Source organism: Lepidochelys olivacea (assembly GCF_965140295.1).
Source record: "Lepidochelys olivacea isolate rLepOli2 genome assembly, chromosome: 3".
Taxonomy (NCBI): domain Eukaryota; kingdom Metazoa; phylum Chordata; order Testudines; family Cheloniidae; genus Lepidochelys; species Lepidochelys olivacea.
The window spans coordinates 171901020-172045198 of NC_140413.1; the positions used below are offsets into that span (position 1 = coordinate 171901020).

The 144179-nt window shown below is 45.7% G+C and overlaps 1 protein-coding gene across 1 annotated transcript; it reads right to left on the reverse strand.

Moving 5' to 3' along the window:
* Window positions 1-92880: 92880 nt before the first annotated feature.
* Window positions 92881-93861, reverse strand: OXER1 (oxoeicosanoid receptor 1; the record flags this gene model as incomplete). Its single annotated transcript, XM_084624949.1, has 1 exon — window positions 92881-93861. One exon carries the CDS (start codon window positions 93859-93861, stop codon window positions 92881-92883), a length of 981 nt encoding a protein of 326 aa, XP_084481075.1.
* Between the last annotated feature and the right edge of the window lie 50318 nt (window positions 93862-144179).

Below are 144179 nucleotides of genomic sequence, written 5' to 3' on the forward strand. Positions count from 1 at the left end.
ATTTCATCGTGCGCCAGATTCTGACTTTTAATACACACAGATTCATAGATTCCAAGGCCAGAAGGGACCATTGTGATCATTTAGTCTTCCTGTATAAAAAGGCCATCAAACTTCCGCCCAAATAATTCCTAGAGCAGACCTTTTAGAAAAAAGATCCAATCTTGACTTAAAAATTGTTAGTGATGGAGACTCCACCACAATGCTTGGTAAATTGTTCCCATGGTTAACTACCCACACTGTCAAAAATTTACGGCTAATATCCAGTCTGAATTTGTCTAGATTCAACTTTCAGGCATTGGATCATGGTATACTGTTCTCTGCTAGACTGAAGAGCCAATTATTAAATATTTGTTCCCCATGCAAGTACTTATAGATGGAAATCAAATCACCCCTTAACCTTCTCTTTGTAAACCTAAATAGATTGAGCCCTGGAGTCTATCACTATAAGACATGTTTTCTAGTTTTTTAAGCATTCTTATAGCTCTTCTCTGACCCCTCTCCAATTTATCTTTCTTGAGTTGTGGACCCCAGAACTGGGCACAGTATTCCAGCTGCAGTCACACCAGTGTGAAATACAGAGTTAAAATAACCTCTCAACTCCTTGCTGAGATTCCCTGGTTTATGTAGCCAAGGATTGCATTGGCCCTTTTGGCCATAGCCTCACATTCAGAACTCATGTTCAGCTGATTATCCACCATGATCCCCCAATCTTTTTCAGAGCGACATGCTTATATTTGAAGCCAGATGATGGTTCTAAGGGAGAAAAATGTACTGATGGGACCTTAGGAGCATGAACCAGCTCTGGGTGGCAAGCCTCCAGCTCCTTTTTGTCATGTCTGCATTTAGTGAAAATTTCAAGTTTAGTTCATTAATCCTACTTTGTACAGAACACAAGTGGCTTGCAGAGGGATAATCACTGGGATTGGAGAAAGACCTGAGGCTCAAGACATCCCTTTATCCCTAGATGGGGCAGGTGGAGAGGAATCTCCCATTGCCTATATGGAATATGTATTAGGGCTATCACTTTAGTCTCTTCATAATTCTTAAATTCACTATGGAAGTACTGATTTCAAATGTAAAACCTTGGCAATGGAAGAACAAGGACAAAAAGTGCCATCCTTTCTACTCTGACAGGCTGCCCTATCTTTATGGGGTTTGCATCAGCAAGCTTGAAAAACAAGCCTCAATCTCTAGCTTAAAAAATGCAAAAAATATTGAAGATGCCATTTTGCTAGGAGCTAAGCTCTGTTTTGATTTGCTATGTAAGCAGAACTTTTAAACATCCTACGAATGCATTATACATTTTTCCAGAGACTGGTGTAGCACCATGATATTTTGCCACGAGGTCTGATGTACTAGTGCCCTTTTAAACAGTCAGATAATGCTAGCATAACTGGACATGTATCATTTACACTAGAACAAAAATATACATCATGCCAAAGCCTGAATAAGGCCTGATTCTCATTTACACAAGCCTGCTTTACAGGAAAATGATAAACTCAACAATTTATAAACAGAACAGGAAAGACATGGGCTAGAAGGCGAGAAGTGAGCAGAGCAATCTGTGATAGAAGAATGCCTATGAAAATGAGAAGTTATGATCTACAAGACAGTAATCAGACCTGCACTTTTATATGGCTTCAAATGCTGGGCACTGGGGACAAGACAGGAGCACATCTTGAATACAGTGGAAATGAAAAGACAGATACTTGCAGTTACAAGTATGGCCCATGTTTGGAACAAATGAATTAGGGGAAGCATGAAGGTGGTATCAATTATGGAGCAATTGAGGGAAGCCATGGTTAGACGGTTTGGGAATATGAAAAGAAGATCAGAAGAATATATAGGGTGTTAAACTTAGATATGCAGGGTAAGGGAAGGTTGGAAGCCCCTGAATGAGAGGGATGGCTGTCTTCAAAAAGATCTGATTAGCTGCAGAGTTTCTGAGGAACTGTTTCAAGGCATGGAGAAGAGGGACTCAAAGACCTGACCCTATATCGATGGGACTAAGGCTACACAGTGTTTCTCAAATGCGGTCACCATGGGTGCATGAGGCCACCAGGGCCTTTTCTTGTGGCCACAGCCTCCTGGGCTGTGGGGTGGAGGGGCGCAAAGCAGTGGCCCCTCTCGCAGGGTGCCAGCAGCCGTTGGGCCCTACCCTCTTTCAGAGACACAAATGCTGGAGGTGCAGCCAGCTGGTGAATGCATAAGCTTAAAATAATGTAACAAGTGAAAGCAGATAGGGTTTTTACAGCAAACTTTACAAACAAAATTCAGCCTTCTTCTATTTGTAATAACCACACACAAGTACACCTGGAGAGAGACAATGACGCATTAGGGATCCGTTCAGCTTATTAAAAATGGTGACAATATTATTGCAATTTGTTTCCTTCTCTCATTGCAATAATGTTTATGGATGGTACTGAAGTAAAGAAAAATAATGCCTTTGAAAGAGGGTTATGCAGAATAGATTTGTCTGCGTTGTAATGAGCCATAAGGCTTGGCTCCTCATAAATATATTAATTCCCTAGATATTCTAAGTGAGAAGACAATTATATGCTACCTTAGAGACTAACAAATGTATTTGAGCATAAGCTTTCTGTAGCTAACGAAAGCTTATGCTTAGGTTAGTCTCTAGGGTGCCACAAGTACTCCTTTTCTTTTTGGAAATACAGACTAACACGGCTGTTACTCTGAAACCTGTCAAATAAATTTGTTAGACTCTTAGGTGCCACAAGTCCTCCTTTTCTTTTTGCGAATACAGACTAACACGGCTACTACTCTGAAACCTGTAATTATATGCTAGTGACTTAAGAGCCTGATCCAAAACTTACGGAAGACAATGGGAGTCTTTCCCTTAAGTTGAATGGGCTTTGGATCAGTTCCTAACTGTAAGGAGACCCTTACCCTGCAAGGTGTTGAACTCCTTCAAAACCCATCATAGCTGGTTATCACACTGCAGGACTGGTACTTAGGTAAGGAACACTATAACGAGACATTTCTATATATCATTCAATATAAGCCCCATTTTCAATAGTCATTTTGGCAGTTAGGAGCCCACATTTCATTGAAAGTCAATGGGCTTTAGTCTCCTAAAGTCACTTAGGTGCTTTTGAAAATGTTACCTCATGCCTACAGCCTTAAGCCCCAGAATCATTGCACACGAATATGTGGCTTTGTGATGGAGTGTACAAACCCCACACTGAGCAACAAGGAGTTTAGGGATCATTTGGGGCTTAGTCAGCCCCACCCCACAACACTTGGAGCAAATGCTCCATCTGCTGGAGGAATTAAAAGACAGGGAATTAGATCATTTGGGTGACAGTGTGGAGGTGAGTAGACCTGCAGGCCACAGCTCCAGGCCTTGGACTGAGCTGACCTCGAGGGGAAGATGATAGGAGGAGGACCAGGGAGGGCAGCCTTCATTGCCAGATTACTGGTAGCCCAAAGGGCCCTGGGTTGGAGCCCAGTAGAGTGGGAGGGCACAGGCTCCCCTCCTCACAACCCCCTTGGCAGTCCAGGGTTGTGGCCATGACCACTAGGCCATGCTTACCAACCAGACCCTGAGTGAGGACCATTCCAGGCTTGTACTCATTTGACTAATATTTACTGTTAGCCTAAATGTTTTCAACAGGGATGATGGGGAAACAGCACCTTGCACAGCATGAGTTCGTAAGATTCACAGCAGAGGCAGTGCAAAATATCTGGAGCGGATTTTATTTGAATTTAGCTTTTAAAGTAATGGTTTCATCATCCAAACAACTCTATGGGAAGGGGAAAAATAACCTCTATAGAAAACTGTCATTACTAGGTGTGTGTGTGTGTGTGTGTGTGGGGGGATCAAAAGGGAAAGTCTGGCAAATTAAATATCAAGGACAAGGAAACAATACTATTTATTTATGGGACAGAAATGTCGGATTAGTTGCTCTTTAGACATTTGGAGAATATCTGACTGAGCCAGGAGTAATTGCTTGTCACCCTTCTTTTCAGTGCTATATTTTTTAATGCTCTGAAAGAGTATTGTGCCTGGTTTGTGTATTAAAGAAATTTGTTCTCCTGTTTAATCAACAAATGTGTTTAAAATAGAATGAATGTCAACAGGGACTTGTAGGGGACCTGAAGCAGACACACAAAAATTAAGGCTTGGTTCGAAACTGATACACACAGGTATTGTTTTCTCTGTGGGAATTTCTATCGAATTCCATGTAAATGAGGCTATGATTCTTCAAAGGAAAATGTCTCTGAAGGCCTTAGTTGTGTTCAGCTCTGATTTGTAGAGAGTAGATTTTATTTTATTTATTATTAGTTGCAATGTACTACCTCTATCGTTCCTTGTGACTTTTCTTCTGAGCGCCTTGTTATACAATACTGATCGTATTCCTGTAAGTGACGGACTCATATAGAGTGAAATTGACCCTTGGGCTGGGACTGGCACAAGATGTATGTATCACTTAAGGCTAGGACTTAAGTGATACTGCATGGGGCTAGTGCTGGCCCTCTGCCCAGGTATGAATATTACCCACCCTGTACTGTTGAATGTGTACCTAATTTTTTAAATATGAATTTAAAACAATCTTTTTTTCTTTTTCTTTCTCACTCCTAATAGTCTCACTGACATCTCAGGACACAGGTGTCTGTCTTTTGCCGGAGTACCTCAGCATCCTGGCAAATTATACTGAAGCTGTTGTTTTTTGGCTTGGCTCCAACACAATCAGCTGTCTGGTCTGACTAAATGCTTTGTCTCCTCCCCAGCATGCCTGTGTTCACAATGCTAGTCAACGCTGGAAGAATTTTGACACTGGGGGGACATTGGGCCTGTTTTTTCCTGTCACTTAGGTTTTGTCTACACTGGAATTTCGTTGGTAAAACTTCTGTTGTTCAGGGGTATGAAAAAACCACCCCCATGAACAACAAAATTTTACCGACAAAAAGTGCCGGTGTGAACAACACTTTGTTGGTGGGACAGCTCTCCTCCCGACAAAGCTACTGCTGCTAGTTGGGGGTGGAATTTTTTGTCGGCGGCACAGCTGTGTCGCTAAAAGATGCATAGTGTAGACATAGCCTTAATCAGGAGCAACTCTGTTGGCATTAGTGGAGCTTCACAACAGGTATTTGTGAGGAGAATCAGGCCCTCTACACTGTTCTACAATAAATGGGTCCAGTTCTTCTGTTACATGAGTGCAGCTGTCATTCACTTGAGGGTAGAATAATGACCAGTCTCCACTTTCTACATCCAGTTCTCTTGTTATTGCTTGTGCCATTGCTGGGTTCATGTCGGAAACTGCCTTTTTGTGTTGTTAATGTGTTCAATGTACCCAGCAGTCATTAATGCTGATGGAAACCAAGGAGACTCAAATATTCATAGTTCTAATTTTCAGTGAAACAATCCTTCAGAGACACAGGTGATACAGGCTTAAAATTATGCCAGCAAGAATGAATGCCACAGTCTGTGTCTATCTCCTCCCTACACAATGGGTGCTTAAAATCCCTGCTTCCCCTAACGTATTTTCCAAAGTTTCACTGTTCTGCTGTCACTGAGAAACAGAGGGTTTAAATCATTTTCCGGAACAGTGCCCACTTGGGAAGAACCGACCTGGGGAAGGAAATGCTTTGGTTTGCAGGGGAATTCTGTAGTTTTCTAGTGGGACTTTAATCTGCTTTCTAACCAGACAATGGATTTAAAAGCAGATAAACTGAATGCCTTTGATCCTGAGGGTTTGTGTTTAATCCATAATGTACTTGTGCTGCAAAATCTGCCTGTCAGAACCTGAATCCCCTCCCAGCTTTCCATAAATTCCAGGCTGTTCTGTATTCTCCCTGTTTGTCAGAATAGATTCTGAATTGATTGGCTTGTTCAGAGAAACTGACCCCCGCCCCTTCCCAGTTTGCATGCAGGAGGACCCAAGCTTTATACAGAGGAGTAGCACAGTTAGATATCTCACCTACCCTACACCTTGGGGCACATGTTTAGAGAGAGGAAAGAGAGACTTGATGTGCCCCCTTCTCCCAACCTTTCCACAGGTTTAGGTCAGTCAGTGGTGCTGAACCTGTAGTAACAAGGGGTCCTTAGGTCTTGTGCTGTTTACTGCTCCAGTTCCATGGGCATTACACTATACTACAGAGCATGAGTGGCTTTGTAGCTGCTTATATTTAGTTGCAAGCTCTTTGGGGGCAGGGACTTCTCCTTGTTCAGTACCTGTTCGGTGCCTAGCACAATGGGGGCCTAGTCTGTGAATGCGCTTCTGGGCACTACCAAAATACAAATACTACCGAATAATACTAACCTGCATGGGCTGCGGAATCTCCCATTCTATTGTTCCCCTGTCTGGAGCACTTTGCAGGTTCTTCTGCCCCCTATTGAACAGAGTATTTCAATCCCCTCTTCCCCTATCTTCCTTTCCATCCCACACACCAGTTCTGGACACATTACATTTCCCCCCAACCTTCCCTCCATTCGCACACTCCATGGGACTGAATCCCTAACTGACAAGGCATATGTGTCTGGAATAGGTAGGCTCTTGGGCCTTACAAGTTATTTACTGGACAAGTAAAACAGTATAAACAAAACACTTGGCTGTTTGTTTGCAGGGATTGAACCTGGGACCCTTGGATCTAAAAGAATGAGTCTCTGCTGCTTATCCTACAGAGACTAGTTTGCCAGCCTGATGGCAATAGCGGACTCATAAAGCTCTTTAACCACTAGAGGGGGACAAAGACCCACACTGCTCTGGTCTAGTCTATGTAGGTTCTTACTCTGCCCTTATCACCACAGAATATCTGAGCACCTTCTAGTAGTGCATTAAATTGGTGTTTCTCAACCTTTTTAATACCACAGACTGGTTTTCTGTCTTCCAAAACTGTGTGAGGGAGATCTCAGGGACCAGCGTCGGCCCAGGAACTAGGAGTACTTGAACTGGTTGTTGGGAAACAACATGACTAACATCTATTGCATAGTGTTTGTTCTTTCATTCTCTTCCCATGGGGAGAAGCATGTGTCATAAATATAAAGGGAAGGGTAAACACTTTTAAATCGCTCCTGGCCAGAGGAAAAACCCTTTCACCTGTAAGGGGTTAAGAAGCTAAGATAACCTCGCTGGCATCTGACCAAAATGACCAATGAGGAGACAAGATACTTTCAAAGCTGGAGTGGGGGGAAAACAAAGGGTTCTCTCTGTCTGTGTTGTCTTTTGCCGGGACCAGAGCAGGAATACAGGTTAGAACTCCTGTAAAGAGTTAATAAGCAATCCAGTTAGATATGCGTTAGATTCTGTTTTGTTTAAATGGCTGATAAAATAAGTTGTGCTGGATGGAATGGATATTCCTGTTTTCGTGTCTTTTTGTAACTTAAGGTTTTGCTTAGAGGGATTCTCTGTGTTTTGAATCTGATTACCCTGTAAGGTAGTAACCATCCTGATTTTACTTTACAGAGGTGATTCTTTTACTTTTTCTTTAATTAAAATTCTTCTTTTAAGAACCTGATTGCTTTTTCATTGTTCTTAAGATCCAAGGGTTTGGGTCTGTGTTCACCTATGCAAATTGGTGAGGATTTTTATCAAGCCTTCCCCAGGAAACGGGGTATAGGGCTTGGAAGGGATTTTGGGGGGAAAGACATTTCCAAGTAGGCTCTTTCCCTGTTATATTTGTTAGACGCTTGGTGGTGGCAGCAATAAGGTCCAGGGACAAAAGGTAAAATAGTTTGTACCTTGGGGAAGTTTTAACCTAAGCTGGTAAAAATAAGTTTAGGGGGGTTTTCATACAGGTCCCCACATCTGTACCCTAGAGTTCAGAGTGGGGAAGGAACCTTGACAGCATGTACAATGGAGTGTAGTGTTTTGGTAGGGCTTTTGTTTGGTTCTTCTAAAAAAAAAATACATATTTTGTATTAACGCCAGAGAACTCAGGGTTAAAGAAAGTGCACCTTGCACTTAGGTAGTAAGGTTTGTGGTGGTGCTTAGTTGGAGTTCATTCCCCAGTCTTGGATCAGACCCTGAGAAAGTTCTGTCTCCTGCACAGACAAGCTTTACCCTTATTGTAGAGAATTCAATTTTGTCAGAGGAGCAAAGTTGTTGACCACAGTCTTCATCCTGGAGCTTTAATTAATCTTTTAGCTATCCTGCGCATAAGCCATGGAGTGCCCTTAAGATAAAGTCTGAGACCTTGAATTTGATTTGAAATTCTATGGGAAGCCAGCGTAGAGAGAGGAGGACAGGTTATTGTGTGTTATGCCTACACTAGCCCTGCCTTTCAACAATGGGGAGAACTGGAAATCAAAATAAGCATAACTCAAGGCAAGGCTGCTGAGGTCTTTCTCCTTAAAAACCTGTTCAGGAGGATTTTGATACGGACACTCTGAACCAAATGGGTTTTGCCATTTTCTTTGCCACAAGTGCTGCTGCTTTTTCCTTCTTCTAGTATCATTGTTTGAGGCCATTTTTAATTTCTTTCTTTTGTTGTTTCCCACACCCAAGAATCATTACTACTTGTCCTGTATACTGTGTTCTCATCTGGATGTGTAGTGCATACTTCCAAGCCACAAATTTGCAGCACTTAGAGATTACAGTGATAAATCCTTTAGGTAGGCTAATAGACCAATCAAATTTTGGATAGAAAATTTGGAATGTCCCTTACAAGATATAGGCCACATGCAAATGTGGTATGTTCAGATTTTCACCCTTCCCCAAAGTTTAGAGGTGTTCTGCTCTAGGCTTGGTTAAGTTTATCTCCTGTATATGCCTTGCCAGAGTGAAATTCTACCTTCTGTTTGAATGCTGAGTAGATATTTCTGTCTCTTCATTGGGAAATTCAGTGTGAAAGTTTTCAATAGAAGAATAAAAGGAAATGACCAGTTGTGGATTTTCTACAGCTTCTGCTGATGAAACATATGAGGATCAATTGCAGTTGCATATTATTTTCAAATTGTAGTTAATGTGAGAAAATCCAGTTCAGTCACTTCTTTTCATTGCATTTATTAGATTTTCTTCATTGTTCCCCCTGGGCAAACATATGTATATTATTAAGTTAAGTGCAAAAACTAGTTCACTGGCTTCAGTAAAATCTAAAGAGACTTAACCTGACATCATAAAAAGACGCCAGTGTACTATATTCCAACTCTCTCTCGTCCATAGGCAAAAGCCTCTGTAAAGGGATAGGCTTTCCTCTTGATTTTCTCACTTTTAGCAATGGAAGAAGCAAGTGTCAGAATCAAGGGCCTTCCATTCATATCACTCGGTCCAAAATCTGTAGACAGTCAGATCTTGGGAATGTGTAGTACATAGTGATGTACGGACAGCAAAAGGTGGAAATTATGACTTGTCATATCATAGAATCATAGAATATCAGGGTTGGAAGGGACCCCAGAAGGTCATCTAGTCCAACCCCCTGCTCGAAGCAGGACCAATTCCCAGTTAAATCATCCCAGCCAGAGCTTTGTCAAGCCTGACCTTAAAAACCTCTAAGGAAGGAGATTCTACCACCTCCCTAGGTAACGCATTCCAGTGTTTCACCACCCTCATAGTGAAAAAGTTTTTCCTAATATCCAATCTAAACCTCCCCCACTGCAACTTGAGACCATTACTCCTTGTTCTGTCATCTGCTACCATTGAGAACAGTCTAGAGCCATCCTCTTTGGAACCCCCTTTCAGGTAGTTGAAAGCAGCTATCAAATCCCCCCTCATTCTTCTCTTCTGCAGACTAAACAATCCCAGTTCCCTCAGCCTCTCCTCATAAGTCATGTGTTCTAGACCCCTAATAATTTTTGTTGCCCTTCGCTGGACTCTCTCCAATTTATCCACATCCTTCTTGTAGTGTGGGGCCCAAAACTGGACACAGTACTCCAGATGAGGCCTCACTAATGTCAAATAGAGGGGAACGATCACGTCCCTCGATCTGCTCGCTATGCCCCTACTTATACATCCCAAAATGCCATTGGCCTTCTTGGCAACAAGGGCACACTGTTGACTCATATCCAGCTTCTCATCCACTGTCACCCCTAGGTCCTTTTCCGCAGAACTGCTGCCTAGCCATTCGGCCCCTAGTCTGTAGCGGTGCATTGGATTCTTCTGTCCTAAGTGCAGGACCCTGCACTTATCCTTATTGAACCTCATCAGATTTCTTTTGGCCCAATCCTCCAATTTGTCTAGGTCCTTCTGTATCCTGTCCCTCCCCTCCAGTGTATCTACCACTCCTCCCAGTTTAGTATCATCCGCAAATTTACTGAGAGTGCAATCTACACCATCCTCCAGATCATTTATGAAGATATTGAACAAAACCGGCCCCAGGACCGACCCCTGGGGCACTCCACTTGACACCGGCTGCCAACTAGACATGGAGCCATTGATCACTACCCGTTGAGCCCGACAATCTAGCCAGCTTTCTACCCACCTTATAGTGCATTCATCCAGCCCATACTTCCTTAACTTGCTGACAAGAATACTGTGGGAGACCGTGTCAAAAGCTTTGCTAAAGTCAAGAAACAATACATCCACTGCTTTCCCTTCATCCACAGAACCAGTAATCTCATCATAAAAGGCGATTAGATTAGTCAGGCATGACCTTCCCTTGGTGAATCCATGCTGGCTGTTCCTGATCACTTTCCTCTCATGCAAGAGCTTCAGGATTGATTCTTTGAGGACCTGCTCCATGATTTTTCCAGGGACTGAGGTGAGGCTGACTGACCTGTAGTTCCCAGGATCCTCCTTCTTCCCTTTTTTAAAGATATCTAGGGATGTTCTGAAAGAATCCCAGTATCAAAATCAAAACGATAGGAGAAAGCCATGTACAGACACATGGGACTCCTCAGGTATGTCTACTCTGCAATTAAACACCCGCGGCTCGTCTGTGTCAGCTGACTTAGGCTCCCAGGGCTCGGGCTGCGGGGCAGTAGAGTTGTGGTGTAGATGTTCGGGCTGGTGCCAGGGATATGGGACCCTCCCCCCTTGTAGGGTCCCAGAAGTCAGGCTCCAGCCCGAGCCCAAATATCTACACTGCAATTTTATAGTCTTGCAAGCCCAAATTGGCTGACACAGGCCAGCCATAGGTGTTTAATTGCATTGGAATCTCCCAGTGCAGACGCCTGTGTAAAACCGGTGGAAGTTAGCAGCAATCCTGGTGCAGGACTGGAGCCCCAGACTGTAAACTCCTTAGGGATGGGCTAGTGTCCTCCTGTAATTTTGTAAAGCGCTGTTTAGATTTATGGTCCTGTAGGCCTATGATGTTTAATAATAGTAACAAGCGCAGATACTGGGTGTGGACATCTCAGAAATGAGGCTGTTTTAATAAGTGAAGGTGTGATCAGTTGTTTCCAGTGGTTAACGTAGGTTGAAACAGGAGGAGGAGCTGTTTGCCCCCTTGCTCTTCATTGGCTGGTGAGGTGTGCTGCTTACCCAAGTCAGAGAGAAGAAGGAGAACTCTCCTTCGCTTTTAATTGAGGAGGGGGATCTTAGCTCCTCCAATGCTCCCCCTTAATTAAACCCCGGGTGTTTTGTACCAAATAATTAAATAGTCACAATGATTTAATATGTTCTGTGTTGTAGGCAAAAGATTGAAATAATTAGGTTTGGCAGGATTAGATTTTTACCGGTAAATGTTGATACAGGTCGCTTTCATAGTACATGCAGAAACCAACCAAAAAATATTGCTATTGAAGATCATCAAAATGTACAGGTCAGCAAAGTAAGAAAAATGCTGCTTGCCAACTTCGAATTTGATTTAAGGATATTTTCTGTGTGGGTTTTGACATGTGATGTCGACAATTTGTATTGTGATGGTTATGAAGTTTAACTTTTTGAATCTGAAGATCTGCTGTCAGTAAATAATTGTCTGATCCTCACTTATAGCTTCCTGCAACTGTGAATATTTAAATCAATAAAAATTGAAAAAAGCTTAAAAATAAACATTGATATTATCCATTGAAATGATAAAAGAACCATAAAATTTTGCCAAGCTTAGAAGTGTAGCAAAAAGCACTGGATAGGTTTTATGTACCGAAACTGCTGTTTTCATAACAGGGATGTTATGTATAAGAGTGTATATATACTCTTTGTAAGGGGACAAAAGTGAACTTTACCTTGATTTTACAAGCTTCTGTTTGTGCACGATTCTCTGCCAACACCACCATGGTACACTCTTTACCTTCACTGTTTCTAACAGGATGGACTTTGTTTTCATTGTTGATCTGTGTCAGAATGACAGGTGCAGGCTCAAAAGATTCCAGATCATCTTTGAGCTGGGCAGTGTTTTGGATAATTTGCAAAGCAAAGGAAAATAGTCACTATACAAAAAAATGCAAATGTACAGAGGTCACTCTACTGTGGTATGCCCCTTTCCCTAGACCACTAGTGTCTATCCAGTTCCAGGACAATTAACTAGTTTTCTAGGACCAGAGTTATTGCTAGGACAGCACTAAATTAACTTCTGGTGTTAGTAAATGAGTTATTTTATTAAATATATATTCCAGAAAATAATAGGTCTAGGAAACAAAGTCTGTGGATCTCCTACTCAGTTCACAGCTTAGAAAGGTCAGTGAGATGTTCAGTTAAATAATATACTCTGAGTTTAAATAGTCTTGTAATTTGAAAGTCTTGTAAATTTCACTATAAACTAATAGGTTTATACTGTATGGTTCATGAGAAGGAAATTATTCTGTTTTCAGATGTTTCCACAACACACTGCTCTTTAAACCCATGGATAATGAATGTATGATGCCTAGTGGAATGTACTTTTGCTGCTGTTTCTGTCTATAGGTTTGTATTAATGTAATTATTCCCCAAACCCTCTCTTTCGTTAGATTTGAAAAAAATATTCTGCTAACAATCAGTGGTGATTGTGAACAAAGACAGTGAAATACATTAGAAAAAGGAATGATGATCAGCATTCAGGGAGAGATGCAATCAAATAGGTATTTTTCCCCGGCTTGTTATTCCAAACATCGAAATGAAAAACAAAGATTTCACTCACCCTCAAGTGTGTTGGAATTGCAGCCCATTTGGATTAGCTTGAGCCCCACCTAGTGTGCACTACAAGAATAAAAAATTGAACTAGTATGATCTTAAATACACCTGAACACATACTGGTTGGAATAAATCTAGACTTCATGTGTTTTCTATTCCTGATCTAGGGTGACATTTTCAAATGTGCCCAAGTTACATAAGAGTCGAAGTCTTGCTACTTTCAATGGAACGTAGGCTCCCAAGTCACTTAGGGTGTATTTACACAGCTGCTGGGAGTGAGCCCCCCAGTCAACATGGTTGGACTCGTGATAGTTCTGATCAGACTAGCTGTGTTAAAAATAGCAGGGTCGATGCTGCAGCATGGGCAGCTGCTCAGGTACCAGCCAATCCAAACTCTGCTGGCTGACCTGTGCTGCTACCCAAGTGGAAGCCACAACATCCACACTGCTATTTTTAGTGCACTAGCTCAAGCAGATTCTGTCTCCCTGGGCTGGGAGGCACACTCCCAGCTGCAGTGTAGACATATCCTTAGGCACTTTTCAAAGTTGTAGCCCTAGTCTCCACAAGCTCTTGAGATGATGGGAAGAGCTCCCGTCCTCCTGCTTCCATTAGCTACCTACAGCACTGGCGTTAAAATCATGAGATAATATAAAAATAATAGATGTGGGGTTCTTTTTATTTGCCTTCTGCTTTTTTAGACTTTAGGGTGCACTGGGATCACATTTTGATGCTTTCTCCACAGCCACGAGGGCTGGAAGCTTGCTTTTTTAAGAATGGGGGCCGAAATCATCACATTCACTTGACTCCAGGAGCTAAGGCTTTAAGGAAAACCATCATTATCATGAGACTCATGACAAAATCATGAGAATTCACAAAACTGGATTTAGCAGCCAGTTGGGTTCCGAGTGATTAGGATCATTGTAGTTAAGTCCTCTCAGCTGGACTCCTCCCTGTTTCTTTGGACCCTGCTAAATGAAGGCAGGGTAAGCAGTTTTCAAGCAGAACAACAAAGAGTATTTAATTTAAATACAGGATACATACAACAGGAGAGAGTCCTAGGAATCTTCTCTCTCCACATCCATAAACCAACTGGCTTAGCCTCACTTTTCCATCTCTTATAAAACTTAAGCAGAATGAGCACTGCATACTTTGAAGAGACCACTGTATCAATGACTGGCCTCATTAATTAAGGAGACCTTATTAAAATGTTGACTAGCCCAGTTTTGACAAATTATTTGATATTTACATACCTTTGTCAATACAGCCACGAAACAGTGCAATAAATCCAGAGCTTTACTATCACAAATTATGTGTTTAATGTTTGGTAGTTTTATTGTGTCTATTTCTGTTAAGATGGTAACATTGATATTGTTTATAACACATTTATTCTATTTTTGTGTAAAAACAATGGAGAGAACTTTGCTGCAAACCAGATGCTGTGTCTGATCTGAGCTTTCCTGGTTGAATTATTTACCTAAACTCTCACAAAATCCCTATGTAACATACATTAGCTAAAGGCATGTCGACACTTGCCATTTAAAGCTGAAAAAGTCCCTTTTTTGTGCAAAAACTGTGGGAGCGGCGACATTTGGCCATGAATTTTTGTGGTGAAACTCAGAGGTTTCACCGCAAAAAGAAAACCACCTTCACGAGAGGCATACAGCTCTTACCAGTGATGCTTTTGCAGTGATGTGCAAGTGAAGACATGTTCTTCCTGTTTACACAGCTTTTAGCCCCCACAGGATATACCAAAGTGCCTAGGTGACCACTCTGGCCAGCAGCTCTGCTGCCAGGTAAACAGACACCCACCCCTCCCCTTGTAAAGCCCTGGGAACTCTGAAAGTCCCCTTCCTGTTTTCTTGGCAAGTGCTCACTTATCTGGCCAGGTGACAATGCCTGCTCCATGGAGAAAACCATCCCCTGCTTGGAGCCATGCTGAGCTACTGGAGCTGATCAGTGTTTGGGGAGAGGAGGCTGTGCAGGGACGCAGGATGCCCCACAATCAGCCTCCCCCCCTTCCCACAAGACCCATCATCAAACTGGAGAGAGCTGCACTGTGGGATAGCTGCCCTAGAGCACTGCTCTCATCAGTGATGGAAGTGCTGTTAACGTAAACACTCTCTGACGCCTGAGGAATTGAGTACACAAACCGCGCTTTACTTTCAACTGTTCCCTATTACCGGTGAAACTTAGAGTGCAAAAACTCTGCAAGTATAGACACGATGCTCCATTGCCCCCTTGGGGCCCCACAAACATGTTTGGCACTGGGCCTACATAAAGTTAATCCGGCCCTGGCTCCTAGGTGCGTGTGGGGTGGTACTGGCGGCGGCGAAGGCTGCCAGGCGGCCACATCCTTTTCTAGGGGGCCCATTGACTGTTCTGCCTTGGGGCCTGGAAATGCTGTCCGCAGGCCTGTTTGGACCCACTTCTGTTGTGGAGAGAGACAAGCTTACCCAGCTCTTCTTCAGGTCTGGGAAGAGTGTCTTCATAGGAAGGAAGCTCCCCATAGACAAGGCACACCTACTCGAAGCATCAAGAGCCCCTTCCTAACAACAGATGCAAAACTGCAGATCTATCTCCACTGCTATGAGAACCAACACCCCTCACAACACCCCTTTCAAGATCCGTGGATCCTGTACATGCCTGTCACAACAGGTGGTGTACCACATCCAGTGCACTAAATGCCTCACTAAACCAGCGAAACCAGACAGCCACAACACACTCAAATGATAAAAGACAAAAACACCTTATTACCTGTGGGCAAACACTTTTTACACAACAATCACTCTACATCTGACCTGATCTCTCAGACCTCATTGTGCCCACCTGCAGGACAGCTTCAAAAGATGAGCCAGGGTACTTAAATTTTTAACTCCGCTAGACACTAAGGCCTTGTCTACACTACCAAATTTTGTCACCAAAAACTGCCTATTGTTGACCAAAGAGGGCGTGCGTACACGCTGCAATGCGACTTTTGTTGGGAAAGATGCCCGGTTTCGGTGACTAAATACATCCACCCTGACAAGAGACTTACGTCTTTTTCCTCTACATGTTTCTGGGCAAAGTGCCAGTGTAGACACCATGCTTCATTTTATCACTTTAACTGGCCTCCAAGGTGGGTCCCACAATGCCCATCGTGACCGCTCTGGTCAGTGATTTGAACTACACTGCTCTGCAGCCAGGTAAATGACCATCTGCCCCCACCCCCACCCCTTAGAAGCCCTGTGAATTTTTGAAATTCCATTTCCTGCTGGCTTGGCGTGGAGAGGTCTCAGTGCATTTTCCCAGGTGACCATGGCAGGTTATCGCACCAAACCCTCTCCTGCTTGGACCACTGCAGAGCTGTTGGATCTGATCAGTATATGGGGAGAGGAGCTGTGCAGTCCCAGCTGTGCTTGAGCCATAGGAATTTTGATATCTATGGGCAGATTTCTCGAGGCTTGTGCGAAAAGGGCTATGGCAGGGACACGTTGCAGTGCTGAGCGAAGATAAAGGAACTGAGGCAGGCGGACCATAAGGTGAGGGAGGCAAACTGTTGCTCTGGTGCTACACCTAAGCCCTGCCGGTTCAATAAGGAGCTGGACGCTAGCCTCGGAGGCAACCCCACCTCCACCGCCAAGAGCCCCATGGATACTTTGGAGGGAACAAAGGCGGTGGAAAGAGAACCTAACCCAAAAAACAAAGTTATTGATGAAGACGTGGAGTTAGACGAGGATGTGGAGCTCCCGGTGTGGCAGGCAGCCAGGAACTGTTCTCCACTCCAGAGGTGTCTAGCCAGTCTCAGCAGTTGCTCTCTGAGGAGCAAGAAGCAGGAGATGAGACACCTGGTAAGTGGCTGTGGCTTGTGTAGTGTGGAGGTGGGTTCAGGGTATAGAAATGTGGGAGGCTGGTTGTGTTTCTGGGAGCTGGACATTTCCCTGTGCAGCTAATCGGTATGGCGGAACAGGGTATTGATGCATGTCAAACTCTCTTGGGAATCCTTCAGAGAGATCTACTGGAAAGTTTCCTGGACGTACTCGCCAGTCCTCTGCCTCAGGTTGTGTGACAGAGGACCTTTGTTCCTTCCCCCATTGTAGGAAACTTTCCTGCACCATTCAGCAATCACTTATGCAGGGACCAAAGCAGCACATAGGTGAGCAGCATACGGAGCAGGGCGGAAGCCAGAAGCATGGGGTAGATGTACCCTCGTTTCCCTGAGATGTTGGCTAGAATGACCCCCGCCTGTGGAAACTGCAGGAGAACTTTAGATTTTTTTCCCCCCATAGACTGCTGCACCATGATCCTTGCAGAGATTGATTGCTCTTTTCCCCATGGGGAGCACACTTCCCTTCCCCCTGCCAATGCTCACCATGCTTTGACTGTTCATAGAGATGTGTGCCTGGCTAAGGTCAGTGAGAAAGTGATGGCAATGTTGCAAAGGGTGTATATAAAAGGAATGTTACAATGCTGTGCGTGAATTTAACAATCCCACTTCTGTGCATTGTCCCCTGTGCGTCACCAGATGTGGCCTTCAGGAACACCCACGCACCCCGGCCGAGTGTCTCCGCCAGATAAGAAAGTGCCCAAGACACAGCAAAGAAGACATGTTCCGGGTAGTCCTGCAGTGCTCCAATGCCGGAAAAAGGGAACGTAAGGAGTGCTGGGAAGCTGAACAGCAGGACAGAAAAGAAAATCAAGCGTTTCTTAAGGACGCAACTGAGAGGATGACTAAAGTAATGGAGGAGTAAACGCAGATGTTGCAGTTCTTAATAGTGCTGAGAGTGAGCAGATACTTGCTCGCCCTCCCCTGCACCACCTTCAGAACACTTTTCTATGCCCCCGCCCCCTCCCAAACTCCACCCGCACAGTCCTTTACACTTTCCAGGACTTCTCGGTTTTCCCTTCACTCCACCCCCACGCCACTTTCACAATGATAGCTGGACCTACACACAATTGTGAAAGTCAGTCCTTCCCTGGTTCCTCCTCTTCCAGCAGGCATCTGTGTGTTTGTGTGTGCTGTTTCTTGTTCAACAAAAGCAGTTTTTTAATGGTGAATCATCTTGATTTTTTTTCTACAAATTGAGACTGCAGGCACTACCAGGTGTTATCAGTGTTTCTTACAGGAATACAAGGCCCAAAATGACACCATTGCATCCTAGGAAAACTAACCCCGGTGACAGAGATATACATTACTGGTGCTCATTGTCAAAGTGTTGCCTCAAAGCCTTCCTGATTTGAATTGCCCCACTCTGGGCTCCTGTGATGGCCCTGGTATCTGGCTGCTCAAAATCAGCGGCCAAGCGCTCTGCCTCAGCACTCCACCCCTGAGCAAACCTTTTACCCTTCGCTTTACAGAGATTATGCAACGTACTATGACCATGGGAATATTCTCCTCCTTAAGGTCTAGCCTGCCATAAAGGCTTTGCCAGCGCACCTTTAATCTGCCAAAGGCACATTCCACTGTTACCTGGCACCTATTCAGCCTGTTGTTGAAACACTCCTTACTGTTGTCCAGGTGTTCTGCGTAAGGTTTCAGGAGCCAGGGCTGTAAGGCGTACGCTGGGTTTCCCAGGATCACTAAAGGCATTTCAACATTTTCTCACTGTTATCTTCTGGTTTGGAAAGAAAGTCCCCGCTTGTAGCTTTCTGTACAGGCTGGTGTTTCTGAAGATGCGTGCGTCAATTCACCTTCCTGGACCACCCTGTGTTGGTGTCAGTGAAATGGCCACAGTGATCCAGAAGCACCTGCAACACCATGGAGAAGTACCCCTTCCTATTGATGTACTCTGTCGCCAGGTAGTCTGGTACCAAAATTGGAATGTGTGTGCCATCTATCGCCCCTCCACAGTTACGGAAGACCCATCTCTGCAAAGCCATCCACTATTTCACGCACATTTCCCAGAAACACAGTCCTTCGTAGCAGGATGCAATTTATTGCCCTGCAGACTTGTATTAACGCAGCCCCAATGGTTGACTTCCCCACTCCAAATTAATTCACGACTGACCAGTATCAGTCTGGAGTCGCCAGCTTTAATTCACACAGCGATTGCCACACGCTTCTCTACCTAGAGGGCAGCTCTTATTCTGGTGTCTTTGTGCCATAGTGTTGGGGCGAGCTCCGCACACAGTTCCAGGAAGGTGGCTTTCCGCATCCAAAAGTTCTGTAGCCACCGCTCTTCATCCCACACCTGCATGACGATATGATCCCACCATTCAGTGCTTGTTTCCTGAGCTCAAAAGTGACTGTTTACCCTATGCAGCTGCTCTGTCAATGTCAAAAGCAATGTAAAGTTGCTCCTATCCATGTCACGTGGAATGTCTGGTGCCTGTGAGACTTCTTCAGTTAGGAACTTGACGATTAACTGCACTGCCGTGCCTGATGGTCTCATGACAGTTAACAAAGCACAGGGGAGCAGTGAGGAATCCATCCCTTCTCGCAAAGATGCCGGGGTGCACAGCAGAGAATGGCCATTGCAAAAATGCTGGAAAAGAAAGCCGGAAGCTGATACAGTGCTGGGACACAAAGCAATGCATCACAGGACATTTAGCCAGGTCTCCAGATGCGCTGCGATCCACTCTGCCTTCCCACAACACCTAGCGACAGAGGGTGTCAAGCTGGACTGTGGGATAGGTACCCACAGTGTAATGCTTATGCTGTCGACAATGGTGCCCCCAGTGCGTACACGATCTGCCGACAGAGGGATCAAGTGTGAACATGAAATTCTGATTTTTATTATGTTGCCTTTTGGGTGTCATCATCACTTTTGTCGACAAAAATTGGTAGTGTCAACATGGCCTAAAAATCATGAACTAAGGGCTTGGCTACATAGAATCATAGAATATCAGGGTTGGAAGGGACCCCAGAAGGTCATCTAGTCCAACCCCCTGCTCGAAGCAGGACCAATTCCCAGTTAAATCATCCCAGCCAGGGCTTTGTCAAGCCTGACCTTAAAAACCTCTAAGGAAGGAGATTCTACCACCTCCCTAGGTAACGCATTCCAGTGTTTCACCACCCTCTTAGTGAAAAAGTTTTTCCTAATATCCAATCTAAACCTCCCCCACTGCAACTTGAGACCATTACTCCTCGTTCTGTCATCTGCTACCATTGAGAACAGTCTAGAGCCATCCTCTTTGGAACCCCCTTTCAGGTAGTTGAAAGCAGCTATCAAATCCCCCCTCATTCTTCTCTTCTGCAGACTAAACAATCCCAGTTCCCTCAGCCTCTCCTCATAAGTCATGTGTTCTAGACCCCTAATAATTTTTGTTGCCCTTCGCTGGACTCTCTCCAATTTATCCACATCCTTCTTGTAGTGTGGGGCCCAAAACCGGACACAGTACTCCAGATGAGGCCTCACCAATGTCGAATAGACTAACAATGTCTAACACTTGCAAGTTAGAGCACATTAAAGCAGCCCCAGGCGCCCTAACTCCCAAGCCGTCCACACTGGCAAAGCACTTAGAGTGCCCAGACTCTGCAGCTGGAGTGCTCCTGGTAATCCACCTCCATGAGATGCATAACGCTTGCTGTGCCCCTCTGAAATGCCCAGGCATCAGTGTGAATGAGGTGCTGCATTACTCCGCTGTGATTGACCTCTGGAAATGTCCCATACTCCCCTGAAGTCAAGTGGCCTCTCTTCTCATTGTTTTGGAATTGGCTGTAGGAATGCGGATATCCCCTTTCAAAGCTCCGTTTCTGACAGCCGCATGCTTATCTGCTCTGGGACAAAGCAACCATTACTGTGGAATGTTGCTGCTGTGAGTGTATGTGAGAGAAAGAGAGAGGCGCAGGGGAGGTGGGGGTCTGCTGCTGTCTGAACTTACAAGACAGCATGCCGACGCACTCTCAGCACCCCAAAAACCCACTCTCTCTCCCCCCACATACACATAACACACTCCCTGTCACACTCCACCTCACCCCCGCATTTGAAAAGTATGTTGCAGCCACCTGAATGCTGGGATAGCTACCACAATGCACTACTCTCTGTGGCATTGCACAAGCTGCTAATGTGGCCACGCCAGTGTGTTTGAATCTGACCCTGCTGTGGTCTCTGAAGGCTGCTTTAACTCCCAGTGCTCTACATCTGCAAGTGTAGCCATGCCCTTAATAAAGACACCGAATTTATGGCTCACAACAAAAATCTGTAAACCACTAAACCTCCTTTGTGCTATGAGGGTAGAGGTGTTAACTGCCCAATTCATGTTGAATGATCTCTTGCAACAGGTGTTAATTCCTTATCTGTTCTACTCTCCTATTGAGCTGTGACACTGAGTACCTCCTCCAGACCCAAAGAAGAGCTCTCTGTAGCTTGGAAACTTTTCTCTTTCACCAACAGGAATTGTTCCAATAAAATTACCTCACCCACCTAGTCTCTTTTGAGAGTGTTGCTACTTTGCATTTTTCTTCTTGGAACTATGCTTTCTGATTATTTTGTTAAACTGAATTTCTAGTGTCTGAGTGGGGAAGTATTCATTTCTCTCTTCAAGGGTGAGCCTTTCAAAAGCAACCTAAGCTCTTTAACACTGATTTTATGATGGCGCCTAAAGGCATCAGTCAGATTGGGTACCATTGGGTTAGGTGCTGTGCAAACAGATAATAAATAACAGTTCAAAAGACAAAATGCAACAGGGGTGAGACAAACAATGACAACAGGTTGGGGGGTAACAGTTTGCTATGACAGGATGTGCAAAGGTTTCAGAGTAGCAGCCATGTTAGTCTGTATCCGCAAAAAGAAAAGGAGGACTTGTGGCACCTTAGATGAAGTGAGCTGTAGCTCACGAAAGCTCATGCTCAAATAAATGTGTTAGTCTCTAAGGTGCCACAAGTCCTCCTTTTCTTTTTGAGGATGTGCGAAGTTCTTAGACAGCAGTCAGTCGCAACCACAGCTTGCCTAATCACTGACATCAAAGGGAATAGATAGGCCAGTGCTGAGCACTTCTGGCAATCCCATCCAAAGTGTTAGTGTGAATAACTTAATACTCAGAAGTAATTAGTGATGGTGAGTGGGGCCAGATGGACACCACTCTGAGTAAGTTTCCCAGACTTGAAGAAGAGCTGTGTAAACTGAAAACTTATCTCGCTCACCAACAGAAGTTGGCCCAATAAAACCCCACCCACCTTGTCTCACCAGTGCATAGGGAAGTCAAAAGAGGTACACAGTGCTGCCAACTCTCATGATTTGAGTCTTATGATAATTATTGTTTTCTGAAAGGCCCAGATCCTGGAGTCAAGTGGATATGTAATGATTTCAGCTTTCATTCTTAAAGAAAATAAATTTCTAGTCCCCACGGCTATGGAGAAAGTTTCAAAATGTGACCCCGGTGCACCTTTAAAGGCTCAAAAAGCAGAAGGGAAATAAAAAGAACACCAAATCTATTATTTTTATATAATCTCATTATTTTAATGCCACTCTCATGGTTGTTGGTGAGTCTGACTCGTGGTTTTTGAACATTTGGGGTTGGCAATACTTGGTACAATGGGGGCAGTAGTACTACAAGCTTCCTTATCAATGTGTTTTAATTTGCTGTGAAAGGGCTATACCTCCAGAGGTGCAAAGGGAATTCTGTCACCAGGCCATCCTGTTCTTTGTAAAAACAATGAGTAGTCCTTCTGGCACCTTAGAGACTAACAAATTTATTTGGGCATAAGCTTTTGTGGGCTAAAACCCACTTCATCAGATGCAAGGAGTGAAAAAAACAGTAAGCAGTATATATATTACAGCGCATGAAAGATGGGAGTTGCCTTACCAAGTGTGTGGGGGGGTCAGTGCTAAGGAGGCAAATTCAGTCAAGGTGGAACTGGCTTATTCTCAACAGTTGACAAGAAGGGGTGAATATCAACAGAAGGAAAGGTTTCAGAGTAACAGCCGTATTAGTCTGTATTCGCAAAAAGAAAAGGAGGAACAGAAGGAAAATTACTTTTGTACTGCTGAGGCGAATTCAATCAAGGTGGACATTGCCCATTCCCAACAGTTGATAAGAAGGTGCGAGTATCAACAGAGGGAAAATTACTTTTTGCAAAAAGAAAAGGAGTACTTGTGGCACCTTGGAGACTAACCAATTTATTTGAGCATAAGCTTTCGTGAGCTACAACTCACTTTATCGGATGCATAAAAGTGGAAAATGCAGTGAGGATGTTTTTATACACACAGATCATGAAAAAATGGGTGTTTATCACTTCAAAAGGTTTTCTCTCCCCCCACCTCACTCTCCTGCTGGTAATACTCTGAAACCTTATCTAAAGTGATCACTCTCCTTACAATGTGTATGATAATCAAGGTGGGCCATTTCCAGCACAAATCCAGGGTTTAACAAGAACGTCTGAGGAATTGGGGGGAGGGAAGGGGCGGACAAGGGGAAATAGGTTACCTTGCATAATGACTTAGCCACTCCCAGTCTCTATTCAAGCCTAAGTTAATTGTATCCAATTTGCAAATGAATTCCAATTCAACAGTCTCTTGCTGGAGTCTGGTTTTGAAGTTTTTCTGTTGTAATATCACAACTTTCATGTCTGTAATCGCGTGACCAGAGAGATTGAAGTGTTCTCCGACTGGTTTATGAATGTTATAATTCTTGACATCTGATTTGTGTCCATTTATTCTTTTACGTAGAGACTGTCCAGTTTGACCAATGTACATGGCAGAGGGGCATTGCTTGCACATGATGGCATGTATCACATTAGTAGATGTGCAGGTGAACAAGCCTCTGATAGTGTGGCTGATGTTATTAGGCCCTGTGATGGTGTCCCCTGAATAGATATGTGGGCACAGTTGGCAACGGGCTTTGTTGCAAGCATAGGTTCCTGGGTTAGTGGTTCTGTTGTGTGGTATGTAGTTGCTGGTGAGTATTTGCTTCAGGTTGGGGGGCTGTCTGTAGGCAAGGACTGGCCTGTCTCCCAAGATTTGTGAGAGTGATGGCTCATCCTTCAGGATAGGTTGTAGATAATGCGTTGGAGAGGTTTTAGTTGGGGGCTGAAGGTGACGGCTAGTGGTGTTCTGTTATTTTCTTTGTTGAGCCTGACCTGTAGTAGGTGACTTCTGGGTACTCTTCTGGCTCTGTCAATCTGTTTCTTCACTTCAGCAGGTGGGTATTGTAGTTGTAAGAATGCTTGATAGAGATCTTGTAGGTGTTTCTCTGTCTGAGGGATTGGAACAAATGCCGTTGTATCTCAGAGCTTGGTTGTAGACAATTGATCGTGTGGTGTGTCCTGGATGGAAGCTGGAGGCATGTAGGTAAGTATAGCAGTCAGTAGGCTTCTGGTATAGGGTGGTGTTTATGTGGCCATCGCTTATTAGCACTGTAGTGTCCAGGAAGTGGATCTCTTGTGTGGACTGGTCCAGGCTGAGGTTGATGGTGGGATGGAAATTGTTGAAATCATGGTGGAATTCCTCAAGGGCTTCTTTTCCATCGGTCCTGTCAAGGTTCCTCCCCCACTCTGAACTCTAGGGTACAGATGTGGGGACCTGCATGAAAAACCTCCTAAGCTTATCTTTACCAGCTTAGGTCAAAACTTCCCCAAGGTACAAAATATTACCCCTTGGACAGGCCGCTACCACCACCAAACTAATACTGGTTACTGGGGAAGAGCTGTTTGGACGCGTCCTTCCCCCCAAAATACTTCCCAAAACCTTGCACCCCACTTCCTGGACAAGGTTTGGTAAAAAGCCTCACCAATTTGTCTAGGTGACTACAGACCCAGACCCTTGGATCTTAAGAACAATGAACAATCCTCCCAACACTTGCACCCCCCCCTTTCCTGGGAAATGTTGGATAAAAAGCCTCACCAATTTGCATAGGTGACCACAAACCCAAACCCTTGGATCTGAGAACAATGAAAAAGCATTCAGTGTTTTACAAGAAGACTTTTAATAAAAAATAGAAGTAAATAGAAATAAAGAAATCCCCCCTGTAAAATCAGGATGGTATATATCTTACAGGGTAATTAGATTAAAAGAACATAGAGAACCCCTCTAGGCAAAACCTTAAGTTACAAAAAAGATACACAGACAGAAATAGTTATTCTATTCAGCACAATTCTTTTCTCAGCCATTTAAAGAAATCATAATCTAACACATACCTAGCTAGATTACTTACTAAAAGTTCTAAGACTCCATTCCTGTTCTGTCCCCGGCCAAGACGACTACAGACAGACACACAAACCCTTTGTTTCTCTCCCTCCTCCCAGCTTTTGAAAGTATCTTGTCTCCTCATTGGTCATTTTGGTCAGGTGCCAGCGAGGTTACCTTTAGCTTCTTAACCCTTTACAGGTGAGAGGAGCTTTCCCCTGGCCAGGAGGGATTTCAAAGGGGTTTACCCTTCCCTTTATATTTATGACACGCCCCCCAAATCTCAGCTAGGGTGAAACACTGGCTGGGATTTCTTCCTGGAGCTCTAGGAAAACAGAGTTAATAAGACACATGCATCTCTAAATATACTACCAAGTACATAAAGACTAACAATATTTTCCACATCTCAAGGACGATTTTAACCAGTTGATTCTGGGAAACTTTCACGGGAGAGTGCATCAGCCACTTTGTTAGAAGCTCCTGAGATGTGTTGGATGTCGAAATCAAAATCTTGGAGAGCTAAACTCCACCGAAGAAGTTTTTTGTTAGTTTCTTTGACAGTGTGAAGCCACTTTAGTGCAGCATGGTCGGTTTGCAGGTGGAAACGCCGTCCCCAAACATATGGGCGTAGCTTTTCCAGAGCGTAGACAATGGCATAACATTCTTTTTCAGTGACTGACCAGTTGCTTTCCCTCTCAGACAGTTTTTTGCTGAGAAACACTACAGGGTGGAATTCTTGATCAGGTCCTTTCTGCATTAAAACTGCTCCCACACCACGCTCGGATGCATCTGTGGTTACTAGGAACGGTTTGTCAAAGTCTGGGGCCCTTAGTACAGGGTCAGACATGAGTGTCGCTTTAAGCTTGTTAAAGGCCTTCTGACACTTTCCGGTCCACTGAACAGCATTTGGCTGTTTCTTTTTGGTTAGGTCTGTCAGTGGGGCAGCGATTTGGCTGTAGTGCGGTACAAATCGTCTGTAATAACCGGCCAAGCCTAAGAAGGATTGAACCTGTTTCTTTGACTTTGGGACAGGCCACTTTTGGATAGCATCCACTTTGGCCTGTAGGGGGCTGATAGTTCCTTGACCCACCTGGTGTCCAAGGTAAGTCACTCTGTTTAGGCCTATTTGACACTTCTTAGCCTTAACAGTTAGTCCTGCCTCCCTTATGCGCTCAAGGACTTTTTGTAGATGTTCCAGGTGGTCTGCCCAGGAATCCGAAAATATGGCCACATCGTCAAGGTAGGCGACTGCATATTCTCCTAATCCCGCTAGGAGACCATCTACAAGTCTTTGGAAAGTGGCGGGTGCATTTCGCAGCCCGAAAGGGAGTACATTAAATTCATACAGCCCGAGATGTGTGATGAAGGCTGACCTTTCCTTGGCAGATTCATCTAGCGGTACCTGCCAGTACCCCTTGGTTAAGTCCAAGGTAGAGATGAACTGGGCCCTTCCCAGTTTCTCTAATAGTTCATCTGTGCGTGGCATGGGATAGTTGTCTGGGCGAGTTACAGCATTTAGCTTACGGTAGTCCACGCAAAAACGTATTTCCCCATCTGGTTTGGGAACTAGAACCACTGGAGATGCCCATGCACTTTCAGAGGGGCGGATTACCCCCATCTGTAACATATCCTGGATCTCCCGTTCTATAGCAGTTTTAGCTTGAGGAGACACCCGGTAAGGTTGGACCCTAATTGGGTGAGCATTACCTGTGTCAATGGAGTGGTATGCCCGTTCAGTCAGTCCTGGGGTGGCTGAGAACGTTGGCGCATAGCTAGTGCACAGCTCCTGGATCTGCTGTCGCTGCATACGCCCAAGGGTCATGGAGAGGTTCACCTCTTCCACACCACCACCACATTTCCCTTCGTAGTAGACACCTTCAGGCCACTCAGCGTCGTCTCCTCCCTGGGCTGTAAACTGACAAACCTTTAATTCTCTGGATCGATTAGAAGAGCTGAGAGGCGGTGGGTTGCTCCGTGCCGCCGTCCAAGCTCTCTGGAGGCTTTCACCTGCTTCCTGTTCGGTCTGGAACTGTTCCCTTGATGCTGGAGACATCAGTTCCTCATGGGATTGTGGACCTAGGCTTGGTCCCTCTGGAAGCGATATAGGGGATGGAGCTGTTTCTGTTGACTGTGAACCGCTCTCCGCTGGTGCACTATGTTGGGATTCAGGCTCCGGCTGAGCCTCTTGTGTAGGGTTATCGGCTGCTGCCAGTTCAGGTTCGGTGGGGCCCTCTGGTGTTGAGGTTGCAAGCACTGGATTCAGTGCTGACACGGGGTCTGGTGTTGGTTGTTCGGCTGGTTCCGGTTCTGGGACTGGTTCCGTCTGGGTCTCTGGGACTGGATCCACTACTGCTGTTGCAGACATTGGCCTGGGGTCCAGGTCCATCACCTCTGACTGGGTCCTGATAGAAGTTTCCGGAACAGAGCTAGGCCTCACGGCTTGTTTAGCCTGGTTGCGGGTGACCATTCCCACCCTCTTGGCCTGCTTCACATGATTGGCCAAGTCTTCCCCCAACAGCATGGGGATGGGATAATCATCATAGACTGCAAAAGTCCACATTCCTGACCAGCCCTTGTACTGGACAGGCAACTTGGCTGTAGGCAAATTGAAAGAGTTGGACTTGAAGGGTTGAATCGTCACTTGGATCTCTGGGTTGATTAAATTGGGGTCCACTAAGGAAGCATGGATAGCTGACACTTGTGCTCCGGTGTCCCTCCACGCGGTGACCTTCTTCCCACCCACACTCACAGTTTCCCTCCGCTCCAAGGGTATCTGGGAGGTATCTGGGCCTGTGGACCTCTGGTGTGATTCCGGTGCAATGAACTGTAATCTGTTGGGGTTCTTGGGGCAGTTGGCCTTTACATGCCCCAGCTCATTACACTTAAAACATCGTCCAGCTGACGGGTCACTGGGGCGAGGAGGGTTGCTGGAGAACGGGGTGGTGGGACGATAAGGGGTCTGGAGGGTTCTTTGGGAGGTAGGTGGGGCTTTGGGCGGCCCCCGGTAATAGGGTGTGGTCTGGGGTGGTCCCTTCTGGTCTCCGCTCCAACTGCGACCAGTTTTCTTCTTCTCTGCCACCTCCACCCATCTGGCTCCAATCTCTCCTGCCTCAATTACAGTTTTGGGTTTCCCATCTAGGATGTATCTTTCTATTTCCTCAGGAACACCCTCTAAGAATTGTTCCATTTGCATTAGGAAGGGCAAATTTACTGGAGATTCAACACTTGCTCCTGATATCCAGGCATCCCAATGTTTTACAATGTGGTAGGCATGTCGGGTAAATGACATGTCTGGTTTCCACCTTAGGGCTCTGAACCTCCGACGAGACTGCTCGGGTGTTATCCCCATTCTGACTCTCGCCTTGGATTTAAACAGTTCATACTTGTTCATGTGTTCTTTAGGCATTTCAGCTGCCACCTCAGCTAAGGGTCCACTGAGCTGCGGCCTCAGCTCTACCATGTATTGGTCAGTAGAGATGTTGTACCCAAGGCAGGCCCTTTCGAAGTTTTCTAAGAAGGCCTCAGTATCATCACCTGCCTTGTAGGTGGGGAACTTTCTGGGATGGGAAGTGGTACCTGGAGAAGGATTGCTAGGGTTTGTTGGTATATTCTGCTGGGCCTTTATCCTCTCCATCTCCTCCACATGCTTCCTCTCTTTTTCCTTCTCCTCCTCCTTCAGCCGCATGAGTTCTATCTGTCTTTCATGTTCCCTTTGTTTTTCCTCAGCCTGCAATTTGGCTAATTCCAGCTGTAGTCGAGCTGAGGATTTGGCCATTCTAACCTCTCTGTTTTTAACTAACTTTACACCCGAGGTTTAGAAATAAACAAACAAAACTTGGCTGTAAAATTTTGCTGTGCTGGAATAGAATACCTATTCTCTGATAGTGATTGTCAGCCTACAGAAAAAGACAATTCCCTTGTCTCTGCTCTGGGCCCAAATTAAAGCAAAAAACCTCCAACTACTTGGAAAACTGCTTACCCAGCCCAAAGAAAAAAAAAATTTCTTTTCAAACCTGTGCTCCTTGTAAAACAAAAAAAAATCAAAATCCTAAAAAAAAAACCCTGCCACTTTTGTCTCCAGGCAAATGGGTAGAGCACACACCCCCTATTTACTTTTAGGAAGAAAAGAAAAAAAAAAAACCTCTGGGTTGGAAGACTGTGAATTTCCCTGCAGGAGTTAAGTACCCTGCCTCCAGGCAAGAAAACCTGCAATTCACAAGATAATCCCCTTTTGTCTCTGCTTGGCCACAAAGCAGAGAGAAACCAAGCTGCTTTCAGTTTCAAAGCTGCCTTCTGGACTTCCTAAAAATTCCTTTTTAAAATCTGTATTTCTAGTTCAAAAAATCTCAACTGGATCTCAAAATGATTTCAGGTTAATCCCACCACTGTGCCACCATGTCAAGGTTCCTCCCCCACTCTGAACTCTAGGGTACAGATGTGGGGACCTGCATGAAAAACCTCCTAAGCTTATCTTTACCAGCTTAGGTCAAAACTTCCCCAAGGTACAAAATATTACCCCTTGGACAGGCCGCTACCACCACCAAACTAATACTGGTTACTGGGGAAGAGCTGTTTGGACGCGTCCTTCCCCCCAAAATACTTCCCAAAACCTTGCACCCCACTTCCTGGACAAGGTTTGGTAAAAAGCCTCACCAATTTGTCTAGGTGACTACAGACCCAGACCCTTGGATCTTAAGAACAATGAACAATCCTCCCAACACTTGCACCCCCCCCTTTCCTGGGAAATGTTGGATAAAAAGCCTCACCAATTTGCATAGGTGACCACAAACCCAAACCCTTGGATCTGAGAACAATGAAAAAGCATTCAGTGTTTTACAAGAAGACTTTTAATAAAAAATAGAAGTAAATAGAAATAAAGAAATCCCCCCTGTAAAATCAGGATGGTATATATCTTACAGGGTAATTAGATTAAAAGAACATAGAGAACCCCTCTAGGCAAAACCTTAAGTTACAAAAAAGATACACAGACAGAAATAGTTATTCTATTCAGCACAATTCTTTTCTCAGCCATTTAAAGAAATCATAATCTAACACATACCTAGCTAGATTACTTACTAAAAGTTCTAAGACTCCATTCCTGTTCTGTCCCCGGCCAAGACGACTACAGACAGACACACAAACCCTTTGTTTCTCTCCCTCCTCCCAGCTTTTGAAAGTATCTTGTCTCCTCATTGGTCATTTTGGTCAGGTGCCAGCGAGGTTACCTTTAGCTTCTTAACCCTTTACAGGTGAGAGGAGCTTTCCCCTGGCCAGGAGGGATTTCAAAGGGGTTTACCCTTCCCTTTATATTTATGACAGGTCCAGATGATGATGTCATCAATATAGCGCAAGTAGAGTAGGGGTATTAGGGGACGAGAGCTGAGGAAGCGGTGTTCTAAGACCGCCATAAAAATGTTGGCATACTGTGGGGCCATGCGGGTACCCATAGCAGTGCTGCTGATTTGAAGGTATACATTGTCTCCAAATGTATATTTCACATATACAAGCTCTATGATACAACCGCATTTGCTCCAACCCCTCAGACAGAGACAAACACCTACAAGATCTCTATAAAGCATTCTTACACCTACAATACCCACCTGCTGAAGTGAAGAAACAGATTGACAGAGCCAGAAGAGAGAGTACCCAGAAGTCACCTACTACAGGACAGGCCCAACAGAGAAAGTAACAGAACTCCACTAACCATTACTTATAGCCCCCAACTAAAACCAGCGCATCATCAAGGATCTACAACCTATCCTGAAGGACAATCCTGCACTCTCACAGACCTTAGGAGACAGGCCAGTCCTCGCATACAGACAGACCCCCAACCTGAAGCAAATACTCACCAGCAACTACACACCACCCAACAGAAACATTAACACAGGAACCAATCCCGGCAACAAATCCCATTGCCAACTCTGTCTGCATATCTATTCAAGGGACACCATCATAGGGCCTAACCACATCCGCCACACCATCAGGGGCTTGTTCACCGGCACATCTACCAATGTGATATATATCATCATGTGCCAGCAATGCCCCTCTGCCATGTACATTGGCCAAACCGGACAGCCTCTACGCAAAAGAATAAATGGACACAAATCAGACATCAAGAATTGTAACATTCAAAAAACCAGTCGGAGAGCACTTCAATCTCCCTGGACACTCAATGTTCTGTAATATATATACGGCTAACTGTATTTTTCACTCCATGCATCCGGTGAAGTGGGTTTTAGCCCATGAAAGCTTATGCCCAAATAAATTTGTTAGTCTCTAAGGTGCCACAAGGACTCCTCGTTGTTTTTGCTGATACAGACTAACATTGCTACCACTCTGAAATCTGTTCTTTGTGTGTCTGCTGAGAAAGGGTGCTACTTGTATCTTAACACTTAAGAGCCTATTAATTCATTTATTGCAATTAACTCCCACTGTCATCAATAGGAATTACCTGAATTCTGTGAAGCCCAACTAATATTTTATAGGCCACTGATCACATAGCAGATGGTGGAATCAAATGAAACAGATTACCTAGAGGTGAAAGGCAGGCTCCATATCCCATTACCAGTCTCTTGGGCCATCTATGGCTTTTTAGTTTTTTTATCTAATTTTTTAAAACTTAAGTGGCCTTAGACTACCATCGGAAAAGCAGTGATTTGTTGCTAAAGCGAGGGGGACTTGATCAGAGCTTCAAAGTGGGGAAACAGCATGTTCCTACTTCTCCACTCTCATATTTAATTCATAAGGGGTCAGGATTTCTTCCACCTGAGCAGGGGGTCCCAAGAACACTTAGAATTTGTCCATTTTACAAAAAACACCCCCCTTCAACGAGAACTGGATCATTTGAGAGGGCAGGTTTTTTGTGGTGAAAAAGAAGGTCAAGCCAGCTGTAAGTTTCGACCTGGCTGTATTAAAGTGCATAAGTCATACAAATTCTCTGTCTGCCATTTTTTCTTATCTACTTACTGCATTGCTTGCTTATAGCCCTAGCTGGTTTAAAAGATGCTAAATCACTTTGTTGCCTGTAATGGGATATTTGCTATCTTGAGCAATAGCTCTCTTCTGAGTTGGGACATATACTTCTTGAATGTAATCAATTTAGTATAAGGTAACAGAAAATCGAAATAAATAGGCAACAAACTCTGTTTCAACATATGTGCTGTTCCCTTGTGCTGTAGTGCTCCTATAACTCACTGGTGAGGGTGTGTTCCAATTCCTCTATTCGAGCCTCATCTGCAGATAAAATGAGTCTGTTACAGCCTCAGGGTACGTGGCTATATTGCCAAAAAAAAGGAAAAAAAAGATCCATGGCAGGGCATCTCAGAGCCCAGGTCAACTGACTTGGGCTCATGGTGCTCTACTATGGGGCTAAAAATAGCAGTGCAGATATTTGGGATTGGACTGGAGCCTGGGCTCTGAAACCTGGTGAGGAGGGAGGCACAAACTCACTGCTGCAGAGTTTGTTGGAGGTTTTTTTTTCACTGTAGATGTACTCTCAGTTAGAAAATTTTGGCTCTTTTACTCAAGCAGTAGCAGCTCATGCTTTTAGCTCTCGTGGTTCCCAGTTCAATCCCCAGTGTATCAGCTAAGATGGTGGCTGTCACACTTCTTAGCTGTTCTTCCTAACCTGCACTGTTGAGACCTGTGGGTTTTGGGGCCTGGATCCTGAAGGTGCTGAATGCCATCAAGTTTCACTGACTGTAGCTGAGTTCAGAGTGCTCAGTACCCCTCAGGATCTGGTTCTGGCAGCTCAGGTAGGCTTCTTGTGGCTCCTTTTTCCACTGGGAAATGGGAGGATCTGCCCTAGTTTTCCTCAGCTGTAGCTTTAATCTTACAAACTGGTGAAAAATTGCATAGGCTTGATTCTTCACTGCCCTGCCCTTGTATAGTTATTTACAGCTGTGCAAAGTGGGTGTGAAGGCAAAGCTCATCAAAATGGCAGCATTTTGCACCCACTTTGCACTGGGCTAAATGACTGTAAGGCAATGGTAAATCAGGCCATCTGTGTCTCTCTGCAAAGTTGCATTTTCTTTATCTTTTATTCTTCCTTTTTCATAAATTCTGTGTAGCTCTCAACTTCAGCGTTGCCCAGGGTCAAGGACTTTAAGGAGTCAGGGTCTGGTTCCTGGGAGTAAAGCGTACCCACATGGTATGGGTGGGGGATGTTCAGAGAACCTTAGGAAGCAAAGAACACATAACAGAAAAGCCCACACACTGTGTGGAGCGGGAGTAAGACGATATCCCAAACGGGCTGCTGTTTAGTTTTGTGGTATTATGCATTTGAGTTACCACTGAAAAATTCTTTACCAGCGTCCCAGAATAATTGCTGTTAAACACAGCTTGGATTAGGGACCTGACCCTACTCCAGTTGAAGTCCAGGGCAGAAATCCCATTGACTTCAGCGGGGATCAGTTTCCGACTCTCCATCCTAAATCATAACCGCAACAGTGAGGAACTTCTCAATGACAGGAGAGCTGTGATCCAGTAATGGGGCTTTGCCTGGGACCAGAGATCTGCCAATGGACACATTTGTAAGGCCTTTGTGTGCATTTTATTTACAATAGGCAATACAAGCTTCTGAATATTTCAGCCTCTGCTTGAATGTGAAATACAAATTAATATTTAAAAAAAGGGAATTAATATGTAGCTAGTAAATGACTTCCGACCCTCAATAGGTAACAATCCAATCTAGTTTTAAAGGACTCAAACAATGAGGCTTCCACCTGTCCTGACCAGCCCCACTAAGTTGTCTTTCCAGTATTCATGTTTTGATACCAGAGTTGGGTGGCTGATCATATTATTAGCTCATATTTTTGTCTCAGTTCCAACTAGATAAATGAACCTTTATAAGCTATTCAAAACAAATCATTGTTTTCCCTTAAATGAATCTTGGTCATGGGACCAAAATTCACTCTTTTCTTATATTCTTATATCCTTATAAACAACACTTCACTGATATGGATGTTTGGAAAAAGTAAATGAAAAGGGGCTACAAAAACTGTTAAAGCAAAATTCCAATCAGAAACTTCTGTCACACTTGTAATAATTTTATTGCTATTCACCCACTTGTAGAAACAACTGTTGACTATTAAATGGTGACTACTTTATAGTTGTAAAAAGAAAAGGAGTACTTGTGGCACCTTAGTTGTAGGGAACCAAGCATAAAAGATACATTCAAAACTTCCATTGAGAGACAATGACTGGGACTAGTTCTTATAACCCTGCCCCCTCCTGTACCGCTGGCTTGAATACAGCAAAACAGGATTCATAAATATTAATTCCGTTAAATTCCATAAGTTTTCTTCCATACAAGTCAATTTTATTTATTTATTTATTTATTGGTGAAACCTTTGAGTGAGTAAAGTTTAGTGTGTAAGAATGTTCACAGAAAGGGAAAGTGTCTCTTTCCCTCGTGCCAATGTGTGTTCATTTTGGAAGTGTTTCCACAGCCACTTTGAGAGATTTTCGTAGGTTTGGGTGTCATCCAGTCATGGAGCTGAAGCAGAAATATGTGTTCTAGGACTGTGACACAGTGCAAAGAGTGAATGATGCCCAAAGTAATGTCAAATGTTTTGCAACAAATCCATAGGCTGAAATATATTCCTAGAAACAATTATTCAAATATTTTGACTATGAAGCAAATTAGTAAATAGTGAAATCTCTTCACGTATAATCTGCAACATAAATAGTGTGTGTTAATGTACTGTCGAAACAGCACTACATTAACGTGCGCTAGGAAACTTTTAGTACACGCCAGCAGAATCTACAAGGGTCAGACATTATTTGAAATGATGTTTACACATCAGTGTTATCATTGCACTAGCAAGAAATAGGCAGTAATGCCCAGAATCTGACATATTTGTAAGCAAAATGGGGCTGACGGCTCACACTGCCATCACTTACACAATTTATACATTAGCACAGCTCCACTGGATTCAAATAGTTACTCCTGATTTGCACCAGAAATGAGTGTAATTACATCCAAAATCTTCTGTTTTAAAAGTAAAGGAGTACTTGTGGCACCTTTTCTTTTTGCAAATACAGACTAACACGGCTGTTACTCTGAAACCTGTTTTAAAAGTGTAGCCAAACTTCATATAAACATATAGGTAGGTGTAACAGGGTTCACTCTTCACTAGGGCACCTCCGCGGCCCCCTTCTGTTGTTCCTTTGTACTCCCTGCTGCTTCCTCTCTTTCTCTGAAACTCAGGGTGCTCTATCTTCGTGGCTTGACCCTCCAGCCTGGTGGATAGAAACCTGGCTAGATCGTCGAGCTCAATGGGTACAGATCAACTCCATGTCTAGTTGGCAGCCAGTGTCAAGTGTGGTGCCCCAGGGTCGGTCCTGGGGCTGGTTTTGTTCAACTTCTTCATTAATGATCTGGAGGATGGTGTGGATTGCACTCTCAGCAAGTTTGCGGATGACACTAAGCTGGGGAGAGAGAGAGATACACTGGAGGATAGGGATAGGGTCCAGAGTGACCTAGACAAATTGGAGGATTGGGCCAAAAAGAAATCTGATGAGGTTCAACAAGGACAAGTACAGAGTCCTGCACTTAGGACGGAAGAATCCCATGCACTGCTACAAGCTGGTGACCGACTGGCTAAGTGGCAGTTCTGCAGAAAAGGACCTGGGGATTACAGAGGACGAGAAGCTGGATATGAATCAGCAGTGTGCCCTTGTTGCCAAGAAGGTTAATGGCCTATTGGGCTGCGTTAGTAGGAGCATTGCCAGCAGATCGAGGGAAGTGATTATTCCGCTCTATTTGGCACAGGTGAGGCCACGTCTGGAGTATTGCCTCCAGTTTTGCCCCCCCCCGCCCCACAGAAAGGATGTGGACAAATTGGAGACAGTCCAGCGGAGAGCAACAGAAATGATTAGGGAGCTGGAGCACATGACTTATGAGGAGAGGCTGAGGGAACTGGGTTTATTTAATCTGCAGAAGAGAAGAGTGAGGGGGGATTTGATAGCAGCCTTCAACTACCTGAAGGGGGGTTCCAAAGAGGATGGAGCTAGGCTGTTCTCAGTGGTGGCAGATGGCAGAACAAAGAGCAATGGTCTCAAGTTGCAGTGGGGGAGGTCTAGGTTGGATATTAGGAAACACTATTTCACTAGGAGGGTGGTGAAGCACTGGAAGGGGTCACCTAGGGAGGTGGTGGAATCTCCATCCTTAGAGTTTTTAAGGCCCAGCTTGACAAAGCCCTGGATGGGATGATTTAGTTGGGGTTGGTCCCAGTGTTCCCTCCAATTTTTGCTACCCATGTGCGGAATGAATTTTGTTATGTGCACCAGTATGGAGGTGATGTGTGACACATCACCTTCATATTGGTGCACATACCAAAATTCATGTGGTGGGGGTGGAGCCAAGGGGTTCTTGTGGGAGGGGGCTCAGGGCTGGGGCGGAGGGTTGGGGTGCCGGGGTGTGAAGGCTCCAGCTGGAGGTGTGGGCTCTGGGGTGGGGCCAGGAATGAGCAGTTTGGGGTGCAGGAGGGTGTTCCGGGGATACTGCAGGCAGAGAGGACTCCCCCCAGCGCTCTCTCCCCGCAGCAGCACCTGGGCTGGTGGGGGAGAGGTGCCTGTCCCCTGCCACGGGAGCTGTGGGGCTTGAGCTGCAGGATAGGCACCCCTCCTCCGGTCCCAGCAGCTCCAGCCCTGGGGAGGGCCTCCCGGGCAGCGTCTGTGGCCGGGCCACGCCTGGGGATGGGCTGCTCTGGCTGTGCCTGCGGCGGCCTGGGCCGCGCTGCCCCAGCTGAAGCTGGGTCCAGGCCACTCTGGGGTCGGTCCAGCCCAGGCTGCACCACCCCAGCTGCACCTAGGGCTGATCTGGCCGCAGCTGGGTCCGTGCTGCTCCAGCCTCGCTGCCCCGACTGCACCTGGGGCTGTGCCTGGGCCCAATCTAGCTGCAGCTGGGTCCAGGCTGCTCCAGCCACAGCAGGTCCAGGCCGCGGGGTGAGTTGGATCTGGAGGAGAGGCACCCTTCCACCGGCCGTGACAGGTCCCTGGATAGGTTCCCGAAGCACTTGTGTGGTGCTAAATAGACTATTGCACGGCCGCACAGTTTACAGGGAACTTAGGTTGGTCCTGCTTGGAGCGGGGGTTAGACTAGATGACCTCCTGAGGTCTCCTCCAACCCTGATATTCTATGATTCTACTATGTTTTCTCCACCTGGGGTTATCAAAGTCTCTTAATCAAAAATGGCAGGCTTCTCCCTCACTGCCCTGACTATTTTGCCTTCCCCGGTGGCTGGTAGAGGAACCCAGGCCCACCCTCTAACTCTGGGTTCCAGCTCAGGAATTCTCTAATTAGCAGTCAAGTCTGCAAGGTCCCCAAGGCCATTTCCCTGAGCCTTTTCCTACTCTGTCTCTCTGCAGCTTCTGTTCCACCTAGGGTTGCTAGGTGTCCAGTTTTCAACCGGAACGCACGGTCGAAAAGGGATCCTGGCAGCTCCAGTCAGCACCGCTGACCAGGCTGTTAAAAGGCTGGTCGGCGGCGCTGCAGGGCTAAGGCAGGCTAGTCCCTATCTATCCTGGCTGGCACCACGCGGCGCCCGAGAAGTGGCCAGCAGGTGCAGCTCTTAGGCAGGGGGGCCAGGAGGCTCCGCATGCTGCCCCCGCCCTGAGCACCACCTCTGAACTCCCATTGGCCGCTGGACGTGGAGGGGGGCAGTGCCTGCAGGTGAGAGCAGTGCGCCGAGCCTCCTGGCCCCCCGACTTAGGAGCTGGACCTGCTGGCCACTTCCGGGGTACAGCACAGTGCCAGGACAGGCAAGGAGCCTGCTTTAGCTCCGTTGCACCACTGACCGGGAGCCACCCAAGGTAAGCCTACACCCCAACCCCATCCCGATCCCCCCACAAACCCAGAGCCCCTTCCTGCACCCCAACCCCCTCATCCCCGGCCCCACCCCAGAGCCTGGACCCCCATCCCAGAGCTCATACCCCAGCCTGCACCCCAACCCCCTGCCTCAACCTGCAGCCCCCTCCTGCACTCCGAATCCCTCAGCCCCACCCCCCCCAGCCTGAACCCGCCTCCTGTACCCCAAACCCCCCATCCCCAGCCCCACCCCAGAGCCTGCACACCCCAGCCAGAGCCCTCACCCTCTCCCACACCCCTGCCCCAATCCAAAGGCCCCTCCCGCATGCCGAATCCCTTGGCCTCAGCCCCCACCCCCACCTTGGAGCCCCCTTCTGCACCCAAAACCCCTCATTCCCAGCCCAGAGCCCGCATCCCCAGCCAGAGCCCTCACCCCCTCCCACACCCCAACTCTCTGCCCCAGCCCAGAGCCCTCCTGCATTCTGAACCCCTCATTTCTGGCCCCACCCCAGAGCCTGCATCCCCAGTTAGAGCCCTCACCCCCTTCCACACCCCAACCCCCTGCTTCAGCCCAGTGAAACTGAGTGAAGGTCCAGGAAAGCGAATCAATGGGGGAATGAAGGGAGTGGGGGGTGGGGGTGGGAAGTCAGGGAAGGGATGGGGTTAAGGTGTTTGGTTTTGTGAGATTAGAAAGTTGGCAACTCCACCACCCTTCTGGGTAAATCCTTCCCTCAGGGCTTGGATCCCCAGGGTTTCTACTCTACTTCTGGGTTTCCTCCTTTACCTCTCTATTCCCCAGACAGTGGCTGCAGGCTCCCTCACTGCAACACCTTTCTGCTGTCAACTTTCAGCCTTTCCCACCTGTTCCTTCTTAGCTGGGCTCCATCATCAATCTGAGGTTACTTAGGCCACCTAATTCTCCTCAGGTGTGGCCTATCTGCTTAATTAACCCCTTCTCCGTCTCTAGATATTTACATGCCAGACATGCGCTAAAGATTGATATGTCCCCTCATGCTTCAACCACCATTCCAGAGGACATGCGTCCATGCTGCGGACGGGTTCTGCTCGATAACAATCCAAAGCAGTGCGGCTCAACGCATGTTCATTTTCATCATCTGAGTCAGATGCCACCAGCAGAAGGTTGATTTTCTCTTTTGGTGGTTCAGGTTCTGTAGTTTCTGCATCAGAGTGTTGCTCTTTTAAGACTTCAGAAAGCTTGCTCCACACCTCATCCCTCTCAGATTCTGGAAGGCACTTCAGATTCTTAAACCTTGGGTTGAGTGCTGTAGCTATCTTTAGAAATCTCACATTGGTACCTTCTTTGCGTTTTGTCAATCTGCAGCGAAAGTGTTCTTAAAATGAACAACGTGTGCTGAGTCATCATCCAAGACTGCTATAACATGAAATATATGGCAGAATGTGGGTAAAACAGCCAGAGACATGCAATCCTCCCCACAAGAGTTCAGTCACAAATTTAATTAACACATTATTTTTTAACAAGCATCATCAGCATGGAAGCATATCCTTGGGAATGGTGGCAGAAGCATGAAGGGGCATATGAATGTTTAGCATATCTGGCACATAAATACCTTGCAATGCTGGCTACAAAAGTGCCATGCAAATGCCTGTTCTCACTTTCAGGTGACATTGTAAATAAGAAGGAGGCAGCAGCATCTCCTATACATGTAAACAAACTTGTTTGTCTTAGCAATTGGCTGAACAAGCAGTAGGACTGGGTGGACTTGTAGGCACTAAAGTTTTGCATTGTTTTGTTTGAGTGTAGTTACGTAACAAAAAAAATCTACATTTGTAAATTGCATTTTTACGATAAAGAGATTGCACTACAGTACTTATATGAGGTGGATTAAAAAAATACTATTTCTTTTATCATTCTTACAGTGCAAATATTTGTAATAAAAAATAATAATATAAAGTGATCCTGGGTACTTAGGCTTAGTGTTAATACACAACAGTTACACAGCCCTTTACGGTACAGTCTGTGAGTTTCCCGCAGTTCTCCTCCAATACCTGAAGGTGAGTGAAATGATGGGAAATCCATGGAAGACTCCCCTCAAGGTAACGCCCAATAGCCCCTCTGCAACTATTTACTCATGAGGTAATAGTTCCTAGGTGAGGCAGGACCCCCATATCTGGATATTAGGTGGAGAGTGTCTCCATGTTTTCCTCCCCTGTAACATGTAGAGGATAACAGCAGTTAAGAATTTCATCAGGATTAAAAGGGTGGTTATTCATTCATATTCTTCCCATGCTCTTTGGGATCAGTAGAGTTGTGGTATGAAGCTAGAAAAAAAGCTGTCGAGACTAGTTTCAGAGTAACAGCCGTGTTAGTCTGTATTTGAAAAAAGAAAAGGAGTACTTGTGGCACCTTAGAGACTAACCAATTTATTTGAGCATGAGCTTTCGTGAGCTACAGCTCACTTCATCGGATGCATACCGTGGAAACTGCAGCAGACTTTATATATACACAGAGAATATGAAACAATACCTCCTCCCACCCCACTGTCCTGCTGGTAATAGCTTATCTAAAGTGATCATCAGGTGGGCCATTTCCAGCACAAATCCAGGTTTTCTCACCCTCCACCCCCCCACACAAATTCACTCTCCTGCTGGTGATAGCCCATCCAAAGTGACAACTCTTTACACAATGTGCACGATGTGCATCCTGGATTTGTGCAGGAAATAGCCCAACTTGATTATCATGCACATTGTGTAAAGAGTTGTCACTTTGGATGGGCTATCACCAGCAGGAGAGTGAATTTGTGTCGGGGGGTGGAGGGTGAGAAAACCTGGATTTGTGCTGGAAATGGCCCACCTGATGATCACTTTAGATAAGCTATTACCAGCAGGACAGTGGGGTGGGAGGAGGTATTGTTTCATATTCTCTGTGTATATATAAAGTCTGCTGCAGTTTCCACGGTATGCATCCGATGAAGTGAGCTGTAGCTCACGAAAGCTCATGCTCAAATAAATTGGTTAGTCTCTAAGGTGCCACAAGTACTCCTTTTCTTTTGTCGAGACTAGGAAAGTGGAGCCTTACACCTTCTCCCTACCTCATGGAACCTTAGCCAGATGACTTAAGGACTCTCTCTCTTTGTGCTCACGTGGCCTCCTCCAGTACAGCCGGCAGATGTACCTTGCTACCATTTGACTACTGGGCCACAGATGAGCTCTGGGCTCCCCCTCATGAGAGATTACTTAATGCTAAGTATTCTGAGTTGCATTAACAAAATTTTATTCATTCATGTAATGTGGAACTTAGCCCCCGTGGGAGGAGGAACATGCTATACAGAGTAGCTTTTCTGTGACTCTTATTTCTCAGATATCCAAGTAGAGTTTTGAAGAGCGGCCCATGATAAAGTTCAGTACTGGGGACCCACTACTCTGACATGGCAGCCCACACATGCATTAAAATGTACACATATTACTGTCATTATCATCAATAGATTTTACCCATACTGATGGAGGAGAGAGAAGACCCCTATATCTTGGAAAAAGCTATCTGCCTACCGAGTGCAAATATGACCTAATGCTTGAAATGAAAAGAAGCTGTTGTATGTCCAGCTAAAGTAACCTGGAATTTTAAAATTCCAAGAAACCATTGAAGCAGCATTCTGAAATGGGTTGCATCTATTCAGAACATGGGCGGCGGGTAATCAAGCAGAGACTTAACATTTATCCCCTCAGGACATTGTTCCATTCCCAACAAAACTAGCCTGTTCAGACCAAAAGGGACCAACTTTATCCACAGAGCAACATGAGAAAGCTTCACAATGTGAACAAGTTTGCATATCTTTTCTAGACTAACACGGCTGTTACTTTGAAACCTGTCATATCTTTTCTGTCATGCTGCCTGAACTGTAATTATGCCATTTGTAAACAGCACAGTTATGTATTCTTCAGGATGACTGCCACTGCAAATTTATGAAAAAAGAAAAGGAGTACTTGTGGCACCTTAGAGACTAACCAATTTATTTGAGCATGAGCTTTCGTGAAATTTATGGTTTCTTTCTGCACATCCAAGAATATACATTATTTCAGCTAGCTTGATTTTCACAATAGCAGTAAATTGAATATCTTATTTTTAAAAATGAATTGCTGAAAGAATAAGCTTCAGAAGTCAGAAATTCTCTCTCTTCCAGCTGAGCGAGAATACAACCCTCCTCTCTCCCCATACATGAGCCCTGAGGGGTACTCAGTGTCACAGCTCAAAACAAGGGTGGAACAGATAAGGAATTAACACATGTTGCAAGAGACCATTCAAGGTGAATTGGGCAGTTAACACCTCTATAGTGACAGGTTTCAGAGTAACAGCCCTGTTAGTCTGTATTCGCAAAAAGAAAAGGAGTACTTGTGGCACCTTAGAGACTAACCAATTTATTAGAGCATAAGCTTTCGTGAGCTACATGAAGTGAGCTGTAGCTCACGTGTCATAAATATAAAGGGAAGGGTAAACCCCTTTGAAATCCCTCCTGGCCAGGGGAAAGCTCCTCTCACCTGTAAAGGGTTAAGAAGCTAAAGGTAACCTCGCTGGCACCTGACCAAAATGACCAATGAGGAGACAAGATACTTTCAAAAGCTGGGAGGAGGGAGAGAAACAAAGGGTCTGGGTCTGTCTGTAGTCGTTTTGGCCAGGGACAGAACAGGAATGGAGTCTTAGAACTTTTAGTAAGTAATCTAGCTAGGTATGTGTTAGATTATGATTCCTTTAATTGGCTGAGAAAAGAATTGTGCTGAATAGAATAACTATTTCTGTCTGTGTATCTTTTTTGTAACTTAAGGTTTTGCCTAGAGGGGTTCTCTATGTTTTTGAATCTAATTACCCTGTAAGATATCTACCATCCTGATTTTACAGGGGGGATTTCTTTATTTCTATTTACTTCTATTTTTTATTAAAAGTCTTCTTGTAAAACACTGAATGCTTTTTCATTGTTCTCAGATCCAAGGGTTTGGGTCTGTGGTCACCTATGCAAATTGGTGAGGCTTTTTATCCAACATTTCCCAGGAAAGGGGGGGGTGCAAGTGTTGGGAGGATTGTTCATTGTTCTTAAGATCCAAGGGTCTGGGTCTGTAGTCACCTAGGCAAATTGGTGAGGCTTTTTACCAAACCTTGTCCAGGAAGTGGGGTGCAAGGTTTTGGGAAGTATTTTGGGGGGAAGGACGCGTCCAAACAGCTCTTCCCCAGTAACCAGTATTAGTTTGGTGGTGGTAGCGGCCAGTCCAAGGATAACGGGGGTAATATTTTGTACCTTGGGGAAGTTTTGACCTAAGCTGGTAAAGATAAGCTTAGGAGGTTTTTCATGCAGGTCCCCACATCTGTACCCTAGAGTTCAGAGTGGGGGAGGAACCTTGACCACGAAAGCTTATGCTCTAATAAATTGGTTAGTCTCTAAGGTGCCACAAGTACTCCTTTTCTTTTTACCTCTATAGTGGTAGCACAAAAGAGGTTTAGTGGGTTAGTTTGTTGTAGTGAGCCATAAATCCAGTGTCTTTATTAATGAGCATTGCAGTCCCGCGGTTGGGTGAGTTTACAGTCATGATTCAGCTGCATGGGGAACTTCCCAGGGAAACACAGTCCCACAACAAGAAAAGGAGTACTTGTGGCACCTTAGAGACTAACCAATTTATTAGAGCATAAGCTTTCGTGAGCTACAGCTCACTTCCTCAGATGCATATCATGGAAACTGCAGCAGGCTTTATATATACACAGAGAATATGAAACAATACCTACTCCCACCCCACTGTCCTGCTGGTAATAGCTTATCTAAAGTGATCATCAGGTGGGCCATTTCCAGCACAAAGCCAGGTTTTCTCACCCTCCACCCCCCACACAAATTCACTCTCCTGCTGGTGATAGCCCATCCAAAGTGACAACTCTTTACACAATGTGCATGACATTCAAGTTGGGCTATTTCCTGCACAAATCCAGGTTTTCTCACATCCCCCCACCCCCATACACACACAAACTCACTCTCCTGCTGGTAATAGCTCATCCAAACTGACCACTCTTCAAGTTTAAATCCAAGTTAAACCAGAACATCTGGGGGGGGGGGTAGGAAAAAACAAGAGGAAACAGGCTACCTTGCATAGTAGGTATTGTTTCATATTCTCTGTGTATATATAAAGCCTGCTGCAGTTTCCATGATATGCATCTGAGGAAGTGAGCTGTAGCTCACGAAAGCTTATGCTCTAATAAATTGGTTAGTCTCTAAGGTGCCACAAGTACTCCTTTTCTTTTTGCGAATACAGACTAACACGGCTGTTACTCTGAGTCCCACAACAGTTAGTCCTGTGCTGGTGATTCAGCAAGTGGCACTTTCCCTGTCAGAACAAATTTAAAGGGACCAAAAATCATAGAATCATAGAACTGAAAGGGACCTTGAGAGGTTATCTAGTCCAGTCCCCTGCACTTGTGGCAGGACTAATTATCTAGACTATCCCTGACAGGTGTTTGTCTAACCTGCTCTTAAAAATCCCCAATGATGGAGACTCCACAATCTCCCTAGGCAATTTATTCCAGTGCTTGACCACCCTGACAGTTAGGAAGTTTTTCCTAATGTACAACCTAAACTTCCCTTGCTGCAATTTTAGCCTATTACTCCTTATCCTCAGAGTTTAAGAAAAACAATTTTTCTTCCTCCTCCTTGTAACAATCTTTTACATACTTGAAAACTGTTATCATGTCCCCTCTTCAAGTTGCAGTGGGGGAGGTTTAGATTGGATATTAGGAAAAACTTTTTCACTAAGAGGGTGGTGAAACACTGGAATGCGTTACCTAGGGAGGTGGTAGAATCTCCTTCCTTAGAGGTTTTTAAGGTCAGGCTTGACAAAGCCCTGGCTGGGATGATTTAACTGGGAATTGGTCCTGCTTTGAGCAGGGGGTTGGACTAGATGACCTTCTGGGGTCCCTTCCAACCCTGATATTCTATGATTCTATGATTCTCTCAGTCTTCTCTTTTCCTGACTAAACAAACCCAATTTTTTCAATCTTCCCTCATAGGTCATGTTTTCTAGACCTTTATCATTTTTATTGCTCTTCTCTGGACTCTTTCTGTTTTGTCCACATCCTTCCTGAAATGTGGCACCAAGAACTGGACACAATATTCCAGTTGAGGCGTAATCAGAGCGGAGTAGAGTAGAAGAATTACTTCTCGTGTCTTGCTTACAACACTCCTGCTAATACTTCCCAGAATGATGTTCGCTTTTTTTTCAACAGCGTTACACTGTTGACTCATATTTAGCTTGTGGTCCACTATGACCCCCAGATCTCTTTCTGCAGCACTCCTTCCTAGAAGTCATTTCCCGTTTTATATGTGTGTAACTGATTGTTCCTTCCTAAATGGAGTACTTTGGATTTCTCCAGTTTGTCCAGATCATTTTGATTTTAATCCTATCCTCCGAATCAAAATAATGTGAGCAACCCTGCAGGATCATTAATAAGCAGAGCTGAATGGTATTTTTTCCAGCTCACATGAGGAATTTTCAAGTTATTACTAAACAAACTATTCAAAAATCAACTTTGCTGTTTGTGGTTGCCTAGGGCTCTTGTAAATAAAATGACGAAAGACTAATCAAACAAACAGAACTTAACATGAATCAGATCCACTGCAATTCCAACTGGAAAGAGAATAGAAAATTAAAGAAGTTAATAAAATAACAGTGAATTATTTAGTTCCTGTTCACATTTCTCTGAAGTAACAAAAAAAAAAAAAATCTCACACTGCTTTATTTAATTCATGTCTTTATTTCCACTTCTTTGAAGTGATTATCCATAGATGGAAATGCACACATTGAATTCCACACAGAATCTTATTGACACCCAGTGCAGATCAGAGAACAGCAGGGCAGCATGATACATCACTTAAGAAACAAGCAGGCAGTTGCATTTCGCACTAGATGTAGTTAGCAGATATATAGCCCCATGCAGAATGCATAACAGAAATTTGGTTCTGAAGGAACATAGCTTTGGATGACTGTGGCAAAGTCCAGAACTGAAAGAAAAGTTCATACTCTCTTGACCACAGCTACCAACTGAACATCTAGGAGCTTACTAAGATATAGCAAGATCTCCACACTGTGAAGCTGGATAAAAGCAGGTGCACACCCTCAGTCAGGGTTGCTAAAATAATCATCACGCACTTTCTGGGTGCTTCTCCACCCTACTGATTTCACTTCATCCTTATCTGGATTGAGACTGTGTCAGCTAGTCCTAGTCAGACACTAGATTAGTCACTCTCCTGCACCAGATGGCTTAAACTGGCACAGAGACATGAAGCTTGGTGTCATCTGCATAGAGTTTAAGATCAGAAGAGACCACTAGATCATCTAGTCTGACCTCCTGCATATCACAAACCACCAACACCACCCAGCACTCGCTCACTAAACACAGCACTACAGCCCACAGGAGACTAGACTATTATATGCCACAGGCGAGGTGCACCAGTGACTGAGGCCCCTGCAATGGCAGGGAAATAATTAAGTGAGATCTACCCAGATAATCGTGGCAAGTGACCCATACCCACACGCTACAGAGGAAGGCAGAAAACCCTCAAATTCGCTGCCAGTCTGACCTGGGGGAAAATTCCTTCACAACCCCACACATGGTGATCAGTTAGACCCTGAGCATGTGAACAAGAAACAGCCAGCCAAGCACCTGAGAGAGAGACTGCTCAGTGCCACCTCAGAGCCCTGGTCCACCCCACTCAATATCCCATCTCCAGCCATGATCAACTCTGATGCTTCAGAGGAAGGAGACAAAAAAGAATCCCAAAATACACTGGTGGGAAAAGCCCCTTCCTGATCCCTGCCGGTGGCTGGCTGAAACCCTGAAGCATGAACTTTAGAAACATTAGACATAAAACCAAAAATGAGCCCTACCCATTATCATATTGTATAAGTAGGGGCATAGCGAGCAGATCGAGGGACGTGATCGTTCCCCTCTATTCGACATTGGTGAGGCCTCATCTGGAGTACTGTGTCCAGTTTTGGGTCCCACACTTCAAGAAGGATGTGGATAAATTGGAGAGAGTCCAGCGAAGGGCAACAAAAATGATTAGGGGACTGGAACACATGAGTTATGAGGAGAGGCTGAGGGAGCTGGGATTGTTTAGCCTGCAGAAGAGAAGAATGAGGGGGGATTTGATAGCTGCTTTCAAGTACCTGAAAGGGGGTTCCAAAGAGGATGGCTCTAGACTGTTCTCAATGGTAGCAGATGACAGAACGAGGAGTAATGGTCTCAAGTTGCAGTGGGGGAGGTTTAGATTGGATATTAGGAAAAACTTTTTCACTAAGAGGGTGGTGAAACACTGGAATGCGTTACCTAGGGAGGTGGTAGAATCTCCTTCCTTAGAGGTTTTTAAGGTCAGGCTTGACAAAGCCCTGGCTGGGATGATTTAACTGGGAATTGGTCCTGCTTTGAGCAGGGGGTTGGACTAGATGACCTTCTGGGGTCCCTACCAACCCTGATATTCTATGATTCTATGATTCTATGATCATCACACGCAAGCCTTAACATGCCTTGTGTGGTCGCGGCACAGCTCCCAGCGCTGGGGCACCGTTTACACTGGCGCTTTACAGCGCTGCAACTTGCTGCGCTCGGGGGAGGGGTTCACACCCCTGAGCCAGAAAGTTGCAGCGCTGTTAATTGCCAGTGTAGACAAGCCCTAAGTCTCTACGGTGCCACGAGGACTCCTCGTTGTTTCCACGTGAGACAGCCTTCCAGACAAAAGAGCAATTGACCAAAACAATTGTCTAGGATCTCTCACAAAGAAGGGGATGGAACTATGCAGAAGCAACTCCATTAATTCATGTTAGGGATTACTAGTGCATCGGCAAAACTGTGTGCTCAGTGAAATCAAAAGCAGATAAGAGGATCATTGCGCGGCCACTTCTTCCCTTTCCAGAAGGAAATCATTGACTTGCATCATCGAAGGGTTCCTCCTGTGCTATATCCAGGGATGGAAACAGATTGACTAGAATCCAGGCGATCTGAGGATCCAGATAACTCTTGGATTGACCTGCCACAACTTCTCAACCACCTCTCCAACCCCAGAAAAGGAAAGTTGGAAACAGGTCAATAATTGGCAGGACTATCAATGTCAAGAGCGAGTTTCCTGAACAGGCCCTTAAAATAGCTCCTCGAAAGCAGCCACTTCTTCCTTCTCCCAAACATCACACTCTAATTCAACAGCCAACCAGGTATTTCCCCACTGGCCTTCGCCATCCAGGAAGGTCACAGATCCACTGCCCAGGCTAGTGCCTGGATGGCCCCAGCATCTCCTGAATCTCAGTCAGAAACACAATCTGAAACTCAGGTTTCAGAGTAACAGCCGTGTTAGTCTGTATTCGCAAAAAGAAAAGGAGTACTTGTGGCACCTTAGAGACTAACCAATTTATTTGAGCATGAGCTTTCGTGAGCTACAGCTCACTTCATCAGATGTATGCCGTGGAAACTGCAGCGGACTTTATATATACACAGAGAATATGAAAAAATACCTCCTCCCACCCCATTGTGCAGCTGGTAATAGCTTATCTAAAGTGATCATCAGGTGGGCCATTTCCAGCACAAATCCAGGTTTTCTCACCCTCCACCCCCCCACACAAATTCACTCTCATGCTGGTGATAGCCCATCCAAAGTGACAACTCTTTACACAATGTGCATGATAATAAAGTTGGGCCATTTCCTGCACAAATCCAGGTTCTCTCACCCCCTCACCCCCCTCCCAAAAACCACACACACAAACTCACTATCCTGCTGGTAATAGCTCATCCAAAGTGACCATTCTCCCTACAATGTGCATAATTAAGGTGGGCCATTTCCAGCACAAATCCAGGTTTTCTCACATCCCCCCCACCCGCATACACACACAAACTCACTCTCCTGCTGGTAATAGCTCATCCAAACTGACCACTCTCCAAGTTTAAATCCAAGTTAAACCAGAACATCTGGGGGGGGGGGGTAGGAAAAAACAAGAGGAAATAGGCTACCTTGCATAATGACTTAGCCACTCCCAGTCTCTATTTAAGCCTAAATTAATAGTATCCAATTTGCAAATGAATTCCAATTCAGCAGTTTCTCGCTGGAGTCTGGATTTGAAGTTTTTTTGTTTTAAGATAGCGACCTTCATGTCTGTGATTGCGTGACCAGAGAGATTGAAGTGTTCTCCGACTGGTTTATGAATGTTATAATTCTTGACATCTGATTTGTGTCCATTTATTCTTTTACGTAGAGACTGTCCAGTTTGACCAATGTACATGGCAGAGGGGCATTGCTGGCACATGATGGCATATATCACATTGGTGGATGTGCAGGTATACGAGCCTCTGATAGTGTGGCTGATGTTATTAGGCCCTGTGATGGTGTCCCCTGAATAGATATGTGGGCACAATTGGCAACGGGCTTTGTTGCAAGGATAAGTTCCTGGGTTAGTGGTTCTGTTGTGTGGTATGTGGTTGTTGGTGAGTATTTGCTTCAGGTTGCGGGGCTGTCTGTAGGCAAGGACTGGCCTGTCTCCCAAGATTTGTGAGAGTGTTGGGTCATCCTTTAGGATAGGTTGTAGATCCTTAATAATGTGTTGGAGGGGTTTTAGTTGGGGGCTGAAGGTGACGGCTAGTGGCGTTCTGTTATTTTCTTTGTTAGGCCTGTCCTGTAGTATCTGAAACTCAGGTCGAGACTTAACATTTATCCCCTCAGGACATTGCTCCATTCCCAACAAAACTAGCCTGTTCAGACCAAAAGGGGCCAACTTTATCTACAAAGCAACATGAGAAAGCTTCACAATGTGAACAAGCTTGCATATATTTCTGTCATGCTGTCTGAACTGTAATTATGACATTCATAACAGCGCACTTATGTATTCTTCAGGATGACTGCCACTTCAGATGCATGGTTTCTTTCTGCACATCCCCGAAGATACATTATTTCAGCTAGCTTGATTTTCACAAATGCAGTAAATTGAATATCTGATTTTTAAATGTAAATGAATTGCTGAAAGAATAAACTTCAGAACATAGGCGCCGACTCCATGGGTGCTCAACACCCACCGGCACCAATCAGCTGTTTATGGGGCCTGGGGGCCCAGGGGCTCCATCAGCTGTTTCAGCGGGGCTGTAGGGGTGGGGGGAGATCAGCTGTTTTGGCAGGGCTGGGAGCCACTGACCAGCTGTTTCCGGCTGTGCACTGATCAGCTGTTTCCAGCAGCATGGCCAAAACAGCTATTTCTGGCCAGGCTGATCAGCTGTTTTGGCCGCCAGCCAATCAGCTGTTTCGGCAATCGGGACCCTGCTCCTGTGGCAGGGGTTGACTGACCCCACCACCCAGCACTGGTGCTGTCCTACCTCCTCCTCCTACCTGCTTCTTGTGGGCAGGCATGTTTTGTGTGGCTCTGCAGCTCCCAGCCTGGCTTTGACCTCACCCAACTAAGGCAGCAGCAGCAGCCAGTAAGTATATTTCAAAAAAGAGGGGTTCTACTCGGGTGGGGGTAGGGGTAGGGGTGGCTTGGGGGGACGGAAGCCCTCTCCAGTTGGCTGTGCTGTGAGCCGGCACCTGGCTGCTGGCGTGGGCAGCCATCTACAGGGAGGCCACCAGCTACCCGGCTCTCTGCATCTGGCAGGGGGTTCAGAGGCATCTCCAAAAACACCCCCCCCTCGCAGCACAGAGAGACTGAGAGTACCAGCCCCCACTGGGCAGCTGGACCAGGTCGGGCATCGGGGGGAAGCAGAGCAGGGGCAGTCTTGGGGGGGCAGAGTGGGGGCAGGTCCTCAGAAGAGCACCCACCAGCAAAACCAAAAGTCAGCGCCTATGCTTCAGAAGTCAGAAGTTCTCTTTCTTCCAGCTGAGAGAAAATATAAGGGCTTGGCTACACTTACATTTTATAGCTCTCTAACCTGCTGGCTCAGCGGTGTGAAAAATCACTCCCCCCTGAGTGCAGCAAGTCAGAGAGCTTTAAAGCGCTAGAGTAGACAGGCTGCGAGCGCTGGGAGCTAATCCCCTCGTGGAGGTGGATTACCAGGAGCACTTGGAGAGCTCTCTCCTAGCGCTCGTGGGCGACCACATGCACACTTCAAAGCGGTGCCGAGGGGAGTGCTCCTGCGGCAGCCCTTTGAAGCTTCCAGTGTAGCCCTGCCCTAAGCCTCCTATTTCCCCAAACATGAGCCCTGAGAGGTACTCAGTGTCACAGCTCAATACAAGGGTGGAACCCATAAGGAATTAACACATTCAAGGTGAATTGGGCAATTAACTCCTCTACAGTCACAGCACAAAACACTTAACCACTAAGGCTAACTTCAGCACCAGGCAACTTGGGTGAAATTATAGTAAAGAGCAGAATTATTAGACACATAGATAAACACCATTTGTTGGGGAAGAGTGAACGTGGTTTTTGTAAAGGGAAATCATGCCTCACGAATCTACTAGAATTCTTTGAGGGGGTCAACAAGCATGTGGATAAAGGTGATCCAGTGGATATAGTGTACTTAGATTTTCAGAAAGCCTTTGACAAGGTCCCTCACCAAAGCTCTGAAGCAAAATGGGATAAGATGGAAGGTCCTCTCTGGGGGTATGTCTACACTACGGAATAAGGTCGAATTTATAGAAGTCGGTTTTTTAGAAATCGGTTTTATATATTCGAGTGTGTGTGTCCCCACAGAAAATGCTCTAAGTGCATTAAGTGCATTAACTTGGCGGAGCGCTTCCACAGTACCGAGGCTAGAGTCGACTTCCGGAGCATTGCACTGTGGATAGCTATCCCACAGTTCCCGCAGTCTCTGCTGCCCATTGGAATTCTGGGTTGAGATCCCAATGCCTGATGGGGCTAAAACATTGTCGCGGGTGGTTCTGGGTACATATCGTCAGGCCCCCCTTCCCTCCCTCCCTCCATGAAAGCAAGGGCAGACAATTGTTTCGCACCTTTTTTCCTGAGTTACCTGTGCAGACGCCATACCACGGCAAGCATGGAACCCACTCAGGTAACCATCACCCTATGTCTCCTGGGTGCTGGCAGACGTGGTACGGCATTGCTACACAGTAGCAGCAACCCATTGCCTTCTGGCAGCAGATGGTGCAGTACGACTGGTAGCAGTCCTCGTCGTGTCCAAGGTGCTCCTGGCCACGTCGGCTGGGAGCGCCTGGGCAGATATGGGTGCAGGGACTAAATTTGGAGTGACTTGACCAGATCATTCTCTTTACTCCTGCAGTCAGTCCTATTGAACCGTCTTATGGTGAGCAGGCAGGCGATACGGATTGTTAGCGGTCATACTGTACCATCTTCTGCCGGGCAGGCAAGAGATGAAGATTGCTAGCAGTCGTATTGTACCATCTTCTGCCGGGCAGGCAAGAGATGAGGATGGCTAGCAGTCGTACTGTACCATCTTCTGCCGAGCAGCCATGAGATGTGGATGGCATGCAGTCCTTCTGCACCGTCTGCTGCCAGCCAAAGATGTAAAAGATAGATGGAGTGGATCAAAACAAGAAATAGACCAGATTTGTTTTGTACTCATTTGCCTCCTCCCCTGTCTAGGGGACTTATTCCTCTAGGTCACACTGCAGTCACTCACAGAGAAGGTGCAGCGAGGTAAATCTAACCATGTATCAATCAGAGGCCAGGCTAACCTCCTTGTTCCAATAAGAACAATAACTTAGGTGCACCATTTCTTATTGGAACCCTCCGTGAAGTCCTGCCTGAAATACTCCTTGATGTAAAGACACCCCCTTTGTTGATTTTAGCTCCCTGAAGCCAACCCTGTAAGCCGTGTCATCAGTCGCCCCTCCCTCCGTCACAGCAACGGCAGACAATCATTCCGCACCTTTTTTCCTTGTGGACGCCATACCAAGGCAAGCATGGAGGCCGCTCAGCTCACTTTGGCAATTAGGAGCACATTAAACACCACACGCATTATCCAGCAGTATATGCAGCACCAGAACCTGGCAAAGCGATACCGGGCGAGGAGGCGACGTCAGCGCGGTCACGTGAGTGATCAGGACATGGACACAGATTTCTCTGAAAGCATGGGCCCTGCCAATGCATGCATCATGGTGCTAATGGGGCAGGTTAATGCTGTGGAACGCCGATTCTGGGCTCGGGAAACAAGCACAGACTGGTGGGACCGCATAGTGTTGCAGGTCTGGGACGATTCCCAGTGGTTGCGAAACTTTCGCATGCGTAAGGGCACTTTCATGGAACTTTGTGACTTGCTTTCCCCTGCCATGAGGCGCATGAATACCAAGATGAGAGCAGCCCTCACAGTTGAGAAGTGAGTGGCGATAGCCTTGTGGAAGTTTGCAACGCCAGACAGCTACCAGTCAGCTGGGAATCAATTTGGAGTGGGCAAATCTACTGTTGGGGCTGCTGTGATGGAAGTAGCCCACGCAATCAAAGATCTGCTGATATCAAGGGTAGTGACCCTGGGAAATGTGCAGGTCATAGTGGATGGCTTTGCTGCAATGGGATTCCCTAACTGTGGTGGGGCCATAGACGGAACCCATATCCCTATCTTGGCACCGGAGCACCAAGCCGCCGAGTACATAAACCGCAAGGGGTACTTTTCGATAGTGCTGCAAGCTCTGGTGGATCACAAGGGACGTTTCACCAACATCAACGTGGGATGGCTGGGAAAGGTACATGACGCTCGCATCTTCAGGAACTCTGGTCTGTTTCAAAAGCTGCAAGAAGGGACTTTATTCCCAGACCAGAAAATAACTGTTGGGGATGTTGAAATGCCTATATGTATCCTTGGGGACCCAGCCTACCCCTTAATGCCATGGCTCATGAAGCCGTACACAGGCAGCCTGGACAGTAGTCAGGAGCTGTTCAACTACAGGCTGAGCAAGTGCAGAATGGTGGTAGAATGTGCATTTGGACGTTTAAAGGCACGCTGGTGCAGTTTACTGACTCGCTTAGACCTCAGCGAAACCAATATTCCCACTGTTATTACTGCTTGCTGTGTGCTCCACAATATCTGTGAGAGTAAGGGGGAGATGTTTATGGCGGGGTGGGAGGTTGAGGCAAATTGCCTGGCTGCTGGTTACGCACAGCCAGACACCAGGGCAGTTAGAAGAGTACAGGAGGGTGCGGTACGCATCAGAGAAGCTTTGAAAACCAGTTTCATGACTGGCCAGGCTACGGTGTGAATGTTCTGTTTGTTTCTCCTTGATGAAACCCCCCACCCCTTGGTTCACTCTACTTCCCTGTAAGCTAACCACCCGCCCCTCCTCCCTTCAATCACCGCTTGCAGAGGCAATAAAGTCATTGTTGCTTCACATTCATGCATTCTTTATTCATTCATCACACAAATAGGGGGATGACTACCAAGGCAGCCCAGGAGGGGTGGTGGAGGAGGGAAGGAAAATGCCACACAGCACTTTAAAAGTTTACAACTTTAAAATTTATTGAATGACAGCCTTCTTTTTTTTGGGCAATCCTCTGTGGTGGAGTGGCTGGTTGGCCGGAGGCCCCCCCACCGCGTTCTTGGGCGTCTGGGTGTGGAGGCTATGGAACTTGGGGAGGAGGGTGGTTGGTTACACAGGGGCTGTAGTGGCATTCTGTGCTCCAGCTGCCTTTCCTGCAGCTCAACCATACACTGGAGTATACTGGTTTGGTCCTCCAGCAGCCTCAGCATTGAATCCTGCCTCCTCTCATCATGCTGCCGCCACATTTGAGTTTGAGCCCTATCTTCAGCCCGCCACTTACTCTCTTCAGCCCGCCACCTCTCCTCCCGGTCATTTTGTGCTTTCCTGCACTCTGACATTATTTGCCTCCACGCATTCGTCTGTGCTCTGTCAGTGTGGGAGGACAGCATGAGCTCGGAGAACATTTCATCGCAAGTGCGTTTTTTTTTCTTTCTAAGCTTCACTAGCCTCTGGGAAGGAGAAGATCCTGTGATCATTGAAACACATGCAGCTGGTGGAGAAAAAAAAAGGGACAGCAGTATTTAAAAAGACACATTTTATAAAACAGTGGCTACACTCTTTCAGGGTAAACCTTGCTGTTAACATTACATACATAGCACATGTGCTTTCGTTACAAGGTCGCATTTTGCCTCCCCCCACCGTGTGGCTACCCCCTCAACCTTCCCCCCTCCTGTGGCTAACAGCGGGGAACATTTCTGTTTAGCCACAGGCAAACAGCCCAGCAGGAATGGGCTCCTCTGAGTGTCCCCTGAAGAAAAGCACTCTATTTCAACCAGGTGACCATGAATTATATCTCACTCTCCTGAGGATAACACAGAGAGATAAAGAACGGATGTTGTTTGAATGCCAGCAAACATACACTGCAATGCTTTCCCGAGTACGTGTTACTGCCCTGGAGTGGTAAAGTGTCCTACCATGAAGAACGCAATAAGGCTGCCCTCCCCAGAAACCTTTTGCAAAGGCTTTGGGAGTACATCCAGGAGAAACGCGAATGCCAGGGCAAAGTAATCCTTTCACATGCTTGCTTTTAAACCATGTATAGTATTTTAAAAGGTACACTCACCAGAGGTCCCTTCTCCGCCTGCTGGGTCCAGGAGGCAGCCTTGGGTGGGTTCGGGGGGTACTGGCTCCAGGTCTAGGGTGAGAAACAGTTCCTGGCTGTCGGGAAAACCAGTTTCTCCGCTTGCTTGCTGTGAGCTATCTACAACCTCCTCCTCCTCATCTTCTTCATCCCCAAAACCTGCTTCCGTATTGCCTCCATCTCCATTGAAGGAGTCAAACAACACGGCTGGGGTAGTGGTGGCTGAACCCCCTAAAATGGCATGCAGCTCATCATAGAAGCGGCATGTTTGGGGCTCTGACCCGGAGCGGCCGTTCGCCTCTCTGGTTTTCTGGTAGGCTTGCCTCAGCTCCTTAAGTTTCAAGCGGCACTGCTTCGGGTCCCTGTTATGGCCTCTGTCCTTCATGCCCTGGGAGATTTTCACAAAGGTTTTGGCATTTCGAAAACTGGAACGGAGTTCTGATAGCACGGATTCCTCTCCCCAAACAGCGATCAGATCCCGTACCTCCCGTTCGGTCCATGCTGGAGCTCTTTTGCGATTCTGGGACTCCATCATGGTCACCTCTGCTGATGAGCTCTGCATGGTCACCTGCAGCTTGCCACGCTGGCCAAACAGGAAGTGAGATTCAAAAGTTCACGGTTCTTTTCCTGTCTACCTGGCCAGTGCATCTGAGTTGAGATCGCTGTCCAGAGTGGTCACAATGGAGCACTCTGGGATAGCTCCCGGAGGCCAATACCGTCGAATTGTGTCCACAGTACCCCAAATTCGAGCCGGCAAGGCCAATTTAAGCGCTAATCCACTTGTCAGGGGTGGAGTAAGGAAATCGATTTTAAGAGCCCTTTAAGTTGAAATAAAGGGCTTCATCGTGTGGACGGGTGCAGGTTTACATCGATTTAATGCTGCTAAATTCGACCTAAAGTCCTAGTGTAGACCAGGGCTGGGATAGGTAACTGGTTGAAAGGCAAGAAAGAAAGGGTCTGACTAAACAGTCAGTTTTCAGAATGGAGTGAGGTAAATAGTAGTGTCGTCCCCCCTCCGCCCCTCCCAAGGGGTCTGTACTGGGACCAGTACCGTTCAACATACTCCTAAGTGATCTGGAAAAAGAGGTAAACAGTGAGGTGGCAACATTTGCAGATGATACAAACCAGCTCAAGTTAGTTAAGTCCACAAGAGACTGCGAAGTGTGACAAAGGGATCTCACCAAACTGGGTGACTGGGCAACAAAATGGCAGATGAAATTCAATGTTGATAAATGCAAAGTAATGCACATTGAAAAACATGATCCCAGCTCTACATCTAAAATGATGGGTCTAAATTAGCTCTTACAACTTAAGAAAGAGATCTTGGAGTCATTGTGGATAGTTCTCTGAAAACATCCAGTCAATGTACACATCGGCAGTCAAAAAAGCGAACACAATGTTGGGAAATCATTAGGAAAGGAATAGATAATAAGACGGAAATGTAATATTGCCTCTCTATAAATCCATGGTATGCCCACACCTTGAATACTGGAGCTGGTCTCCCCATCTGAAAAAGATATATTGCAATTGGAAAAGGTACAGAAAAGGGGAACCAAAATGATTTAGGGGTACGGAACAGTTTCTGTATGAGGTGAAATTAATAAGACTGGGGGGAGTTTTCAGCTTGGAAAAAGATGACTGAGGGGGGATAGGATAGAGGTCTGTAAAATGGTGACTGGTGTGGAGAAAGTAAATAAGAAAGTGTTATTTACTCCGTCTCATAACACAAGAACTAGGGCTCACCAAATGCAATGAATAGGCAGCAGGTTTAAAACAAACAAAAGGAAGTATTTCTTCACACAACACACAGTCAACTTAGGGAAACCTAGGGCAGGGATACAAAACCATGCTCTTGAAGTGTCCCTAGCCTGTGTTTGCTGGAAGCTGGGAATGGGCAAAAGGGGATGGATCGCTTGATGATTACCTGTTCTGTTGAGTCCCTCTGGGGCATCTGGCATTGGCCACTGTGGGAGGATAGGATTCTGAGCTGGACAGACCATGAGTCTGATCCAGTATGGCTGTTCTTATGACCAATAGAGGGCAGTCCCAACCAGGCAATATTTATGTTTGGTGCACTGAAAGGGCTAACTTTCCAAAGCTGACCAAAATGATTATTGAAAGTGTTTGGGAGAAAAACATTAAACAGAACAATGTGAATGAGAATTGGGAACTATTGTTTAAGGAGATTGTTAGATGGGGCATAAGCCACATTGCAAAATTAGCTGAGCTTGCAATGGCCTTCCACTTAACTCGCTGACATTTCTCCATCTGTAAATGTGGTAAGCGTTTTAAAATCTAGATCCAATCAATTACAAAACGTCAGGGAATGTTCTAGGCATCAATGGTCTGATCATTGGGTTGATGGCGGTAAATAAGAGATTCCCATATGTCTCCTACCCTCCCCAAGAGCCACCCTCATCCTCTCTCCCCTTTCTGCCCCCGCATCCTCTGCAAACTTTCAAAGACAGATGCTTTGTGATGGTCTTCGCTTGTGGGGATGTTGCCTCGTGATCGGGATTTCGGCCCTTCGACATGCAGGGGGTGGGGGAGGAGGAAGGGTGCAGCGGATGATGGGGGAGTCCAGGACCTCCCACTGGGCTCTGACGAGGCCACACTGAGGGCAACACAAGAGTGTGACACTTCCTACCACCCTGCTATTGTCCAAAGCTAGCAGTTTATCACAGGAGGCTCTGAAGGATATCAACTCACTGCTTGGCACCTCTTCACGGCCGGGTGTGGCATGGCAGGTCTCTCCCTCTTGGGGTGGCAGCTGCCTCTGTAATGCTGGCAGGGCCCAGTCGTTGGTGGGTGGGATCAAACCAGGGACCTCTGGAGCTTAGTGCATGATCCTGTACAACATGAGCTAAAACCCAACTGTCTGTTAGCTAAGGCTGTAGAGCAGACTCATTTTATCTCTCTCTCTCTAAGTGGTCTTGGTGCCACTAGATGGGATACATCACCAGACCCAGAAGGTGTGTGGGTTACACACTTCCCCTAGCTGAGAATGCACATCCTGACCTTCAGAGACTTCCCAGCTGAAATCCCGAATGACCCCTGTAATGATGTGGCCTCTGGTGGGAAACTACTGAGAGTATCAATTCAGGACAAATTGCTTAGAGCAGGGCAGTCACAGCCGAAGGTGTCATTTACTATTAAGGCACACCAAACCAGCCAAACAGCGAGGACTTTGGTTTTACCCCACTGGCTAACCAGAAGTCATTCCCTCAGATAGTCCGGTTCCCTTGTATCACCACCAGCACCACTCCTTATGGGGATGAATGGTTATGAAAACCAATATCCCAGGAAAAGAAAAAGGTTCTCCCGATCCCAAAGGACCAAGCCCCAGACCCAGGTCAATAGACAAGTCAGATCTTACCCACAAATCACACTGTTGCCAATCCTTTAGAACATAAAAGGTTTGTTCATAAAAAGAAAGAAATATAGATGAGAGTTAAAATTGTTGAAGGAATCAATGACATACAGCAATGGCAAAGTTCTTGGTTCAGGCTTGTAGCGGTGAAGGAAAAAACTGCAGGCACAAATCAAGTCTTTGGAGTACATCCACAGATTTGGATGGGTCATTCAGACCATTGTTCAGAGCTTCAGTTTGTAGCAAGATTCCTTCAGAGGTAAGAAACAGGACTGAAGACAAAATGGAGGGATTTCCAGGGCCTTTTATATCCTCTGCCATGTGGAAGGAACCCTTTGTTCTTACTGTGGAAAATCACAGCAGCAAGATGGAGTTTGGAGTCACATGGGCAAGTCACGTGTCCATGCATGACTCGGTTCTTTACAGGTAGAGCAGCCATTGCTCACATGCTACCTTGAACGTTCCCAGGAAGGCTTCTCATATGTGGATTGGAGTCTCCCAAGGTGCATTGTCAGTTAAGTGTTTCTTGACTGGGCACTTAATCTGAAAATTCCTTTCTCAAGAAGCTGACCAAATGCTTCACTAATGCTACTTAGAATCAAACATATTGAGATACAAGTACATAGCCAATACTCACAACTTCAAATACAAAAATGATACACATGTATGGACAGCATAATTATAACCAGCAAATTACAACCTTGTCATAGACACCTCACTTGACCTCCTTTGTACAAGATTTGGTGCAACTATAGGACCTTGGTTGCAACAATGATCTATACGGTCACAGTTCATGTCAATAACATCACAACCCCCCAACTCGTAACACTGACAGACCCTGGTTGTTAGCAGGCAGGATGGGACCTGGAACCTCTGGAGCTTAGTGCATGAGCCTCTACAGTATGAGCTAAAAGCCAGCTGGCTATTAGCTAAGTCTATAGAGCAGACCCATTTAACTCTGTTACTTTGGGTCCTGATTTCCTTCTCTTCCTGGAAGGTGATGTTTGGAAGTTTTTCATGGCGCATGAAACAAAATCAGAGTCAGTATTGGTAAATGTCCCCCAAACATGACTTCATCCAGATTCAGCCTCTTAATTTCTTTGGTATTGATTTAAAGTAAAATCAGTGTTACTCACACACCTGCATAGGGCAGAAGTGAGATGGAATGTACATGACAATTTATGAATGATATCAAAGCATTCCACAACGTTGGAAATGATGGCTTTGTGGACAGACCGAAAGCAAAGTGGGGGATTCTTTCTCCCTTCCCCCATAGCAATACAATTAACATACCCTCTGTTTCATTCCATTGGAAGACAATTCCACACCTGCTGGGTCAAGCCTGCTGCCTGGGACTGCAGGTGCTACAAGTGGCCAGCAGTGGGCCAGAAGGAGGAGGACCATGCAGGAGCTTTTGGAGATAGGGGCTTTCAAAAGAGCTAAGGAGGAAAGGGACAGGGTCCATGAAGAGAGACTGCTCCAGGGGAGCAGTGCCGATTGCTCAGGGAGGGAATGCTGGATATGGGGCCAGCAGGGTGGGTCATCCAGCTCATGTCACAGCACCAGCACCAGTGCGTGTGCCGGCTGCAATGTCTGCAGATGGGCAGGTCCATGTAACTGTGACAGTGGAATGGTGTTCCCGGGCCTGGCTCACAATGGTTGGAGGGTGGAGTCTGCGGCAGAGCCAATGAGCAAAATTGCAGATAGAGTTTCTGTTCCCAACTGTCTCAGAGAAAGATCCTCTAACCCCTCTCTCCAAGAGACGTACTCTTGTCTCCAAAACCAGTGAGGTGGCAGAGCGTATACTAGTTTATGCCATACACTACACATTTTCTGGCCAGCCTTGAACTCTCCAATTCCCTGATGAATGTTCTTCTGACACTTAATGGCTTTTATATTTTTGCTCTAGCGATTATTCAGATGCTCAGCCCAAGTGGCCAGGTCCCACTTCCAAATGGTGCCTCACTTTCCCCCTCTCTGAAGTGGGGATAATCCTAACCGACAATTAGACAGTGTTTCATCCTCAGATCTTGCTTCCCAAATCCCTGCCCTCCTTGCCCAACACCAGCCTCTCCCCCATTTCCTCAAACTTCCATGCCTATGTCACATGACCCCCACACTTATTCCCTTCACACTAGGGAGCTGCATAACCTGAGCAAGGTGCAGTTAAGCTCCAACCCCTTTCCTGGACATCTCACCCTGGGACAGATTGAAACTGGAAACCTGTGGACTAACAGTAACTGTTTGCTCTCAAAGGTGCTGAAGATACAATGGAAGAGGAAATCCTTTGGCCTGGATTTAAATTATTCCAATCAAAAGTGAATAAGAGAAAATAGGTCCAGAGTTATCTTCTTAGCAGCAGAAAATGTACAGATTGATAGATGTTAAGGTCAGAAAGGACCATTATGTGCATCTAGTCGCACCTCCTGTATAACTCAGGCCCTAGAATGTCACCAAGTGGTTCCTTCAGCCAACCATAACATGGGACTGAGCCAGAGCACATCTTTTGGAACGACATCCACATGCATTAGAGCAGGGGTTCTCAAACTGGGCATCAGGCCCTCTCAGGGAGTTACAAGGTTATTACCTGGGGGGTCGCGATCTGTCAGCCTCCACCCCAAACCCCACTTTGCCTCCAGCATTTGTAATGGTGTTAAATATATAAAAAAGTATTTTTAATTTATAAGGAGGGGTCACACTCAGAGGCGTGCTATGTGAAAGGCAAAGGTACTAAAATTTGAGAACCACTGCATTAGAGCCAGCTGGCTAACCAAAAATCTTTCTCCTGCAATGACGTGGGGTTAAGAGACATGGAGGAAAAGACGTGGAGGCTGTGAATAAAGTTAGAGCAGTGAGGCCAAGATAACTGGGGCGAGGTCCCAGGACTGGCTATTAAAAGACCTGCTGTTTTCTATTCCTGGCTTTGGGACCATGAGCAAGTCTCTTCACTGCTGGGTGCCTCCGTTTTCCCAGCTATCAAATAGAGCTGATCAAGGTTTTGTTTGTTCTCCCCATTTTACAGGGTGGGAAACCGAGACACAGTTGGGACCTGTCTACGCTACAGGTCTGTAGTGCATTTGTAAGCTGCTGATCCCCACATGTTGTTCAGAGACTATGGACAACAAAGCTCCTAAACGTGTGTTTGTTCTGTGCTTATCCCTTATGTACCAGCAGGGCTGGATGGCCTTTTCTCGCTGTGCTATGAGGAGTGGGTACTAAGGGTCTGAAGAAGCTCTCAAGGACTAATTTTTTAAAATAATTTTTATCAATGAATTGGGAGAAAACATAGAATCCCTGCTGATAAGATTGGTGGGTGACAAAATACAGGCAGAATGGTAATTACTGATGAGGAGAGGGCAGTGATACAGAGCGATCTGGCTCATGCAGCAAGCTGGGCCCATTCAAAGAAAACAAGTTTGACCAGAGCCAAATGCAAGGTCCTATACGTATGCCGGCCACACCCCCAGAACGGGGAAGTGTATCCAGGAAAGCAGTGACTCTGAAAAGGATTTAGGGGCCATAGTGGAGAAGACACTCAGCATGAGCTCCCAGTGTGATGCTGTGGTGACCAGGGCTAAAGCCATCCTTCGATGTAGGAGCAGAGCCGTGAGGAGGATTGGGAGGTGACACAGCATCAGTGAGACTGCTATTGGAATACTGCCTCCAGTTTTGGTGTCCTCATTTGAAAAAGATGTTGAAAAATTGGAGCTGGGGCAGCAAAGAGCCACCAAATGTTCTGAGGGCTGGAGAAAAATGCCTTCTAGGGAGCTATTGAAAAAGCTCAACCTGTTTAGCTGATGAAAAGAAGATTGAAAGGTGACTTCACTGAAATATTGAAATGCCTTAATGGAGAGAAAATATTGGGTATTAAAGGGCTCTTTAATCTAGCAGAGAAAGGCATAACAAGACCCAATGGCTGGAAGGTGAGAAGAGACAAATTCATATTACAAATAAGGCACAAATATTCAACAGCGAGGATGATTCACCACAGGAGCAAGCTACCAAGGAAAGTGGTGGATTCTCCATCTCTTGATGTCATTTAATGAAGACTAAATGCCTTTATGGAATGTGTTTGCCCAAAAAGTAGCTATTGTGGTATACAGGAGGCCTGTGATATGCAGGGGGTCAGATTAACTGCCCTAATGGTCTCTTCTGGCCATAAAGTCTACTCATTTCTGAAAAACTGAGTGTTGCATTGGGAGCAGCCTCTGATGTTTTGCTGTCTAGCCGGCTTGCTTCCTAGAATGAACACTCATTGAGTGGGGTGATCCATAGGGAGTGGCTCAAACCTCCAAAGTGTCTTGCCAGAGGCAGGACATTAGCACGGCTGGGGAGGGGTGGGTGTGGCAGTGGCATCACAAAGGCCTTTTGCAGGACCTCAGCCTATTGGTCAAAGGTGGTGGGGACGTGGTGACCTCACAGAGAGATGCTGACATCAGCCAGGCAGGACAGGGGCGCAAGGCCAGGGAAACCTCAGAGACCCCTGTGGCTTTGCTTCAGCAAGTCTCCTTCTAGAGGTCTCTCTTTGAGGACTGAGAGAGCATTAGGGTTTACATACGTGAGCGCGAGGAGGAACCTCTTTAAAGTTTTCTTCTTTCCTTTTACTGATTTTACTCAAAAACAGACGTCCCTGTTTACAAGGTAAGAGTCTCCGAGAGGTATGGAACCTGTTCAGTCTGAGCCATCTGGTGCCAGATGAATTCTAGGCATGGAAAACACTAGTTTAAGTAGCAGAATTTTATTCCCCACCTAGGATTTTGTCCCTTAGAATCACTGGGGACATTGGGGTTTGTCTTTTTTGTTTTACCTTTTCCTCCACCCCTCCCTCCTTTCTCTTCTTCTTTTGTCCTTTCCCCTGTTCCCCTCCCACCACCAGGAGGGTGTGTGTGTGTGTCTGTCTGTCTGTCTGTCTGGCGGTGTGTGTGTGTGTGCTTTGCAGCTCCCATTGTGGAAGATCCACCCAAAAATGTGGGGCTGAAATAGTGGTTGGACAGTGATCCCCACCCTCAGTCTCCCACCCTTCAGTCTCTACCCTGATTGGCTGACCAGGGGGTTATTGACAGGGAGGAGACTCAGATCCTTGTTGTTCTCTTTTAAAACCAAGTAAATAAGTCATAACCAGTCATATGTTTGATGAATTTTGCTGCTTCTCTGCATTAATTGTCTCTGATCAGTTCATGATTCTCTCTAACATTCCAGTTCTCCTAAAATACTTGCTGAATAATTACTATGAACTGTTGTTGGTCTGGAGCTCATTTGAGAGCACTTTATTCAGGTCATTCAATGTATGAGATTCAAGATCCGATGGTTATTTTGAAAGTCAGGCTCTTGGGTCCTATTCCCAACTCTGCCACTGAATGGCTGTGTGACCTAAGACGAGTGAATTCTCCTTTCTCAGCCTTAGTTTCTCCCTCTTTCAAGTAGGGATAACAATCCACTCCTACCTACCTCACGGTGGGTGGAGGATCGGGATCCATTGGAGGGTATCACTAGGAGCAGTGCATAATATGAGGTGTTCAATCACGTTTACTCAGATCAGATTATGACATAATAGAATAGCTGAAATATTCTATTTTATTTGTATTTGATTATTTTGAAATTGTTAAGAGCAGCAACTACTTAGCTCAGACTGAAGCATCTTATCTAATTTTTGAGATCTCAGTGTCTCCTCTTTGTGTGCGAGGAAACAATTTAACACACTGTGACAAACGGTAGATGCTTTTGTTTTGCAACAAAATATTTTTGCGAAGAATTTTCATCCCACTTGTTATGATTTCAAGAAACAAACTGCTTTAGTCTGAATGGGATTTTCTGACAAAAACAGTTTCAGTGAAATTTCCCTACTATCTTGATTCCTGGGCTCTCTCCCTGCCTGTGTGGGGTTTGTTGTCTGTTAGAACAGGAGTCAGGACTGGTGGCTTCTCTTTCTGGCTCTGCCATCACCTTGCTGTATAGGCCCTTAGGTAGGCCACTTCCCTTCTCTGTCCCTCAGGCTCCCCATCTGTCCAATGGGAACAGGAACATTTCACGAACTCTGGGCAGTCGTGAACCTGGGTGAGATAAGGGGCATTAAAGCCCTTTGTGAAGGAGAAAGGGGAGTTTCATGGTGTTGAGCACCAAGGAATTCAAAACTTTGCTAAAATGTCTAGTCTGCGGAAACAAGAAATGGTCGGGGCCAAGTTTTAACCATTGTCTTTTTTAAAGCCCATTCAGGGATGTGAGTCTTTTAGGTACCTCAGGTTCTTTGCCAGGAGGAGCGAAGAGGTTCCTGCCTCCATTTTTGTGACCTTAACAAACCAGGTGCTGTGCCCCAGTTCTTGTCTGAGATCCCCAAAAAAGAACATCTTCCCATCCATTAACAAGACAGTAGCTATCTTTAAAAAACATAGAGAGCCCTGGAACTTATAGACTAGCCAACCTCACTTCCATACCTAGAAAGACACTGGAACACATTATTAACACAGTGCTGGCCATCCACGACCCCCTGCTGCGTGTCAGCCGGGCTGGGCTGCTCCTCACCTACTCCCTCCTGGGGGAAGCCCAGCAGCTAATGGGGGACAAGGTAAGCAGCTTCATTAGACTCAGGAGATTGGGGCGGGGCCCAGGCCTCATTCCCATCCTATGGCCATTCACTGTCCTGGCGGCAAGGAGCCTGGTGGGGAATGAGAGTGAGAGCAGGTGCTACTGGGAAGGGAGATGAATCCACCTCCATGAGCAGGAGGGAGCCAGCTTGTCCCCAGAGCAGCTCCGACCCAGCTCTTTGGCAAGGCTAATTAATTACAAGCATTACCTCATCATGGACTTATTTTCTTAGGACACGATGCTATTGCTCTTGGGAAGGGCAGAAGAGTCCCCTAAATGCACTCTAAGGGCCTCTCGTGTCCCATAGGGCTGCATCAGTTCCCAGTGGCCTAGTGTCTGTGTCACCCGAGCCACCACCTAGAGTTGCTCCCATCACTGGCAGCCTGGGAGGCCAAGGACTGATGGGTGATGGTGACAGACCAGGCAGGGCTGAGGCACATGGATGGGGGAAGCTTGTCCTGCTGCTGGCAGGGCTGGACCCGCTCTAGAGAGAACAGGAGGATTCAGTCAGCAGGGGCTGCTGATCTGCCCCATTCACCAGGGCTGCCATCCTGCAGCTTCAGCATTAGTGGCTGGGATGACTTGGGGAAAGGTCTCAACCTCTCCACATCCAACTTCACTGCTGCCAGAATCCCTCCTTCCCCCCACCCCTGCTAGAGCCTCCTCCCTGCCCAACCTGAGTGGGGGTGGAGGAGAGGGTTCTGAGAACTTGAGCTGTGGATTGCTCTCAGGGGCACTGACGGGAAGGTGGCAGGAGCTCACCCTACACAAGGAGGGGGGTTGGCACTGGAGGGCACTAGAAAGGACAAGACTCCATTCTGGTGGTCAGGAGGGTGAATCCATCCCTTAAAGGTGGGCAGGTGCTGGGTGGAAATGCTGCTGGTTCCAGGTGCCCTTAATCCCCCCTGATTCCTCGGGGGCATCTGAGTCTCTGACAGGTTCTCATTCCCTTGCAGCAGAAGGACGTCACGGCCAATGTGATGTGCCAGCTCTGCATCATCCGGCACTTGCACCAGGTTCCTGAGGCACTGCAGGGGCTGTGCCGCTGAGGCCACCAGCAACTCCAGCTCCCTGCTGCAGGTACTGCTCTGGCTCACTGTAAATGGGGAGCTAGTGGAAGGGGAAATGGAGACCCTGGAACTCACAGAAACTCTCTCCCCTCTCTGTGGAGAAAGGTCTTTCCCTCGGCCCCCCAAATTCCTTCATCTGGGGCAGCTACTCTTCCCCTCACACCCATTCCCCTCCCCCTTTTCCTTGGCCTGACCCCCATCCTATTCCCCCTGCTCCCAGGCAGAGCTCTCCCTGCCCCATATGGTGCAGAAGGGCCATTGTGTCAGGGCTACAGCTCCTAGCCCCACTGAAGCTCGGAAAGCTCCACTTTTGAGGGGGTGGGGGTTAGACGGAGGCTCAGGGCTAGCTTCACCTCCTGCCCTTTATTCTCCCCTTGGCCCTTCTACGGGGTCTCTAGGTGTGAAATGAATAGGAGCCTCCTTCCCAGATGTCTTCAAGGCCCTGGGATCTGGCACAGCCTCCCAGAGGGGTGCATCCTGTAGCTGAGCCACCTCCGGGAGCAGTGGGGACAGGTCACCTCCTCCCATCAAACCAAGTGATGCTGGGTCTCAGAGAGGCTTAGATGGAAGACCCCACTCCCTCATGGAGGTAAGAGCCATTTACTCCTTGGGGCGCGTGGGTCTCTTGGGGGAGAAATGGGATCCCCAATGCATAGCCTGGCTGGGAGCTTCCCCCGTCCCTGGCTCCCAGCTCTGGGACAGAGACATCTCCATCATTGTACCACCCTGGTTTTGTTCCTAGGAAGGGACTCCCCAGAGATGTCTTCGAACCTGGACTCCTTAAAGCACTTCCAGCAGGAGGCTCCAGCCCCTCAGGCATGAAGAGAACATCAGGTAGTCTCGTTCACATGGCATCTCCGGTCTCCAGCTCCACTTCCCACAGCAGAGCAAATGAACCCTTCAGCTCCCAGAATCCCAACTCTTTGACCTCCTTCTGCTCAGCAGTGGGGTTTCTCCAGCCCCCTCACCACACCTGTCAGCCTCTGAATGATGAAGGGCCTGAATGTCAGAGTCACCAGAACAAGCAAACTCCAGTTCCAGGCAGTGGGGCCTGTGTCTACTCAGCCCCTCTGGAAACCAGGTCTGAAATGGGGAGCAGGGACCCCAGCCCAGTAGGAATGGGCAGAGCAGGCTTGTAACGGGGTGCTTTCCCCTATGCTGCACAGCCTGGGGCTTAGCCAAGCTGATTACAGAATGAGCCCTAACTGAGAGGCACCATGTACCTCCCCCTAAGGAGCCAGACTGCAGTGCTGATACCGCCCAACTGGGGTATCCACAGGAATAAGAATGAGGTGGGAAGGAAAGCCTAGATGGGAACTTGAGAAGAGAAGTAGGAAGTGCCCAGGGAAAACTGCAGCAAAGAGAAAGGAGCAGATCTAGCTGTTGGGTACAGGGCCCTGGGCCACTCCCAAGTCAGGGTGGGACTGGGTTCCCCTACTGGCCCCAAAGAAGACCAGCACCCAGAGAGGGTTACCAAGCCCAGCAATGGGGCTGCAGGCTAAGCAAGAGCCCCAGCGATGGCAGAAGGTCTTCTCTCTGTGGAAAGACCTCTTTGGACTTTTAGTGTGAGACAAGCTGGGCCCCAGAAGAGTGGATTAAAGGTGGTGACCTGGCCAGAGGGCTGAGTTACCAGGCAGAGAAACTGCCATGGTACTGGAGCTACCATCGATGAGGGCCGCCAGCCCAGCAAGAGGGCTGTGATGCCAGGCCTGGCCACCAGGGGGCATGGAACGATGAGTAGATTCATTTACGACTGGCATAGTCAGGAGGACTGAATTCCCCCTGTGATCCGTGTGAGCTGATGGAAGTCTTGGTTGCTGAAGGCAGGTCTGTCCTCCCAAGCGGGTGTATCGAGGGACCAAACTGGTCACTAGATTTCCCACTTCAGTTCCAGGGACTGGTTAAGCAGCCAAAGCAGGTCTAGGGGTTTCTCCAGCAGCTCCTAGAAAACCAACAGAGGCAGAAGGAAGTGCAGGTGGAGCTTCAGACGCAGCAGCAGCAATGCCTGTGAGAGATCCTGCCAAGGGAAATCAACCCAGGGTCTGCTTTGCCCATGGACAAAAAGAACAGACAAGGAGAGCATGCCTGGGCTGTCCTGAGAAGGTTAGCCCAGGAGAGCAGGGCATGAGAGTGTACAAGTGTGGCCTAATGCCAAGATGGGGACAAGATGTCTTTGTTTTGGGTGCAGAGAAGCAGGCCATATCAAAAGACATGGCCTGCTTAGGAAATTGCTGAGTGGCAAAACGAGGGGCCAGGGCCCAAGAAGGTAGAAAGAAAGGAGAAGGTGTCCTCTGACACAAACCCACATGAGGCAGGCAACGTGGAGGTGGCAGGGATAGTCGTGGACTTTGCAGACCCACGACTAATACACCCTGTTGGATGCTGCAGAGAGGTGAATGACAAAATGGTTGGCACAGAGACGAAGCAGACTGATGTCGGGACAAACACAACGGCGGAACAGTCCTTGGTGGGTTCTCCGACCCTGATGGGAAAAGGTTTCGGCGTATACAGCAGCAGTAACAAAAAGGCTACAGAAGAAGCTAAAGGCTTCAGAACAGGCTCTGCAAGCAGTTGTTAATGAGAAGGAGTGGCTGCAGGAAGAGCGCTGGGATACTGTGGAAGAGAAGGATGGCCTCTTCATTCTGGTGAGCGAGCTAGAGACACTGTGCGTGCAGGCTGTACAAGCGCGCAGCTGGTGACAGCGACGAGATGATGAGGGATGAAGCTTGGACAAGAATAGAACTTGCCCCCTGGTGTGGGCCATGTTCTAAGGAGGAGGGTATATAACCGGGGGGCTTGGCCTGTGGGCTATAAAGCCTGGAATTAGGTCAAATGGATTAGAGTGAGCTCCACCTGAGGGGGAAACCAGGGAAAACCGCAGCAAAGCTACAGGAGCAAGCCTAGCTGTTCAGTAGAGGGCCTTGGGGCAGAACCTAGAATTCAGGGTAGGACTGGTTCTCCCATGGTCCCTAAGGAAGAGGATGTACAAGGCCATAGAAAGGGCTACCAAGGCCAGCAAGGGCAGGCCAAGCCAGAGTTAGCCTGAGGAAGAGCTCGCAAAGAGACGGAAGACCTTGTTTCTGTTAAAGATGTTTTTGGACTTTTAGTCTGGAATGAGCGTGACCCAGGAAGGAGTGGATTTAAAAGACGGTCACCTGGCTGAAGGGCTAAGTTCCCAGCCAAAAAACTGCCAGAGTGCCCGAGCGACTATCAACGGGGGTGCTAGCCCTGCAAGAAAGCTGTGACATTAGGCCTTGCCAGGAAGGGGCATCTATTGGTGAGTGAACTCTGTTACAAGCCTGCTTCCGTTATGGAAACAGCCTGTTATTGGAGATTGGTGGGGATGGCCTATGGGAGAGGATGGCTGGAGGGGTCATACAGAAGGGGCAGCAGGGTCCAGTGATGAGAGCAGGGAACAGGTTTACTGCAGCCCTGCCACTGAGCAGTAATGTGATCCTGGCCAGGTCACTCTCCCACCTGGTGCCTCACTTTCTCTATCTTTGAAATGGGAATCATTCTGACCCATATTAAGAAAGTGTTTGGTCCTCTGCTCTTGCTTCCCAAATCCCTGCCCTTCTTGCTCCACACAGGCCTCTGCCCTCTGTTCGCATTTTTGACTGCCGCTGCACATTGAGTGGATGTTTTCAGAGAACTATCCACAATGACGTCAAGATCTTTCTTGAGTGGTAACAGCTAATTTAGACCCCATCATTCTAGATGTAGAGTTGGGATTGTATTTTCCAATGTACATTACTTTGCATTTATCAACATTGAATTTTGAACACCGAACATTGCCATTTTGTTACCCAGTCACCCAGTTTGGTGAGATCCTTTTGTAGCTCGTGGCAGTCTGCTTGGGACTTCACTATCTTGAGTAGCTTTTTTATCATCTGCAAATGTTGCCACCTCCCTGTTTACCCCTTTTTCCAGATCAGTGATGAAAATGTTGAACAGCACTGGTCTCAGTGCAGACCCCTGGGGGACACCAGCATTTACCCCTCTCCATACTGAAAACTGACCATTTATTCCCACCCTTTGTTTCCTATCTTTTAGCCAGTTACCAATCCATGAAAGGACCTTAGGATGTACCTGTAGGGCACAGTAACTCTACATTGAATCCGTTGATTCAATTGCTTATTCTTTAAGGTTCAGACCCTCTGTTCTCCCCGCTGGGGTGACAGAACCCTGATTGTCACATCTGTCTTTCAGGCTCTGTCCCAGCTTCTCACACAGATGTATCCTGCAGCCAGCCCAGCTCAGGGAGCAGTGGGGACATGTGATCTCATCCTGTCAAACGAAGCAACATGGGTCTCCTTGAGGCTCAGATGGAAGATCCCATGCATCTCCTGGAGGTAAGAACCATTCACTCTTCCTGCCACTTGTGGCTCTTGCAACAAACAGGGGGCTCCTGCTACATATCCTGGTTGGGAGCTTTCCCTATCCCTGGATCCCAGCCCTGGTACAGAGACGTGTTTCTCATCATGATCTCCTCATTTTATTCTCAGAGGATGTGTCCAGGATCCTGGATAATGTTTTCTGTAGGAGGTTTGAGCGGGCAGAGATCACCCACTGTCACAACCCAGGGGTCTTCAACACGGGTCTGCAGGGTTCATGGCAGCAGCCACACTCCAACCCTCCACCTGGAAGCCTGCTGAAAATTGCTTACCTAGGACCCATGAAGTTCAGCCGCAGTTTGAGGCACCACTCCTGAGGTCCTATTGGAGGAGTCCCAGAGAAGCTAATTGGCCCTCTGACCCTGCATAAGGCAGCAGCAGGAACAGGGCCTCTCCCTGCTCTGGACCATGTGCTGCCTGTTTCTGCTTCTGCTCCCTAGGCGTGATTTCCTGGCATCTGATTTGTGGTTGCGATCGCAAGTTTGTCTTTTGCTTCTGTTCCTCCAGTATCCTGACCCAGCTGACTCTTGACTCCTGTCATATGAGTGAGGACTCTGGCTCTGAGCAGTAGGTCTCGCTGCCCTTGACCCAGCCATGACATTGACTTTTGTACAATTTCTCCAGTGCCTTTTTCTGCTCTCCAGCAAGATACACCAGTCCCTTGGCTCCCAAAGTCCTAGTTGCCTGCTATTCAGGGCTGAGGGGTAGTGCTTGTATTACCCCCACCCCAGCTGTTTTTCCTATGGGGATCTCCCTAGAGCAGAGGAGAAATCTGCTCTTCTCTTAGGCTCCGTCCCAGCAGTAATTCCACCCACCCTGGCCTCAGCTCAGCTACTTTGTTCACCTGGGATCAGGAATCACTTTTGAAGCCCTTAGCGTGTGGGTGGAGGTGGGAGCAGAGGCTGAAGCTCCAGCAGTTTCCACCAAAGAACACCACCCTGTCTTTCTATGGGCTGACTAGGGCTCACCGGCCATCTTGGAGATGAACACCAGATGGGAGCTGATAGATTGTCCTTGGTGGGCCCATGTTCTTGTGTGTGATGGAGCTGTGCACCAGAGAGGGCCAGGAGCAGATGCACCATGCATGGCCGGGACCAGGCTAAACAGCCTGTAATGCTAGGTGAGTCAAACCATGGCCACATATAGACACCTTGGGCATCCATGGGGACTGAATCTGGGTGCTTTGCTGCCAAGAACAGAACTCACTCTAACTTGAGTCATTATGGTAGTGACCCCTGTCAGCCCCTCTGAGAGGGGTCAGTATTATCTCTGTTAGATGGTGCACAGGGATGGAAAGCAACTGGCTGCAAGGTCACCCAGAACGTCACTGCCAGAGGCAGGAAGGAAGCATGGTACTGATACTAGTCCAGCTCCAACCACTAGCCTCCACCCACTTCCAAAGCCAGAGAACCCAGAAGCCCTGACTCTGACAGCTAGGCCTTAAATGACAAGACCAACCATCTGCTGAGCTCCCCTTTGCAATGCCGCTGTCAGAGACGATTGCTAGTGGGTGCCAAGTGACTGAACAGGGAACTCCTTGAGAGATTCCTAGAGACTTGCAGGTGTTTCACTGTACCCTCTGGGAGCTGTGGAAAAAGAGCTGCATTGAAGAGACTCTCCTGATCTAACAAAGGGTTTCTGTTCTCCTAGGTAGGAGAGGCCAGTTTGCAGAATGTGGAAGAGCTGTTTGGTGATGGGTTGGAGGATTCACCATGTAGGTGGCAGCAGCTGCAGTGCCTGGGGTCCCCATGGGCCAATCCTCCACTCCTGACACTCCAGGCTAATCTCCCCCTGCTCTCAGTGGGGCTTGGGCTTTAGCTGCTGGGCCTGCGTGCCTAGACAGAGGATTCAGGTATTTCCATCAGGCTGCTCAATGGCAAATGCAGCTATCCAAAGAAGTGAAGAAGAATGGAAGTGAAAGAGCAAAGCTGGACCATCCGCTGAGCTGCTGCAATCAAGTGAGCAGAGCAGGGGAGAGAAGAGGGAGAACTGGAAGGTGGCTGGCAGCAGTAGGGAGGAAAAGCAGTCTGGGAGCCAGGAGAGTAGAAATAAATAGTTAATGATGCATAATGCGGCCTTTGTCTTGTGTGGTGAAGGGTTGAAAATGGGTCTCTTTACTATCACGCTAAACTTTAAAATAGCTGTGTATGATGAAAGGGCAGGTCTATAAAGGTAAGAGGTCACTCTAGGGGTTTGGAATCCCAGATTCTGTTGCTATTGCATGCTTCTACCAGCTGATCTCAACCCAACAAATCCCTGAGGTGGTAGCAGGAGTGAGCTCTTGTCCTCTTTTGCTAGACTAGAAAAAGGACATGATAACTGTGGCCAAAGAAATAGAGAGGCATGGGGGCCACTTGCAGTGTTGCCTGTTAATATGGCTCTTGTGGGGGAGCATAACAGGTTACTTTGGACTAGGTAGGAGCCACATGTCTCCAAACCTGCACATCCCAAGGCTCCAGAGACCTCTCTCCAGATCCCAGAGCTTCCTCAGAGTCCTAAAGAACCAGAAGTAATCTGGCCTTTCTCCCCCCACCTCAGCAGTCCAGAAAAAACTATTTGTAGACATGTTATCTGTCCTCTCCTGCCACACTCCCCTGTTGGTGACTAATGCAGTCACAGAGTCCAGGCTCAGTGTCATGCATTCCTCTGACAAGCAGGAGGACTTGAGCTGCAATGGATCCTCCTGTGCGTGGGCTGAGTGGGCAACCTCTCTACTGCCATATCTGGTTTCCAGCCCACACGCACTAAGGAGGAGGTGATGGACTTACCCCAAAGGTGGGTGTGGGAAGAAGCAGAGTGAAGAGGTGATCAGAGAGCCAGCCCAGAGCATTCCTCCTAGAGTCACTCCAACAAGCACCTGGTTCCTTCCTGCAGTAGGCCGCAGCCCATAGGTTCCATAGGGAATTTCTGAATTACCCCTCTAGAAAGCTGCCTCTGGCTCTCTACAAGCTCTCACACAGCCCTGTCACGAGAGGTAAGGAATAAGGTTCGGGGGAATCCTCTCAGAGAAATCAGTGCAGGGCTTTATGCATCTCTACAAACAGATCGCTTTGCGTGGTGTTGTCAAGAAGCTGCACACCCCTTGGCAGCTCTTTTTAGAGCAACATTAACTCCCACAGGGATTTCTGCTCTAAATGCTCTAGGCCTAAGGATTCTGTGGAAAACAGGCCTTTCTCTTGCTCCTATCCAGGCTCTGCTGTTCTGATGCTGCAGAGCTGATAGGGAAGGCTTGAGGGTTCCTGGAGAGTGTGCTGCAATGCCAGCAATCCCATGCTGCAATGTCAGCAATCCCATTCAGCCCTGGGGACAAGTTCTCTTTCTCCCCCGGCACCTTCCAATGGAGGGAAGAAAGGGACACGTGAGATGGAGTCTCTCCCTGGCTTGCAGATAACCCATCCTGCAGTAACACAAGTGTGGACTCAGGGGAATGCCGGGCTGCGGTGTATGTGCCCTGCAAGATATCACTCATGAAGGGAAGCAACACTGCTCTTGGCACTGGAATCTGGGCAATAAGGAAGAGGAGTTGGAAATTCTCCCTGGGGAGGGGAAATGGGGAAACCCGGTGGAACGATATGTATGACTGGAATGTTAGTGTCGCTGGTTAAAACCTACTGAGGTAGGGGAGAGAGTATTAAAGTGGTGGGTAGGGTAGCACTTTACATTCTCAAACTGTGAGTCAGCACCCCAAACTGTGTTGCAACCCCATTTTAATGGGGTCACCAGGGCTGACTTAGACTTGCTGGGGTCTGGGGCCAAAGCTGAAGCCTGAGTCCCACTGCCTGAGGCCGAAACCAAAGCCTGAGGGCTTCAGCCCTGGGCAGCCAGGCTCAGGTTGCAGGCCCTCTGTCTGGGGCTGAAGCCCTTGGGCTTCGATTTTGGCCTCCCCACGCAGGGTGGTTGGGCTCAGGCATTGGCTTTCCCCCTCACCTGGAGCGGTGGAGCTTGGGAGGGCTCAGGCTTAGGTCTCCCCTCCTGGGGTCGTGTAGTAATTTTTGTTGTCAGAAGGGGATCGGAGTGCAATGAAGTTTGAGAACCCCTGCATTAGACACATCATTACCTGTTTTACATTCTTGGTTATTGAGAACCCCAGGACCTCGATTGGATAAGGATCAATCTGCTAACGCACGCAGCCCAGCAGATGAACCGGTGGGGGGCTGGCACATTTCACTGAATCCAAACCAGAAAGCAGGAAATGTTTTTCCTTTTTCACCTGTCTGTGACTTGTGGAAAGAAATTAGGTTATCACTGGGGACTTCCTATTGGGAGACAGACAGAGGAGGTCTCACATAGCCACGAGCAAATCATCCTTGGAGATTTTGAAAAATTATAGATACTTTTCTAATACAAAGTTTTGTACCCAACTGTTGTGGGCCTCCTTGTGGTGGATAAAGATGAACTGATCACTAGACTGGATGTTCATGGTTGCTCTGGGGCCACTGATCATGACTTGACTATATTCAGTAAGGACCAGTAGGGAGGTTTTGGAACAAATTGATAAATTATACAGCAATAAGTCACCAGAACCAGATGGTATTCACCCAGGAGTTCATAAGAAACTCAAATGTGTAATTGCAGTACTACTAACCAAATGTGGTATGTAACCTATTCTTTAAATCAGCTTCTGTACCAGATGACTGGAGGATAGCTAATATGACATCAATGTTTAAAAAAGGCTCCAGAGATGCTCCTGGCAAGTACAGGCCAGGTTTAGTGGGTTACAGATTGTTGTAGTGAGACATAAATCCAGTGTCTATATTAATGAGCATTGCAGTCATGCCATTGCATTACAGTCATGACTCAACTGTATGGGGAACCTCCCAGGGAAACTCATGTCCTCAACAGTTAGTCCTGTACTGGTGATTCACCAGGTGGTCCTTTCCCTTTTGACTTCCCTGGGCAGTGGGTATAATAGGCCAGGGGAGGCTAAGCCTCCCCAAACCCAGGCCGTGGCCCTATCCACGCTCCGCCCGAAGGCCATGCCCTTGCTCCGCCTCTCCCCGGAAACCGATGGGGGCTCAGTTTGGGCCTTTGGCCTGGAGCTTGGGCCAGCCAGCAGCTTGGGCCATGGTGGGAGTCTCAGGGCTACTCTGGATCTGGGCCAGGGGGACTGCGGTAGAGGCAGGGCAGAGGCTAGCCTCCCTGAACGAGGGGTTCACCCACCGCCCACGCCCTTCATACTGGCTGGGAAAGAGCTAGATTAGGACTCAGAGAGAAAAGTAAAGGGGACACAGAGGGATAAATACGGTTTTCCCCCTCTGTTTTCTCTCTCCTTTGATAGTACAATATCCTAGTTTAAATATGAAAATGGGCAGAGGAAAAGGTCTCTTTCCCCCTCTCTTCCCACTTCCTCCTGTGTTCTCCACCAACACATTCCTAGTGACAGAAAACCTGCAGGGTGAGCAGAGATTTACTTCCTGCAGCCATACAACTTATTTTGGGTACTTCCTGCCATTGTTCAGTGGGAAGACTATAGCCCAGGGTAAGCTCTTGGGAGCACAGAGCAAGTCACTGCAGGTCCTCGACCAGAACAAAGCAGTCGGAGCCTGTGCCTGAATGCTTTCTAGACACGGTGTGCTGCACAAAAGCCTGCCCACAATAATGAGAGCCAAAGACAAAACGACATAGAAAACTGATCTAACGCATGCAAAAAATCAAAAGCTATCCCATTAAAGCTCACAGGTAGAGGTGGCCAAACATAGGAGCTGGGAAGAGCAGGCTGCTTTACAGAGCAATTGAATTGGAGTCTCAGCCTCTGGATCTGGTGTCTGGATGCTATGGTGTTAAGCTCATTAGAAATGCCAGAAACAAGCAGAGAAACAGAAAGAGAGGCCAGCCATGAAGCTTGGCTCCAGCTCCAGATTTTCCCTAATGTAGGTGGGGAGAGACGGGGAGTGTTTGGATCTGGGGCTTTGGATTGGCCTCAATTCTAATGACAGCTAATCATGATCTAATAATATAACTGTTATGCACTAATAGCAAACAATTGTTGTCTATCTGCGTTGGGACTCCAGCAGGGGCACGACTCAGACCCTTAGCTAGGGACGGGAGGGGAGAAAAGAGCAGGAATCTGTCACATAGTGGCTATAGCCCTGGAAGAAACTATGCTTTAGCAAAGTCATTTTGCAGTGCAAACATTCAGAACTACAAGGAGAATGCTACCAAAAAATAGCGCTGAGGCAAAGAGCATCAAGAGGCGAATTCTCAGCAAAACACAGCATTCCTTTATAGCAAGCTCTTCCTTATCTACAAAGTGCTCACTCTGCAGAGCCCAGCTGGGAATTTCCACTTGAAAACCCCAAAGGCTTTAAAGGGGGTTGCCATTGCTGGGGCTCTCTGCTGGGAGTGGCTGAGGTGGGAAGTTACATTGAAAGAGTTATTATAGTTATGTACTTTCTGGATCTATCAGAGAAGCCTCCAGAGTTTTGGAGGCCACATAGCCCCTTATGAAAATCGGCCTGAGAGCCAGCATTTTAATACTGGAGGAGGAGGAGGAAGGGTGGACAGTCTTCTGTCCTGTTTCTACTCCATTGTCAGCTGGAATCTGGCAAGCTCTGACAAAGCAAAATGGAGTTTGGAGTAAATTACAGCTATGAATGGGAATCCTCTCCCCTGCAACAAACGTTCAGTCAGTGCGGTTTGCTTGCCCAGCGTTACTGAGCCCTTCTCGTGCCACAAGGGCTCTTCGTTGTTTTTGCTGATACAGACTAACACAGCTACCACTCTGAAACCTATCACTTATGGGACTGTTACTCTGCAAATTTGGTATTATGCTAACGGGACATAGAGATCAAAAAATGCCCTTCCGCTTTTGGGTTCGCTGAATCCACTTCACTCTTAGTAAAAGAGAGGAACTGCATCTACCCCACAGTTGTAACCCAGGAGTTATACTCAAGGCAGGATTATGACTGCAGAGTAGCCCCAATCAAAAGGAATTCTAATTAGGAAATTTATGGATTCCTCACTTTAAAGAAGTTGTTTTTAAAATCTCTACCTCTTTACTATTAACAGAACTCATGGAAAATTAAAGTGATGGGAACCTCACACTTGACTAAAAGATCGAGTCAGAGATGCAGCATAGAGGACATGGAGGAAGAAAGAGAAACAGTTTTGATGAGTTGCCATAATATCAACATAGTCGCACTGCAGTCAAAGGAACTACACTGATTTATACAGCTGAGTGTCGGAGGGAGCCTGCAAAGTTCTGAAGTTCAGTGCAGCAGAGCAGCAGATAATTCTACGGGAAAGGCCACATCATTTGTAAAGGGAATAATGTTCATTTGATTGCATTTAGTCATTGGCAAGAGTACAGGAAATCCCCACTTCCAAGGCTTTTTTCCCCCACAGAAAATTTCAATACAAATGTTTTTGGCAAAATTTTCTGTGGAATTGTTTGACTTTTCAGCAAAAAGTAAAAAAAAAATGTGAAATATTTCTGCTGAAAATAAAATACTTTGACTCAGAAATACTGCCTTGGTTGTAATTTGGGTGTCTCATATGCCCATTCTCCTCTAAATGCTGGGATCCCTTGTTGGACTGTACCTGCTACGTTAAAGAATTCAACACTTTCCATCTTTACAGGGAAAAATGACATCAGAGCTAAGGAGGCCTCAGGGAAGAAGTGAGGAGAAGAACTACGTAATGGGCTGCATATGGCTTTGTATTTATTGGCTGCTCTATGGTGAACATTAAAGGAAAGATAGACTTCTGCATATATCTTAGCTCTTGTCTTTACAATTCTGGTTTTCCTGCAACCTGATTGCAAGAAAGAAAGTCACAATAGGAAATGTGTTTTCAGAAACCTCAGGACATTTAAAAACATTAAGGACCAATCCTGCAAGGTGCTGCTCAGCAAATTGAAAGACCAAGCCATTCCTTTATTTGTGAGGAAACTGTTTAGACAAGAATTCCATAATTTAGTGGAGAGATAATGCCATGTTATTCAGTGATAATGGCTTACTCCTCATGCTGCTTAATAAATGTTAAGGCAAAGCCAAGACATTCATTTTCAAAGCAGGATATATTTATGCAATGACACAACAACATATTACAGTCACTTTACTTCCATTACATGAAAATATAGACACAATCGCGTTGTACGGTACAGTGGCTGGCGATCTCTGTCTTAGAAATTAGAAGTGTTCTTCGTGTTTGAGCCAAAACAAAATGTATTTGTGTAGGTTTTTATGTTCTTGAACTAACTGACCTCTGAGACGGAAACATTTTAACTTAAAACAAAATTACCTTATCAGTAATGAAAAATCCCTACTCCCATCCCCTATCTAACTGACTAGTGGTAGCATGTATTGCACTCCTGGTATTGAGTGAAATTCAGTTTTGTGCAGAAACAGGACTGCTTTTGCTAGGGAAGTGGCTGAATTTCACTGGAAAAATTTGATTGTTTTGGATTTTACCTCAGGATAAAAGCAGTTCTGAAGAATTGACATGAAATTGGGGAGGGAGGAGCTTAACTTTGAAGTAGCTCTGCCTTTCATTGTATTTCACACACCTGTGATATAGACTGCATGTCTTAATACTATACTTCCGGAAACAAAGAGAGAGTGGTTTCCTTGAAGTTGACGTCCCTAGTATTTAGGATTTACAGGCTAATTAGAATATCAGATGCTGATTAGGATTTTTAAAAAAATCTTTCCCTGTTATATACACAGGCTTTGTGTTTATCTCAGTTGTTTGCTATTTTCCTCTTGGTCTTAATTTGGTATAAAATACAAAAAAATCCTCTATATTTCATCTTTGATCTTTGAATTTGAAACCATTTAAGTAACAGCTACTCATTAGTTTGAGAATGAATTCATTTGGGTAAAATGCCAGAGTTTAAATATTCTTATTTTTCTGAAACTTATTGAAATTTAAGTGGAAAATAGTACACTTTAATTCATTACATTATAAATTTAACATGAATGTTAATCACTGGTCTATAATTTTATCCCTTTTAAATCCTTTCCTAATTTTAAACAATATGAAGATAAGAATGCATTGAAAGAACTTTATATTTCAGTTTGTCTTAATGTTTTTATGTAAGCCCTTAATTATTTTGAGATACCTGGGACTTAAATTAGAAATTGGAATATACGGAAACAATTTTACGTAGCTATTTCAGTTTACTTCATTATTTGAAATGGTGTTTACTCATCAATGTTGTCATTGCAATAACATCATATTAAAAGGCATAAACATCAAGTAAGTAGAACAGTTTATTTGTCATTGGAGCTCCATAGTCAGAAGTTCATAAACAGCATTGAGAACTCTCACAATTTTATTGCTACTCTCACAATATTGGATGTTCTTCTTAAAGCCCCAATCCCTGGAGTCTCGTGATTATGTGGGGATATTAATATATATATATTGTAAAAGATTAAATTTCTAGCCTCATTATTATGGAGAAAAGCTTGAATATGTGACTCTCATGCAACCGGAAGGCTCAAAAAGCAGAAGGCAAATATAAAGAATCCATAGAAAGAACCCCAAAGGTTTTCTTTAAAAAAATCATTGTTTTTTGGGGACCTGACCCATTATTGTCTTTCTCCTGTTTTTAGAGTGTCTAATTAGTCATTCTAGTTCAGGCATAGGAAACAGCAGCTCTCATGTACTGTATTGAGATCAGGACCTATGACTCATGAAATTATACGGTCCACTTTTTCATTTCCAGATGGAAGATGTGAAACAATATGCATTACAGGGCACTTTACTGAAGCAACAGTCCTCCTTTAGAGAACGTTACTGGCTGGCAATGGACTGTGATATTCATGTGAAGCCAGAAACAAAGTCATACGTATAATGGTATCAAGTCCATTGAGCCTACAGCAAAGAGAGCTCTTGCTGTGAGAGTAGGCCTACATATTTTTAATAATTTAAAATTTAACTTTATCTTTTGAAGAGTTTTTCCCTAAAGCAGCAAGGTGGCCATCAGCACTTCTGGAAAAAAAAGTTAAAAATCATACAAAACTAAGTAGCATACTGGAAATCCAGTGTCACCAACTCTCACGATTTCAGCGTGAGTCTCATGATATTAGGTGTTTTTTCTTAAAACCCCAGCTCCTGGAGTCATGTGCAGCTTTAATTAAAACAAATAAAGTTTCTAGCCCTCATGTTTTCAGAGATGAGCTTAAAAATATGGTCCCCTAAAGGCTCACAAACCAAAAGGCAAACACCCACAATGTATTAATTTCTGAGATCCTATTATTGTTCAACTAATATCATCACTTTAGGGCAGCCTGACTCACGATTTTTGGATGGTTGGGGTCGGCTGTCCTGTGAAACCCAACTGATCATCTATCCTGTCAGACTATTCTCCATAGTAGTCAAACAGCAGTTTTGTTTCTTTTCCCTTTGAAGCTTTTATCTGTTTTACCATTGAGGCAGGCCTAAAGGGGCAAGGGCATTCAACTAAAACTGGGTGCAATAGACTAGTTTGTGTAATGATTAGTAGAATATTTTGCTTCAACTACATTTCCACTTACTGTAGTTCCTTTTTCTGGAAATAATTTTGGATAGTATCTGACTGTATAAAAGCCACATGCATCCTTTCAGATACCATGTCACAATACCCTTTGCATGCCTTCCTTCTTGTGGCTCAGCAAGGCTCTTGCAAAGAATACCAAATTGGGCAGCTAAATGATCCATGTTGCTTTTTAGGATAATGCCACATGTAAATCCCTACACAGAGACAGATGCAACAAAGAGAAGAGATATTTTTCAATGGACTATTGCCATTAATGTATTAGAGTGGGATCAAATCTGCTCATTGTGTTCTCAATCCTGGGCCCTGGCTCAGGCTTCCTTGCAATGCTCAGGCACCATGAAACGAGCGGGAAAGCTGCCATACAGGCACAGCCAATCACAGATGTGGAAAAGCTCTACAAAACTTGTGTCCCCGCCTTCACATAGGGGGTATGTCAGAACAAAGATGACCAGGTACAGAGCACACTGCCCATCTTCAGCCCCTACAGCCATTGGCTGCAGGAAAGAACAGCTTTGGAGCTGCTCTAAGGGCTGTCTACATAATTTGCAAGCATAAAAAAAGAGTAAATTCATTGAAGTCCTAATTCTGCATCCTTATTCATGTTGAGAAGTCTGTCAGTCTATGCAACTTCTCAGTGGTACTCAGTGTACTACTCAAGGAGAGCCAGCGTAGCAGATCAAGCTTAGTCCTGAGGTGCCATGTAGTGCAATAGATAAAGCACTAGATTGAAATTCTAGAAACTTGTGTTCTTGACCCACCACTGACACTGCTTGTGCTAGTCACTTCACCCCTTTGTGCTTCCGTTTTAATTTTCTTCTTTTTCCTTGTATACTTTCTCTGGGGCAGGGACTGGCTCCTACCTGTACGGATACCTGCAGGTACCATTTTAATACAAGTAGTAATGAATGTATAACCTATACTGAAAACAGTTGCCTAGCTCTTCTGTCATCCCTCTGTAAAGAAAATGTCAAAAGAACAGCTAGAAGGAGAAATCTGAAAAATGGGTCTAAAAAGGAACAAAACCAAAAGCTGAACAACAATTGGAGTCTGTGGATTAGCTGTAGCGTAATTTAGTAACAAATACAACAGTCATCATTTATAGATTAAAGAGAGAAAGTTATTTGTTAGGTGTCCGGAAGATTAATAGATTGCTTTTACATTGTCAGCTCAGCTCTTATTCAATATGTTGCAGTATTGAATGAACATATTACAGTTCCTGAGCACAGCCCTAGAGGGAAAGGACATTGTTAGCACAACGAAAAGGAGTACTTGTGGCACCTTAGAGACTAACCTAATTTATTTGAGCATAAGCTTTCGTGAGCTACAGCTCACTTCATCGGATGCATAAAAGTGGAAAATGCAGTGAGGATGTTTTTATACACACAGACCATGAAAAAATGGGTGCTTATCACTTCAAAAACCTGAAGTGAGCTGTAGCTCACGAAAGCTTATGCTCAAATAAATTGGTTAGTCTCTAAGGTGCCACAAGTACTCCTTTTCTTTTTGCGGACACAGACTAACATGGCTGCTACTCTGAAACCTGTCATTGTTAGCACAGTAGCAGGAGCTCATATCCTTCTTATCTAAGACACCTTTCATTATTATAGCCTGTGACACAGTCAAATCCCAATGAATATACATCCTGAAAATATATTCTCCAGAAAGCTGTGTTCTGTCCTGTACTTATACAGAAATATTTAATAAAGAAAAGCACTCCAGACAACTCTTTAAAATGAGGATTTTTTCTCTGTCTCTGTTACAGGCAGCCTACACACAGGAGCTCTGATTTAAATGGAGCCCTGAAGAGGTGACGGAGGTGCAGCCTGTGTCAAAGGTAGCTCTGGCTATCTACATACATGGCCATTGCAAGAGGGGGAGGAACTGTCTGATCATTTATGCATGCAGTCTGTGGGTATGTGTCAAGATCTGGTCATTTAGAGACAGAGTCTGATTCTCTACAGTTGTGCAATTATCTACGTGAGTACAAAGTGGGTGTAAAAGCAACTGCTGGTTTAAATAGAGAATTCTGCTTTGGTGGCATTTTGCGCATACTATGCACTTACATGGTGTGACGTTATCTGATTAGAGTATGACCATGCAAATCATTGTTGCTACCACTGTTATATAATTGCAACGAATCTTATACAAAGTATGATGCATGGCCAGAAGGGGTTAAGCAACTTGCAGGCTAATTGACCCAGATTCAACCTTTAGGGACACACTGGCAGATAATGTTTGTGTTTTTGTGTGTTTACATATATATTATTAGAGGTTAACAATGTAATCAAACGGTCCCTGTCTATGCTGTATTCTATTACTTCAGAGATCAAAAGGACATCTTAACGTTTAAATGAACTGTAAACATAGTGATATCACTGTATCCATCTCTCTTTGAAATGTATAGCAAGTCACCTGTGAATGGTGGAAAACAGGCAATTGCCTTATGTTAATCTGTGTAGCTAATTACTGTGATGCGTAGGAAATAGGCCTACTTCAAAGTCTCCATGATTGCCTATTGTTCGCCTAAGGACTCTGAGCTGTCAAAAAAGGGCTGGAACTGTAAGAAAATGTCTTGGGTCTTGATCCCTTTTATCTCAGATCTGCTTGATGCTTCCTGCAGGGGATGGTTAAGTCAAAAGGCTGAGATCTCCAGTCATACCTGGATCACCCTGAATATGGACATTGGACTATAACCTATGGACTAATTCTAAAAGAACTCTTTGCAACTACAAAACTTACCATCTCTACTATGACAGGTTTCAGAGTAGTGGCCCTGCTAGTCTGTATTCGCAAAAAGAAAAGGAGTACTTGTGGCACCTTAGAGACTAACCAATTTATTTGAGCATAAGCTTTCATGAGCTACAGCTCACTTCATTGGATGCATTCAAAGTGGATGGATCATTACACAAAGTAAAACTATTTCCCCATGTTTATCTCCCTCACCCCCCACTGTTCCCCAGATGTTTTTGCCAACTGCTGGAAATGGCCCACCTTGATTATCACTACAAAAGGTTTCCCCCCCCCCCCGCCCTCCTGCTGGGAGGTAATGTGTCCGATCCTTTGGGATTGGTAGAACTTTTTTATATGATGAATAAGATTTTCAGTAATCCTCATCATGTTTGACTTGGGTGTCTGGGTGGAGGCCTAAGGCTGGGTTACTTTAAGGGAACTGTGTTGTTGGCTTCTGGGTAACCAATACAGTGTTATAGATGCTGTTTTGTGCTGGCTTGGTAAATCTAAGTATTGGAATATCCACCAGCTTTGGGATTGTCTGCTCCATTTTTTGTAGTTCACCCTAATTGAGTAACCTCAGTGAGGCTCCCTGGGACTCTGGTCACACATGGGCCAGATCCTGACCTGCCTGAGAGAGATCTTCAGGTGGTGCAGAACTGCTGTAGCAACCCCGCTCCTTGCTGCAGCTGATGGCCAGCAAGCTGTTATGACTTCATGGGGTCACTAGAAGCTGGTGCAACTTAGAATAGCCTTATGGCTGCTCTGAGTTGTCACTGTGGACCAGTCTAGTGCAGAATGGCCCAGGGTTGGCGGAAGTGTAGAGGTAATTGTACTTATTCCCGGCTGCGACTCAGAATCTAGACTGCTTTGTCAGATATAATTTACTACACAAGGTGCTACCTGAAGACTATTTTTTGTTCCTTTTTAAAGTATTATCTGTGACCAGGAGTCAACGCTCTTCCTGGAAAAGGAGATCTGATTAGCTGACCCTGTGAATTTTGTCTTGAATTGCTTCACCAGCTTACACAAGCATTCTGAAAGAACTGTTCGGAATGATTTCAGAGTAACAGCCGTGTTAGTCTGTATTCGCAAAAAGAAAAGGAGGACTTGTGGCACCTTACAGACTAACCAATTTATTTGAGCATAAGCTTTCGTGAGCTACAGCTCACTTCATCAGATGCATACTGTGGAAACTGCAGCAGACTTTATATACACACAGAGATCATGAAACTCTCCACTCACTATCCTGCTGGTAATAGCTCATCCATACTCATACTTTGGATGAGCTATTACCAGCACGATAGTGAGTTTGTGTGTGTGTTTTTTGGAGGGGGTGAGGGGGTGAGAGAACCTGGATTTGTGCAGGAAATGGCTCACCTTGATTATCATGCACATTGTGAAGAGAGTTGTCACTTTGGATGGGCTATTACCAGCAGGAGAGTGAGTTTGTGTGTGGGGGGGTGGAGGGTGAGAACACCTGGATTTGTGCTGGAAATGGCCCAACTTGATGATCACTTTAGATAAGCTATTACCAGCAGGACAGTGGGGTGGGAGGAGGTATTGTTTCATGACCTCTGTGTGTATATAAAGTCTGCTGCAGTTTCCACGGTATGCATCCGATGAAGTGAGCTGTAGCTCACAAAAGCTCATGCTCAAATAAATTGGTTAGTCTCTAAGGTGCCACAAGTACTCCTTTTCTTTTTGTTCTGAATGAGTTACAGATAAATAGCCACAGAAAGTACTCCATGTACAACTTAAATATTGAGTAGTTTTGAATCTAATATTGCACCTAGCTGTGGGAAATTCTCAAACAGATCATTCCTTCCATGTTATTTGCTCAGGTCTGGCTGTTATACTATGCTCCTTGGCAATTTGTGCACATCCTAGTATATCTGGCTGACTAGTATTCAGTGGAGCACACCTGCAAGAATCTGTTAAGCAGTTTGTCAGGCATAAACAAGAAATGGCATCAAGTCCACACTGCGGCTGTTGTTTAATAAGAACACAACACATGAACATAAAATCAGTGTGGACATCTCCCGTCCCAAGCAATTTTGGGGAGGGATAATTGATCTGGCTTTATAAGTTGTTTCAATAAAACAGTACTAGAGTGAAAGAGATTAATCCAAAGGCCCTTGAACTAGATGGAAAGATTTCCATGCACTTTGATGGGCTTTGGATCAGACGATTAGGAGCAACCTCTACCTTTTGCTTCTGGTGTAACTGGAGTAAAGAATGTAGCACAACATTATGTTGTCTAATATATCCAGGTTTATGGAATAAGTCAAAGGAAATATCTCAGATAAAAGCAGCAATAATAAAGAGAGGCTGTGAATTGAGGTGGTGTGGGTCCCCGCCGCTCCAGAGAGAGATGAGCCGCTCCGGACACCAGAGTGGGTGGAGCCAGGGATCTCTGATCCTACCCCCCAGAGGGTCAGGTGTGGCACAGAAAGTATAAAGGCCCGACCCCAGAGCTCAATGAGAGAGCTGCCGCCAGGGAGACCAGATGCTTACCTCCTGGTTGGGAAGCCCCAGCGACCTGCGGTGGACCCAAGGGCTGCCGGGCCTGCCCCAGGCCAGCTACCCAGAGGAGTGGCCAAGCCTGCCCTGCACCAGGAATCCCAAGAAACCCACGGTGTTGGACCCCCCTAAGGACACCACCCTGACCCAGCTACCTCAAGATGGGGAGTCCGGAAATAGCCCGGGGACAGCTGACCCTAGTCTGGCTGCTACACTGCCAGAACCCATGTCAGTGTGTTGCAGCCAGGATTCCCACTGACACAGCAGCGGGTCTTCTGCTGCTGCCAGGGCCCCGGGCTGGGACACAGTGCAGTGGGAGGGCCTGCGTCCCCCCTGCCACCCAACTCATGGGTGGCAGTCTCCCCCTCTCCCAGGCCTTTGGACCCAGGGCCTGGGCTCACTGTTAGAATCATAGAATCATAGACTTTAAGGTCGGAAGGGACCATTATGATCGTCTAGTCTGACCTCAACGCAGGCCACAGAATCTCTCCCACCAACTGCTGTAACAAACCTCTAACTTATGTCTGACCTATTGAAGTCCTTAAATCATGGTTTAAAGACTTTGAGGTGCAGAGAATCCTCCAGCAAGTGACCCATGCCCCACTCTGCAGAGGAAGGCGAAAACCCCCCAGGGCCTCTGCCAATCTGCCCTGGAGGAAAATTCCTTCCCGACCCCAAATATGGCTATCAGCTAAACCCTGAGCATGTGGGCAAGACTCACCAGCTAGACACCCAGGAAAGAATTCTCTGTAGTAACTCAGATCCCACCCCATCTAACATCCCATCACAGGCCATTGGGCATAACTACCACTAATAGTTGAAGATCAATTAATTGCCAGAATTAGGCTATCCCATCATATCATCCCTTCCATAAACTTATCAAGTTTAGTCTTGAAGCCAGATATGTCTTTTGCCCCCACTGCTTCCCTTGGAAGGCTGTTCCAGAACTTCACTCCTCTGATGGTTAGAAACCTTTGTCTAATTTCAAGTCTAAACTTCCTGATGGCCAGTTTATATCCATTTGTTCTTGTGTCTACACTGGTATTGAGCTTATATAATTCTTCTCCCTCCATGATATTTATCCCTCTGATATGTTTATAGAGAGCAATCATATCTCCTCTCAGCCTTCTTTTGGTTAGGCTAAACAAGCCAAGCTCTTGAGTCTCCTTTCATAAGACAAAAAGAAAAGGAGGACTTGTGGCACCTTAGAGACTACTAAGGTGCACACAGTCCTCCTTTTCTTTTTGCAGGTACAGACCAATACGGCTGCTACTCTGAAACCTTTCATTTTTTAGAAGGTCTCTCTCTATAAGTCTATATATTATATAACTAAACTATTGTCTTACGTAAACAAGGTTTTCAAAATGTTTAAGAAGCTTCATTTAAAATTAAATTAAAATGCTGATCTTATACCACTGGCCCGTTCAGCCTGTTGCCGGCCTGGGGTTCCGTTCACCCCTGCCGCCACCCCAGAGAGAGACGAGCCCCAGCTAATCTCTCTACAGGCTATAATAAAAAACAGTAATACAACTATTTGGAAAAAGAAAAGGAGTACTTGTGGCACCTTAGAGACTAACCAATTTATTTGAGCATGAGCTTTCGTGAGCTACAGCTCACTTCATCGGATGCATACCGTGGAAACTGCAGTAGACATTATATACACACAGAGACCATGAAACAATAACCCCTCCCACCCCACTGTCCTGCTGATAATAGCTTATTTAAAGTGATCATCAAGTTGGGCCATTTCCAGCACAAATCCAGGTTTTCTCACCCTCTGCCCCCCCACCCCACAAACTCAGTCTCCTGCTAGTAATAGCCCATCAAAAGTGACCACTCTCTTCACAATGTGTATGATAATCAAGGTGAGCCATCTCCTGCACAAATCCAGGTTCTCTCACCCCCTCACCCTCCTCCAAAAACCACACACACAAACTCACTCTCCTGCTGGTAATAGCTTATCCAAAGTGACTACTCTCCCTACAATGTGCATGATAATCAAGGTGGGCCATTTCCAGCATAAATCCAGGTTTTCTCACTCCCCCACCCCCATACACACACAAACTCACTCTCCTGCTGGTAATAGCTCATCCAAAGTGACCACTCTCCCTACAATGTGCATGATAATCAAGGTGGGTCATTTCCAGCACAGATCCAGGCTTTCTCACCCCCCCCACCCCCACCACCACGGGAACACACACACACACACACAAACTCACTCTCCTGCTGACAATAGCTCATTGAGAGTGAGTTTATGTGTGTGTGTGTGTGTGTTTCCCGGGGGGGGGGGGGGTGAGAAAGCCTGGATCTGTGCTGGAAATGACCCACCTTGATTACCATGCACATTGAGCATGAGCTCAGAATGATAGGAATGTGGGAATGGTGATTTTTTTTTAATGAAAAAAGGAACAAATATTTGCAAAAATGTTCATGAAAAATTTCCTCATTTATTGATCAGCTCTCATGGTAGAATTTTATACCCACTTTGTGCAGGAATAAATAATTAAACAAGGTGCAAGAAAGTGGAGAATCAAGTCCATCAAATCCTAAAATCAAATCTTAAAATGCACAGATGCCTCTTTTCATTGACTTCATTGGGAATGTGCATCAAAGGGGAGGATTTGAGACATTAGTACCTTTATGCAACAAAAAACCCACTTCATACTAAATAACTTGAGTGAATTTTAAATTACAAAATTATATACAGCTCAAGAGACAAATATGTTTATTTACATGATGAAATAACCCATTCCATGAAAAACTATTTAGAATTATTTTGGCTAAGCATCCAGGAGTTAGTATAGACTGATCTAGTTCTGGTCTGCGCCAGCCTTCCACTTCTTCTTGCCTGCAATATGTCTCAGCAGGCTTTCTTTGGTAACTCCCCTGCAACTCCCGATAGTTGTTTTCAAATCCGCTATGCACTGGTGCCAAGTTGCTGGAGACTAGGCCATGGCTTAAGTGGTGGTTCTCGGGAGAAGCAGTTAGGTGTCCTCTTCTGGATCTACTTGGTAAATGGAGCAGTCTCTCTTTCAGGTATCATTGTAAAGACATAAATACATTTTGACAGTGAGTTAATGGTGGGGAGCAGAGAACAGTTCTTAACAGCTTTGAATGTTTCCCCCCAAAACATATCAAAGGAATTAACAGCACGAGTATAAACTATCATGCTATGCAGAGGCAGATTAGGAGTTTGTGGGGCCCTGGGCCAGAGCAAGTGGGGGCCCTCCCGCCTGCAGTCCCCTCCATACCCTTCTCTCTGTCCCCCAGCACTCCTGTTGGGGAGCTGGGTCAGGATGTGGGGGCTTGCCCCACGCCCAAGCAGGAGCGCTGGGCAGGCAGGGGGAACTGGGCAAGCCCCCGCCCCCGCTCCCCAGCAGAAGCACTGGGTGGGAGGAGCAGGTCAAAGCGCAGGGGTGCCCATTTTTCCAGGGGCCCCGAGCATGGGCCTCATTGGCCCAGTGGTTAATCCGCCACTGATGCTATGATTGTGTCTGGTTTTGTGCTGGCCCTCTGCACAGGGGTGTTTTTCATCTCAAAGAAGGATGTAATCCCACATTCCTTGTTCTCCTAAAGCTCCCATGGAATTCAATGGTCGCTCTGAACACCCAGGGAATGTAGGACTGACCACAAAATCTAAAACTTGCTTTTATACTGATTTTTTAATGCTAACAGAGCTTTTCAGTTTTAATCATTAAATGTTCCAGGCCTGGTTCTGATCTCACTTGTGTCTATGTAAACTAGGAGAAACACCATTGACATCATTGGCCTTACACCAACTTTACACCAGTGTAAGTGGGATCAGAATCAGGCCTTTTGTTTAGATATGGCATAAAGTTTCCTCTGAAAATTGTTAAATGAGAATTAAAGCTGGATGAAAAAGTTGAAGTGTTGACATTGAACTCTTACAGTAGGAATAACTACACTGTACTAAGATAGCACCCTTCATCTGAAACTATATAGTGCTTTTCAACCAATCAATGAATTAACCCTCACAACATCTCTGTAAGGCACACAAGTATTTTTACATGCATTTTATAAAAGCTTAAAATAAGACACAACAGCTAAGTAACTGTTCCTAAAGTCACACAGTGACTAAGTGGTAGTTTTGAAGACCCATAAGTCCCAATTCCTCAGTCACCTCCTCTAATCACTAGATTCACTTGGCCAAATTCAGCCCTGGGATGAGCTGGTGAACTCCTCAGCTGAAGTTAGTCAACTGTTGGTGTTGTGCATTGCACTATGATAGGGCTAAAAATGCCAAATATAGCTATGGACTTGGCCCAGATCCTCAGCCAATGTAAATTGGTGTTGCTCCATTGACAACACTGATTTACACCCATAGAGGAGCTGGATCAGTAATTTTATTGCAATTTACTATTTATGTTAAAACATGCTTATTCCCAGGTAAACTTTCAGAACACTGTGGTGATCTAGTGGCGTGACATCCTTTAAAAGGCCCACCCGTGAAAACTGATGTTAACCCACCTCCCTCCTTACAGAAAATTACAAGAATGTCCTGGAGAGTAAACAATTGTTCAAAACAATTGTTCAAAATAAAACCCCAGCCACTGAGTTAGGCACTGACTGCTGACTGAGGAAAACATTTTGAAGCTATCACTGGGTATGTTAGGAATGCCAATAAAAATCACATTCACAGTTCTCCATTATGTCCCAAAGAAAATGATAACTCATGGCATAGCATATGCTTCTAAAAGAAACAGGCCTTTTTATTTACAAATATTTTTGTAAGCTTAAATTATCATGAAAACAATGGCCTGTGATCTAGGCACTTACAATCTAGGTGGTATATAGAACTTAGTTCTATCCCCAAATATTTAGAGTCAAATGATCATTGTGGTCTCTTCTGACCCTAATATCTATGAATCTATGAAACTAGGGGTTTAGTTACTTGGCTTTCATCAAAGGCATGTGCATTGCTCCCCTACTATCTCTTTGGAAATTTTGGCTGGGTTAGTGATTACCAAGCGGATCTGATTGTTTTCTGTTACTGCTATAACCAGGTAAAATTTTCCTCGTGAAAATGATAGGCCAGTTTCTGATCTTATCACACTGGTGTCAATCTGGAGTAGCTCCTGTTTCCTCACCCATTACTCCACACCTCCCACCTTGTGCGCCGCTCACTCCTCTCACCTTGTGGCTATGTCTCCTCTTGCCATTCCTGCTTCAGTGCCTTTTTTCACACTGCTCCCTATGCCTGGAAGGACACTGCTTTTTTGTGTGCCAAATGTCTTAAACACTCCTAATTCAAAGAACTTCTTACACCTTGCTTTTCATCACTTATTTCCATTTCATGGATGACATTCTGGCTCCCTTGACAGCAATTGCAAACCTTCCATTGGTTTTGCTGGGACCAGGAGTTCACTCCATACATCTAGGTTTGGCTAACTTAGGTAGTAAACTCATTGGGGCAGAGACTATGGGTCAGATTTTCAAAAGTGCTCAGCTCCCAGCAACTCTCATTTTGATGCTTCTGGACAGATTTTTCAATAGAGCTGAGCACCCAGAACTGGTGAAAACCTGTTCATTTATTCTGGTACCTAAATGGGAGTTGAGCTCTCTTGAAAATTTGGCCCCATTTCGGTTGCTGAGCATTTTTGAAAATTTGGTCTCAGGTCTTTTTAAAAAGTCTCTGTAGAGGACCATGCAAAGCTATGGCAGAGAATGGATGATGATGATGAGTATAACTGAGATGGGAATCTGGACCAACATATGCAATTAGACTACTTCTACCACTATTATACATTAAAATATTGTAGCACTTTTCTCTGGAAAATGTCAAATACCTCATAGCACCTATGTGAAGTAAGGAAGCAGTAGTATTCTCCATTTTACATATGGGGAACTGAGGCACAGAGAAATTAAAGGCAACACTTTCAAATTTGCTTGCCTAAAGTAAGTCACCTAAATAAATGGCCTGATCTTCAGAGATCTGAGCACCTATCACTTCCATTGATTTCAGAGGGAGTTAAGAACACTCCATACACCAGAAAATCAGACTCCCTATTTAGGGGCCTAAACACAGAGTTCAAAAATTTTAGTCCACATGACTTGCCCAAGTCATACAGTTAGACAAATGCAGAATCAGGAATAAAACCAAGGATTCATAACTCTATCCCATACTCATAGCACTAGATCATGGAAACAGTACTAAGCCCTTTTAACTGTCTTCAGTTCACGTGCTATATACATGATGCCTGATTTCAGAGGAGTTGTACTGAGCCCTCTCAATTCCCCTTGAAGTCATTGGGAACTGTGTGCACTCAGCTACTCCTAAACACAGGCCAGGCATTGTAGATCTTGCTCAATTTCTATGGAGACTATTACTCAACCAATTTTAGGAAAATGTCCTCTTATTGTACAAGTATTGGCTGTAGTACAGCAAGCCTAGGCTCATGTACTTATTCTATTTCCTTACCGTTGATGGTTGGAGGGTCTTCATTCTATGTTCAGAACATCTTGATAAACTTTCATTGGTTCCTTCTGTCACAGAGGTTTTAAAACATCCAGCCTGGCGAAACAGTTTTTTGCATCTATTTAGGAATACTTGGCTTGAAAAGCAATACAGAACTGGATCAAGTGCACTGTTTAGGTATGTAAAGGCAAATGAGGCACGTAATAACTGGTCAATAGTGCCAATATGTTCAGGAGATACTTTTAGAGTAACGAGCCCAACTGCCGCAATTAAAATAGTAGGCAAGAAGCAGACGGTATATACCAAAACGATGACTGTCAGCACTTTCACAGATCTTTGGACCTTGTTCCTTTTAGCCAATTTCCTCTGCTTTAGCTTCAAGATAATGTTGAAAATACAGAACATGATGATGCCTAAAGGCAGAAAAAATTCAAGAAAAAATAATATTGAATGCCATGTGGCTGCTGCCTGTGGTTCAAGATGACGGTTATAACTTTGACACGCACTGTTCTTACTCTGATTATGATCCAAGGTAAAGACATGACTGTTCACAAGTATAACTATGATCCAAAGTACAATTGCCACTTTTGCAGCACAGGATGTTGATATTTTACTCAGTTGGTGGTGAGGATGAACCACTTTAAAGTAGCGGTCCATTGCAATGGCTGTGAGAAATACAATGCTTGCTGTCCTGTTCATTGACAACATGAATAGGCTGACACTGCAAAATGTCTCTGTGAAGACCCAGACTTCATTCTTCATGTAGTAGTGGATACGAAATGGCAAGTTGATGATCAGGAAGAAATCAGCAATGACCAAGCTGAATAAATACACGGTGCTTGATGGCCAGAGATTCCTGTAGGAGCAAAAGATGCTCAAAGCAATGCCATTTCCAACAAGTCCTATGACAATCTCCACACCAAGCACAGAAGCAATAATCACTGCAATTGCGGGAACTCCATCCGTTGTCATGTTGGTCACTGCTGCGAATCTGGAGCTCTTGCTGTTTTTTAAATTTCTGCAGCCCACAGTTGGATGGTGAGTTGAGATGCCTGCAAATACTTGCCAAGTGTCTTTGAAAATACAGGAAACACAGTGAAATTTCAAGAAGTGGCATTTGTTTGTATGCAAAAAGTAGGTCAATACCAACATGACACACCTCTGAAAGTGTCTAGAGATATAATCTTATCAATAGATTGTGAAATACTTACCTTCTGGTCATTGGTACAGCTTTGTCATGGAGAACAAAGCTGATAGTGCTGTTTTAGGACTAAACTGAAGCAAAATTTAGATTGCATCTGAAGTTGTCTGCCTCATCCACTAAGAACTAGTCTAAGATCACAGATCCCTTTGTACAGGACACCCAACCAAATCTGTATGTTTTATATAGTGTGTTTATTATTTTGCAAGTACAACATAAGGATTTAGTTTTCATTATTCTTTGCATGTGATTTTTGCCATAGGAACATAAGGGCAAAAGAACTGCCATACTGGATCAGAATAGTCATCTATCTCATCCAGTATCCTATCTCTGAGGGGGGCCAGTACCAGCTGCTTCAGGGGAAGGTGCAAGAAACCTGCAAAGGCAGCTATTGAATAACCTGCCCATGGAGAAAGTTCCTTTCTATCTCCCATCAGTAGTTGTTGGCTTATATCCTGAAACATGATGATTTTATAAATCTTCCACACCAGTCTTCCTAAACCAAAGTTTCTCAAATGCGGCCACGACAGCCTCCTGGGGCAAAGCATCGGCCCCTCTCTCCTTGTTGCTCCTGGATGCGACACCCTGAACTGCCTTGGGAGAGAGGCGGGGCACAAGGCTGCAGGAGCAGTGGAGGGAACTGGCCCTGAGTGCCAACCCCGATGCTGGCCGCGCAGCAGCGAGGGCTGGCTCCAGCCACGCAGCAGCAGGTGCTGACTTCTGACTCCAGCCATGCACTCCTGGGCTCCGGCACCCAGCTCTGGGTTCTGGCCGTGGGCACTGAGCCCTGGCCACATGGCAGCAGACACCAGGCCCTGGCTCTGGCCACACAACAGTGGGGCTCATCACCCACCCCCATCACCCCAATATCCACCCAGGCCCCCGCTGCCTCCCACAGCCCTGTATCCATCCCCCACCCCCCAGGCCTCTGCTCCCTCTCCCGTCCCTGCATCCATTCCATCATCGCCTCTAGCCCCTGCTGCCTCCCCCTTTGCCTCCCGCCCTTGCCCCATCCAGGGCTTAATGGGTTCTGGGGCTTGCTGAGCAAAGTGATATTAACAAACCTGCAAATATCACTTTTCACAGCAGACTTACTAGCTATCTGTGAAAAGTGATGCTTGTATGTTTGTTAATATCATTTATCACTTTTCATAGTCTCCCAGGTAGCTACTAAGTGTGCTGTGATATGAACACATAAGCAAATATCACTTTTCACAGCAAGTCCCAATACCCTCTAAGCCCTGGATGGGGAGGCAGCATTATTTTTGTTATTGAGTCTGCCAACCCCCTCCCACCCTCCTCCGCACACACACACAAATATACATTACAATGATTTGAATGTGAATCTGTGCATATTTAATTGTTTTTCCTAAAGTTAATTAAGTATTTTAGGAAAAAAGTGTCTGTGCGGCCACCAGTGACAGCTGGTGGCTGCACTCTGGGGTCACAAAAAAATTTGTTGCAAGAATCCTTGCCCTAAACACAGTTCTTAAATTCTTAATAGTGTAATTTTATGTGTTCTCACTGCACACAGAAATATTGAATCCTTTTTGGAATCCTGCTGAGCAGCTGGACTCCGTGATATCTGTGGCAATGAGTTCCATGGGCAATCATTGTCTTATAAGCTTAAAATTTGCTGCCTTTCGGTTTCCTGTCTGATGTAAACAATTCCTGTCTACTGTCTACTCAACCTATACAAGCACCCGTTGTGATGCTCCCTGGAGAGTTGTGAGGCACCTCACCACCACCTGCCCTCTGTGTGAAGAAGTCTGGTCTGTGCCTGTAGTGGAAATCAGTAGCATCTAGCCGCACAAACACTACTTTCCAGGCCTCCACAGGCTTTGCTCCCTCTGTATAGGTAGTTATAGGCACACTCCAACCCCCGAATTCTTGGAGCATTCCCTGATTCACTAGATACTCACAGAATTACCAAGCCCGCTGTTCCCAAAAGAACAGTACATACTAGCTTGTAGGATTCAACTCAAGATCACCACTTTACTTTACCCCCCAGAACTTAGGTATATTTATAGTGGAAACAAGAATAAGTTTATTATCAAAGAATAGAAACAGGAAACCAATAATTACATACAAAACAAAATCATAACACGCTTTTTAGAGACACCATCATAGGACCTAACCACATCAGCCATACCATCAGGGGCTTCTTCCCCTGCACATCTACCAATGTGATATATGTCATCATGTGCCAGCAATGCCCCTCTGCCGTGTACATTGGCCAAACCAGAAAGTCTCTACGCAAAAGAATAAATGGACACAAATCTGACATCAGGAATTATAACATTCAAAAACCAATAGGAGAACACTTCAATCTCCCTGGTCACTCAATAACAGACTTGAAAGTGGCAATTCTTCAACAAAAAAACAGACTCCAATGTGAAACTGCAGAACTGGAATTAATTTGCAAACTGGACACCATTAGATTAGGCCTGAATAAAGACTGGGAGTGGTTGGGTCTTTACAAAACCTAAACCTAATTTCCCCCTACTAGAAAAGGAGTACTTGTGGCACCTTAGAGACTAACCAATTTATTTGAGCATGAGCTTTCGTGAGCTACAGCTCACTTCATCGGATGCATACCGTGGAAACTGCCTTTTTTTTTTTTTTTTTACTCACACCTTCTTGTCAACTGTCTGAAATGGGCCACTCTCATTACCACTTCAAAAGTTATTTTTCCTCCCTTGGTATCCTGCTGTCAATTGAATTATCTTGTTAGACTGACCTCACACTTGGTAAGGCAAATCACATCTTTTCATGTATTTATACCTGCTCCTGTATTTTCCACTCCATGCATCTGATGAAGTGGGTTCTAGCCCATGAAAACTTATGCCCAAATAAATTTGTTTAGTCTCTGAGGTGCCACAAGGACTCCTCGTTGTTTTTGCTGATACAGACTAACACGGCTACCATTCTGAAACCTTTCTAGAGACTAAACTTCGTGAACAAGTTAACCTCCTGTTGAAATAAGCTTATTTCACCTGAAGTTCTCGCCAGTGTTTTCAACCAAGCCTGGATGAGACCACTTTTTCATGAAGCCAGTTGGTACCTGGATCATGCCTGCATATTAGAGTTGGCAGCAAACTAGAGTTCCTATTCCATGGTGGGCTGCCAGGAGCTGGGCAGACAAGCTCGCAGGAAACCAGACAGGTTTCCAAAGAAACTTGGTCTAGCAGGTAGGGTTCTATTAGAAATCTCCCCAGTTTCACTGGAATTTCGTTGAAATCAATATGTTCCCATGGAACGTTTCAGTTTGGACAAATTGGTATTTTCTTATGGAAAAATGTTCCTTTAGAAAATTTCTGACCAGCTCTACTGTGACTCCGTGGTCATAGAATTTGCTGTGGAATTCAGATTTGTGCTCTAGAAGCTAAAGTTTCATTTTTAAGTGTTTTTAGACATTAAGGATGTAAACAAAGTCTTGAAAATGTGAAATGAGTATAAAACTGATTGTGATGGCATCTAGACACCCCACACTGGTCAGGAAAGAGTTAACCAGCTTACATGAGCTCAGTTAGCCCCACCTCACTACACCTGAAATAGGTGCTGGCTCTTGGAAGGCTTAAAAGGGGAGAGCTGGGTTCAGATCACAGATGGCTGGGAGGGAGAGCTGATCTTGTAGACTTCCCACAGAGTCTGAGCTGCTTGGGCCAGGAACTGCTTAGAGACTGCTGCCTTTCAGAGCCTCTCTGAGGGAAGGGAAGTTAGGCCCAATGTGAAATTGTTTGGATTTGCTGCCGGTGACTGAGTTGTGGCTAGGTATGACTGCTGGAGGTGATGCCCTGCCTAATGGGAATGACAACTAAATAAAAAACATTTTTGTCTTCAAAATGGGGGCCCAGAAGCGGTTTGCTTTGAGCCCAAGAGCAAGCCTGTTACGCTGATGTAGCAATGATTTCCTGACTCTGCAGCCTCCTGAGAGGAGAGATCTGCCCATTTGCTTTCAATTTCTTGTGCTGTTAACACCAAAGGAGACAATTCCAATTCAGTGGGGTTCACTATTTCACTGCGGTTAATTTTAGCACACGCTTCCAGCTAATTTTCTTATCCCACAGTCCAAACTGCCAGCCCAGGTGCCAAAGCCCCAAAGGTCCCCTTCCAACAGCTGCCAATCTTCCAGCTTCACCCTGGCTATCTTCTCTGACGCAGTTAGACACTGTGTACTGGGGCAGCTGCCCCCACTCTGGCGTGGACAGGGTTAGAGTAAGCCAGAGAGGCTATACAAAGCCCCAGCCAATCATGGAATGGCTTATTGGGAGCCAATCAAGTGGAGGCTTGAAAGCAGCCTATCAGGGCCAGGCTGGGCCCTATAAGAAGGCTGCAGGGTGGAAAGGAGGGGAGTCTTTCCATAGAGGGCAAAGGGAGAAGAACTAGATCTTAGAGATACAGCTAAGGCAGGGACAGCAGAGGCTGTGCAAGCGCTAGGCTGATGACTGCCAGACTGGGGCCCTGACAAAAAGGGGTAGAGAAGGTGCTGGGGCTATGGGGAAGTGGCCCAGGGAAGTAGACAGTAGAGGAGAGCTGGAGGAGGGTAGTAAGTAGCTGTCACTAGAGGGTCCCTGGGTTGGGACCCCCTTCTCCTCTTCCCCCCGCCTCCCCCACACTTGCAAGTGATGAAAGTGGCGAAGCCAGACTGCAGTTCGCTAGACTAAGGACTGCAGTGAGCTACTGAGGCGAGTGATAGAACTAGAAGCTGCTGGTCCCCCTCAAGGGTGGGGAGAGCCATCGGAGTGGGCACAGCTGGAGGGTAGTGTCCGGAGGTGGATGCCTCAGTCCGGGAGTGACGGGGATCCAAAGGTGAGGATGGTGGAGACCAGAAAGTAACAGAGGGTGAGACATCACTAGCAAAGGCATGCCACTGAAATAGCTGATTCCCCAACCAACAGGAGGTCCTGCTGTGGTGAATCTGTGCCCTGTTACACACTGTCAGTGAACCATGTGCAGCATGTTGGAAACATGTTCAATCTAAAAATGGAAGTTTCTTTATTGACTTTATTTGAAGCTGCTACAGAATTTCCACCAGAATGCTGCAAAATGTAGGTCTAATTTGCTGTAGAGAATGTAGAGCCTTGGCTATGACCTGTCTGATAGCTTATCCCTGGTCAATCTGTCTTCAGTGAAGCAGAGTCAGAATTCTTCGTCGCAGGTTAAACAAGCTGTCCCTTCTTATCAATTGTAGTGCCTTGATGCACTAGATGAGATCAAGGCACTATTGTGTTATGCAAAGAGCTTTCTATTATGTATAATTATTATTTATTATTATTCCCATTTTACATATGGGGAGCTAAGGCCACAGAGAAATGAAGCAACACAGGAGTAGGTGGGAATGATCTCATGTTTCCTGAGGTCCAGCACATTAATCATACGACCAGCCTTTACTTGGAAAAGCAGAGTCCATTGAGGAGACAAATATCTAGTCCCTACTCTCTGAAGCAACACTTTTAACTCATGTTAGGGTCCATTTAATTTTTCCTCTCAATTCATCTGCTAGAGAAAGAACTAGGTATCTTATTTTGTGTGGATCTTTAAAAAAAAAACACAACCCTCAGATTTTCAGGTTTAATTGAAAGACTCCATGACACTTTGGGGATAGGAGTTGTCTCCAATGCCTGTAGCCCCATGTCTGTCTCCTCCTTTTTATTATGTAGTGCATTAAAACATTGCATGAGAGTTGGGGCCTGCCCTCACCCCAGAAGTGTCCGCATTTCAGTGCGGTTGTGCGTATTTAATTTGTGAAGCACTGTGAGACCCATGAAAATGCTATGTAAGCATAAGGTAAGAGTAGTAGCATTTGGCATAGGAGCAGCAGAACAATTAAACCACACAATTGCTCAGAACAGGTCATAGCTAAAAATTACTAGAGTATTTGTGCCTTTTGCCCTTTACCACCCCAGAAGTTTCAAAAGACTTACAAAAGTTAATTGCTTTTAGGGAAGTTTGCATCACACAGCAAGAGCTTATCAAGCTAAACCAGAAGGTTTAACAGGGAGGAAGCCTGACATATATATATATATATTTTAAATCTTCTTATTTTTAAAATACACCAGGCCACCTTCTTTCTCGGTGTAAATTCACATGGTCAACCGAGCTACAAGCATGGATGAACTTGACTCATGCTGAATTTCTAAAATCTCACTTACAAAAATATGAGAATGGGAGGGTTTCATTTCCAGCTACGCTTGCAACAAATTAGGCTAATGAAGTGCACACATCTAGATCTGGACTGGAGTGTGTGATTGGCAAGCAGCTGAAATGACAGATATTAGATCTAATGGAAGTACTAGCAAAATCCAGAACTGGGCTCAGGATACTACATATCTTGACTATCAAGACGTCTTGACTATTAAAACATTTTTGTTTTAAACAGAGAAAAATAATAATAAAAAAAGCTAACCACTAAGCTGCCCTTGGAAATAGACCCAAAGTGCATCCTGCAAAAAGACATTCTCATGCCCTTTGGCAATGGCACTCAGGACATTTTGCAGGCATGCTGCAAGGCTAGATTCTCATTATTTCTGGCTTCCTTTTCATAAACTGCCATCCTACAAGTTAGGCTAAAGTAAATTTGCCCATAGTGCCAAAAAGCAGAAAACTTAAAAAATAGCTAATTCTGTCATATTTACATCCCTCTTTTCCAGTATTGAAAATAAAGAGGTTGCCCCTAAATGAACTGACATTGGATGTGACAGAAGGGGGTGGATGGCAATGATCGAGTTGATTAAATCTTTGCCCATGAATCCTAATGGCAGATACTGTATGGCAAATTGCCTTCTGAACTGAAATGTTATGTCTGGCCGTGTGAGAGAGAGGGTCATGGTGACCCAACAGAGCACAATAAGGTTTTATTCTCTCTAAATTTTGTGTCATCAGAGAAGTTCATCATATTTACTGCACATTTGTGAGAGAGAATGATTTTGTTTCCTTTATTTCTAGCACTGAAGTATCTGATAATAGTCCACTGGGGCCATGTCTACGCTAGTGAACTTACAGTGGCACAGATGTACCAATGCAGCTGTGCTGCTGTAAGATTGCTTGTGTATCTGCTCTATGCCAACAGGAGAGAGCTCTCCCACTGACACAGTAAACTACTTCAGTGAGCGGCGGTTACTCTGTCGGCTGGAGAGCGTCTCTCGCTGACACAGCGCTGTGCACATGAGTGCTTATGTGGTGAAACTATGTCGCTTGTGGTTTGTGTTTTCACACCCGTGAATGACATAAGTTTTGCTGACATAAGTGTCAGTGGAGTGTAGACATGGCCTAAATCTGTAGTTTCATAAATAGAGGTGTGTGATGGGAGTCAAAAGCCCTTCAGTTCGGGGAGGGGGGGGAAGGTAAGGGAGAGGGAGTCCTCTTTGTGACTATAAGCACCGTATCCAACTTCTATAGTGGGCTAAACAACACAGGCCTTAAGAAAGTTGCTGGTATTTTCACAGCCTTCAGGCTGGGGGGGACGCGGTGGGGGGTGGGGGTGTTCCATCCTCACCAGCTTGTCTGGGTCTGGTGGAGTACAGTCATTGCACTGGTGATTCATCTGTTCAGGATATCTGGCCTTGTTAGCCTGAAAAGGTCAATTAGGGTAACCTGAAAAAGAGGCCTGTCTGATCTCAGTGTAGAGAAAGGACCAGTCTCAAGAGGTGCCTCTGAAGTAGGACAGTGAGTTCTATGACCTGGAAGTTTCTGACTTTGACTCTTGTGCTTGTTAATCCTATGAGAGGAATAGTACGTTTAGACTTTGCTGCTTGAGTCACAAGAGCCAGCAAATAAAGGCGGAAACTGTGGTGAGAAATAGTAACAGCTAATTGTTACTGAGCAGGATGTGCGGAAGAAGACTGTACCTGATTCAAAATATTGTACAGGCGGCATTGAGGGAGGCAGAATGGAAGCCTGGAAACTGTCCAGGTCATGAGGGTTCAACACTCTTATTCTTATAGCCCCCAAATGGTCAGGACTTTGTTTTGATATGCAGCACAGTGCCTCCTAAGGAGGGGCATTGATTTGGTACAAACTCAGAGCCGAAAGAGCCACCTACTGAATTGCTCACAGTTGCTTTGTGTGCACCAGTTGGAAGGATAAAGCCAGGTACACTTTGGGGGCAAATATATGTTCCTTGTCAGTTTCAAGAGAATACTTGTTGGAAGGATGTTCAGAAAGATGGGCCATTTGAAACCTGTACAGCTCCTCAGCTGTATTCTTTTTAGGCCCTTGTACTGCTGTCATCACCGTAATGTCTGAGCAACTTCCATAGGTGCATTAAGCAGCATTGCTAATATTTGTCACGTCTGGTTCTTTTGTCCTCATCCCAGAAGAGAATTGTGTATGCAGTGTAGTGTAACGTTTTGGTATGTTTCATATCTACGTGCTGCTCTGTGAAGAGAGAGCACAGTAGGAAGCGTGTCTTGCCCTTGCAGAAAGCTGTGAGGTCTGTGATGGTCCTTGGTTCTTGTGAGGGTTTGTTCCAGTCTGGGATGTGTAGTTTTTTAGTTTCTATAACATTTTAGGGCTCTGTGCGCATTATAGTGGGGAGCAAAGGAGACTAAAAAGGGGGCAGAGAGGCTCTTGAGCTCACAGAATGGTGATCCGTGGTTTACCCCTTAACATCCTTTACCTTGGGAAGTTCTTCATTTGCTGAATTTGTCGTTGTGCCAGTAACAGGGAATGATGGGTGGTGGCTTATGCCAGTTCTGTTCAGGGTTTGCCAAGAATGGATTGGGCCTGTGCTGCGGGCTACGACATCCCAGAGAACGCCTCTAACATGCATCTCCCTGCTGCCATCATCCACATAGTGCTTGCAGCAACAGAGAATTGTCAGGGTGAGAACCAGCTAGGGCTGCATGCACCCTGTCTCAGAACATCCCCTGCACTGGAGTTTCTGCAGAGAAAGTGCAGCGCTTGCTTCTGCACTGTGGTGTTAAGCAGAGGGCTTTATGTCTGCCCTATGATAGCAGGGGAACCAACGGATGCAAAGTTCCACAGGATAATGGGGAAGGAGTACAGTGTGGCTTTCTACCCTCTGTGCTTCTGGAACCATGGGGTTGGAACAGTATTCCCCATCAACCCACAGGTTCTGTGCTGTTGAGTAGATGTGTCTCCTGCCCTATGGGTAGCTGAGGTTACTCTTTCCCCAAGGAGGTTCCCTAAGTAATTTTCCCCCTTGCACTGGTTTTCTCTGGAGAAGGGATGATTGAGCCTATAGTCGGCTGCATGAAGCCAGTGTTTAGGATTTTGTTGTGTTTTTGACAGGTTTCAGAGTAACAGCTGTGTTAGTCTGTATTCGCAAAAAGAAAAGGAGGACTTGTGGCACCTTAGAGACTAACCAATTTATTTGAGCATGAGCTTTCGTGAGCTACAGCTCACTTCATCGGATGCCTACCGTGGAAACTGCAGCAGACATTTCTTTTTGTTGTGTTTTTATGACTGACTGGATCTGTTGTATGTTTGTTTAAAAAAAAAAAAATTGCTCCACTAGTGTGGTTGGTGTGTGGCTCTTTGCTCCAAGGCTAGTTACAGTGTCAGTCTGAGGCATCATGGCTACCTTGGAAAAACCGTCTAGCCCAAGGGAGTAATTATTGTTTGCCCCTAGAGTAGTTCTTTCCTTATTTCCTTGCTGTTAAAAGGATTTCATGACTTCCTGTTTTTTCTAGTACTTAGTTCCCGATATGACTTCCTCTTTGGAAGGTTCTGGTGGGAGGAGTGGTAATGTGCTCCTCTAACTGCAGCCCTGCCAGTTGTTTCCTTACTTGCTGATTTTTGTTTTCTAGCTCCTTTAATTCCTTTCACCTGTAATTCCTCCTGTTTCCAAAACAGATCTTGGTTAAGGAATGCTGCCATAAGGGTAACGCCTGTGACAAGGTGCCATAGTCTGGTTTTTCTTGCATTAGTGGACAGAGGGTTATTCCCCTTGCACACCTATGCAGGGGCAGCTGGAATTTCCCGGGATTCAAAGTTTGGTGTATTAGCACCCACACTAGCAAGAGGCGCCCTTAAGGAGGCTTGGCTATTGGCCCTTTTTGTTTCAATTACCAGTCTCGGGGAGTCCATGTTGCACACTTTTATAGGCCTTAGACTCCGCACCTCCCATGTTTGTTCCTCTAGCACTCCCAGAAGCAAACCTGTGTTCTCTGCCTGTGCAATATATCCAGTTACACAGCCCCCAATGCACTGGCCTGCTTCCCCATGCCTAATATATTAGTACATTCTAAAGCCACAGCCTGGCTCTGAATTTGCTGTCTGTCTGTCTGTCTATCTATCATCCCCTTGTTCAGTTTCCCCATGTTTATGCACTTATGTGAGCTACATTATCTTCCTAGATACAGGCAGAACCCAAATTACCTACTGTAGTGACAGAGATCAAATTGCCTAGTTTGAATAGGGAGAGTTGTATATACGAAACGGTATAGTTTTCAGTCAGGAAGAGTTGCATATACTACTCAGGCTGTATAAACTGAGGTGTTCATGTTATGCACTGTCAACCTCTGGAACTCCTTGCCAGAGGGTGTTGTGAAGGTCAATACTATAACATGGTTCAAAAGGGAGCAAGATAGATTCATGCAAGATAGGTCCATCAATGGCTATTAGCCAGGATGGGCAGGAATGGTGTCCCTAGCCTCTGCTTGCCAGAAGCTGGGATTGGGTGACAGGGCATGGATCACTTGATGATAACCTGTCTGTTCATTCCCTTTGGGGCACCTGCCATTGGCCACTGTCAGAGGACAGGATACTGGTCTTGATGGACCTTGATAGGCTTTGGTCTGACCCAGTTTGGCCGTTCTTATGTTCTTATGTTCACATGCATGACCGATCAATTTACTAAAGTATGTACCTAAAAAAGTTATCTATTATCAGGAACATGGTGCCCTATAAAAGTTTATTTGATGTAATAATGTCTTCAGATATCACTTAGACTTGGCAAGGGATTGCATTAGAAAATATGGGGCATTTACCCGAGTCTGTTATTTTGACAGCCAAATTTTGCACTCAGATGTACTTGCTCCTATTGATTTCAATAGTCAAACCCTTTAAATACACATCACTAAGGCTTTGCAAAGATCGAATGCTGAAGGCTTGTCCTGCATACAGTTTTTGTGCTGATCAGATAGGGGTGCGATTTTCTTTTTTTAAAACTGATAGTTATAACTTCATCCATATGAGGGGTTGGGCTGATATACCAATATAAAAGTGCCTTATACTAGTATACTTTATTCCCCTTCTCATATGGGAATAAGCTATACTGGTATAAGCGTGTTTATAATTGTGCCATGCTAGGCGGCTTGTACTGCTTTAACTATACAAAAAAAAAGAGAAAGAACAGGAGTACTTGTGACACCTTAGAAACTAACAAATTTATTAGAGTGTAAGCTTTCGTGAGCTACAGCCCACTTCATCAGATGCGTAGAATGGAACATATAGTAAGAAGATTTTATATATATATACACATATACACAGAGAAGGTGGAAGTTGCCATGCAAACTGTAAGAGGCTAATTAATTAAGCTGAGCTATTATCAGCAGGAGAAAAAAACTTTTGTAGTGATAATCAAGATGTCCCATTTAGACAGCTGACAAGAAGGTGTGAGGATACTTAACATGGGGAAATAGATTCAATATGTGTAATGACCCAGCCACTCCCAGTCTCTATTCAAACCCAAGTTAATGGTATCTAATTTGCATATTAATTCAAGCTCAGCAGCTTCTCGTTGGAGTTTGTTTTTGAAGCTTTTCTGTTGCAAAATTGCCACCCTTAAGTCTTTTACTGAGTGGCCAGAGAGGTTGAAGTGTTCTCCTACCGGTTTTCGAATGTTATGATTCCTGATTTCAGATTTGTGTCCATTTAGTCTTTTGCATAGAGACTGTCCAGTTTGGCTAATGTACATGGCAGAGGGGCATTGCTGGCACATGATGGCATATATCACATTGGTAGATGTGCAGGTGAACGAGCCCTGTTGGTGTGGCTAATGCGATTAGGTCCTATGTCCTATTAGGTGTCACTTGAATAAATATGTGGACAGAGTTGGCATCAGGCTTTGTTGCAAGGATAGGTTCCTGGGTTAGTGTTTTTGTTGTGTGGTTGCTGGGGAGTATTTGCTTCAGGTTGGGGGGCTGTATGCAAGCGAGGACTGGTCTGTCTCCCAAGATCTGTGAAAGTGAGGGATCATTTTTCAGGATAGGTTATAAATCTTTGATGATACACTGGAGAGGTTTTAGCTGAAGGTAACAGCTAGTAGCATTCTGTTATTTTCTTTGTTGAGCCTGTCCTGTTGTAGGTGACTTCTGGGCTACTCTTCTGGCTCTGTCAATCTGTTTTTTCACTTCAGCAGGTGGGTACTGTAGTTTTAAGAATGCTTGATAGAGATCTTGTAGGTGTTTCTCTGTCTGAGGGATTGGAACAAATGCCGTTGTATCTCAGAGCTTGGCTGTAGACAATCGATCGTGTGGTGTGTCCTGGATGGAAGCTGGAGGCATGTAGGTAAGTATAGCAGTCAGTAGGCTTCTGGTATAGGGTGGTGTTTATGTGGCCATCGCTTATGAGCACTGTAGTGTCCAGGAAGTGGATCTCTTGTGTGGACTGGTCCAGGCTGAGGTTGATGGTGGGATGGAAATTGTTGAAATCATGGTGGAATTCCTCAAGGGCTTCTTTTCCATTGGTCCAGATGATGAAGATGTCATCAGTGTAGCGCAAGTAGAGTAGGGGTGTTAGGGGACGAGAGCTAAGGAAGCATTGTTCTAAGTTAGCCATAAAAATGTTGGCATACTGTGGGGCCATGTGGGTACCCAAGCAGTGCCGTTGACTTGAAAGTATATATTGTCCCCAAATGTGAAATAGTTGTGGATGAGGACAAAGTCACAAAGGTCAGCCAGCAGGTCTGCCGTGACATTATCGGGGATACTGTTCCTGATGGCTTGTAGTCTATCTTTGTGTGGAATGTTGGTGTAGACGGCTTCTACATCAATAGTGGCCAGGATGGTGTTTTCTGGAAGATCACCAGGAGAGTAACTTTTGGTTTGTTCTTCAGGTAGAATGAATTGTTGCTGATACATTGTTCAATTCAATGTAGTCTATACAGGCACATACTCACTAGAAACACATTTTCTGCATACCAAGGTTTTGCCTTCACTGGCTTCTTCAGCATTCAGTGAGGTTTTAGGGCTTGTGATTGTATGGAAATACAATTGCTTGAGTTATAAAGTTATGTATTGATTGTGAGCTTGGTATTATCCCTCCTTTTGTTTGACAGTAGCTTTCGACAGAATTGATTTTATTATTTTAGGTATTTATTTATTTGGTACTTAATTACAATCCTTGGCTCTTGGTTCATATTGAACAAGCTTTAATCTCATGTGTGTTCCTGTCTCAGTGACTGTGGTTATTTTATTCTCTCTCATGCCAGGATTTAAGTCTCCAATACTCTTGTGAGATGGGTACCTCATTTAACAGGGAAATAGAGGTGAAGTGATTGCAGTGTCCAAAGTCTCACAGGAGGTTGTAGTAAAACTGAGTAAGGAACTGAGGTCTCCTGACCCCTCAGCCTGGTGCTTTGACTATAAGACTCTCCTTCCTCCCAAATGGCTGTATTATGGCTTACTTAAACATGCGTGTATGTGTACTTCATGAAGCACCATCTCATAAGCTCTGAATTCTAATATCACAACTATCATGTGTGCTCATTCATGATTGCAACCCTGATCACAAGCAGCTGATCAATCGCTGATCAATCTAATCTACTGTGGCATAAATATCTAGATGAAGTCTTAGACCATGAAAGTGGTAGAAAATCATCTTAAAAATTCCTCAGAAGGCTTTACAATCCTTAAGGATACTGCCATCAATATGTATGTACATAATGTACTCCCCCTGACTTTACAGAAATCTTGCCACTGCTCAAGGGCAGTATATGGCCCTCTGAATCCTATATCCAAAGATGCCACTTTGGGCTCAATTCTGTCGTCTCTTGAACTGAAACCATTAAGGGAGCTGTGGCTCAGGGCAACACTGCCCTGTAGCATGGAACACTGCTTTCATTCTGTTAGAACATAGGCGGTGTTCTTGTGTTGCACTGTGCAGCGAGGTGTGCTGATAACTTGCATCTGCACCCCTCTTGTGCATTATTCCTTGTGAACCTTACTACCCAACCAGAAGCATAAATCAGTCACTATCTAACCTACACAAACCAGAATGGGAAAATATATTTTAGTGAGGATGAACCACCGTATGGCCACGCAGCTGCACATGCACAAGCTGAAGTGGGTGTCATGAACTATAAGTCTCTGATGGTGGAGTATTGTGCCATATGGGAGAAGAAGCATAACAACATGACAACTGCTCCTAATTATATATTATAAATGTCAAGCAGACAGTCGTGTTCAAAATTCAAGGATTGCACCCTGCCAGAAGGAAAGCTGCCTTAATTTTTTCTGCAAATACTTCTTTGGAAACAAGGTTTGGAGGAAGGAGAGTTTGCAGCTGATGATCTCATCAGCCCACTTTTTAAATTGCAGGGAGCTGGTTGGAAAGGCTGTTCCAAAACCTCTCTGCTTGGTGAATAAAGCACAAGGTAGTTGTCACAGGGTGATACTGGACCTTTAAAGGGGAGAGACCAGTGGACGTGAGACTGGTCAGCTGACTCCCAGTTGCGCTTAAGAGCAGGCCCCTTGGCTTTAGAGAAGAGGGAGCTTGGGGGTGAGCCAACTCTGAGAGTTGGTCAGGAAGGGACAGGGAGAATAGACGTGGGGCTCACTGCCTGCCCATGGGAATGGGGAGACGGATCAGAAACCAGGATACCTTGGTAGTGGAGGAAGCTCTGGAGCTAGAGCCAGGCCCAGGGGAGCGCTCCTGTGTCCACTGTCCATACAAAGGGTGGGCAGCTTGGAAAAAGCCCAGGACGGAAGTGAGACTTTTATGAATCTCAGGGCAGCGGGATATTATTTGTTCTTGTGTCCTCTGGGCTTCTGAACTCTAGTAGGGAACTGTAGGGGTGAGTTTGGGAGCCTGAAGGGGACAACTGAGGCTGATGAAGAGCTGGGATGCTCAGAAGGCGGCAGAGCCAGAATCTTTTAAGTTACAGTACTGAACTTTATTCTGTGACTTAAGATGTCCCTATTATTAAATTAATCTATCACATGATCCAGCCTCATTTGTTGGAGAAGTATTCTAGAGGAGCCCTGAGCATGGGAAACGGAGGGTGGGGCAGCTATAGGGCTACCCAACTCCAGAAGATTTACTGGGAGATGATGATCCTATGACAGGGGTTTTTGTATTTCAGTATGAAATCCATTACGAACAAATAACCCCCGATTGCTCACTCTTTTTATAGTAAGGTTTCATTTAAAAATAGTGTAGAAACAGTTAATAAACGCAGAGCATATGTTTTTCAAATAACTGAGTAATATATTGTTTGAGTCGAGTAGGTCAACAGGCTGCTTCTAACCATCTATCTAACCTTTCTGGTTAGATGTTATATAGATGGTTAGAAGCAGCCTATTGACTTGTTGGACTTAAACAATGTATTACTCATTTATTTAAAAACATGTATTAATCATTTATTTACTCTTTATAAAAGTATTTAGAAATGGAACCTTAATATAAATTGTGGCCACAAAGGTCTTGTAGATTTTAGGTTATTAACTTGTATTACAGTAACACCTAAAAGCCCCAGTGAAAATTGGGGCCTGATTGTGCTAGGAACTGTACATACATTTAGTAAGAGACAGTCCCTACCCCAAAGACCTTACAATCTAAATGGAAAAAACAAAGTGTGGGAGAAAGGAACTACCATTATCCCTATGATACAGATGGAAAACTGTGGCAAAGAGTTTGTGCGATGCCAAGATCACACTGGATGTCTGTGGCAGAGCCAAGAAGAACTGTATCCAGAACTCCCAGGTGTCAGTGTGTGAACTACAAACCATTTTTCTTACAGGGGTGCTGGAGCCATTTTTATAGTGCGATGGATGATGGAAACCATGTATTTGGTGTTTGTTATTACTACTTCAAGCCAAGGATGGGGCAGCACCCCTAGTTCCAGCATCGCTGTCTTCTTATGAAGTATTGTAATATAGAAAGTCAATTATAGTTCTTATTTCAATTTGAATTAATTCAAAGCAGTTTGTTTTGTTTAACTTTTATTCATAAGCCAGTTAATAGTTTTCAAAGTGAGTCTTTCACATGATGTGCCAAGTCATTTCTCTGTGTTAAAAGGTTTGTTGTATTTTATGTAATGGCAGCTGAAAGCAAATTAATGTTCATTATTCTATTTTAAAAGGTGATATTTATATATTACAGCTGAAGTTCATAAAAGCTATGGAGAAAACCTGATAAAACTGATTTTAAATGGTTTAAATTAACTTTCCTTAATTGAATTATACAGTTCATTTTAAAACCTATAAAATATATATATATAAATTCCTGATGTGACAAGGTAACCAGGCACTTGTGATGTATTTAAAATCAGCCAGAGCTCATGTTAGGGAAGAGAGCTGTAATTTAGTTTGACCAAAATAATCAGAAGAGTAAGTGGAAAAATTATTACCTGTTCAGGAAGAATAAAACTTTAATGCACTGTTTAAAGATTGATGTGTGGCTGAGAAACTGATTTGTAAAAGTCAGTAATACCACAGGGCACAGGTTTATTAAAAGCATGAAGGCAGAATAAAAAATGAGGTCATACTTTAATCAATTGGAATAGGAAATAAACAGCTCCACACTTGTAGGTTTCTTTCAATAGCATTTCACCTCCCCCCAAAAACCCCAAGATTAAACCATTTAAAAACAATTCCTCCACGATCTATTTGAGTGGTTAAAAAACAATTTATGATGGTTTGAGGGGCAGATGGAGAGGGTTCTATATTTGTAATTAGCAGAAAGAAAATGCAAATAATAGATGCATATAAAAACTATATATCCGATTGATTCCTTCTCCACTGACACTTTGCTTGTCACTTGTCTTTCTAATTCCCTTATCCATAACAAGCAGTACCTACCTTACTCCATAAGAGTAAGTCAGTGAGACTGCTGGTGGAGTAAGGTGCTACTCAGTGTAAGCACAGCCACGAGAATGTTGGCCGTAGACTAAGCTGTTGGGGGCAGGGATTGTATGTATCTGCACAGCACCCAGTAAAATGGATCCCAATCCTGCTTAGAGCTTCTGGCACTACTGTAACATAAATATTGAATAATAACTTCATCTGCTCAGAAAGAAACCAAAAGTCCAACTGTTACAGTGAAAATTATTGGCTGAAAGTCAGTGACCATCTGATGGCAGTTCCACGCTCACAGAAATTGCCGTCACACTCTTGATGCTAATTGGATTTAGCACCCTTGTTGAAAACTTGGACCAGAGAGACCAAGGATCTGATGGGCGTAAAATGTACATGTCGGTGAGCTGATTCACGTGGACTGGAAGGTACAGACAGGCTTGCACTGCCATTTCCCATGCTGCACATATTTTGTACCGTATGGAGTCTTTATTTCGAAAAGTGTGTGTGTGAATTTAGTACTCGGAAAGCTGCCAAACTTGACAGCCTTGGAGACTTCCCAGCACAGGCAAAGGCAGTGAAAGTTTCCTGTACGCTCTAACCAGTTTGCATATAGTAAACCCTTATTCAAAAGGACCACAATTAGGCGTGAGAAGGATGTTCAATCTCCATGCCCATTTATGGCACATCCTTGCAAGATGCTGAGCTTTCCTGTGCAATGCTGAGAGCCCTCAACTCCAGGGGGCCTTCATGGGTGCCGAGAGTGCTCAGCACTTCCCAGAAGTGCTTGGCGTCTTTCAGGGTCAAACTCAAAGTCCTTGGCCTCTCATCTGAGTCTGCCAACAAGGGTGCCAAGGGTGTGGTGTATTTAATACATGAAACATCCCTGGATTGGAAACTCACCCCATCTACATATTTGATCAAGGATGTCAAATATTTAATGGTTGGTAACAGGTTTTGGTTTAGGGCCCCCATCCTGCAAACACTTAGGCCTGGTTTACACTTAAAATTTAGATCAACTTAGTTGAGTTGCTCAGGGGTATGAAGAATCCACTCTCCTGACAGGAGCAGCTATGGGAAATGGCAGTGCAAGCCTGTCTGTACCTTCCAGTCTACACGAATCAGCTCACATTTTATGCCCATCAGTTCCTTGGTCTCTCTGGTCAAACTTTTCAATAGGGGTGCTAAATAATTTATATTTTTCTCAAGAAAGAAAAAAGGAGAAGTGGCCAATCATTCTGATAATTTGTGTTCAGTTTCAGACCTCCATGCCATTCACAACATGGGTGGGGGGGGCTTCTAGGTTTAACATTATGGAACAGGCTTTTTTTTTTTTAGTCATTATATTCTGTACTCTCTAGAGTTTTTTCCAATCTGTAGAGAGTACACTCCTTCTATAAAGAGCTAAGCGCTCAAAAATTTGCAGACGTATGGTAAATTTGCTGTATGGCTTGAAATTAAGAACAATCCAACAATGTTTTTTTGTACTGGTCAGCAAGTGAAGGGGATAAGGCAGGGATTAGAGGCCATAGCACCTTTCAGGAATGGTACTGCATACAATATTTTGAGATTATGTGACTCTGATAGTTTTAAGACTATAATACAAAGATCAAGAATAAGGTTAGCAGTTGCAAATATCTGCTTGTGCCAACAACTGTGAGTCAGCTTTCTCTGTCTGTAATATTCCAAACCCTACTCTTGTACCAGAAGGAAAGCTAGTTACAGTATGAGTGCAAAACTTATTTGTTAAACATCAAAGATCATTTCACACTGTTAATTGGGGTCAACACCACACATGTGACATGTCAATGTTTATGCAGCTCTTTAGTCTGTTTTGTTTTGTATTTAATTAAGGGCATTGTTTATGGGATACTGCCAATGCTGTCTTACTTCCTAGGTAAATCTATAAAGGTTTGTGTAGAAAACCTTGCTTACAAGTAGGAGAAACGTTTCAAAGATGCCACATTTTGAAGCTCTTTGCAAATGAGACCAACTTTGCAAAATGTGGAGCACTCTCAACTCCGATCAGCTAATCTTTCTTAATTAGGTAGGCATGCTGATCTGCCACTTGCTCTTCCCACCCTAGGGAGTTTAAATTGCCTTCTCAGAAAATACAGCACACCTTCTGCACAGTGGCGTATTAACGCCTAGGCTGACAAGGCCTAGGCCTAGGGCGGCAAATTTATAATAGCAGCCAGAGGCTGCTTGCCCGGTGCTGGTTTGTTTCCTCTGTCCCCTGCCCCACCCCAACTCCACCCCTTCCCCGCCCCTATTGGTCCCCTTCCCCAAATCTCCGCCCCAGCCCTGCCCCCTCTCCTGAGCACTCCGTGTTCCCCCCCTTCCCCGCTCCTTTGCGAATCTGTTTCGTGCCCAAGCACTGGCAGGGAGCGGGGAGAAGCAGGACCCAGCAGCGCGCTCAGCGTAGAGGAGGCAGAGGCGGAGTGGAGGTGAGTTGGGGGAGGAGGGGCAGCAATTATTTCTGGGTCTAGGGGCAGCAAAATCATTAATCCGCCGCTGCTTCTGCAGGATGTCTTGTATTTGCACTATTGCTTAATTGCAGGGCCATCTCACTGACTAAGATTTCTTAGTTCTGTTTCACTTCAGTAAGCATGGAGCTAACCTGTAACTGGAAATTGATTGCTTTCATCTCTTTTCTTCACACTTTCCAAGTAGCTGTGGTCTCTGAAATCTTATTGCCCAGTTATATTATTTATTTGTCTTGTGATAGCACTAAGCGGCCCCAATCAGGGATCAGAAACCCATTGTGCTAGGCACTGTACAAACATAACCAAAAGATGGTCCCTCGCATATAGATCTTACAGTCTTGACATGGCAATCCAGTAACATCTCACCAATAGAACCGATAGAACTTTTATGATGGATTTTTGACATATTATCACCTGGGCTTTAATTAGCAGCAATGGGTGGGATTTTCAAAGGCGACTTTGACTTTCAATGGGAAGGGAATGCTTAACTCTGTTTCAGCTACTTTTGCCAGTGAGTTTTTGTTTCATATTGATTTCACTGTATAAACCACTGGTGAGGAAAAGATGCTAAGGAATGACCACACACGCACATTAACAGTGTTCCATAGATTTTGTGCCTAATACTGACCTCCACTGGGTCCACCTACGCTGGGACGCAGGTTAGCTTGCTCCAACCCTCCTCCCACACACGACCGGCTGAGTCACTCTTAGTTGTGATCTATTTAATACATTAGAATCTGTCCTGTTTAGATACCCCACTCTAGGGCTGTGATTGGGGTCCGAGTGGGGAGCCAGCTATGGTCACTCAGTTAGGGTAAACTGCAAAGAATGGGGCAGACAATCCCCATAAAGCTGGTGGATATTCCAATACTCAGATTTACCAAGTCAGCATAAAACAGCTTCTTTTTTACCTTACTGGTTACTCAGAAGTCCAAACAACACAATTCCCTTAAAGTGATCCAGCCTCAAGCTTCCATCCAGGTATCCAAGTCAAATATGATGAAAATTTCTGTAAATTTTATTTCATCATGTAAAAGAAAACGTTCTACCAATCCCAAAGGATTGGACACATTACCTTCCAGGTTAATGAATATTTCAGATCTTACCCAAATACACACTACAGCCAATTCTTAACTAACCTAAAATTTATTAAAAAACGAGAGAGAGTATGGGTAAAAGATCAATACAGACATGAGTTCAATTCATTTAGGTGCAGATTCATAGCAGAGATGGTGAGCTTCGTAGTTGCAAAGAGTTCTTTCAGAAATAGTTCATAATTTACAGTCCAATGTCCAAATATCATATTCAGGGCGGACAAGCATAACTGGGACCTCAGTCTTGCGACTCAAACTTCCCCTGATGAAGCCTAAGCAGATCTGAGATGACAGAATCCGGGATCTTTTGTACAATTTCATGTCTTTTGACAAGTTGGAGTTCCTCAGGGAACAAAAGGTCATTAGGATGACTTTGAAGGAGGTCCATCACTGGTACTTAGCTATACTAATTAACATAAGTCCATTTGCTTGTTCCTCCACCATTCACAGTACATTTCAAAGAGAGATGAATACCGAGATATCCCATGTTTACAATTCATTTAAATGCTAGGATGTTCTTTTGACCTCTGAATTATCAGAATACAGCATAGTCAGGGACTGTTGATTATATTGTCGACCCTACTCATACATATGTAAATACACAAAACCACAAACATTATCTCCCCACATGTCTTTTGAGGGTTATTTATTTTGTGAATGTTTAACCCTTTCTGTCCATGTGTCACAAGGGCACATCTGGTACGAGTTAGTTTCCTGTCCCTCCAGCCAAGAAGGCACTCAGAAGATCGTTATTTATATTAGTATTTCACCACTTCTAATTCTTTTGATGTTGTAATTATTCTTTTAAATGTGCCAACAGGTGTTTTAAATACTTTCATCTAAATACTCTGAGCTCTTCTAGAATATGTTTCAGGAACAATAACTAAATGATGACGGTACAGCCTAGGAGTGCATCAGGTACATATTATGCGCTACAGTACTAGTCATCGGTAATTATCAGGTATCAAGATACAGTAACTTCTCACTTAACGTCATCCCACTTAACGTTGTTAGGTAGCTGATCAATTAGAGAACATGCGCTTTTAAAGTTGTGCAATGCTCCCTTATAACCTTGTTTGGCAGCAGCCTGCTTTGTCCACTGCTTGCAGAAAGAGCAGCCCGGTGGAGCTAACTGGTGGGGGCTCGGAACCAGGGTGGACCAGCAGCCCCTCTATCAGCTTCCCTTAGTTCTCTGTGCGGCAGCCGCCCAGCAGGTTATCAATTGCTGGGCAGTTCAGGTGTCTCTCCCCTCACTGGCATGTGCTGCTCCTGCCCTCTGCCTTGGAGCTGTTCCCGGAAGCCTCCTGCTTGCTGTGCGGGGGGGGGGGGGGAGGAAGAGGGGTGCTAATGTCCCACTCCTTTACCCCATCTCCACAGAGCGGGTTGGGGGGGACGACACGACATGGGTCAGGACGGAGGGAGCTTGCTGGCAGCGGCTGCTGTCTCAACTTGCTGATCTACTTAAAAAGGCAGTGTACTTAGAGTGGGGTCAGCGAACTTAAAGGGGCAATGTGCATCTCTCTCTCTCACCCGCACACACACACACACGGTGTGTGTCTCTGTCTCTCTCTGCCATGCTGTGTGTCCTCCCTTCATTGCTGCTGCCTTGTAGAGTGAGGCTACATTAACAACAATGTGTTAACGCTTGAGGGCTCAGCCGAGCACTAGTTCATAGGCGCTGACTCTGTGGGTGCTCCGGGGCTGGAGCACCCACCGGGAAAAATTGGTGGGTGCTTTGCACCCACCGGCAGCTCCCTGCCCCGCCCCAGCTCACCTCCACTCTGCCTCCTCCCCTGAGCGCAGTGCCATGTCCTGCTTCTCCCCCGTCCCTCCCAGCGTTTGCGCTGTGAAACAGCTGTTTCGCCCGGCAAGCCTGGGAGGGAGTGGGGAGGAGGGGGAACGCAGCATGCTTGGGGGAGGAGGTGGGGCTGGGGCAGGGATTTGGGGAGGAGTCCAATAGGGGCAGGGAGGGGCGGAGTTAGGGCGGGTTCTTTGGGGCAAGGGGTGGAGTAGGGGCGAAGGTGCGGGGGGCACGAGTAGCCATCTGTGCAGAAAAAAGTTGGCACCTGTGTGCTAGTTCATCATTTTGCGGTAAGGTGTTCCCTGGGCAATATCCCACCCTCTGACTCCACCACCTCAACCAAGCTTCACAATCACCATTGCTGTGTACAGTATGAACCTGCTTGTTTAAAACTTGTGTGTGTGTGTATGTGTGTATATATATATATATATATATAAAAATGTAGTCTTTTGTCTGGTGAAAATTTTTTCCCTGGAACCTAACCCCCCCATTTACGTGAATTCTTATCAGGAAATTGGATTCACTTAACATCGTTTAGCTTAAAGTAGCATTTTTCAGGAACATAACGACAACGTTAAGAGAGGAGTTACTGTACTTTTGAATTGTCATTTTTCTATCACTTTTATAGACTCAGGCTTTGTCTACACTGGCACTTTTCTGCGCAGTAAAGCAGCTTTCTGTGGTGTAACTCCCGAGGGGTACACACTGCCAAACCACTCCATGCACAGAAACTGCACAGTTGCAGTGCTGTAAAAAAACCCACCCCAACGAGAGGCCTGCAGCTTTGTGCGCCGGGGGTACAGTGCCATGGTGCCACTGTAGACACCGTGGTCGATTACAGCACTGCGATTGGCCTCCAGGAGGTGTCCCACAATGCCTGTTCTCGCCTCTCTGGTCATCAGTTTAAACTCTACTGCCCTGCCCTCAGGTGACCAACTGTCATCCCCACCCTGTAAATTCCTTGGGAATTTTGAAAGTCCCCTTCCTGTTTGCTCAGTGACGCATGCAGTGGTCTCAGCGCATCCTTCCAGGTGGCCACGCCTGCTCCATGCACCAGGTGATCCCCCGCTTGGATCAATGCCGAGCTGCTGGATCTCATCAGCATTTGGGGAGAGGAGGCTGTCCAGTCCCAGCTGCGCTCCAGCCATAGGAATTATGATGCTTACGGACAGATTTCACGACGCATGACAGAAAGGGGCCATGACCAGGACACACTGCAGTGCAGGGTCAAAGTGAAGGAGCTGCGGAACGCCTACTGCAAGGTGCGGGAGGCAAACCACAGCTCTGGTGCTGCGCCCACGAGCTGCCGGATCTATAAAGAGCTGGACGCAATCCTCGGTGGCAACCCCACCTCCACTGCGAAGGCCACTGTGGATACTTCGGTGGCTCGCATGTCAGTCAAGAGTGGACTGAGCCAGGAGGAGGAAATCTTGGATGAGGATGTGGAGGGGGAAGGGGACCGAGAGGCAGAGGATGACTCAGGGGTCAGAGATGCATTCATCCAGGAGCTCTTCTCTACCCCGGAGGAGGCTAGCCAGTCACAGCTGTCGGATCTTGGTGAAGCACAAACAGGAGAGGAGGCCCCTGGTAAGTGGCTTTGATTTGGGGAATTGCTGAAGTGAGGTGTTGGGGACAGGAGGGTTGCAGAAAGCAGGCTTGTGTCTGTATGATGTGCGTACCACCACTAACCTAGTCTGAGTGGCGGACCAGGCTGTTGAATGACTCCCTCACTTCACAGGGAATCTGCCTCAGAGATCTCCAGGAAACTCTCAGAGAGATACTGGGCAATCTGCTGCTGCAAGTTCTTTGGCAGAGCTGCTTTGTTTCGTGCCCCATTAAGGGTAACTTTCCCGCGCCACTCTGCTGTCACGAGGTGGGGGTGAGAGGACCAGTGCTGCACACAGGCAAGCCGCATAAAGGCCAGGGCAGAAGCTGCAGTCTTGGAGAAGACCCTTCCTTGATTCCCTGCTCACCCTCAGCAGCAAAATATCTTCCATAATGAACACAGCCTGTGGAAAATGTGGGGACAGGAATGATTATAAGCCCCCCCCCCCCCCTTACAGTGCTGGCTCTCCCCAAGAGCCATGTGCCCAGTGTACAGTACAGTCCTGGAACACTGATTTCCCCTGCCCCTGCAGTTACTCACCATTTTGGGCGTCTTGTGGCTCAGGTGTGCTTACCTGGGGTCAGCCAATTAGTGATAGGTATGTGCATAGTGGCTGTGTTTTTAAATCACTGAATCAGTGTTCTGTGTTTTGCAAACAATACTACTTCTGTAAAACGTTGCATTTTGGCTTCACAGAGATGATCTTTGGAGCCCAGCCTTCCTCTGGTATCGCTAGCTGAATGGCTGCGCAGAATTAGAAATTAGCCATGAAGAACTAAAAAGGACTTTCTGCGTGATGTCCTGATGCACTCCGCGGCCAAAAAATAAGAGTTGAAGGAGTGGCGGGACAGCGAGAAGAGGGACCGTAAGGAGAACACGGCACGCCAGAATGAAGCCACGGAGCAGCTCTTAAACGTTATAAAGCGCCAAGCGGACACGCTCCAAGTGCTACTAGCACTGCAAAAGGAGCAGCTCCGCACCCACCCTCCCCTGCAGCTCCTGTCGCAAAACTCTTTCCCATGTGCCCCCCAGACACCCCCAACACACTCTTGTCAGCCTCCTGGCTCCAGTCTGTACCCGCAGCATTCCACTCCTGCCCCGTCACAGTCCAGCCCTGTGGATTCCCAGTACCCACGGCACTCAACACCCATCCCTCTGCAGTTTGGCTGTGCTGAAGTACAGTACCCACTGCACTGTACTCCAGAGGAGAAGGTTGGATATGATCCCTTGACATACACAGATCTGTAACCCTCCCGGAACCCCACCTCCTCCTGGGACCCTCCCTTCCCCCATCCCCTTCAGTTCTGATGTGTTTTTTGTCTCTCTCCTCCGGTGGTTGTTTTTAATAAAAGAATTGCGTTGGTTTGAAATCAGTCTTTATTTATCAGTCACAATCACCTCCTGGCATTACAAGCACTGCACTTCCAAGCATAACAACAAACGTTAGTGGCTTTCAGCTTCAAATTGCTGCCTCAAGGTATCCCGGATCCTTATGGCCACGCGCTGCACCCCGCTAATAGCCCTGGTCTCTGGCTGTTCCAATTCAGCCTCCAGACGCTGAGCCTCAGCGGTCCAGCCCTGAGTGAAGCTTTCAGCCTTGCCTTCTCAAATATTATGAAGTGTACAACATGAGGCTGTAAGCATAGGAATATTGTCATCTGCCAAGTCCAGCCTCCCCTATATGCAGTGCCAGTGGGCTTTCAAATGGCTGAAAGCACACTCCACAGTCATTCTGCACTTGCTCAGCCTGTTGAACCACTCCTTGCTGCTGTCAAGGTGCCCCGTGTATGGCTTCATAAGCCACGGCATTAAGGGGTAGGCAGGGTCTCCCAGGATCACAGTAGGCATTTTGACTTCCCCTATGGTGATTTTTGCGGTCCGGGAAGAAAGCTTGCAGCTTCCTGAACAGGCCAGTGTTCCGAAAGATGCATGTGTCACACACCTTTCTGGACCAGCCTGCATTAATGTCCATGAAACGCCCACGGTGATCCACAAGCACCTAGAGAACCATTGAGAAATACCCCTTCCAATTAATGTACTTGTGACTAGGTGGTCTGGTGCCAGAATTGGAATATGTGTGCCATCTATCACACCTCCACAGTTAGGGAAGCCCATTTGTGCAAACCATCCACAATGTCATGCACGTTGCCCAGAGTCACGGTCTTTCGGAACAGGATATGATTAATGGCCCTGCACACTTCTGTCAACATGAGTCCAATGGTCGACTATTCCACTCTGAACTGGTTAGTGACTAATCGGTAGCAATCTGGAGTAGCCAGCTTCCACAGTGCAATTGCCACCCGCTTCTCCAATGGCAGGGCAGCTCTCATTCTCGTGTCCTTGCACTGCAGGGCTGGGACAAGCTCATCACACCATCCCATGAATGTGGCTTTCCTCATCCGAAAGTTCTGCATCCACTGCTTGTCATCCTAGACGTGCATGATGATGCGATCCCACCACACAGTGCTTGTTTCCTGAGCCCACAAGTAGTGTTCCACTGTGGTCAGCACCTCCGTGAATGCCACAAGCAATCTCGTGTCGTAGCTACTACGCCTGGCGAGATCAATGTCAAACTACAGTTGAATTTGTAGTTTAAGGAATAACTCTACTGCTACTCATGACGTGTTTGTGAGAGCAAGCAACATATCGGTTAGCAGTGCGGGATCCATTCCTGCGGACCGCAGAGGCACAGCAGAGCGTGCAGTACACAACGCGTTGAAAGATGGCACCAAATGCGGATGGAAGCACAGGGGTTGCTGGGATACGGACAAATGCATCACAGGGCATTGGGACAGGATGCCACCTGACCCCCTCCACCTTCCCACAACTCTTAGCAGCAGAAGAGGAAGAGATGCTTGGTGGGATAGCTGCCCAGAGTGCACCACTCTGAATACTCCTGCAAGTGTGAACACGCTATTCCACAGGCAGGTGACAGTGTGAACACATAACTGCGGTTTCCCTTCAGCGCTCTCTGAGCGGTGCTGTAACTGCCGGCGCTGTAACTCTGCCAGTGTAGACATACCCTCACAAGATGATGGGTCAGACTCTGCTTTGAGCCTGTGTAGCTCCACTGACTTTACAAAGAACAGCCTCTAAGAAGAGGAGGAGCGAATCCAAATGAACAATTAAATAAATATCTATTAAACCGGGAAAGTGATAAATCCAGCTGTAGCAACTGGACCCTCTTTACAGGTCAGATCCAATGCCACTGAAGTTATTGAGTTTGCCATTTAATTCATTGGACTAAGGGTCAGGCCCTACAGCTCAGTTTAGCAGCATGTCCTCTCTTGCACTTGCTGCTGCAGAACCCTGCACTGGCTCTTACATTTAGAAAGAGGTTCATATTCTTGTGAATTACAGGCTGTATTTCAGCTGTATTGTGGTGCCATTTTGATGCATTTACAGACCATGTGGTTTGCATGAACCAAACCCTATGTGAGAGGAAAATGGTCTTCAGTTCACCAGTGGGATACATTTTTCTCTGTAGCTATTTCTATTAATTTAATTAATTGACTCAATTACACTAATTCAGGAGCAGATTAGAGTACATTAGATCATAGCAGGGCAATGCATATAGACTGATGTCTAATTTTGTCTATTGAATTGAAAGCTGCTTTGCTTTTTAGTGCATTTGTGTACCTACTACACATGGCCCCTTCAAATTGCTCTGTGGCTCCTCTGTGGAGGAAGCTGCTGTCCCCTCCCAACCGCTGCAGAATTGGGAAAATTCTGTTCTTTGTAGTTCTAAGTGAATAACAAAAAGCAGTCATAAAGCAGCAATCTTTGTGGCTTCACAGCATGTACAGAGCCTTCTTGGCATCTCCATGGAACAAAAGGCAGTGGCTAGGTTGGGCAGCTGCCTCTTTCCCCTTAGGATTCCAGCTGTACTCTGTGGGTGTGGTGTTGGTCAGGGGTTGTGGAGCTCCAGCTGGCTGGTTGTGCCTTCATCTGGTGTAATCATTTCCTTCCCAGTACCTTGTATGAACTGCACAATTACACTAGTGGTTATGGCGGCACCCTTCTGGTAATGGGTTTCTTTCATCATGGCCCTTGGGTACTTCTCTTACAGGGCCAGGCTTTTGTCTCCTTATTTAAAATGAGTTTGAGCAACATGGAGTTGAGCTGCTTTGCTTCCTACCGTCTGTAGCTTACTATTTCAAACACCAACACATCCCAAACTATCTCCAGATCTCCACGCTTATCCTCTGGTTTCCAGTAAGGACTTTCCCTCAGCCAATATAATGTTGTTTCTCCTCAGCATTGTCATTTTCTGTACCTTTCTTACCCGAGCCTCTATTTCCTCTGCCTCTTCTAGCTGTTCATCTTTTGCTGCTTCCCTCTTTTCAGCATCATGAGCTACTCCAGTGAAGAGGCTTCACGTTAACTTTCACATATTGGACATGAGAGCTAGCCTGAGAGTGCTAAGCACTTTTTGGTATCTCTTGTTTCATCAAGAAATGGAAACAGAAAGGTCCATATGCTGAATTAAGGGCTGCAGACACATTAAGACAAGAAAAATGTAAATAATCCCCCTAGATGACCCAAACAAACTCTCCCTACCATCCCCCCAGTGAAACCGTTCTAAGGGCTTGTCTACACTACCAAGTTTTGTTGACAAAACTTATGTTGACACCCAAAAGTCGACAAAACAAAAATCGCCAAAGGGTGTTCACGCTTGCTCCCTCTGTCGACAGGTCATGTCCACATTGGGGACACCGTCATTGACAGAGGGAGCAATGCACCGTGGGTACGTATCCCCCAGCGCAGTGTTGCGGGAAGGAAGAGCCGATCGCTGCGCATCTTGGGATTCTCTCCCAGTTCTCCCACAGCCCCCTCAGCTGCCGAGAGCAGCAGCATGAGGAGCTCTGTGAGCTCTCCGTGCTGAGGAATGGCAAAGCAGCACAGCAGTCTGCCCCTCTCCCCCTGTAGCAGCAATCTGCCAGCTGCTGTGTTCCTGGTGCCAGGCAGAACAGGAGCATTGCAATAATTTGCTCTTTCTCCGTTCCCCACACGGAGCAGCACACAGATACTTCCCGGAGCTTTGAAAGGGGAGGGGCGCATGCCTGCAGGGCAGTGGAGATCAAAACTCTGAGCAGAGCAATCAGGGCAGGCATTGTGGGATTCTGGCGGAAGCCAGTTCTGTTGACAAAACAATCAGCAGTGTCTACACTGGCTCTTTGTCGACAATAAAGGGAGGGGAAAAGACAAAAGTCTCTCCGGGGGTGGAAGTTTTTTGTCGCCAAAATTGGGCATTTTTCGCTACAAAAGTCCCATTGTAGTGTGTACGCTCTTGCTGTTTTGTTGCCAAAAGGCAGTTTAGATAGCCCTTAGAGGGACTGTGTGACTTGCAGAAGTATTCCACCCAACCCCATGCTGGTCTTTGACTTCAAATGTTTGTGAAGAAAGATGGTGTTGTGGATAAGACCTAGGACTGGGGATCTGTCTTCTATTCCTTACCCCGTCACAGAGTTCCTGTGGGACCCTATGCAAGTTGCTTAAACTCTTAGGGTACATTGACACTGCAAAAAAAGATGTGTTCTTAACTGGGCAACTTGGGTTAGCAGCTTGATATAAAGCCTATACCGAGCCTAAGTTTGAACTCAAGCTGCTAACTGAGTTAAAAGCCACGTAGCTGGGTCTTCAATGCTATTTCAACCCAAGTTAGCTACCCTGAGTTAAGAACATACCTATTTTTTCAGTGTAGACATCCCTATAATGTCTCAATTTCCCATCTGTAGAATGGGGATGATAATTTTTACCAAGATTGAAGAATGACAGTGATGGGGAATTATATAAGGCTTACTTCATTGTTAGCAAAATGCTTTAAGATCTTCTGAGAGAGAGAGTGCAGTGGAAGTACTGACAAGTAATTAATATTATATTCTTTTCTTTAGAAGGCACTTGCAAAGGTTCAGGCACTTAAATTGCTTGACCTGCCAAATTTTCCAATAAAGAAGGCTGTTTGCAGAGTTCCTGTAATGAATGTTTCATTATCACCATTGTTATGGAGCTTCTAGGGTCTAATTTTTAAAATTCTAAATGTGAAAACGTCTGTAAATGCCATATAACTCATTAATGTCCTTTACTTAAACTCTCTCTTGCCGTTAAAGAATTGTGAGTATTCTGATTTTGATCTGACCAAAGTGAACACATCATGCTATTCATAGTTACTTCTCTGATACACCACAGCCACACACAAATTTTGGGCCCAGTCCTATGGGGTTGTGATGTGGTGTATTCCCCACATTGGCCCTGAGAGGAAAATTAGGCCAGGTGAGCCTCACTGACCAATTAAACACTGACCAATTAAACACTGACCAATTAAACTGACCAATTAAACAGACCAATTAAACTCTCCAGGGGGAGAGATATAGGCAACAAGGAGGCAGGGCAGCTGGGCAGGAACAGGAGGGGGCTTTAAAAAACCCAGACCCGCAAGTAGTGAGGGACGGGGATGGAGGGGCTGAAGGAAAGGCAGGCTGCAGTTACTCCCTAAGAGGACGGAATTGGGATGCCGGTGTACCCAGTGAGGGTGAGAGCCAGTGTTGTAGGAAGAATCCTAGAGAAACAGCAGCAAGGACTAAGACTGCACAGGCCTTGGCTGCATGTGATAGGGCCCTGGGGCTGGAACATAGTGTAGAGGGCAGTCCTGGGTTCCCCTACCAGCCTCTGGGTAGTGGTACAGGACATTGGAGACATCAGCCGGACAGTTGGTCCGGAAGGACTGTGATTTCCCTGGAAAGGGAGGAACTTAGTGACCCCTGAATGGAGAGCCAAGCCACAAGCTGGAAGCTGGTTGGGGGAGAGGCTGCAGACAGAGAAGAAGATGGGTAGAGAGAGCACTAAGGAGGGCAAAGCACCTGGCAGAGCTGATCCCCAGGACAGCCAGGAGGAGGTGCTGTAATCAGTGAGGGAACCCTGTCAAAGGGGTGCTACACTTTCTGAACGTCTATAAAAAGTATTGGAAGTGGAGAGCATTTAGCATGGTGCTAAGGCTCTCTGGGAAAACCATGAATGAAATTGTCTAGGTGCTACATGGAGATTTGGGGTGAAATCCTGGCCCTACTGTAGTCAGTTGGGGTTTCACCTTTGACTTCATTTGGTCCAGGATTTCAGCCTGGGGTTTGTTTGTTTGTTTTCTTTTTAGTGTGAAAGTGGACTTCTTAAGAGAAAATCACAAAACATTAATTTTAGGGTGTGAAAAAACAACAACAAAACCCCTGTTCCTGAAGCTCAGGACAAGATGAAACACTTTAAATGAGATGTTTTATGTCCACTATACACTTTGGACATGTAGAGGAGATTTTTGCTAAATGCTTTCTCACACATTTGAATAATGGTTCATGGGACATCTCCAGGTTATATGGCAACTACTTGGCACTCATTAGTTTGGAGTGTGCCGTCCCATAGTTCTGTGCTTTTACTAAAAGCAGAGCAGGTGGTAATAAGAAATATTGTAGAGTTGTGGTTTTTTTCTGCATGAGAGGGAAAATCGCCTACAAAGGGCCCGTAGAAGTCCTATGCAGCCCTTGAGAGCAGCTTAAGCATAATTTGGAGGACTTAAATTGTGCATAGGCCCTCTATGAAGGGATGAACTTCACCCAAGAAGTATATAGTTCCGTTACCCAAGGTAACTGCTAATGAAGAAAACATGAGTAAAGCTTAATAATGATCTTTTTAAAATAAATGTTTGCCTTTTTTTCTCTCTTGTACTAACCCAAGTTGTCATAATTTGCAGCATTTCCAGCGAATGCCTTCTAGGGTCTGATTTACTATGACCTGGGAAATCCTCCTGTTTTTCCTATTAAAATACTCTGTAGGGGCCCAGTCCTGCTGGAATGAGTTTCCCATCCCACACTAGCTGGGTTGCAGGTAGGTGTGGTCTGAGAGAGGCTGGGAGAATGGAAAATGATGATGCTGCCTGTTGCCACCTTTAGGGAACAGGCACTGCTGGTTAGAGTGTTGGATCATATTAAAGAAGTTCTGTATTAAAATCACAAATGAGTTTGATTCCCCATAGTTCAAATTCCAGGGTATTACTAATTAAGAGGTCTCTTGGTTTTTGGTACTGTTTCTCTCCCTCTATGTGTGAAACTTGCAAGCTGCTAACTGTGTTAGTACATTCTAAGACAGAGTCTGTTCTCAAAGCAGTTCACAGAGAGAGAGACTCAAAACAATACTCTAACAACAGAAACAGCACCCAGAGACTCCCCACCCTTTTGTTGTATTAACAATTGTCATTAAAATAGAGATAGAGGATGTATGTGGATGGATGCTTGGTGTGGATAATAACTGAATGATCAGGGAGGTGCCAGCCTAAGAATCCAGTGTCCATCGGCTGAAGAAGGCGTCAAGTGGAAATAACCAGAGGACCCCATCCGGAGGGCAGACTGGAATCCACCCAACAGCCTCAAGAATGGGAGAACCAAAGAACAAGATAACATCTTGGAGCCGTCAGGAATGTGCTATCTGCTGATTGATTCAGCAACAGCAGGATGAAGCAATTCCCATAGACTGGCATAGGAAGAAATTCCTATAAAAATAGACTCTAAAAAGTGAGAACTTTGGGGTCTGATTCTGCAAACCAACTTCCAGGAGCATCAGATGAGCATCTGACAAGGCCCTGCTCCCTCCTCATGTCCAGGCCACCTGGCCAGTGGCTTGGCATGAGCAACTCTAAGGCTGGTAACTATGATAACAACCTTGCAGAACCTGTGTGTGTGTGTGTGTGTTTGTATGAATGAATGTGTGACTAAATATGAGATTGAATGGCATGTTATAGCTATAACTAACTGCTTACTATGATTCTTTCTGTATTCACAATAAATGTGGTATTTTGCCTTTTTCCCTTTAATAAGATCCTGCTGGTTTTTATTTTATTGGTACAACATTTGAGCTCTGGCTGCATTTCAGTGGGACAGCACACGTGGTACTCTGGTACTGTAAGTAAGGATTTGTAAGACTGGGCCCTGTACTTCCTAAATCAGGTTCTGACCACCATTTGCAATGATATAAATCCACACTAGCTCCATTGACTTCAATGGGTATTACTCCAAATGTATGGGGTTGGTGGGATTGCAATCTGATCTCAGATGTATTATAATCTGTCAGTATCATTCTCAGAACATCACTAATAGGAACACTTCCAAGTCCATGCAGTGTTGATACAAGCAGAACAGCAAGATTCTGAAAAGCCCTAGCTAGGGTTAACAGTTTGTGGTTTTAGACTCCCTTTTGAAAGAAGATCAAATTGCCCTTTGAGGAATGAAATATTGATATATGGCCTCTGGAGCTTCAGTGCTATATTTGGAATTACTTTACTAATGTCTGATTTATTCATTATAATTCAGCATTAACATGAATTATCCTTTAGCTACTTTTAGCTCATATTCATTTGGGAATTTTTGTCTTTGCTAAACATCTCTTTAGCTGTCTCCTTGTCTGTTACGCCTTCACTGGTGTCAGTATCAGGAGATGAGTAGGCCGAGCTCCTCCACCCCACAAAAAGTAATTTCTCTATGGATTCCTGATATTCCTCCATTTGGAATTTTTTTAAAACTATAGAGACATTAAATAAAGATACAGCATAGCCAGCCCCAAACATTTAAAAATAAGGAGTCAGGCCCTAGCATCACGAGATTAGCCTAAAGATCACAAGATGTTAAAAAGAACCCTGAATTTAATATTTTTAACTTTTGCCTTTTGGTTTTTAAGCCTTTACAGTTCATTTCCAAAATGGTCTCTGAATCCATGAGGACTAAAAACTCTTTTTTCATGAAAACTGAGATTCTAATGTAAACACAGGATTCAAGAAGCTGAGGCTCTAAGCAAAACACTAAATGCCATGAGAGTTATCAAAACTGAGGATTCTTTTGGTTTTATAGACCCCACATCTAACAGAGCTTTACATGGGGAATTTCTGAGCAGGTGCCTCTTCCAACTTATTCAAAGAAAATGCACATGCTATGCAGTGCAGAGTCAAACCTGAAGTTCGGCTTTATCAAAGGAATTAACAGTGTGATAACAACAAGGTTCAGCTCAAACCGTCCCTTCAGAATTGGCTGCTCCTAGGGTTCCTACTTTAGGGCTTCTCAGCACACACTGTAGATCCCATCTCTAGAGAACCACCTCCTTTATACATGGAGGGAATAAAGAGCTACCTGCCTCATGGCTGGCAGAACCCAGATAACCCCCTTCCAACAGGATCAACACTTACTAAGAGGCTGGTATGATTCAGTCCAACGCTTGCAGCCTGTTATAGCACCATAACGTGTTTTTGTTTTGTAAAACATTGAAAATCAAAAAGGCTTTTCTATTTCTGGGTAAAGGCAAGCTTGCTAATATATGTGATATTCACTGAAAAAACTGAGATCTTCCAGAAACCAGAACGCTATTGCTTGTGGGAAATGTATAGGGGTTAAAACAAGGGATGAGTTGGACAGACACACAGCGAAGTCGAAGATGGTCATTAAAGATTTTTTACATTGGGAAGGCCTTGCTTAACAATTCCAATGAACTTTGCTGAAGAGGCAATGAGAGGTGACAAGTTGAGCAGTCGGGACTGAACGCTCAAAAGAGGGTAGGCTCCTAACTTCTATTTGCAAAAAGAAAAGGAGTACTTGTGGCACCTTAGAGACTAACCAATTTATTTGAGCATAAGCTTTCGTGAGCTACAGCTCACTTCATCGGATGCTGTAGCTCACGAAAGCTTATGCTCAAATACATTTGTTAGTCTCTAAGGTGCCACAAGTACTCCTTTTCTTTTTGCGAATACAGACTAACACGGCTGCTACTCTGAAACTTGTGCATACAGTCTACTAATGCATACTGCCTCTTAATGGTTGTACAGCTACCGCAATTGGGAGGGCTAGTACTCTCCAGAGAAAATGAAGACAGGCATGATAAGGACCTGGTAAAATGGGGATATGGTATGGCAGGTGGCTTGTTAATTTCCTCTGGAAAATTATAAATTAGTGGGGGCAGGGTTAAATATTAGCATAACCAATTTTACCTTCGATGATGGCGATCAGGAAAAGGATCCTCTCACAATGTTATTGCAGTCTCATGATGTTATTGCAGATGGAGTCTCATGATGATTGGTAAGTCCCAGCTCATGAAGTGTTTAGAAGAAAATCTCACCTTTCATCATTTTTCATGCTGCTCTCATTTATATGGGTGTAAATCCAGAGCAACTCCATGACATCAGTGGAGTTACTCCCAATTGAGGTAGTGTAGCTAAGAGCAGAAACAGTCCCCTGGAGTTCAGTGAAACATTTGTTGATATAGTGTCCTTCAAAATCTTACTGGAAATAAGAATTCAAAAAAGGCTTGGATATGAGTGATCATATGGATGGCAACTGCTAGAAAGATCATATAAGAAAAATGTCATGTATTGATGCATGGGGATGGGGGGACAGGAAAAGGAATGTAGTGAGCTGCAGCGATCAGTGTAAGGCTGTGTTCATTAGACTAGAAGAGTGGCCTAATAATTAGAGCAGGGGACTGGTAGTCTGGTTATCTAGGTTCTGCTCAAAACTCTGCCAGTGAGTCACTGTAACCTTGGGCAACTCATTTAACACAGTTACCATATGTAACAGATAAGTATTAATTACCCTCCCCTTTACAAAGGTTTTTAGATCCTTGAAAGAAAGGCACTATTGTTAAGACATTTAACAACTTTATTTATAATATAAAGAATAACCTGCACATTCGATTGGCAGACTAAATCATATCGAGAGGCATTGCAAATACCAGGGAGGACAGAGAAATTATAGAAATGGATCCGGAGAGATCAAAAATATGGGAAAAAATTAAAATTACCTCATATAACAAGAATATTTCCCCAGTAATGATGGATGTGGAATTGTCTTGTAATGGATCACTTGAAATTAGCCTGGGTAAAGCCTCATTATACATTCCTTATACAGAAGTCAGTTGGGAGTCATAAGTGAGCAATGAATGCCAGGTTCCAAGTGGTGATAGCATTAAAAGTGTATAAGGTTAGAAGGTTAATAGAAGAAAAGGAGGACTTGTGGCACCTTAGAGACTAACCAATTTATTTGAGCATAAGCTTTCGTGAGCTACAGCTCACTTCATCGGATGCATTCAGTGGAAAATACAGTGAGGAGATTTATATACACACATAACATGAAAAAATGGGTGTTTATCATGCACACTGTAAGGGGAGTGATCACTTAAGATGAGCTATTACCAGCAGAAGAGTGGGGGGGCGGGGAAGAAAACCTTTGTAGTGATAATCAAGGTGGACCATTTCCAGCAGTTAACAAGAACCTCTGAGGAACAGTGGGGGGCTGGGGGGGGGAGAATAAACAAGGAGAAATAGTTTTATTTTGTGTAATGACTCAACCACTCCCACTCTCTATTCAAGCCTAAATTAATTGTATCCAGTTGGCAAATTAATTCCAATTCAGCAGTCTCTCCTTGGAGTCTGTTTTTGAAGTTTTTTTGTTGAAGAAAAAGGGTTAATAGAGAAAGTTTGGAATAAACTATTGAGCCTGAATAAGGACTGGTCCTTAGAGGTGTTTAAGGCAAATACAATTACAATACCAAGTATACTCAATGTATGGATCAGACAACCACAGTGACAGTTGTGAAAACTGTGTTTAAAAAAAAAAGAGAGAGATGCTGAGAAGGGGAAAAAAGACATCAGAAACACTTATGATGTAGATGGAAGGAGTTATATAAGCCCCATGGCGCTGTTCCATCTCAGAATATCACTAATCAGACACTAGATATCAGCTGACAAGATCTTGATGGGAGAGCAATGAATGTGGCAGGAATGTCTTTGTTGCTCATTTCTGGTGTACTGAAAACGTTCTCCCCAGTCAGATACTCAATTTCACAGTATCCAAAACAGAGAAACAAATTTGTAATACAAGATGACTCTTTTTAACTCAGGAGGGCAAGTAGTCACTGATGTTCAGAATAGGATAAATGTTCAGAATAGGTATTACACATCCAAAACTAAACTCCCCCCCCCCATCATTATCACAGACAAGCCACACCCTTCCTGAAAGGAAAAACAAACACAAAAGATAGGATCCTCAAAAGTGCACAACTGACATGACTTTTGTCATGTCTCCCTTTTTCTGTTTTGTCTTTTTAGGCTGTAAGCTTCAGGGTGGGGCCTGTCTCTTATGATGTTTGTACAGAGACCAGCACAATGGGGCTTTGCACCACAGAGCTGTTGGTTTTATCATTCAAATGATGCAGGATGCTTTTCCTGCAAAGCTCTTTTCTTAATACTTGAGCCCCAAAACCTGAGCACCAGGAGAAGACTAAGGGTATGTCTACACTACGGAATAAGGTCGAATTTATAGAAGTCGGTTTTTTAGAAATCGGTTTTATATATTCGAGTGTGTGTGTCCCCACAGAAAATGCTCTAAGTGCATTAAGTGCATTAACTCGGTGGAGCGCTTCCACAGTACTGAGGCTAGAGTCGACTTCCGGAGCGTTGCACTGTGGGTAGCTATCCCACAGTTCCCGCAGTCTCCGCTGCCCATTGGAATTCTGGGTTGAGATCCCAATGCCTGATGGGGCTAAAACATTGTCGTGGGTGGTTCTGGGTACATATCGTCAGGCCCCCGTTCCCTCCCTCCCTCCGTGAAAGCAAGGGCAGACAATCGTTTCGCGCCTTTTTTCCTGAGTTACCTGTGCAGACGCCATACCACGGCAAGCATGGAGCCCGCTCAGGTAACCGTCACCCTATGACTCCTGGGTGCTGGCAGACGCGGTACGGCATTGCTACACAGTAGCAGCAACCCCTTGCCTTCTGGCAGCAGACGGTGCAGTACGACTGGTAGCCGTCATCGTCATGTCCGAGGTCCTCCTGGCCACGTCGGCTGGGAGCGCCTGGGCAGACATGGGCGCAGGGACTAAATTTGGAGTGACTTGACCAGGTCATTCTCTTTAGTCCTGCAGTCAGTCCTATTGAACCATCTTATGGTGAGCGGGTAGGCGATACGGACTGCTAGCAGTCATACTGTACCATCTTCTGCCAGGCAGGCAGGAGATGAGGATTGCTAGTAGTCGTATTGTACCATCTTCTTCCAGGCAGGCAAGAGATGAGGATGGCTAGCAGTCGTACTGTACCATCTTCTGCCGAGCAGCCATGAGATGTGGATGGCATGCAGTCCTTCTACACCGTCTGCTGCCAGCCAAAGATGTAAAAGAAAGATGGAGTGGGTCAAAACAAGAAATAGACCAGATTTGTTTTGTACTCATTTGCCTCCTCCCCTGTCTAGGGGACTCATTCCTCTAGGTCACACTGCAGTCACTCACAGAGAAGGTGCAGCGAGGTAAATCTAGCCATGTATCAATCAGAGGCCAGGCTAACCTCCTTGTTCCAATAAGAACGATAACTTAGGTGCACCATTTCTTATTGGAACCCTCCGTGAAGTCCTGCCTGAAATACTCCTTGATGTAAAGACACCCCCTTTGTTGATTTTAGCTCCCTGAAGCCAACCCTGTAAGCCGTGTCATCAGTCGCCCCTCCCTCCATCAGAGCAACGGCAGACAATCGTTCCGCGCCTTTTTTCTGTGCGGACGCCATACCAAGGCAAGTATGGAGGCCGCTCAGCTCACTTTGGCAATTAGGAGCACATTAAACACCACACGCATTATCCAGCAGTATATGCAGCACCAGAACCTGGCAAAGCGATACCGGGCGAGGAGGCGACGTCAGCGCGGTCACGTGAGTGATCAGGACATGGACACAGATTTCTCTGAAAGCATGGGCCCTGCCAATGCATGCATCATGGTGCTAATGGGGCAGGTTCATGCTGTGGAATGCTGATTCTGGGCTCGGGAAACAAGCACAGACTGGTGGGACCGCATAGTGTTGCAGGTCTGGGACAATTCCCAGTGGCTGCGAAACTTTCGCATGCGTAAGGGCACTTTCATGGAACTTTGTGACTTGCTTTCCCCTGCCCTGAGGCGCATGAATACCAAGATGAGAGCAGCCCTCACAGTTGAGAAGTGAGTGGCAATAGCCCTGTGGAAGCTTGCAACGCCAGACAGCTACTGGTCAGTTGGGAATCAATTTGGAGTGGGCAAATCTACTGTTGGGGCTGCTGTGATGCAAGTAGCCCACGCAATCAAAGATCTGCTGATATCAAGGGTAGTGACCCTGGGAAATGTGCAGGTCATAGTGGATGGCTTTGCTGCAATGGGATACCCTAACTGTGGTGGGGCCATAGACGGAACCCATATCCCTATCTTGGTACCGGAGCACCAAGCCGCCGAGTACATAAACCGCAAGGGGTACTTTTCGATAGTGCTGCAAGCTCTGGTGGATCACAAGGGACGTTTCACCAACATCAAAGTGGGATGGCCGGGAAAGGTGCATGATGCTCGCATCTTCAGGAACTCTGGTCTGTTTCAAAAGCTGCAGGAAGGGACTTTATTCCCAGACCAGAAAATAACTGTTGGGGATGTTGAAATACCTATATGTGTCCTTGGGGACCCAGCCTACCCCTTAATGCCATGGCTCATGAAGCCATACACAGGCAGCCTGGACAGTAGTCAGGAGCTGTTCAACTACAGGCTGAGCAAGTGCAGAATGGTGGTAGAATGTGCATTTGGACGTTTAAAGGCGCGCTGGCGCAGTTTACTGACTCGCTTAGACCTCAGCGAAACCAATATTGCCACTGTTATTACTGCTTGCTGTGTGCTCCACAATATCTGTGAGAGTAAGGGGGAGACGTTTATGGCGGGGTGGGAGGTTGAGGCAAATCGCCTGGCTGCTGGTTACGCGCAGCCAGACACCAGGGCGGTTAGAAGAGCACAGGAGGGCGTGGTACGCATCAGAGAAGCTTTGAAAACCAGTTTCATGACTGGCCAGGCTACGGTGTGAAAGTTCTGTTTGTTTCTCCTTGATGAAACCCCCCACCCCTTGGTTCACTCTACTTCCCTGTAAGCTAACCACCCGCCCCTCCTCCCTTCAATCACCGCTTGCAGAGGCAATAAAGTCATTGTTGCTTCACATTCATGCATTCTTTATTCATTCATCACACAAATAGGGGGATGACTACCAAGGCAGCCCAGGAGGGGTGGTGGAGGAGGGAAGGAAAATGCCACACAGCACTTTAAGCACAGCACTTTAAAAGTTTACAACTTTAAAATTTATTGAATGACAGCCTTCTTTTTTTTGGGCAATCCTCTGTGGTGGAGTGGCTGGTTGGCTGGAGGCCCCCCGACCGCGTTCTTGGGCGTCTGGGTGTGGAGGCTATGGAACTTGGGGAGGAGGGCGGTTGGTTACAGAGGGGCTGCAGTGGCAGTCTGTGCTCCAGCTGCCTTTGCTGCAGCTCAACCATACACTGGAGCATACTGGTTTGGTCCTGCAGCAGCCTCAGCATTGAATCCTGCCTCCTCTCATCATGCTGCTGCCACATTTGAGTTTCAGCCCTATCTTCAGCCCGCCACTTACTCTCTTCAGCCCGCCACCTCTCCTCCCGGTCATTTTGTGCTTTCCTGCACTCTGACATTATTTGCCTCCACGCATTCGTCTGTGCTCTGTCAGTGTGGGAGGACAGCATGAGCTCGGAGAACATTTCATCGCGAGTGCATTTTTTTTTCTTTCTAAGCTTCACTAGCCTCTGGGAAGGAGAAGATCCTGTGATCATTGAAACACATGCAGCTGGTGGAGAAAAAAAAAGGGACAGCGGTATTTAAAAAGACACATTTTATAAAACAGTGGCTACACTCTTTCAGGGTAAACCTTGCTGTTAACATTACATACATAGCACATGTGCTTTCGTTACGAGGTCGCATTTTGCCTCCCCCCACCGCGTGACTACCCCCTCAACCTTCCCCTCTCCCTGTGGCTAACAGCGGGGAACATTTCTGTTTAGCCACAGGCAAACAGCCCAGCAGGAATGGGCTCCTCTGAGTGTCCCCTGAAGAAAAGCACTCTATTTCAACCAGGTGACCATGAATTATATCTCACTCTCCTGAGGATAACACAGAGAGATAAAGAACGGATGTTGTTTGAATGCCAGCAAACATACACTGCAATGCTTTGTTCTACAATGATTCCCGAGTACGTGTTACTGGCCTGGAGTGGTAAAGTGTCCTACCATGAAGGACGAAATAAGGCTGCCCTCCCCAGAAACCTTTTGCAAAGGCTTTAGGACTACATCTAGGAGAACCGCGAATGCCAGGGCAAAGTAATCCTTTCACATGCTTGCTTTTAAACCATGTATAGTATTTTAAAAGGTACACTCACCAGAGGTCCCTTCTCCGCCTGCTGGGTCCAGGAGGCAGCCTTGGGTGGGTTCGGGGGGTACTGGCTCCAGGTCCAGGGTGAGAAACAGTTCCTGGCTGTCGGGAAAACCGGTTTCTCCGCTTGCTTGCTGTGAGCTATCTACAACCTCCTCCTCATCATCATCTTCTTCATCCCCAAAACCTGCTTCCATATTGCCTCCATCTCCATTGAAGGAGTCAAACAACACGGCTGGGGTATTGGTGGCTGAACCCCCTAAAATGGCATGCAGCTCATCATAGAAGCGGCATGTTTGGGGCTCTGACCCGGAGCGGCCGTTCGCCTCTCTGGTTTTCTGGTAGGCTTGCCTCAGCTCCTTCAGTTTCACGCGGCACTGCTTCGGGTCCCTGTTATGGCCTCTGTCCTTCATGCCCTGGGAGATTTTCACAAAGGTTTTGGCATTTCGAAAACTGGAACGGAGTTCTGATAGCACGGATTCCTCTCCCCAAACAGCGATCAGATCCCGTACCTCCCGTTCGGTCCATGCTGGAGCTCTTTTGCGATTCTGGGACTCCATCATGGTCACCTGTGCTGATGAGCTCTGCATGGTCACCTGCAGCTTGCCACGCTGGCCAAACAGGAAATGAGATTCAAAAGTTCGCGGTTCTTTTCCTGTCTACCTGGCCAGTGCATCTGAGTTGAGAGTGCTGTCCAGAGTGGTCACAATGGAGCACTCTGGGATAGCTCCCGGAGGCCAATACCATCGAATTGTGTCCACAGTACCCCAAATTCGAGCCGGCAACGTCGATTTAAGCGCTAATCCACTTGTCGGGGTGGAGTAAGGAAATCGATTTTAAGAGCCCTTTAAGTCGAAATAAAGGGCTTCATTGTGTGGACGGGTGCAGGTTTACATCGATTTAACGCTGCTAAATTCGACCTAAAGTCCTACTGTAGACCAGGGCTAACTTTATTTTTCTCCAAGAACACAGAGACTCCTGATGCAAGAGCCCTATGGGCATGCAGATATGCTGATGCATACCTAATCTGCATGCTCTGTATGGTATGGAATGCAGGAAATGGCGATTCTTCTATAAGATGTGTAGGGACTTGGTCCTGTAGTCCTTATGCAGGCAATGCCTTCATTGAAGACAATGGTGCACAGCCTGACAGGCAGAGGGGTTCCCTGTGGGAGCCAGGAGGAAGGACTACACCCTGGCAGTGGAGTTGTTCTCCAACTAATGATCCTGTGTTCTCTGCTCATGGTGGGCAATGGCCAATAAGTAGGCACAGACGTGGCTGCACAAGCTCTGACTTTGCTCCTCCCTAGCTCAGCCCAATCTCCCCTTTGCCTTCCATGATAATGCCCAAAGAGCTCCTGTGGCTGCATGGAGAAGGCTGACATCCCCTGAGCAAGCCCTACATCTTGCCCCTTCCTCCAGTGCAGCAGAGTTAAAATACAGAGTTCCCCTCACTAAAAACACACAGGGTCAGATCCTCAGCTGATGTAATTTGATATAGTGCCATGAACTCAATACTTATGCTGATTTACCCCAGATGTGTAGTGTCAGCTGAAGAGCTCACCCATTTCTTTCAAGTTGGCCCCTTAAATTTTTGTGACTAGTTCCATATCCTTTGCGTTATTTGTGCATGGTGCTTTGCCATTGTTTGAGCAAATAAGAGGGTGAGGGGATGTATTGTGAGCCCCACAGAGAATACTTGTTTCCAGGAGCTTTTTACTTTAACTGTAAAAATCTGCCTTTCCCTCTGTGAAGCTAACTTTGTTTGAATAATAACCCTTAGCAGAAAAAGGACATCTGTTCAGGCCTTCCACAAAATGACAGTAATGTCAACTTAATGGAGAGAATTTCTGGGAGGAGACTAGTATGCTTTCCTGAATAAATTAATGCTATGCAGTTTTAATGGAGGCCTGAAATAGATGTGAGAATTAAAGGGAATATTAAAACCAAGTTACTCTGTAGAGCTTTACTTATTGCTATAAAATTCCCTCTCTCAGCTGTCTGTGTAAAGGTAAACTGCTTTTTTTGTGTCTATAATGATCCCTATAGAGTGCAATGTAGGTTAGAGTTGTTTAACTGTGATTTCCTGTTGATAAATAAATATTGCATCTACCTGATCTGGGAGCTTGTTCTGTCAGTCCTGGCCCATTGTAAATTACAGCAGCCCTAGGTTGAATCTATGCCATTTGGCTATGTTCCCCAAGGGGCCATCTGCCACGTGGGGATTGTAGTATGTAGGACTGTGCCTTTGAGGGCTAAACTTCCTAGACAGAGCCAGGGAAAGGTGTAGTGAAGTTCTTGTTTTGCGCAGCCCAGTTGGAACCAGAATGAAGCAGATCTGTTGCAATCACTGAGGGCTTGTCTATGCGGTATGTCAATGCATACTCCAGGAGTGTGATTTCTAAAGCTCACTAACTTGTTGTGCATTAATTGGTCTGTGTAGACCAGAGGTGGGCAGACTACGGCCCACGGGACCATTCTGTCTGGCCCCTGAGCTCCTGGCCCAGGAGGTTAGCCCCCGGTCCCTCCCCCACTGTTCCCCCTCCCCAGCAGTGAGCTGCCGGCGCAATGCTCTGGGTGGCGGGGCTGTGAGCTCCTGAGGCAGCGCAGCTGCAGAGCCTGGCCTGACCTGGTCTCTGCGCTGCGTGGTGCGTGGCTGAGTGCAGCCGGGCGGCGCGGCTGCCTCTCTTGGAGCAGCCGCGCCACCAACCACCGGTGCTCCAAGCAGCACCATAAGGGGGCAGGGAGCAGGGGAGGGGGGTTGGATAGAGGGCAGGGGAGTTCGGGGGGTGGTCAGGGGCCGGGGGTGTGGATAGAGGTCGGGGTGGTCAGAGGGCAGGGAACAGGGGGTTTGAATGGGGGCAAGGGTTCTGGGGACAGTCAGGGAGAAGGGGTGCTTGGGTGGGGCTGGGGTCCTGGGGGGGAAGTCAGGAATGAGAGGAGGGGTTGGATGGGGAGGCAGGTCAGTCAGGGGCTGGGGTTCCAGGGGCAGTCAGGGGACAGGGAGGAGTGGTTGGATGGGGCAGGGGTCCCGGGGGGGGGCAGTTAGGAAGGAGGGGTGGTTGGATGGGGTAGTGGGGGGCAGTTAGGGGTGGGGGCAGTTAGCGGCGGAGGATCTGGGGGTGGTCAGGGGACACAAAGCTGGGGGCGGGGGTGGATGGGGCAGGAGTCCCGAGGGGGCCATCAGGGGGTGAGAAGCGGGGCGGGGGGTCCAGATAGGGTATGGGGGCCAGGTCATGCCTGGCTGTTTTGGGAGGCACAGCCTCCCCTAACCGGCCCGCCATACAATTTCTGAAACACAATGTGGCCCTCAGGTCAAAAAGTTTGCCCGCCCCTGGTGTAGACCCTGGCATGCACTAAAGGTTCCCTACTATGCTTTAAGGCACTTAAAGTGCACTAGGGAACCTTTAGTGCAGGGGTTCTCAACCTTTTTCTTTCTGAGGCCCTCCTCAACATGTTATAAAAACTCTGGTTTCAGAGTAGCAGCCATGTTAGTCTGTATTCGCAAAAAGAAAAGGAGTACTTGTGGCACCTTAGAGACTAACCAATTTATTTGAGCATAAGCTTTCGTGAGCTACAGCATCCGATAAAGTGAGCTGTAGCTCACGAAAGCTCATGCTCAAATAAATTGGTTAGTCTCTAAGGTGCCACAAGTACTCCTTTTTTTTTTATAAAAATCCATAGCCCACCTGTGCCACAACACACTTGTTTTTCTGCATATAAAAGCCAGGGCCAGCATTAGGGGGTAGCAATCAGGACAATTGCCCGGGGCCCCATACCACAAGGGACCCCACAAAGCTAAATTGCTCAGGCTTCAGTCCCGGAGGGCGAGGCTTGGGGTGGCGGGGCTTCAACTTTCTGCCCTGGGCCTCAGTAAGTCTAATGCCAGCCCTGCTTGGTAGACCCCCTGAGATCTGCTTGCAGCCCCCCATAGGGCCTCAGGCCCCTGGTTGAGAACTGCTGTTTTAGTGAATGCCAGCAGGGTCAACGTGGAATGATTAATATGCAACACATTAGTGTGCTTAAGAAATACACCCTACCGCCACCTATAGTGTGAATTTCGTCACCACACAGATAAGCCCTTAGTGACCACTGGACAACACAAGGATTGCTGGAGCATGCCTACTTCTTGCCCCCCATCCCCAAAAATCCCCACTACAATGGAGGCTGCAGTGGGAGATGATGTAGGGGCTGGCTACACTGTCTCTACACCCACAGGGGCAGGGGGTGAGGCATGCTGGCTTCTAGCCCAATGTTTATAACGAATATAGCCCCCTTTTAGTTAGCAAATTATTTGTGAACTGCTCCGGTTCCTGCTCATGTATTGGTGAGTATTTATTTTCCAGATACTTTGGACAAATAACTTTTTGAACTTTCATGAACCTTTGTGGCTCCCCTGCACCCAAATTGCAATGGACTTAGGCCATGTCTACACTACCACTTATGTTGGCAAAACTTATGTCACTCAGGGGTGTGAAAACCCCCCTGAGCAACATAAGTTTCTCCGGCATATGTGGTAGTGTGCACGGCACTGTGTCGGTGAGAGAGCTTCTCCCTGCCGCTCGGCAGAGGTGGTTTAATTATGTCAATGTGAGAGCTCTTTCCCATTGACATAGAGTGGCTACATGAGAGATCTTACAGCGGCACAGGTGCATCAGTCTCTAGTGTAGACACAGCCTTAGAAGAAATGCTCTATAGCATTTGGTTCTTTGTCTCTTTCATGAGCATGGCTCATGGACTGTAACTAGAGAATGTAGGCAGTTATTTTTGCTATATAATGGTGTCTCTTGCGAAGCATGATAAATTTCCTAAGTCTGTAATAAAACAGGACCTGGTTCTCCACTCAGCCACTATAGAGGAGACACACAACAGTTTATCCAGCCACTGTGGAATATCCCCAGTGCCGGAGTGGTGTTTGTGGAGTTAGTACTGTACCTAATAATCTCCATGGACTTTATATTTAAGAACTGCACACTTGCGTGACGTTCAGTAGTTGCCATGGAAATCCACACAGCATGAACCTGCTTGACTAAGACCTCATGGCAGATAATTTCAAACAGGATAATTTCTATTCTTTTCCCAAACACAAGGTCAGACACCCAAGTGGGGGGCAGGTAAGAAATGAGATATGTATGTGGAAGACATACTTGCCCCTTTCCCAACATCTTTTTCTAAGGACCTTGAAGTAGGATAAATGAAAGTCAGATCTTAGGGACTACATTTATTTGAAGACTACCCTATAAGTGAACTAAGGAAGCTAGTTTTTACTCCTAATTCACTGAAACATAATTTTCACAAGTTGTACTTTTACATTCTGTTTGTCGGACTTCTATAAAAATCAATATGGGCCACATTATTGGTATCAAATTCCGTCCTTGTATATTGCCTCTTCTTTAACAAACCTGATCCAGTGAAGTCAGTGGCAAAACTCTTATAGACTTCAGTGGTGCAAGATAAAACCTTAAAGGAGGAAAGACCTCAAAGTATCCTAAGTACCTAATTCAGACACACAGGAATTAAAGAGAGTTAACCAAAGTAATTCCTTTGGACCTCATCATTCAAGTTTTAATTACAAAGCACTCAACCAGATTCCAAAAGGACAAGAATGAGTTTCTTAATTGTATTTTCATTGCTGTCATAACTTGTTCTTTAGAGGATGGAGCTAGCCTGTTCTCAGTGGTGGCAGATAACAGAACAAGGAGCAGTGGGGGAAGTCTAGGTTGGATATTAGGAAACACTATTTCACTAGGAGGGTGGTGAAGCACTGGAATGGGTTACCTAGGGAGGTGGTGCAATCTTCATCCTTAGAGGTTTTTAAGGCCCGGCTTGACAAAGCCCTGAATAGGATGATTTGGTTGGGGTTGGTCCTGCTTTGAGCAGCGGATTGAACTAGATGACCTCCCGCGGTCTCTTCCAACCCTAATCTTCTATGATTCTGTGTCCAGACAGTCAGTCTCCTTACCATCCTGGAAGCTGTCACTTCCATTGAGCAAGGTTAATAGCTTCTAGTAGTGCTGCAAAGACAAATGTAGCTGTAACCAGAGATTTCATAATATAGCAATACTCAGGCTGCTTTAGTTTTGTCTTGTATTGGGCTTGGAATTAGAGTAAAGCTACAGCACACAGGACATTAGAAACAGCACATTTAATTTGATGTACCCTGTGTTTGTTTAATCTAATTTGTCTCCATGTGCTGAGCTTTTTCAATCATTATGTTGTTGTTTATCTGTACTTGTGTGTGTGTGTGTGTGTGTGTGTGTTTGGGGAGGGTGAGGGGTTTGAGCCAAATTCTGCTCTCAATTACTGTCATGTAAATCTAGGGTAACACCATTATAACTGAACAGAATTTGGTCCAATATCAATACAAAAGAAAATGTTTCATGTGCAAAATGATTAAAAAGGTGTGTATGGAAAATAAATAGTTTAAATGAAACACTACAATGATGTGTAAATACTTGTAGAAAATAAACCAAGAAGCCCAGTTTCTCAGAATATTTTATTCTGTTTCTGTAGGTTTTTTTAAACAATGTGACTCCTGATGCCTGTGAAAGATACACATTCTAGTGAGCAAGGAGAGCTGAAGATGGCTGTTCCCTGGTCCGTGTGAAATTTAATTTGTTTGTCTCAGTCCAGTTCCCAGCAGACAGTTGTCCACATCATAGAAACCTGGCACACTTGTTGACAGCCTCAGCTGAGAGATCAGTGATCAAATGAGCATAGGACAGTACTAATGGCAGGTCCCTCATGGTCAGGGGGCGGCCCACTGGTAGGTGTGGGGAAGCTTTCACTGCCACTTAGGGTATGTCTACACAGGGATAAAAAACCTACGGCTGGCTCGGGTCAGTTGACTCGGGCTTGTAGGGCTCAGGATAAGAATTGCTGTGCTGTTCAGGCTTGGGTTGGAGCCCAAGCTCTGGGACCCTTCCCCCTCGCAGAGTCCCAGATCTTGGGCTCCAGTCTGACCCTGAACAGCACAGCAATTTGCAGCCCCACAGGCAAGCCCCTCGAGCCCAAATCAGTTGACCCGGGCCCGCTGCAGGTTTTTTAAGCCCTGTGTAGATGCATCCTTAGAAGCCCACACTGCCTGTTCTGTGGATAAAAAAAGGACTTCCCTCTCCATGCCTGTCAGTCTGGCATCTTTCACCAGCACAGTGTGTGCATAGGCTCCCATGCCAGGCTTTCTGAGCCTGCATCTTGCTTCCCGCTGAAGGAATGGAAGCTTGCAGGGAGAATGTGCCTTGTTGAAGCTGTGTTGGTCCCAGGATATGGGAGAGACGAGGTAAGTAAGTTAATCTTTCACTGCAAATTTCTTATAGGTTAAACCCCCTCCTGGCCCCACATGACATATTTCTGAGGTTCAGAGGTCCTTTAGGTGGAGAGCACCCTGCAGTCACCTTGCCATGCTGCTCAGCAAAGTTCTCTGCTTTTGCTCTTGTCCAGCAGTACATGTGGATGGAATGCAGCCAGCCCCCAGAGAACACATAGGTAACTGCTCCATCAAAACATTTCAAAATACATCCTATGTCTGCCAAAAATAAATACGGCCTTTGCTATCAATTCTTCCTATCTCTTATTATTAAATTATAATGCACCAAATGTGATTTGAGGAAAAAGCTTAAAAACACGTGCTCTGGCACAAAACTTACTGGTACTTAGAGAAACTAATGATTAGGTGAAGATACTCAGAATGCCATATATACAAAGTATGGCACACACTGTGGCACCCAAACAGGAAAGCGGGGTAAAGGATTGCCACAGATCCAAGGGATCAGAGCTATGGCCCTATCTTTGGAGCAGTCTCTGGGAGGAACCTTTTCAGTGTGCCAGACCCTCAAGGGGTCTCACGCTTCCTCCAGGGTAAGCCACATGTCTGCAGAGCCCGGAGCTCTGTTCAGTGAGTCCATCTGAGACAGACCGCTGATGGAGACTTGTACGCTCTTCAGGGACGAACGCACCTTGCTAAGCATTTGCAGTGATGCTTAGTGTTGTTAAAAGAGTAGGTTTTATTATTAGTAGGGTTTACTACTCGGTTTATAAATCATCTGTCACCAGCAGCCAACACTTATCCCCCCACCTCACACCTCTCCATCCTTTGATCTCAAATTGATGGAGTAAAGTAATGTGAAGTCCAGAGCTGTAATTTTATTGTCTTGATTTAACAGTAAAGCTGGTCCAATAGTATTCAGCAAACAGTATATTGAATTTTGATCAATTTTTGGTTGTGTCCCCTTTGAAAATCAATACAAATGTTACCAAATGTATTTAGTATTTGAAAATGTTTGCTGAACAGTAAAAAATGAACAATAGGAATCTTCATGGGTTTTCTGCAAAATGTCTGGGCTTGTTTTTATTTTGTCATTTCAAATTTTTCACCAAATCATATGTGTTTGTTTCTGGTCACTGAATAGATGACCTATGCCCTCTAAACTGGAAGCATACCTGAAAGAAGAAAAGGAGTACTTGTGGCACCTTAGAGACGAACAAATTTATTTGAGCATAAGCTCATGAAAGCTTATGCTCAAATAAATTGGTTAGTCTCTAAGGTGCCACAAGTACTCCTTTTCTTTTTGCGAATACAGACTAATACGGCCACTACTCTGATACCTGAAAGAGACTCAGTCTCATAAGCAAATTAGGGAAATGTGGTCTAGACTCTAAATGAAATTACTATAAGGTGGGTGCATAAACAACTGAAAGAACATACTCAGAGGGAGATCAATTGTTCACTGACAAACTGGGAGGATATATCTGTCCTGGGCCTGGTGCTGGTCAGTGTTTTCAAGAATGACTTTGGATAGTGGGGTGGAGAGTATGCTTATGAAACCTGTGGATCACACCGAGTTGGGAGGTTTGCCAGCACTTTGGAGGACAGGTCTAGAATT